This window comes from Trifolium pratense, linkage group LG7 (genome assembly GCF_020283565.1).
Source record: "Trifolium pratense cultivar HEN17-A07 linkage group LG7, ARS_RC_1.1, whole genome shotgun sequence".
Taxonomy (NCBI): Eukaryota; Viridiplantae; Streptophyta; class Magnoliopsida; order Fabales; family Fabaceae; genus Trifolium; species Trifolium pratense.
In genome coordinates this window covers 11,862,701-12,006,879 of record NC_060065.1, presented here as the reverse complement: position 1 = coordinate 12,006,879, position 144,179 = coordinate 11,862,701, and the positions used below count along the sequence as shown (strand labels likewise).

The 144,179-nt window shown below is 35.5% G+C and overlaps 10 protein-coding genes, 1 non-coding gene and 1 pseudogene across 16 annotated transcripts; 5 read left to right on the top strand and 7 right to left on the bottom strand.

The window, feature by feature from the left end:
- Nucleotides 1–10,162: 10,162 nt before the first annotated feature.
- LOC123897014 (4-coumarate--CoA ligase-like 9) lies at nt 10,163–17,627 on the bottom strand. The gene is made up of 6 exons (XM_045947495.1): nt 16,072–17,627; nt 11,745–11,934; nt 11,238–11,383; nt 11,096–11,163; nt 10,722–10,824; nt 10,163–10,494 (listed from the first exon to the last, which is right to left on the bottom strand). Exons 1-6 carry the CDS (start codon nt 17,116–17,118, stop codon nt 10,369–10,371), a joined length of 1,680 nt encoding a protein of 559 aa, XP_045803451.1. The 5' UTR covers nt 17,119–17,627; the 3' UTR covers nt 10,163–10,368.
- Nucleotides 17,628–34,511: 16,884 nt separating this feature from the next.
- On the bottom strand, nt 34,512–34,618 carry LOC123900174. The gene has a single exon (XR_006805826.1). It is a non-coding gene; the product is annotated as a small nucleolar RNA R71 (small nucleolar RNA).
- LOC123895854 lies at nt 34,512–36,644 on the top strand. The gene has a single exon (XM_045946329.1). The coding sequence runs from the start codon at nt 34,512–34,514 to the stop codon at nt 36,642–36,644; it is 2,133 nt and encodes a 710-aa protein (XP_045802285.1).
- A 20,698-nt stretch (nt 36,645–57,342) lies between these two features.
- On the bottom strand, nt 57,343–58,011 carry LOC123895852. Its single transcript, XM_045946328.1, has one exon. The coding sequence runs from the start codon at nt 58,009–58,011 to the stop codon at nt 57,343–57,345; it is 669 nt and encodes a 222-aa protein (XP_045802284.1).
- Nucleotides 58,012–58,407: 396 nt separating this feature from the next.
- Nucleotides 58,408–60,908, bottom strand: LOC123895851. The gene is made up of 4 exons (XM_045946327.1): nt 60,107–60,908; nt 59,498–59,880; nt 59,130–59,327; nt 58,408–59,040 (listed from the first exon to the last, which is right to left on the bottom strand). The coding sequence occupies exons 1-4, from the start codon at nt 60,906–60,908 to the stop codon at nt 58,408–58,410; spliced, it is 2,016 nt and encodes a 671-aa protein (XP_045802283.1).
- Nucleotides 60,909–69,667: 8,759 nt separating this feature from the next.
- On the top strand, nt 69,668–79,662 carry LOC123897012 (probable inactive leucine-rich repeat receptor-like protein kinase At3g03770). Of its 4 annotated transcripts, none has more exons than XM_045947490.1 (10): nt 69,668–70,214; nt 70,318–70,364; nt 71,087–72,483; nt 72,732–72,865; nt 73,076–73,316; nt 73,422–73,633; nt 73,865–73,890; nt 74,108–74,219; nt 74,465–74,678; nt 79,426–79,662. In XM_045947490.1, the coding sequence occupies exons 3-9, from the start codon at nt 71,148–71,150 to the stop codon at nt 74,675–74,677; spliced, it is 2,274 nt and encodes a 757-aa protein (XP_045803446.1). In that variant the 5' UTR covers nt 69,668–70,214; nt 70,318–70,364; nt 71,087–71,147; the 3' UTR covers nt 74,678; nt 79,426–79,662. The 4 variants fall into 4 exon arrangements, with proteins under 4 accessions (XP_045803446.1, XP_045803447.1, XP_045803445.1 ...); XM_045947491.1 differs by having other exon boundaries at nt 69,722–70,214; nt 71,092–72,483; XM_045947489.1 differs by having other exon boundaries at nt 69,971–70,214; nt 70,318–72,483.
- A 66-nt stretch (nt 79,663–79,728) lies between these two features.
- On the bottom strand, nt 79,729–88,483 carry LOC123897013 (argininosuccinate synthase, chloroplastic-like). The gene is made up of 11 exons (XM_045947494.1): nt 88,378–88,483; nt 88,153–88,208; nt 87,721–87,790; nt 87,183–87,318; nt 87,015–87,063; nt 86,680–86,862; nt 86,314–86,388; nt 86,028–86,213; nt 85,798–85,886; nt 85,096–85,321; nt 79,729–80,089 (listed from the first exon to the last, which is right to left on the bottom strand). The coding sequence occupies exons 1-11, from the start codon at nt 88,442–88,444 to the stop codon at nt 79,763–79,765; spliced, it is 1,464 nt and encodes a 487-aa protein (XP_045803450.1). The 5' UTR covers nt 88,445–88,483; the 3' UTR covers nt 79,729–79,762.
- Nucleotides 80,458–84,786, bottom strand: LOC123897462 (tobamovirus multiplication protein 2A-like). The gene is made up of 7 exons (XM_045948115.1): nt 84,782–84,786; nt 84,381–84,491; nt 84,032–84,131; nt 83,756–83,836; nt 83,576–83,680; nt 82,739–82,951; nt 80,458–80,759 (listed from the first exon to the last, which is right to left on the bottom strand). Exons 1-7 carry the CDS (start codon nt 84,784–84,786, stop codon nt 80,634–80,636), a joined length of 741 nt encoding a protein of 246 aa, XP_045804071.1. The 3' UTR covers nt 80,458–80,633.
- Nucleotides 88,484–90,238: 1,755 nt separating the features above from the next.
- Nucleotides 90,239–93,908, top strand: LOC123897010 (cycloeucalenol cycloisomerase). 2 transcript variants are annotated; one of them, XM_045947488.1, is made up of 8 exons: nt 90,239–90,419; nt 90,548–90,696; nt 90,787–90,870; nt 91,342–91,383; nt 92,290–92,400; nt 92,479–92,670; nt 93,163–93,260; nt 93,395–93,908. In XM_045947488.1, exons 1-8 carry the CDS (start codon nt 90,413–90,415, stop codon nt 93,585–93,587), a joined length of 876 nt encoding a protein of 291 aa, XP_045803444.1. In that variant the 5' UTR covers nt 90,239–90,412; the 3' UTR covers nt 93,588–93,908. The 2 variants fall into 2 exon arrangements, with proteins under 2 accessions (XP_045803444.1, XP_045803443.1); XM_045947487.1 differs by having other exon boundaries at nt 90,260–90,419; nt 92,290–92,670.
- Nucleotides 93,909–96,622: 2,714 nt separating this feature from the next.
- Nucleotides 96,623–115,356, top strand: LOC123897009 (ribonuclease J). The gene is made up of 17 exons (XM_045947486.1): nt 96,623–96,900; nt 97,056–97,290; nt 97,629–97,752; nt 99,250–99,306; nt 99,584–99,775; nt 99,859–99,936; nt 100,523–100,705; nt 100,810–100,890; nt 101,688–101,753; nt 101,858–101,950; nt 102,145–102,270; nt 102,730–102,843; nt 102,951–103,046; nt 103,137–103,234; nt 103,309–103,709; nt 113,633–114,093; nt 114,825–115,356. The coding sequence occupies exons 1-17, from the start codon at nt 96,798–96,800 to the stop codon at nt 114,918–114,920; spliced, it is 2,604 nt and encodes an 867-aa protein (XP_045803442.1). The 5' UTR covers nt 96,623–96,797; the 3' UTR covers nt 114,921–115,356.
- A 2,064-nt stretch (nt 115,357–117,420) lies between these two features.
- Nucleotides 117,421–125,729, top strand: LOC123897008 (proteasome subunit beta type-5-like). Of its 2 annotated transcripts, XM_045947485.1 has the most exons (7): nt 117,421–117,684; nt 117,872–118,001; nt 118,089–118,195; nt 124,396–124,530; nt 124,610–124,713; nt 124,798–124,898; nt 125,410–125,729. In XM_045947485.1, the coding sequence occupies exons 1-7, from the start codon at nt 117,571–117,573 to the stop codon at nt 125,538–125,540; spliced, it is 822 nt and encodes a 273-aa protein (XP_045803441.1). In that variant the 5' UTR covers nt 117,421–117,570; the 3' UTR covers nt 125,541–125,729. The 2 variants fall into 2 exon arrangements, with proteins under 2 accessions (XP_045803441.1, XP_045803440.1); XM_045947484.1 differs by having other exon boundaries at nt 117,480–117,684; nt 117,872–118,195.
- Nucleotides 125,730–130,902: 5,173 nt separating this feature from the next.
- On the bottom strand, nt 130,903–136,215 carry LOC123897007 (annotated as a pseudogene).
- Nucleotides 136,216–144,179: the final 7,964 nt, after the last annotated feature.

Genomic DNA, 144,179 nt, shown 5'->3' with positions numbered 1-144,179 from the left:
TAAATGTTGAATCATCATATTTTTTCATAAAAATAAGTCAATCAATGTATTTTCTTGAAAAATAGGGTAACTTTTTTTCACTATAAAAAATAATCACCCTTTTTTTGTGTAAAACTACTAATTTACGGGTTGGATAGCGTGTTATCCGAATGATGTTTTTGTTTTTTTTAATATCAAATGACTAAATCATAAATCACTATATATTTGTTTATGAAAATTATTCAATCTTTTTTATTTTCGTAAAACATAGTATAACTCATTTTCAATATAAAAATATTTAATAATCAAATGAAAAAATCTTTAGTATTTTCATAAAAAAAATTCAAGAAACATAGCACTAGTGGGTTAGTGGGTTTTTTGGGTTGGGTCCGGTTTTACCCGAAACCCGATTTTTTTAATGGGTTTTTCATTTTTGAAATCCATATCCACCCACTTACCCGACCCAACCCACTTTTTTGGGTTGGATTGGGTGGGTTTGACCGGGTCGACCGGATTTGCCCAACCCATGTACACCCCTAAGTCGTAGCACTCAAACCCATTATTTAATAAAATTTTACCATTATAAATCTTTTTCAAAATACGTAACGGAAAATCAAAGTTTGTTTATTGAATATCGGTTCGAGTATTACACTCCTCTACCAAAATAATACTAATGTAATTAATTAGTAAAAACTGTGTTTATACAAATATTTGAATCAAATATTATATCTATTGATTATACAAAACAACCTAGACAATAGACTGTATATACAATATAAAACCATTTTTCCCGTGTCACAATCAGAGCTGAGCTTCACCAACGACTCGACATCGAATACCACTAAACCTGTAAATCTGGACCTCCAACGGTCCAGCACATAACACATAAAAGAGAGTTAGACAACATACCCAAATATATAAGTGTAAGTAAACAATACTTAAAGACTACATCATATTTCATGCATATTCATAAATCATAATATACATCGTCATATCATATTATTCATAGTGCACAAGAGATTGAAATCAATTTCATTTATAATTATCATACAATCAACACATTGAGCAAGTCTAATCACAAATAGACAATTATCAACAATTCCAAACATAAGTGTCACATAACAATTATCACACTTAGCAAAATATGTGTCATATACCAATTATCACATAAATGCACACATATCCTAATGCATTCTAATGCTTCAACTTCATGCAATGTCACCCTAGACATATCTAATGCATGTGGTACCGTTTCGTCTTTATTAGAGTATCTCACCTCTATTATTCGTCTTTATCGGATAAATATAATCCGATATCCGTCTTTATTGGAATATCCAATATACAACAACAATTCATGAATGCATGTATATAATTCATGAATTCACACTCACAATTTAGCATTTTGCTCGTCATTTATTAAGTGAACATAATTCAACTTACGTCTTTATTAAGATACCTCTATCTTAATATACTTCCTTTACATCATCAAACAACATCAACAAGTCATCAACAATCATGATAAAAACATGTTAAACATGTTATGAACCTTAGAATCGGTACAATAATATATTAACAAAAAAAAAAGTATGTTGACCTTCATCTACAAAATAATATAGAATTTAATTATTTAATTTTTTTTATGATGTTATAACATGTGAGTTGGGAACGGAGAGTCGAGTATCACTATCACTCTCTATTCCGTCATTCCTCTCTTAAATATTCAAATTTTGTATCATTTATCATATTTAAATAAATTATTACATTAAATATAAAATAAATTTACAAATAATTAAAAAATAAAAAAAAAATTAAATTTTAATAATTCATATTTTTAATGCGTCAAAAAAATGATCTTATATTTTTTATTGAACATTAACTCGTGCAAATGCACAGGTAAGTTATACTAGTGCTTGATTATTTCGGGCATTTAAATTTTGTCGTATTACTAGGCTTTGTCATATACATTAGCTTGTTTTATGATATTTGTAAGTTTAAGAGTGCAACCTGCGGGGGGGGGGGGGGGGGGGGGGGGGGGGTGAATTAGGTTATGAGACTTTTTGTTTATTTTTAGAGATGTTATGAGAATTTTATTTTTCTTGAAGGTTTGTGATGAATATATGAATAAAGTGCAGAAAAATAAAAGTGCAGGGAAAAAGAAAATGGACACGTGAGATTTATAGTGGTTCCCCTAATGGTACGTCCACTCCCTTCGAATTCACACCATGTAAAGGATTTCACTATGATCTTTATAAAGTGAAGCAAGAGAACAATCATCTCTTTTTCACTCTCTTGCTTCCAACAATCCTGGACGGCAAGGTGATTCCCTACAAAGTGAAACAAGAGAACAATCCTCTTTTTTTCACTCTCTTGCTTCCAACAATCCTCGACAACAAGGTGATTCCCCTTATGATCTCTACAAAGTGAAACAAGAGAACAATTATCTCTTTTTCACTCTTTTGCTTCCAACAATCTTGGATAGCAAGGTGTTTACACTAATCTGAATTTTATACAAGAGTTTGAGTACAAGAGAATTTTGATATAACAAAATTCCAATAATTTGTTTTCACTTAATATAACAATTCAGAATGATAAACTCTAAGTGTTCAGGAAGCTTTTATCTTATATGAAATTATGTAGAAAAGTTTCAGAGAGTTTTGTGAAAATATTTGCAGAGAATTGTTATTAAAAAGTTAATAAAAGTGATTCGTTGTTTTTGAGAAAATTTTGATGTATATTTATATAGAAAATGATACCTCTTTGAAAATAAAATTGCAATGATTTGAAAGAGGTATAATAATGAAAAGGTGTGTTTACATATCAGAATTTTAAAATGGATGCAGAGGTAAATCGATTTCCATTACCAGGGAAATCGATTTTCCTTCCTTTTTAACGTTAAAAAAGTTTCAAAATTGCACAGGGTAAATCGATTTCCCTGTAAGGTAATTCTAAATTTACCTGTCAAAAAATCACCAACAGAGTATTGCTAAATCAATTTCCCTGTCAAGGTAAATCGATTTACGTGCTTGAAAAGTTGAAAAATTTCCAAGTTAAAAACCTTTTTGGATGGGAATCATGCAACATTATTATAGTAACTTTAGAAAGGTTTAGATGAAAGTTTGTGAGCACTTAAAGCTTATAACAATGAATTGCATATTGTACCTAAGATTATTCCTCATAACTTGATCAACATCTTCATTTGATAATTTGAATTTCTTCAACCTTGCGCACTTGAACATAATCAATCTTTATCTTCTTTTCACATATTTGTCTTCATCAAAATAACTTTAATCTAAAAGCTTGTCTTTTTAGGAAATATCTTCTTAGGATTATGATTAACTTTTTGTGCTTTATTCACTTTCTCTTTGGTGGATTGGTCAATTTTCTTAACAAATATTGTTTTATTTGGTTTGTCAAATTTAGAATAATCAAGTCCACTTTTATCATTAGAATGTCTTTGTTGACTAAGGATATTGTCCAATCCAACTTGTCCCTTTTCATAGCTTTCAAGAACTCTTTTCAATTGGACAATTTGGAAGGAAAGGGAATCACACTATTTGCATGTAAAATTCTGTTTTTCTTTTTCAAGAAAACTTTGTTTTTCAATTTCAAAATTCATTTCCATAGTGTCAATCTTTTCTTCAAGAGATTGAATTTTTTTTCTTTTGTGTTGACACCGTTTTGTATAGAATTTTACATTCATTGAGTAATTCATTAATAGCACCTTGAAAATCATTATCAGGAGAAGAATATTTACTACTAACCTCTTCACATTCATCATCGGATTGATGTGATGCAATTAATGCAAGTTTTGCATATTCTTCGCTCTCCGAGTCGGATGATGAACTTACTTCATTATCATCCCATGCAATATATGCTCTTTTGGGCTTTGACCCCTTTCTTCTTTTGAAACTACTTTTCTTTGCACGTTTTGGACAATCCGTCTTTATGTGTCCTTGTTTCCCACATTCATAACAAGTGATATTTTGTGTGGAAGTTGATTCGCCATTAAATTTCTTTCCTTGATCAAATTTCTTTGTTTTGTCTCTTTTCAATAATTCCTTAAGTTTCTTGACAATTACTTCTACATCATCATCTTCTCCACTTTTCGATTGAGACTCTTCATCATTACTATCATAATCCCTTGCTTTTGATTTTAAGGCGAGACTTTTGTATTTCTTCTCTTGCACTTCATGCTTTTCTAATCTTCCAAGTTCAATTTCATGTTCTTGTAGTTTTCCAAATAATGTTGCAGAAGTCATTTTGGAGAGGCTTTTCTTTTCTGATATTGCTATTACCTTTGATTGCCATTCTCTTGTCAAATGATCTAAGAACTTTGAGATTTAATTCATCATTAGAGAATGTTTTTCCAAGTGCTTTTAAATGATTTCTCAAATGCATGAATCTTTTTTGCAAGTTGAGGATTGATTCTCCGGGCTGTATTGTGAATAATTCATATTCTTGACTCAAGGTGTTCAATCTAGATCTTTTAACTTCAACGGTTCCTTCATGAGTTTCCACCAATGTATCCCATATTTCCTTTTTTGTTTCACATGTTGAAATACGGAAAAATTCATTCATGCTAAGTGCACTTTGAAGTATATTGATTGCCTTTTTGTCGTTGAGTACTTTTTTCTTATCATCCTCATCCCATGAACTTTTTGTTGTTGAATAATTTTATTTTTCTTGAAGGCTTGTGATGAATATATGAATAAAGTGTAGAAAAATAAAAGTGCAGGGAAAAAGAAAATGGACACGGGAGATTTATAGTGGTTCCCCTAATGGTACGTCCACTCCCTTCACACCATGTGAAGGATTTCACTATGATCTTTATAAAGTGAAGCAAGAGAACAATCATCTCTTTTTCACTCTCTTGCTTCCAACAATCCTGGATAGCAAGGTGATTCCCTACAAAGTGAAACAAGAGAACAATCCTCTCTTTTTCACTCTCTTGCTTCCAACAATCTTGGACAGCAAGATGTTCACACTAATCTGAATTTTATACAAGAGTTTGAGTACAAGAGAATTTTGTGTTGGAGATTTGTTGGGGAAGATACTGCAACACTTGAACAAAGAAGATGCGGATGCACGTAAAGAATCAAAGCGTGTTTTCACACTAACCTTTAGGTTCTATTCGCCCCCACCAATAATGTGTATTGGATGCAATTGGGATATACGGCGAATACCCTGCAGGATACTTTGATCACCTTGTAGTGATTTGCACTAACACAACAAGCATATCTCTGATAATAGTTTACAGAAAGATTATTCCTTCAATCCATTCATGCATTAATGAAAAGAAAGATGATTTAGAGTATTGCAAATGGGAGAGGAATTGACCAAGTTATATGTTTTACGTATCCATGTTTCTCTATTTATAGAGAAAATGACTATTACTTGAGGAAAACAAACTTCCCTTCATAACAGTTATTGATGTATTCAGTTTGAAATAAATCCATAACTGCTCTCCTAGTGTGTTGGCATGTATATCTCTTGCTGCAGTTACAGTTTTGCTAAAAATTCAAATTTTAATAATTCAAATCAATTCAACAAATAAAATGCAAAAACAGCAATATGTGGGAATCAAACCATGCACATGCAGGTCGCCCCATTCATTGCTCAACCACTAGAACACATTCAATAACACTGATATAATTTTGATTATTAATAGTTATAAACAGTATTACAACAAGTTTATATATTTTGGAAATAACTCTTACAATCCCCCACCATTTACAAAATATGACTAAATCCATATTTCTGGAAATATCATGGTTTCAGATAATGGTATCTCACGATTTGAACCATTACTTAGTAAGATAATGTGTTCCACTTATCCCGAATAGACATTGGTAGACAAGCTTTGAACCAACTATTCATTAGAACAAGTGTGCATAACTTACACATGAAATCTCGGTATTATCAAAAGAATTAATAACTTTGACACATTCAATAAGGCCTTGTGTCACATATCCTTTTCATGAGAATTTAAGAGTCAAACCCTTGAACTCTATGAAGCGGCCTCACTTCATTCTCATATAGGTAGACTATATCATAAATGCACTCATAATTATGCATTTAAGCAAATATATGCTATATGTCTATTAAGAGGAAAACCTCATCCTACCACTTTTAATCTTATGGTCCAAGTACTTTTACCCCTTGGGATGTATCTATTATCAAGTACTTCAATCACTCTAATAGTGTACTTTCACCATTGAACTCAAGACTTGATATTATTCAAGTGTGAGTTGAGTTTCCACCATTGGTGATCAATTAGATCCGGGTTTGTATCACATCCCTTATGACGTTTTCAATGATTTTAACATCATATCCGAAGACACCATAACCTTGTCAATCATTTTGTCAAATAATTGCAAGTTTTTCCACTTAAATAATTTTGAATATTCAATCATTTTCATAGCTATGCTTTTTATATATTCTTGATAGTTTAACCAACTATCACAAATCCATGACTTTGAGTCATTCAATTACTTTGTATTTTATACAAACTCATTTTAAATCATTTCACCTTTGTTATTAAACTAAACCATTTAATAACAAGCATTACGATTTAAAGTTTTCACTTTCGTTTCAACATTCACCGAATATCATTTATTCAAAATATAAAACATGTATAATAATGATCATCAATTTTCCAATGATCAACAATAATCATAATCATAAAATAACAAATTATGAGTCATATACATGGTCATCATAAACATGTAAAACACTTAGAATTAGATTTCAATTCTATAAAATAATGCATGCATGTGTTGCTTATCATACTCATATGCATAAACATGAAATTTATTATAACATTAGTCATGGTAATAACTTAATTTTCATAGTCTCAACGAAACATGTATGTTACCATGTGGATTTGTTGCTATGAAAGATCTTATAAAAATAGCAATAGAGGACATAACTCCAACAATGAAATGCATTGTATTCAAACAATCAAATTATTAACATTGTTACTAATATATACACATACCAGTATATATAACAATCCTAACATTTTAAACCAAGGTATTTAGTTAAAATTCGCCCCCACCAATAATGTGTATTGGATGCAATTGGGATATACGGCGAATACCCTGCAGGATACTTTGATCACCTTGTAGTGATTTGCACTAACACAACAAGCATATCTCTGATAATAGTTTACAGAAAGATTATTCCTTCAATCCATTCATGCATTAATGAAAAGAAAGATGATTTAGAGTATTGTAAATGGGAGAGGAATTGACCAAGTTATATGTTTTACGTATCCATGTTTCTCTATTTATAGAGAAAATGACTATTACTTGAGGAAAACAAACTTCCCTTCATAACAGTTATTGATGTATTCAGTTTGAAATAAATCCATAACTGCTCTCCTAGTGTGTTGGCATGTATATCTCTTGCTGCAGTTACAGTTTTGCTAAAAATTCGAATTTTAATAATTCAAATCAATTCAACAAATAAAATGCAAAAACAACAATATGTGGGAATCAAACCATGCACATGCAGGTCGCCCCATTCATTGCTCAACCACTAGAACACATTCAATAACACTGATATAATTTTGATTATTAATAGTTATAAATAGTATTACAACAAGTTTATATATTTTGGAAATAACTCTTACATTTTGATATAACAAAATTCCAATAATTTGTTTTGACTTAATATAACAATTCAGAACGATAAACTCTAAGTGCTCAGGAAACTTTTATCTGATATGAAATTATGTAGAAAAGTTTCAGAGAGTTTTGTGAAAATATTTGCAGAGAATTGTTATCAAAAAGTTAATGAAAGTGATTCGTTGTTTTTGAGAAAATTCTGATGTATATTTATATAGAAAATGATACCTCTTTAAAAATAAAATTGCAATGATTTGGAAGAGGTATAATAATGAAAAGGTGTGTTTACATATCAGAAATTTAAAATGGATGCAGAGGTAAATCGATTTCCATTACCAGGGAAATCGATTTCCCTTCCTTTTTAACGTTAAAAAAGTTTCAAAATTGCACAGGGTAAATCGATTTCCCTATAAGGTAATTCTAAATTTACCTGTCAAAAAATCACCAACAGAGTGTTGGTAAATCAATTTCTCTGTCAAGGTAAATCGATTTACCTGCTTGAAAACTTGAAAAATTTCCAAGTTAAAAACCTTTTTGGATGGGAATCATGCAACATTATTATAGTAACTTTAGAAAGGTTTAGATGAAATTTTGTGAGCACTTAAAACTTATAACAATGAATTGCATATTGTACCTAAGATTATTCCTCATAACTTGATCAACATCTTCATTTGATAATTTGAATTTCTTCAACCTTGTGCACTTGAACATAATCAATCTTTGTCTTCTTTTCACATATTTGTCTTCATCAAAATAACTTTAATCTAGAAGTTTGTCTTCACAATATTAACTCGGATTTGAACTTGTTCACAGATTCATCCATATTAGTTTTTGGAAAATGTTATTTAATAAGAAATTCATTTGCAAGAAAGAGAAGAATCATATATGGCAATTTTTTTATTTTTTTATTTTGTTTACAATGATATGATAATCGAACCCAAGACCTATAGCGTACTACACAAATCCCTCACCACTAGACTAAACCTAGTGGCTTATATGTGGCAATGTTTGACATTTAATAAACTATAATCATTCTCTCTTCATCTATCTAATTGGTCAAATTTTCTAAGGATTCTTCTCTTCGTTGTTTAAATTTTTCTTACTAAATAGCAATGCTTTTTTTTTAGTAAAAAAATTGAAACTTAACCAAATCAATCAGTTTAGTTAGGTTTGGTTCTGTTCGATTTCATTCGGTAGATAAGTTTTTAATGTCGTTTTTTTTTCTTCAAAAAATACATTATTTTATATAATTAATGAAGAAGTATTCTCTGCTATTATTTTTTCCTTTTATTTCTTACTACTCCCTCTATCCCTAATCTTTGATGGAAGAAGGAGGGTTGAATTGTGTTTGCTTTTTCCTAAAATTTGCGTGAAAGAATAAGTCAGACTCTGAAGCAAGAGTAGAGAGTCTGACCAAGTTTAATAATAGAATTTGCAGCGGATAAAATTAGAGTGCACAAGAGAAGAGAAAGAGAGAGAGAGAGAGAGAGAGAGAGAGAGAGAGAGAGAGAAACAAAGCAATTTTATATTGGTTTCTCTCACAAATCGAGAGTAGTCCAGTTCCTTTACACTTCCAAAAGATTTCCACTATAATCACTCAAGATTACACAATATGCTCAAGCACATAAGCAAAGAGACTTCTCAATGCTCAAGTGCAACTACAAGAGACTTATAATGCTCAAGTCCACTAACAAGAGACTTTCAAATGCTAAAGCTCACAGTAAGATACTTCTAATTGCTCAAGTCCACTAACAAGATACTTCTAACGGCTCAATCACTCAGCAAGAGTCTTCTCACAACTAACTTAATCAAGTAAAGCTAGAAGTGTTTTACACTTGATATACAATCATATCGGTATAAGTAGTACAATACTGTGAACGACTCTAAAAACTTTAGAATTTCTAAGATACAAACTTGGATAAGAAATTCTAAGTTAAATTTGTGTTTTGATTTTGACAGAGTTTCTAATCTTTCAAAATATGCATATAGTGTTAGTTGATTCACGTCTTCAACTCCTTATATAGGCAGGATGAAAAGATTCGTTGAAGAAACTCTTGCACAAATTAGAGTCATTGAGAAGGTTTGATCCAAAGACGTTGATTCATTCCTTGATTTAGATAATATTGTCGAAGGTCATTTGAAAATCTTTGCTACAAAATGAATTTACCATTTCATTTCAGTTGTCTTTGGACCTTTTGTTTGCTTATGCACGTGATCAGAAGAAAACAAACTTGACTCTGACCTTGAAAGCGACTTATTACACACTTTTGATGCTGACGTGTCCTTCAGACTCTAAGTTCTTCAGAATCTAGTCTTCTAGCTTCTGATCTTTACTCAGATTCTAATGTCGAAAGTCACAGTCTTACTTCTTGCTTCTGACTTGGTTTAGGTTCTAATACTCCAAACTAGAATCTGCCTTAATGTTTTTTATTAAAGGAGTTAGGGTTTAAACTTTGGATTCTTCCCTTCTCTCCACAAATATAGTGCGAGCCTAGCCACCGGACAACTAGAAAAGAAAAACCACGCATGGAACATGGAACGCATATAAATCATTATGAGGTTCGAATTTGATGTGTATACGTTGATTCAAAAAACTATACAGTATTTTGTCAAAAAAAAAAAAACTATACATTATATATTTATTATAAATAATAGTAATATGATATAAAGAAACAATAATAGCAATATGAAAATAATATGAAAAATTATGCAAGCGTTAAGTGCAGCTCTGAGCCTCTGACTCCATCGTTATATCAATTAATCACAATTTGGATGAACCACTAGTTAGAGCAATATCAACTAATTCTCTTCTTAAAATTTTGCCAGCTGGAGATTTAGGAATAGAGTTAACAAAAGAAACACGTCGTATCTTCTTGTATGGTGCTACCTGCAACAACGATAAGCCATAATTATAACATGACAATAGTAACACTCTAAACTGTGACAGTCTCAATTCTTTTCTTTCTTTTTTTGGTAGAAAAAGAGGGCTAACGCCCTAACAGTGTCAATTCTATTTCGTCTTAAATATAAGCAAAAATGTACATTTATTTGGTCCAATTGCTTATATTTAAGACCAGATTCAATGGACAATAATGTCTGCATTTTAGAACAAACCTGCTTTGCCACATACTCCATGACCTGAGCAGCAGTGATGTTACTTCCAGGCTTTCTTACCACAAAAGCCATGGGAATCTGCCCTGCATCTTCATCAGGATACCTGTCCCCAAAAGATTAGTAGTAGATTTGGTGAACCTTCTTATTAGACAGTCATGTAGTATGTTAAACCAAGTGAATTACATCGAAATCTTTTTCTTTTGGACCAATATACTTTAAAGAACAGTTTAACATTTAAAAAAAAAACTGATTTCTATGACTTCCACGGGAACTAGAAATTGGAAAAGCGTTGATGAAATGAACTGAAAACAACTTCTGATTTGCTTTCCAACACACAGACAAATTAAATTTTTAAAGCAGTAGTATATACATACGGAATTACTGCAGCATCAGCAATTTCAGGATTTGTATGAAGTATGTGCTCTAATTCAGCTGGGGGAACCTGTAAAATAGCAAGGAAAATGTAAAGGTAGTAAAATAGTATCCGCAAAATACGTGTTGTTGACAACACATCACCTGATAAGCTTTGTATTTGATCAATTCCTTTAGTCTATCTACAATGAATAGAAAACCATCAGAGTCAAAGTAACAAAGATCGCCAGTCTTCAGCCATCCCTCTGAATCCAATGTCTCAACAGTTGCCTTGTCATCTCCTACATAACCTGCACTGGCACCAAAAGAATAACCACAGCGATAATTAGATGTCTCTAACTATATATATGAACTGCATTTGGTAAAAAACTTCATGCATACGATTAAACAAAAAATTGATATCTCTTGACAACAATCCTATGTAAAAGATGGGCGACAAGGAGGTCAGAGGAGCAAACAGAGAAGAACTCTAATCATTAAACTAAAGTGAGAGACCGCAAAAACATGCCAACACATGTGTAGGTGTTGAATACATGGGATTTTTAATGCACATCTTCACTGCAAAAGGTTATGCAAATGCAACGGGGTCCATAAATGGAGAAGCCTTGCAATAGTGTCGTTGCTAAGTTACTACTTTTACTAATCAGTCACCTTTCATGATTGTTGGTCCTCGCAACCAAAGCTCCCCTTTCTGGCCAGGAGATAATGCCTCTCCTGTAACAGGGTCGACTATCTTGGCCTCCATATTTTCTGCTAGTCGACCCACAGAACCATAGTGCTTAGCCTCATCAAACCCTATCATTCTTGCTGCCCCTCCTCCACTTTCAGTTAAACCATAGCCCTGCCAGTAAAAACACATCAATAGAAAACAAACAAATAAAAGTACATATCTTATTCTTCCATCTTTAATTCCACACATCTTTTATTCAAACAAAGAAGCATCCCTTTTCATATCATATGTTGATATGTTCTATACATTTGAATGAAACAAACAAAAAATTCCAATGTTTCTATTGGCACAACAACTCTCGAGGTAATTGACTAATAAATAAAAAAAAAAAAGTATTAAAAAATCTCACCATTACACCACTTTGTTAAATTAGTTCATAAAATAGCTTTCCCCAAAAGTTAAAATATCTTTCGAATGAACGTGATAAGCTCCAATTAGATTGACCTGACAAACTGTATACACTAGAAATATGCATACTAGTACCAATTAAACTCAAAACATAAACTAATCATAAAAGATGTTTTATCTCCCGACCCTCCGCCTTTCTTTTCTACCCCTGAATTTTCGTTTTTGCCCTTGGGGGTACTTCAGTTTGTACGAACCGAATTTTTTTGTCATGCTCACAAATTTCAGTTAATAAAATCCGAAATTTTGTGTTCTAAATTTTGTATTTCGTCTGCGTTCCAGATTTCCTGCATAAATTCAACATCAGACCCTCAACTTCCACAATTTATTTGAAATACTAAACAATGTCCGATTAGAGTAAAAAATCACTCGTTGGAAAGCTTAGGGTGTCAAGATTACAAATATAATTTTTTTTTTTAGGGTTAACTATCCAATTGGTTCAGTTTGACCAAATAATGGGTACTGGTACAAAAACAGAGCAAAAACTTTTCTCAAACTTGTAGGTAGATTTTCTCATACTATACTTAATGAAATTTAACAATTCCGGTGTCAATCCTGTAGTAAATTTTGTCTTATTTACACTAGATTAAAAATCATTAGCATACGACTTATATTTAGAGAGCTATGCTAAATTTACCACAGGTAGCTCTACACGAATTTTCACATAAATCTTTCTTCTTTTCTTAACACTGATGATATTTCGGTTTATATAAACCGATTTTTTTTCCATGTTTAACAATTTCGGTTCGTAAAAACCGAAATTATGTTCCAATTTTTTCAAATTTTGAAAGGCAAAATGAAATTTTAGGGGTATAAAAAAAAACCTGGGGTCGGAAGAGAAATCATCATCATAAAAATTATGATGGTGGGCCCGATACCTCAGAAGAACAAAAGTTATGATGGTAGGCCCGATACCTTAGAAAGGAGGAGTATACTAGTAGTATAGTATTACTATTAAACAAAGATTAGCCGTGCTAATCACAATCGACAGAACATGACACTATGTACTTTGGTTGGATGCAAGCTAGTGGATAATAAAGTATAAAAATCAATTGTGATTGTTATTTTTTTTTCTTGGTTTCTTGTTAGTTAGAATTTTATAGCAGAGAAATTCAACTAATGACATCCTGATCACACTAACCCACAAGTCACCTAAACACTCAAATACTATATTATGAATTATTATACAAATATATTTTTGATAAAAATTAAGGTCGACTTTGACAATAATAACTCATTATTCATGTACCAGAAAAATACTCCCTTTAGTTTAATAGATAAGCAAATTTTCACTTTTTAAATTCATTTAATAATTGAATGAATTTGTCCTATGAGTTTAACTCAATTGGTAAGGATATCACATTTTATATGCAGGATTGGGTTCGAACCCCGGACATTACACTTATTCAGCTTTAAAAAAGTGGAATTCTAGCCAATAGATTACCTAACAAAAAAATTGAATGAATCTAAAAAATAAAAAAATTTGCTTCTATATGAAGCAGAGTAATTTAATAACTCATTATTATTCAAATGACGTGATGATAAAAGACTTTTGTCCTCTTCAAACGTGATCATGTTGAAAGTCAAAACGTGTGTGTGAATAGATAATAGAAGAGTACTGTCAAAAAACATAACAAAGAGGAAAAGGAAGAGGGTCTTTATCTGTGAAGCACGAATGTAAACATAGACATAAAATACAACACAAAAATAACACACACACTAACACATGGATACTTACAATAATTTGAGAAGATATAATTTAATATAATCATATGTGTTAATGTCATGTCAATCACAGACACATATGACAAAGGGAGAACAGATTCTCTCAATTTTAAAACAATAAAATATAGTTGAGAGAATAATGTGGAATTTAGACCATTTAAATTATATAAAAAAATGATTGGGAGTTGAACAAAAAAGAGAAGTTGGTTAATAATTGAGTTGTAAAAATTGAGAGTAAAAAATTGAAAGAATCCATTCTCGCAACAGACACACTTAATCCAATAAATGTTTGTGCTTCATAGGTTTGGATCACCTATACAGAAAGTTATATTAACAACAATAGAATTGAATTTATTACAGGCATCCATTTTCATTTCATAGAGGTGCACTCTGCCCCACACTTAATCCAATAACAATTCATTGTAATTTTAACAACACTAGAATTGAATTTATTAGGTGGCAAGTCATGCCACTCATGTTATGTTAAGAAATACCACGTCCGATAGTTGGATGGGACATTTGTTGTCTCCCAAAGAATGAGGGTGGTCTAGGCATTAAGAGACCTCAACATATAAATGACGCTTTTCTTATGAAAATGCTTTGGAATCTGATCAACAAATCAGATGACCTTTGGTGTAAGGTTCTTTATAGTAAGTATGGAAGAAATAAGGACTTGAGGGTAACAATAAGCTCTCAACCCTATGACTCTCCTTTGTGGAAAGCTTTGACAGGTATTTGGGAAAAATTCCAGCAGAATATTGTGTGGCAGTTGGGAGATGGAAACAATATCAACTTTTGGCTGGATAAATGGACCCCGAGTGGAACTTCTTTGCTCTCTGTTACTAATCAAATTATTATTGACACGACTCTTTCTGTGAGGGATGTGCTTACCCCCTCAGGAGAGTGGGATTTTGATTTCCTTCTAATTTACCATCTAATTTTTCTTTTCAGGTTCTTGCTATCCCAGCACCTATGGACATAGACGGGAAAGACACAATTGGTTGGGGAGGGACCAACACTAGGAATTTCACAGTTAAAAGTGCTTATGAGAATCAAAACATTAGAGCTCAACCTATTGAGGGAGATTGGAAGGCCGTGTGGAGTTGGAAAGGACCTCATAGAATTCAAACTTTTATGTGGATGGCGGCTCATGATCGGTTGCTCACTAACTTTCGTAGGAGCAAATGGGGTGTTGGAGCTTCTCCCACATGCTCTAGATGTGACAGAGTCAATGAAACACTTATTCATGTTTTGAGGGATTGCCCTGTTGCAACCCAAACCTGGATAAGGTCAGATGGCAGATGGATTAAAGGATACTCGCGCAAAATAGGAACTTGTGACGCTCTCTCCACTGAAATGTGGGGAATGTACTTGGGAATGCAACTTGGTTGGAGACAAGGTTTCTGCCATCTTCAGGTGGAAAGTGACTCAAAAAGTGTGGTTGATATGATCACGGGGAAAGTTAAATTCAATGGTAATCCACCTATCTTGGTGCGTCGTATACAAGAGCTTTTAAAGTTGGATTGGCAGGTGCAATTCAATCATACTTGGCGAGAGGGAAATAGAAGTGCTGATTGGCTGGCTAATTTCAGCTTTTCTCTGAATTCTTTTAATATTCATGTCATGGAGACTCCTCCAAATGAGGTTTCGAGTCTTCTTTTTTATGACTTTTCTGGGGCTTGCATGCCTAGAAATTTTCATGTAACTCTATAGTTCTTTTCTTTTTGGGCGTTAGCCCTCTTTTACTACCAAAAAATAAAAAAATAGAGTTAATCTTCACTTTAAAAGTCCGTTTTGCAGAGTTGAATTAAACCTACTTTTACTTTCAATTCAAAGATGATAGAAAAGTTTCTCCAAAATTTATTAGTTAACCCGTTATGAGGATTACCCTCACTAAAAACCATATTGCTAATGAAATTAGCTAGTTTTGCGGCTTTTGCCCATTCAAAAATGACAATCCATTGTAGCGTTGGGGTGGAATTTTGAACTAAATTATTTGGTTATTTACATGCAAGAGGTTAATTTCTAGTCTAATGATTACTTGACAAAAAAATATTTTATTATGTTTTTATATACCAAAAAAAAAAAATAGTTGGTGGGACAAGATAAGTTTGTAACCTGCACAATTTCCACATTGGGGAATTTGGTTTTGAAGCTCTCCGCAACTTCCTTGCCAAGTGGCGCGCCACCGGACCCCAACAACCGAATCGAACTAAGATCATATTTCTTCACCAACTCCGACTTAGCAAACGCCGTAACCAACGGCGGCGACACCGGCATATAAGTAATCCTATACTTCTGCACAGCCTTCAACATACCTTCAAAATCAAATCTCTGCATCAACACCAGTGTCTCCCCCATAGCCAAAGCCCTGACCAACATAAAAAATCCAAACACATGAAAAAGAGGAAGCGGAAACAGCGACACCGGATGCGGTTCATTTTCAACGCCGTCATCATACGCGTGCTTCAGGTAACAAAACCCTCCAATCAACGCAATAAGGTTACGATGAGTTAACAACACGCCTTTAATTTTTCCAGTTGTTCCTGAAGAGAAGAGAATCGCCGCTGTGTCTGATTGAGTCGTTTCAACTCGGCGAAGTTCCGAGTTAGAGTTAGAATCGAGTATGGAAAGAAAAGAAGGAGAGTCAATTACGATTGTGCCGAATGGGAGGTTGGGGATTTTGGAAGCGGTTGTGGAAGTAGCGAATGCGATGACAGGTTTCGTAAGTTGAATCAAGTGAGTTAACTCGGATTGGGAACTGAGTGGGTTAGCAGGTGCGACGATGACACCAAGGGAGAGGAGAGAGAAATAGAGTACGGGGACGTGTAAGGAAGAAGGGGTGAGGATTAATGCCACGTGGCCTTTGGAGAGAGAAGTGCGGGATTGTTGGAGGAAGGAAGTGAGGGATTTGATTTGACGGAGGAAAGTGGGGTAAGTGAGGTGGTGGTCGGTGGCTGAGTCTATGAGAGCAGGGATGTTGTTTGAGATGGCGGTTTCAGGGAGGAGAGAGAGTGAGTAGTCGGTGAGAGAGAGAGGTTGAGAAGGTGGAGGGAGAGGGACGATTGGACGGAGGCTGTGGAAGGTTCTAGATTGTGAACAGTAACCAGTGTTAGGGTCGATGGTATATGAGTGTGAGTGAGTATGTTTGGTGTAGTTGGCCATTATTATGTTAATGGAGTTTGTTGAAGATGGATTGTTATAACCAGACAGGTTCAGAGTTCACAGATACGTTCTTTCTCTTCTCTTCTAGACGGAACGCTTGTAGAACACACGATTTTATTGCAAATATCACGATGATGCTGACTGTAATTATCATTTTTTAATCTGTCTATAAATAGTGGTCTTGCTAATCCTGAGATGAGACACTCTACTCTAATAGGCAAATGGGATAATGCGGTTATTTATTGGTTTTACGTATGTTCTTTTAAGTAATTAATAACTAGCTGGACACTTGTGCGTTCGCGCGGGAGTCGCGGCGTTGCCGCTTCTCACTTGATAGTATGAAATAGTAATTTATTGAGGAGTAGATTAAAAGATAAAAAAATAGAAAGAATATAATATTTGGTAAAAAAAATAGAAAAAGAACAATGGTAAAACTATAACCAAAAAATGTTAGGTCTCTGTATTAATATATGAGCATAAATATAGATAATATAGAAATTATGAAGAAAAAAAAAGCTATCTTATTAATATATTAATAAAAAAGGTCTTGTAAAAAATCACCAAAAACTTAGGTCCCTGTATTAAATATATGAGTATAAATATAGTCCTTATAATTATTAAAAAATAGGCAACCTTATTAATATGATAGTGAAAATATAAGTCTCACAAAAATCATCAAATTAATCAGGTCACCATATTAAATATGAGTATAATCCGTAAAATTGTAAAAATAAAAATAGACAATAGAAAAAATAGGTTTCCATATTAATATATGAATATAAATATAGGTACCGCGGATGTTATAAAAAGCATAGGTCTCGTAAAAATCAACAAAATAATTAGGTCCCTGTATTAATATATATGATCTAGTATAACCCGTAAAATTATAAATAAAAAAAATTAACTTTATTAATATATGATTAAAAATTATGAAAGACTAGCTTGTATTAATATTATGAGTAGTCATGTAGAAATTATGAAAGAATGAGCATCCTTATTAATATATTAATAAAAAATATAGGTCTCGTAAAAATCAACAAAATAATTAGGTCTTGTATTAATATATGATCTAGTATAACCTGTAAAATTATAAAAAAATAAATAAATTATTAATATATGATTAAAAATATAAGTCTTGTATAAATCACAAAATAAAATAAAATAGGTTCTCGTATTAATATATGGATATAAATATAGGTCCTACATAAATTTTTAAAGAACAGAAAATCTTATTAATAAGAGGAAAAACATAGGTCACTCAGAATTCACACAAAAGATTATGTCCCCGTTATTAATCATATGATTCGAGAACTTTATTAATATATGAGTAAAAATATAAGACTCGTAGATATAAACAAAAAAATTCGATTCCCATAATAATATGAATATAACCCGTAAAATTATTTTAAAAAATAGGCAACATAATATATATTGGTAAAAACACAAGTTTTGTGAGAATAAATATAGATTATGCAGAATGTATTAATGATCAATCTATTCCAAAAGAATGACCAATGTATTGATGATAAGTGAATTTTTTGTTCCGGTAAAATAAAAGGGAATTGGAACCACTTGATGTCAGAACTGACCCCCAAACCTAATTAAACTGGTGGTGAAAAACCAAAAAATAAAAAATAAAAAGGAATTTATTTCTCAAAAAATTAGTCCTTATATCAACAACAAAAAATCTTCCAAAAAAAAAAACTTCTAATAAAAACTTCAAAAGTTATTATACAATATGTTTTTAGTATTTGAGTTTTTTTAGTTGGTTTAGTTCGAGTGAATTGGAGTTATTGTCAATAATTTAATGTTTTAAAATAAGGATAAAATTGGAATAAAAATGTTAAAATTTATTTCATTCCGTTTGCTTTTCCAACGATAGAGTTGTAATTTTGTTCCATTCCACCATTTAATATTCAAACAATGGAACGGAGTTTTTGTTCCATTCCGCTCCGTTCCACTCCATTCCACTCCATTCCGTTATGTACCATCAATTCAAACAGAGCCTTAACGAGTTCAGCCTTTAAAAAGAGCGTCATTACCTTTAGAAGTTCAGTGTTTGACAAGTTCTCTCTACTTGATTGATTTACCTAAACATGCAGAATTTAACTATGTGTGAAAACAAAACATGTTCTTCAAAAGGAAGAAGCTATAGAGGAGAAATTGGTGCTGCAGGGAAAAATATTTTGCTTCCTTGGTATTCAAGTCTGTCTTTTATGGCGAGTCTGTGTCTCGATTTCTTTATCAGGGGTTTTTTGTGATGAGGAAGACGAAGACGATGAAGATTTTGTACTGAAAGTATATTATTATTATTATTATTATTATTATTATTATTATTATTATTATTATTATTATTATTATTATTATTATATTGGTACAAATTATTGTATTATCTTTCTTTTACACCAAAAAAGCTCATGTGTTAGTTTGAGTAAGTTTAAATTAAAAAAATATAATTTGAAATGTATTTTACCCCAAAAAAGCTCCGTATTAATTTTAGATAAGTTTAAATAATAGATTTAATTGATATGCACTGACGGTGTAAAATAATTATCTCCATTTTTTTAGTCAAGTTTAAATAATTATTTAAACTGCATGATAATGAGATTTTTGTAGTTTATTTTTTGGTTCAGAGATTTTTAAAAATTAAATACGATTAATAGGTACATAACAATTGTTTAAAAATTTGTCAAAAAAATAATAATAATTCTTTGAAAAAAAAATAGGTATATAACAAAATACGATTAAATAATACTCTTTTTTTTTTTGAAAAATAATACTCATTTTAATCCAACAATAAAGTTATATTTTTTTTTTCACACACTTTTTTAAAACAAAAAATTATGTAAATGAATATTTTTATTTAAAAAAAAAATTAACTCAACTTACTATTAAATAAAATCAATTACGTCGAACTCAATTTGCATCACCGCTTAACCAAACACGCACACGGTTTAAAATCATCATTACACACTCAACCAATTAAAATTCATATTTTTGCCACATCATATTAATTGAATTTAAATAAAATTAAAATCATAAAGGCTTAATTAGTAAAATGGTCCCTTAAAGATATTTTTGGTTTCAGATTGGTCCCTTAAAGAAAAAAATATCTGAATAGGTCCCTTAAAGAAAAAAAGGTCTGAATAGGTCCCTTAAAGACATATTTGTTAATCAGTTTGGTCCTATTCGGATCTTTTTTTAGGGACCAAACTGATTAACGGAGATGTCTTTAAGGGACCTATTCAGACTTTTTTTTCTTTGAGTTTAGAAATTTTTGTTTGAGTTTAAAAAGAGATTGAGGAAAATTTAAAATAAAGATTTATGTTATTTCGAAGTGTATTTGGGTGAAAATTAATTTTGATTTAAAGAAAAATATGATGAGGAAGATGAAGATATGAAGGTGATATTGAATCTTCATACATTTTTCCATTTTTTTTTTAATTTCAATAAAACAATATTTTAGTAAAATATTATTTATGTGGAATGCCATCTCAACATTTTTTTAATAAAAAAAAAAGATGTATATGTGCGCTTTACAAAAGATAAAGGACCGAATTGTTACAAAATAAAAATAAAGGACTAAAGTGTTACAAATAAATAAGATAAAAGAGATCCAGTGTAAATTGACCAAAATAAAATTAAACATTTGAAAATTGATCAAAATTTCTTATAAAAATGACCAAATTTTTTTCACTTTTATTTCTTGTAAAAAAGACCGGAAAAAATACATTTTAAAAATTATTTAATTAAAGAGTTAAAGATTTCAATTACTTAATTATTCAATTTACAATATTGATATTACATATTTTTATTAAAAAATAATTAATAATACTATTTAAAGTTTTTAAATAAAAAATGGATCACGCAATTATAACACCCCATGTCAATTTATCTAGAATATCGACAACAGTGTACATAACCGAGTCGAAAAACATTAAATTTTCATTACATAAAGATCAAACACATGAATAGGATTACAAAATCCAAGAAGTGAATGCAAATTTGAGCCAACAACTAAACATAAATAATCTGAATCTTATACAAGATATAAGATAAACATAACATCGGCTCCAAATCGTACTCCACGTATCTGGGTCTTCATGCTTGCTGACCACGACATCGCGATCAACTTCTCAGTTGAACTGTTTTCCCTTCACAATCTTTACTCTCGATCATACTCCATGACTAACAATCTCAGATTCAAGTATTGAACATATGTGTAACTTACTCGTCATACATTCTTTTAATCATCTTACCGTTTTCCACATTCAATTCCTTGGAATAAACTTTCCCCTATCAAAGAGTTGTTGGCCTACAAGCCAATCTGTTGATTACATTCTTACCAAGTACTAGCTGCGCACTCTGATATCAATTACTTACTGTCATCTTTTGTTTGTGTCATACAACTTTGGTCTACCAATTCCCGGACACTATCACACATCATCTCATCTTAAGCAGCGTTTCCTCCTATTGTTATTACTACTCGTACCGTAGACATCACAAAATAATACTTGCATCACTTCGTGACGTTAGGCGCACACTTGTATACATAATACTTTTACTGCCATCTTACATGTCCGCAACACGTCCATTCTTACCACTTACAGTTATCTCATACTCAGGTCGGTATCTAGCCTGGTTGGGTACACTCTGGAACATGATACACCGACTGTTGTTACGAGGTTATCTTAATGTATAAGCTTGAATATCACTACCGACTAATAAAAAACTCCTTATCGCATAGCGCTTACAATCCTTCTGTCATATCGGTATTTGTTGGTACTACTCCTTCTGCTACTAAAAAAGCAATTATAACACCCCACATCAATTTATCTAGAATATCGATAAGAGTGTACATAACTGAATCGGGAAACATTAAATTTTCATTACATATTGTCCGAATACATAAATAGGATTACAAAATCCAAGAGATTAATACTAAATTGAGCTAACAACTGAAAACATAAAGAAATTAAATCTTATACAAATATAAGATAACATGACGTCAGCTCAACTAGCATAATCCAAGTATCTGAACTCCATGCTTGCAGACCATGATATCTTGATCAACCTGTTTATCTGAAATCAAATAAGTGGGGGATGAGACAGTCACTTCGTCTCAGTGGATTCCTACTACCCAATTACTATTGGTGTCTACACCCGGGCAACTGACGAACTAATAGTTCTCTGATCCTGATAGTCAATCTCTAAACATGATTTAGATAACATAATTTCATAACATAATACATAAAGGTGTAACACAAATTATTTATCTTGTTCGTTTTATTCATAACAAAGACACTCTGAGGTGAGCCGGTCTCAGAGGCCTGACATGTCCGTCTGCGATAATAATGTACATCGACACGGCTGAAGCTCACAATCATAACATGATTGGATTCTAACGAATCCCATAATGTGGTACATAAATAACCACCATAATTGATTGACTTTCTTAACTTGACTTAATAATTCTGATTGTTGTCCTGCCCATGAATTCCCTCCCGGGGTATTACTAACTTTGTCCTGAATTCCCGATTATCATATCTTGATGTGCAATTAACATTCTAATTACATATTATACTTGCAATATTCACAGAAAACATCTAGGAAGATTGAGAATTCAAAAAGAGTGAGATTGATCATGTTTCCAAAATTATGCAGAGTGCTGACCTGCAACTCTCGCTTAGCAAGATTATCAGACTAGTACTCTGCTTTCAAGTTTTTCATCATTTTTACAGAAAATCTCACCACAAATCCCTACTCTTACTAGCCATAAATATTGCAACATATATTATGTGATTAAAATGGAGAGAAGCCTTGGGATTAGACTCCTCTCATACACTAGTTTATCTTAACCTTATGTTATCATACAAATCATTATACGGGGAACTAACATAATATCTAATCTAGTATTATCATGCATATTTAATTGGGCAACTAATAGTGCTATCAGTGGCGTCTCCGAGTTTTAGGAGGCTCTGTGCAAAATATAAAAGTGGCCCTTTAATAAAAATATAATTTTTTTTAAAAAAAAATGTTGATTTAAATTGCATATAATATAAATAAAAAAAATCATTCTTGTAAACAAATAAATTATCAATATTAAATCAATTGCATTGAATTAAATGGAACAAGAAATACAAAATAATTATCTTTGTATATAACGTCAACAAGGAACATCCTAATTAATTTAAGATTAAATTTTATGCAAAAATTAAAATGAACTAGAACTATATTTACGAATATAGATAACTAATCTATTGATACTCATATGATATTTTATAAACATTAACAATATATAACTATTATTTTAGGACCTAAAAATTAATCTATTAATATACATCTGATATTTTATATGTATAAATAATATATAAGTAACATTATAGGAACTCAAAATTTTGAGTTGAGGCCCGATGCCGTCGCACACCCCGCACATGTGTGCGAGACGCCTCTGAGTGCTATGCTATCTAAAGGTTGAGCTTCTAAGGGAACCCAACTGAAATGGTTAATGATGAACTTAAGAATGAAGATTCCAAGCTTTAAGCTCTTTTGCATAACTTCCTCTTTGATGCTGCCATTCCAAACCAAGTGATGACAATCGTATTCTCCAAAAATCCAAGCAGTGTTTCTTTAACCTTTCAAAATTCTTATTTCTCCAACCATCAATCCTCACATGTAAGCACCATAGAGAATAAATGAATTCATAAACCTTTTTCAGGGAAATAGGAAAGTATTGATCAATGGGTAATGATTTAGGCCTGAAGTGCTTACCTTGAGTTACACGAGATGATCGCAGAGATAGATAAAATGTATACAGCAACATAATTAAATCTGCATGACCTCTGTTCTATGTTTTTGGCAACATCTCAAGTCCCCCGTGACCATTTTAGACAACATGCAGCACCAGAAAAAGAGTAGATATAAGGATTGTGAAATTCTGGTATCACTCAAGTGATGTTACCCAAGATGTCCAACAACTTCTTTACGAATAATGTTGTATCTATTGTTGGCACATCTTATATAACATATAAAATACTGACAGAAAATAAATTGCACAAGTAATTGTTAACCCAGTTCAGCCAACTGCCTACTTTGGGGGATACCAATCCAGGAAGGAAATCCACTAATAGCTCTAGTTACTAAGACCTCCAGCAAACCCTAGGATTTACGCCTTAAACTAAGACCTCCAGCAAACCCCTGGTTTACGCCTTATAACCTCGACACTACTCATGCAACTTCTGCCTAGGAACTCCTAGACATGAGATCCCATCTCACTTCCACTCACACAACACATCCGGTGTTGTTTAAATAATGTTGGGAATGATGTGGCAACAACTTACCAAGACACTACTTCACTTTTGCTTAAAAGCTTCAAGTGAATCACACACGGTAAACTCCGTACTTCAAAGCTTAGGAGTCACCTTAAAATAATAAACTTACTTCTTAACTCGTGTTATAGAATCCACAAGCAAGAATTACAATCAAACAATAAAAGACTCAACAAGACTCAATATGTGTAACTAATACTTTTTCAATAAGATGCTTAGTCTTGAGCTTAGTCTTCGTATATATAATGATTTAGCACGCTCCTCTTGCTTCACAATCAATAGGACGCTCCTTGAGAATCATAAAAGGTGATCTGATACTTTTTCAATCTTCATTAAGGATATATCAAGACTTTCCAAAAGTGTTTAAAGGACTTTAGAGGATAGGATAAGTCATCCAGCTATTCCATTAAGTTTGTCTTATCCTTAAAGCTCTTGATCAGATCAAATCTTCATTAAGCGTGCTCTTAAGTGGATTTCCATATATAGCAAATGCTCTCATTAAATGCGCGAGATTTCCTTAGCAAATATGATGTTGTAACATGTTTTCCAACATCTTGTTAGTATATTTGTTTTAGCAAAATTAAGCCAATTCAAATATCCAACAATCTCCCCCTTTGGCAATTTTTGGCTAAAACAATTTCAGACCATTTAATCACCTTTGAGAGATATAAAAAGCGCAATCCTTCAAATCACCATGATCACACAAAAGAAGGATGTTAGAGCATCTTTTAAAAAAAATTTCACATAGGTGAAAAATATATGCATCAGAGGCAGCAGCAGCGGAGTCATCATCAAATAGCCTTGAGCAAAATAGAACATGTTTATCTTAGCGTGGTATCAGAGCAAATGATTAATCATATCATATGTCATATGTCATCAAAGTTGTTGTGACATATGGGAGCACATCTTCTAGCACATGTTCGTCCAATCAGGGCAGCATCCATTCAGCAGCAAACTCACCCTGACTTCATCAGCTTGTGCATCATCTCAGGGTAAAATTTTTACTCCCCCTGAATACTTGCTTACTGCTACTTAAAAACATGTCATAACAGAAGACACAACAGCATGTAGCAGAAACAAACAAATCAAAGTACTACTCCCCCTTTTTAGCCACAAAATGTGCCAAAACAGGAAAGTAAAGTATCCAAAGTGCAGAATTAAACAAAATACAGACCATGCACTCAGAATGTGCTAAAATCCAGGGCACAAAAACCCACAAACCAAATAACAAAGTGCAGTAAAAAATAGTAAAAATATTACAAAATCATTCATCATCACTGTTATCTGAGTCTTCATCCTCATCTGTAGCAGTATCATATCCTTCATCCTCATCAGCATTGTTTTGATCACCTGTAGCAGCCACATTTGCGCTAGCTTTGACAGGTACCTCATCAGCTTTCAGTCCTTCAATCATCTTCAGAAATATTTTCTTTCTGTCCTCAAGCTCAGCCTGCTGTTTATCAATGTCCTGACATTGAATTTTTAACCCAGCAATAATCTCCTTTTTGGTCATAATACCAGCTCCAGCAGCAGATGTCCCAACATGATCAGCAACATGATGATTACCAAACAGCTTGTGGTGAAAAGTAAAACCTGATTCCCTCTTCTTAGTTGTGTCAGTCACAACCTTGATGTCTGGATATTGGGCCAAGATAATTCCACACAGCAGAGATGGAAATGCTATTGGCAACTTAACAGCAGTAGATCTGATATGCTTAATGGTTTGATCAAAGATAAAGGTGCCATAGTCATAGTCAACCTTGGTTCCTACAGCATATATAAATCTACCCAGATTGGTGGCAACATTGGTTGCATGCTTAGTTGGTACCCAATTAGTTGACCCTATCCTATTGAGGATGGCATACTTGACATTCAACTTACTAGTGGGTATCAGTTTCTTCTTGGGCCACACTCTGACCTTACCAGCAGTTATTTCAGCACTCACAACATCATTTGCAACCTCTAATTCAGCCTTAGGTTCTACAGACCTACCTAAGTAATTATTGATGACAACAGGAGAAAAATTGATACATTTACCTCTGACAAAAACTTTGTGGTAGTCCTTGCTCAGTGGATTATCACATTCTTCAGGAATATTCACCAGAAATTCTTTCACCAGCAGCTCATAGCAGGGACTGAAGTCACAGACTGTCTTCAGCAGACCAGCTTCCTTGATGTAGTCAAAGATGTCTTGACATTTTAGAGCATCTTTGGTCAACTCCCTTTCAACAGCTAGTCTCCTCTGGTAGATGTAATCCCATCTCAGTGCAAAGGCAGCACAGTGGAAAGAGATGTTGTCACAGGGGGCTTCTTCAATACCTTGAGGAGCCTTCTTTGCAGTAGCTTTTTTAGGGTTGGGAGATGAGATGTTAGCAACATCTTTAGCAGCATCATAATCTGAGTCACTGGATGACTCCTTCTTCCTCTTCAGCGTATCCTTCTTCTTGCCAGGAGGGGAGAGAACTTTACTCCAACTTTTTATAGGTCCAACACCTTTTGTTTTGATTCTTGGTGCTGGAGCTTTGCTTGCAGTAGGCACAACCTTCCCTGTGCAGCTTCTTAACCTTTTTGTTATACCACCAGTTGGTCTTTCAGCAGTCTTGGTGGTCTCATAGTCATCAACATCAACAACATCTTTTGCTTTCTCTTTCTCAGCTTCTACAGTTTTATCAGCTTCAACCTCTGGTTCTTCTGTGGGTATGGACTGGTTGCTTTCTTCAGAATGAGTGTCTTCTTCATCATCAGAAGTACCCTCTTGAGCAGTTCCAGTTTCTTCATCTGATGACTCAGATGTTGTGACAGTTGTCTCAATATCTTTTTCAGTAGCAGCTTTCTTCACAGGATCCTTGTCAACAGTTTCAACCTCCTCATGCGTATTCACAGATGTTTCAACATCTTGCATGACAACCTCTTTAGTTACAACATGAGTTGATTTTTCAGTCACCATCTCAGCAATTGTTGGTGATTTATCAGCAATGTCAGGTTCAACCTCTGTAGGGGTGTCTTCCATCTCAGTTTCAACTGGTTTAGAATTAAGATCTCTCTTTTCAGCATCAGATCCCAAATTTTATTGACTAGGGTTACCAGAAGTTGAAATAATTGTTTCAACAACTTCAGATACAGGTTTAGGGTTCTGAGGTTCTTCTTCAATGGTTTCAGATGTTTTCTCAGATGTATCGACATTGGATTGAAATACCAAATCAGACATAGAAAGAGGGATTCTAGACTTATAATCCCTTCTCTTCCTTTTAGAAGTTCCTTTCTCAGATTTATTACCAGAGGGAGAGATAGCATCACTTACTTTGATGATTTCCTTCTTTTTCTCAGCAGTTCTCTTCTTTTCCTTCTTCTCAGTAGTAGTGACAGGTTTGAGATTGCTGGGCTGTATGGTAGTAACAGGGACGGCGTCCTTGATGATCTTCGAGGATTCGATCTTCGCCTTTGATCGAGTAGAACGGCCGGACTTTGTAGTTTGTGATGATTCAGACATGTTTGGATGATGGTTTTTGAAGTTTGAGAAGTTGAATGGATGAAAGTTGTAGTGAGAAGTGGAAGAATAGGGTTCACGATCAAAAGTTAGGATTTGGGAGAAAGTGTATTGATTGCGTGTACAGACATATTTAAGGGAAGTTTGCAATAATTTCCCTAAATTAGCGTGCATTAATGGATGGAAGAGAAAACGGTTTCCTTTTGCACGCCTTAACTGCTATAACTGCTATGCTTCTTCATGCAGGCAAATTCCCAATTTGCCCCTTAAAAACTCAAACTGATTTGCGTCAAGTGCCTTTATAAAAATGTCAGCTAGTTGTTCACTTGTACCAATATGCTTAAGTTCCACGCAATTTTCTTCCACAAGGTCTCTAATGAAATGATGCCTGATGTCTATATGTTTGGTTCTTGAGTGTTGAACTGGATTCTTTGATATATTGATTGCACTCAAGTTGTCACAATATAATGTCATGACATCTTGGTCGACATTATATTCTTTCAGCATCTGTTTCATCCAAATCAGCTGGGAACAACTGCTACCTGCAGCTATGTATTCAGCCTCTGCAGTAGATAGAGACACACAGTTCTACTTCTTGCTGAACCATGAGATTAAATTATCACCCAAAAAGAAGCAACCTCCTGAGGTGCTCTTTCTATCATCAGCACTTCCAGCCCAATCTGCATCACAATACCCTACTAAGGTAGAGTTCTTTGTCTGGGAGTACAGAATCCCATAATCACTAATGCCCTTAATATACTTCAGAATTCTTTTGACTTGCACAAGATGGCTCATCTTTGGCTTGGCTTGATATCTTGCACACACACCAACAGCAAAGGTGATGTCAGGTCTACTTGCTGTAAGATACAAGAGACTGCCAATCATGCTCCTGTATAGGCTTTGATCAACATCAATGCCATTCTCATCTTTGGTTAGCTTCAGATGAGTAGCAGCTGGAGTTCTCTTGTGTGCTGCAGTGTCCATTCCAAACTTCTTGACCATATTCTTTGCATACTTGCTTTGAGAGACAAATATGGTGTCTTCCATCTGTTTGACTTGCAGACCAAGGAAGTATGTTAACTCACCTACCAAACTCATTTCAAATTCTGACTGCATTTGTTGAACAAAATGTTGCACCATCTTTTCAGACATTCCTCCAAATACTATGTCATCAACATAAATTTGGGCAATCATCAGCTTCTCTTCCTGTTCTTTGACAAACAAGGTTTTGTCATGGCCTCCTTTTCTGTATCCTTAACTAAAAAGGAAATTTGTCAGCCTCTCATACCAAGCCCTTGGAGCCTGTTTCAGTCCATAAAGAGCCTTCTTCAGCTTGTACACATGATCAGGATTAGCAGGATCTACAAAACCTTTTGGCTGCTCCACATAAACTTCTTCATGTAAGTACCCATTAAGAAAGGCACTCTTGACATCCATTTGGTACAGCTTAAATTTAAAGATGCATGCTATACCAAGAAGTAACCTAATAGATTCCAGTCTTGCTACTGGCGCAAATGTTTCATCAAAGTCAAGTCCTTCAACCTGAGTATACCCTTGAGCCACTAATCTTGCCTTGTTTCTTGTTACAACACCATTTTCATCTGATTTGTTCTTGAACACCCATTTTGTACCTATGACATTAACACCATTGGGTCTAGGAACAAGATCCCACACATCACTTCTTCTAAACTGAGTCAGTTCATCTTGCATGGCTTCTATCCAAAACTCATCAGTAAGAGCCTCTTTTACATTCTTAGGCTCAATCTTGGAAACAAAACATGAATTAGTAACCACTTCATTTGTCCTTCTTGTAGCAATTCCCTGGTTAGGATTTCCAATGATGAGATCCTTGGGATGGTTCTTTTGTATTCTTATTGAAGGGACTTTGCTAACAGGACCAGGTGTAGGAATAGTTGATTCATCATCTGAGTCTGATTCTTTCTCTGCTACAGCTTCTTCAGATGTTGGCAAAGTTGTTGCAACATCGTCTTCAGTGTCTGATGTTTTTGCAGATGTCAAGTCATCTATCACAACATTGATAGATTCTACTATTACCTTGGTTATCTGGTTGTAAACTCTATAGGCCCTGCTGTTTGTTGAATATCCAAGAAATAACCCTTCTTCACTTTTAGGATCCATTTTTCTTCTATGCTCTCTATCAGATAGAATGTAACATTTACTTCCAAACACATGAAAGTGTTTGACAGTTGGTTTTCTGCCTTTCCACAGTTCATATAGTGTAGTGGAAGTTCCAGTTCTGAGTGTGACACGATTGTGAATATAACAGGCAGTATGCATAGCCTCAGCCCAGAATTGATATGGAAGATGTTTTGCATGCAACATTACTCTGGCTGACTCTTGTATTGTCCTGTTCTTCCTTTCAACAACACCATTTTGTTGAGGTGTGATTGGAGCTGAGAATTCATGCTTGATTCCTTCAGAGGTACAGAATTCAAGGAAGCTTGCATTCTCAAACTCTTTACCATGATCACTTCGTATCCTTACAATAGCAGAGTTCTTTTCTCTTTGGAGTTGAAGGCAAAGTTGTTTGAATGCATCAAAACTTTCAGATTTGTCTTTTAGAAATTCAATCCATGTGAACCTTGAAAAGTCATCTACCATGACAAACGCGTACCTTTTTCCTCCAAGGCTCTCCACTTGCATTGGCCCCATCAGGTCTATGTGCAACAATTCTAGCACTCTTGTTGTGGTAAGATGTTGCAACTTTGGATGCGACATCTTTGTCTGCTTCCCTATTTGACACTCTCCACATATACTTCCTTCCTCTATTTTGAGCTTTGGAAGACCTCTGATTGCCTCTTTAGCTATTGCCTTTTTCATACCCTTGAGGTGCAGGTGGCCAAGTTTTTGGTGCCACAACTTAACCTCATCTTCTTTGCTAATAAAACATGTGGATAAATCCTCTTCTTTAGGGATCCAAAGATAACAGTTGTCTCTTGACCTTACTCATTTCATCAACAGCTCTCCTTGCTCATTTGTAACTAGGCATTTAGCTTTTGTGAAGTTTACTTTCATGCCTTGATCACAAAGTTGGCTTATGCTGATTAGATTTGCTTTAAGCTCTTTTACAAGCAGTACATTGTCTAGCTTTAGTAAGCCATGGTTTGCAAGTTTACCAACTCCCTTAATCTCTCCTTTGGCTCCATCTCCAAAGGTCACAAAACTGGTATCATATGACTTCAGGTCTTCAAGATAGTGTTCAACACCTGTCATATGTCTAGAACAGCCACTATCAAAGTACCAGGTTTCTCTTGAAGAAGCTCTCAAGGATGTATGAGCTATCAGACCTGTTATCTTCTTCTTTTCTCTCCATTCCTTTCTAGTTGTAACATTAGAAAAGGCAGGAGTATGTAACTCTTGTTGAACTCTCCTTGGATATCCGTGCAGCCTATAGCAGAAAGGCCTAATATGTCATTTCCTTCCACAATGATGACATGTCCAATTATAGAACATGGGCATAGGATGTTCCCTAGGTTGTTGCGACAATCCTCCTGACACAAAAATTCTGTTGATTGGAGTGTGTATGGTGGCATTGTTGAACTTCATCTACTGCTTTACTCTTTCATATTCAAAACCAATGGGCTTAGGTTTCCCATAGTTTTGTCTTTGTAACATTTCTTCAAAGGCATCAGTGCCTTTGGTCATCATTTTAGCCACCTTTGTGACATGATCCAAGTTAGCATTTAACTTGGTCATTTCTTCACTTTGTTCAGCAATCTTACTTAGGAGGTTGGATTTCTCCATTTCCAACTGATGAATTTGACTACTCTGATCTTGAACCTTAATGTTGAGATTATCAATGTTTATGAGTAAATCATTTCTTTCAGTTTGCAGTTTGCCATTGATTTTCTTTTGTTTCTCCAATGCTTTGCAAACTTCTATGCTTCTATTATGAAGATCTTTGTAGGTAGCAGCTAGTTCCTCATAAGTTACCTCCTCATCACATGATTCTGAATCAGATACACAAACTCCTGTTAAAGCATTAACAAATTTAGCTGATTCTTCCTCCTCTGAATCTGTATCAGACCATGAAACCACAAGACTTTTCTTTTGCCTTTTTAGAAAGGTTGGACATTCTGTTCTGATATGGCCAAAACCTTCACATTCATGGCACCTCACTCCTCTTTCATCTTCATTAGTCTTTTTCTGAAAGCTGGACTGTTTGTTGTTGTTGAATCGACCATTTGACTTGGGCCTTTGGTCCACTTTTATCATCAACTTGTTGAACTGTCTCCCAAGCATAGCCATAGACTCAGCTAAGCTTTCTTCACCTTCAGATTCAATTTGTAAGTCATCAGCAGCACTCTTTGAAGCAAAGGCTAGATTCTTATCTTTCTTTTCATTCTGATAACACCGAAAAATGCACTATTTATTTAATTAAATTAGCTTAGTATTTTACTATTTCTTTGCATTTTTCGTAGTACTATTACTATTATTTTTATGTATTTTAGGTACTTCCGGAAACCGTCAAATAATTTCCTAAGTTACAAAATAAATGCTAATAAAGAATTGGATCGGAGCAGGAAGTAAAAAGGGGGTGCATGCCAAGGAAAATAACTAAAGCAAAGAAAGAAAGGCCCAAGGCCCAAACACCAAACATATGGCTCACGCCACATAGAAGATGGCCCTCACCACCCAGGTTTTCTATTTAGGCATATTGAACATGTGGCTTACGTGGCTCTCGCCACTATCCCTCTTTCCATATATATCTCGCCGAATAACAAGCAACAAGCAACGGAAAATCACGCACGATTAGGAAAAAAAATCTGTTTTCTCAGCCTATAAATAGATGGCTCTAGTTAGATCTTTTTTTCACGCAAAAATTTAGAGAATTAAGAGAAAAGCAATTTACTTCTTTTGCATTCGGTTCAACTCTGTATTGCAGCAACTTGTTCCGGTTCCTGTTTCTTTTCAATTCCAGTTTGCTGTTCCTACATGTTCTCATTGTTACATGTTATTATTGGTTTGGTTAATTTCAATTCACTTTTGTTATTTATGTTGCAGTGTCACTGCTTGTTTTATTTAATTGAAATTTTGTTCTTTATTTTTTAGCTTCTGTCCGGTTACTTTAATATTGCTTTGGTTATTGAGTCTGTCTTTTTTTAATTACTTATGTTCTTCATGTTTATCACAGTTGTCAATTATTTAAATACTATGTTTTTACTTGCAACTATGTATAACTAATTTATTAAAACTGGGATGTGAACTTAAAAGCTAATTTGGATTCGGTAATTAATTTGTATACTCAATTTTTAAACTAGTTTTCTGTTCAGTTTTTAATAATTAAATTAAAGATTTTGCACGTGAAAATTAACTAAGGTATAAATTAATAGCACGACAGTGTGAGATTTGTACCGGATAGTAAAAACTGAACATTAATTTTAAACACCGCGACAGCTCTTTAAAATTAATTAAACTATATTAGTTTTCAAAAAGTATTTTATAAATAGATGTGAGAACGAGAGTGAAGCATTCATTTATATTATATAGTATCAGTTCAATAGCGCGACGGCGTGAGACTATATTTTTAATCTAATGTTGTTTTGAGAAAACTAGATCTTTTTTAATTAAATTGAATTGATTTTCAAAAAGTATTTTTATAAGTAAGTGCGAGAGCGAAAGTGAAACATTTATTTTATATCTATACGATATTACTCAATAGCGCGACAGTGTGAGACGCGTATCTTTTAATCAATTTCAGTTTATTAAAAAGTAACATTATTTCAAAACACAGTTTAATTACCGAATCCATTGAAGCAACTTAATTCACATTCCGGTTAGTTTAATAATATTTTATTTAATACAGTTTAATTAATTATCTAAAACGCCTTCTTTAATTAATATCTAGCCTTAACCTTACGATATATTAAAAACATAAGCGAAATATTACAAATAGTCCCTGTGGGATCGATAATCTTTTATAACTACACGATATACCTGTGCACTTGCAGAGTTATCGCATCAAGTTTTTGGCGCCGTTGCCGGGGACTAATTTAGTCAATTTTCGCTATTTAGTCTTTAATCTGTAACGATTAAGGCAACCCTGTTACTTAGGTTGTATGCCCAGTACTCGTACCTCCGAGGAATCATTAGAACAACCTATCCCAGAAATAGAGCGTTATATTCATTTACAACGCCGAATCCGCGAATTTCAAAAACAATTTAACCTCATACCGATGGCTCAACGCGAACGTCCTCTCAAGGACTATGTCGTTCCCTCCGAAGAGGAACCTCATTCGAGTATCGCGCCCCCTAACATCGAAGCAAGGAACTTCGAATTAAAACCCGCGCTGTTGCAAATCGTGCAACAAAACCAATTCTCTGGTTCGCCCACGGAGGATCCGAACCTCCACCTCTCGGTGTTTGTGCAGTACGCAGACACGATAAAAGCCAATGGTGTCGAACCCGAAGCAATACGACTCCGTCTTTTTCCGTTCTCTTTAAGAGACAGAGCTAGAGCTTGGCTTCAAGCTTTACCTTAGAACTCCATCACTACATGGAACGAATTGAAGAAACAATTCTTGGCCAGATATTTCCCGCCAAGTAAGACAGCTATGTTAAGAGCCCAAATCAACGGATTTAGGCAAAAAGAAGGAGAATCATTTTTCGAAGCTTGGGAAAGATACAAGGATATGATGAGACTCTGTCCACACCACGGTTTAGAACAATGGCTTATTATCCATACCTTCTACAATGGGCTTCTATATAACACTAGACTCACCATAAATGCGGCCGCCGGTGGAGCATTGATGGATAAACCTTACCAAGAAGCCACCCAGCTTATAGAAAACATGGCCCAAAACCATTATCAATGGGGAAGCGAACGCGCTGCCATAGAGAAATCCCAGACGAAAGGCGGTATGTACGAAGTAAGCGGCATAGACCATGTCAATGCCAAAATAGAAGCCCTTTCTCAAAAGATAGAGAGTTTAACTCTATCTCCCGCCGCTACCATAGCCGCAGTACAACCGAACTGCGAACTATGTGGAGTTCCTGGACACATAACCTCTGAATGTCAATTATTGGCCGGACTCGACCAAGCAAATTATGTGCAAGGAAACCCGTACCCCAACACGTACAACCCCGGGTGGAAAAATCATCCAAGCCTCTCCTATAAGAATAATAATGATTTATTTGCGCCTAACACTCCACCAGGCTTCCAAAACCAAATAGGAGCCCCTGTTGCTCCCGTTGCCCCTCAAAAGTCAAACTTTGAACTTATGATGGAGAATTTTGTCCTAGCTCAGACTCAACAAAATAAGGAATTCATGAACCAAAATATTCACACTAATGAGTTGATTAAGCAGTTAGCCAACAAAATTGATTCCATTTCCACTCATAATAAGATGCTAGAAACTCAAATTTCTCAAGTGGCTCAACAACAGGCAGCTACAGCTGCCCCAGCTGGAACATTACTCGGCCAACCGCAATCAAATCCCAAGTGCCACGTTAACGCTATAACACTGCGAAGCGGAACAGAGTTAGAAAACCCCGTTGCTAATAGAGTTAGAGCGAGAGACTTAGGAAAAAGTGTAGAGAAAGACTCGGAGAGTGTAACTGACAAGGACACTGAGAGAGAACCAATAGTAGTGGAGGATGGACAAAAATTGAAGGCTAAAGAGGTGATTGAGAATAATCAAGAAAAACCATATGTACCCCCTCCTCCTTACAAGCCTCCTATCCCATATCCTCAAAGACTTGCAAAATCTAAGAATCTGGGGCAGTTTGAGAAGTTTATCGAGATGCTCAAAAAGCTTCATATTGACATACCCTTCATTGAGGCTATAACCCAGATACCTTCCTATGCCAAATTCTTAAAAGAAATTCTTTCAAACAAGCGAAAGATGGAAGACATTGGGCAAGTGGAATGCAATGCAATTAGTGAAAACAAGCTAGCCCCAAAACTCGAGGACCCAAGAAACTTTTCTATTCCCTGCGTTGTTGGTAGATATGTCATAGATAAAGCCCTTTGTGATCTAGGAGCAAGTGTAAGTTTGATGCCTCTATCTATCTGCAAGAGGCTCAGACTTAGAGACTTAAAACCTACTAAGATGTCCTTACAGTTGGCTGACAGATCTATCAAATACCCATTAGGAATACTGGAAAATGTTCCAGTAAGGATCGGCCAACTGTTTATCCCTACTGATTTTGTGATCATGGACATCAGGGAAGACGTTGATATTCCCATTCTGTTAGGTAGACCTTTCTTAGCTACTGCAGGCGCTATAATAAATGTAAAGAAAGGGAAGCTTACCTTTGAGGTTGGGGATGAGAAAATCGAGTTCATACTATCTCAATTCATGAAAGGCCCCACCTTTAAGAATTCTTGTTGTAGACTCAACATAGTTGAAGGACATATCGATAAAAGCACCTCTGAACAAGTCCCTCCCGCCATACTAAAATCCCACCCAGTAAATGATATCTTCCAGAATACGAAACACAAAGAGGGTGAGGATTATGAGAATATGCTAGGTGGATTTCCTGATACTCATGACCATATTTTTAAAGAATGCCAAATGCTGGCACATGGGAAGATTCACACAGTGGAGAAGAAACTCCCACCTCCTCTCACCAGAAAGAAAGCAAAAGGGAAAGCACCTATTAGATGGTTGGATGTGTTCAAATGGATCTCTAAGGATGTTGAGTACAGTGTTAAGGATATCAGTCTGAAAGAGGCGCCCTCTTGATTTATGGGTCGTGCAAAGTCGAGCTAACCGACTTTAAACACAGCGCTGCGTGGGAGGCAACCCACGAGTTTTTATTTTAATGTTTTCATTTGAATTTGCAGAAAATAAAAAGATCGATCGCTTAACACCCATCAGTGCATTATAGGCGTAAATCTCCAGGTTTTGCACTCCAATTCTACTCTAGAGTTGCAACAGTGAGGACACTGTTGAATTTAAGTTTAGGGGAGCATTTCACTACTTTTATTTATTTTTCAGTCATTTCAATTTATTTCCCTTTTCGCATAATAAAAAAAAATAAAAATAAATTTATAGTGTTTTCTTTGGTTTTTCTAAATTTTTCCTTTTCTTGAGCCAATTTAAAATTTTTTCTAAAGATTTAGGACAATTATTCACTTAGAAAGTATATAGGTTAAGAAAGGACGAGAGGCTAAGTTAAGGAAATTAGGGAATTTTACAACAAAATCGGTATTTTTCCAACACCTAGAAGTCTCCCTAGTATAGATATCAATTTGAATACCCATTGTGCAAAAATCTCCTTATTTAAATTTGTGGATTCCTTTAGTAGTTTATTTATCCAGTCGGACACCATCTATAGTCACACATTAAGTAAGTTTGTCGATGAATATAAGCGAATCATCAAAGTAAATTAAAGGTCATACTGTGGTAATACGGTTAAACCTTGGAAAAAAAAATATTTGAATATTGCTTGTGAAAGTAATACGAAAATTTGCATCATCAAGATAATTTGCGAGAAAAAAAAGAGTAAAATCGCTAACCGATTTTCTTACCATGTGTGTGACATAGATAAAGGGTCTTAATGTGACTGTCTAGAATGAAAAAGGATAAAACAAAGGAGATGATCTAGATTTTAGTACAACGGCATGATCCGAATTCGGTATGTATAAGAGGGAGAACTTTGTGTGTCGTTGAAATACCCTTCTTGATTGAATAAGCACCTAATTAATTAGTCTTAGCTGATTTGAATTTCTGACCACGTATGAGTATTTGTGGTATTGTTTTTCTAAGTCTACATTTATGAATTGCTTAGTATTTTAAATATTTTCCATATGCAAGCAAAATTGCTTGAGGACAAGCAATGGTTCAAGTTTAGGGGAGTTTGATAACACCGAAAAATGCACTATTTATTTAATTAAATTAGCTTAGTATTTTACTATTTCTTTGCATTTTTCGTAGTACTATTACTATTATTTTTATGTATTTCAGGTACTTCCGGAAACCGTCAAATAATTTCCTAAGTTACAAAATAAATGCTAATAAAGAATTGGATCGGAGCAGGAAGTAAAAAGGGGGTGCATGCCAAGGAAAATAACTAAAGCAAAGAAAGAAAGGCCCAAGGCCCAAACCCCAAACATATGGCTCACGCCACATAGAAGATGGCCCTCACCACCCAGGTTTTCTATTTAGGCATATTGAACATGTGGCTTACGTGGCTCTCGCCACTATCCCTCTTTCCATATATATCTCGCCGAATAACAAGCAACAAGCAACGGAAAATCACGCACGATTAGGAAAAAAAATCTGTTTTCTCAGCCTATAAATAGATGGCTCTAGTTAGATCTTTTTTTCACGCAAAAATTTAGAGAATTAAGAGAAAAGCAATTTACTTCTTTTGCATTCGGTTCAACTCTGTATTGCAGCAACTTGTTCCGGTTCCTGTTTCTTTTCAATTCCAGTTTGCTGTTCCTACAGGTTCTCATTGTTACATGTTATTATTGGTTTGGTTAATTTCAATTCACTTTTGTTATTTATGTTGCAGTGTCACTGCTTGTTTTATTTAATTGAAATTTTGTTCTTTATTTTTTAGCTTCTGTCCGGTTACTTTAATATTGCTTTGGTTATTGAGTCTGTCTTTTTTTAATTACTTATGTTCTTCATGTTTATCACAGTTGTCAATTATTTAAATACTATGTTTTTACTTGCAACTATGTATAACTAATTTATTAAAACTGGGATGTGAACTTAAAAGCTAATTTGGATTCGGTAATTAATTTGTATACTCAATTTTTAAACTAGTTTTCTGTTCAGTTTTTAATAATTAAATTAAAGATTTTGCACGAGAGTGAAAATTAACTAAGGTATAAATTAATAGCACGACAGTGTGAGATTTGTACCGGATAGTAAAAACTGAACATTAATTTTAAACACCGCGACAGCTCTTTAAAATTAATTAAACTATATTAGTTTTCAAAAAGTATTTTATAAATAGATGTGAGAACGAGAGTGAAGCATTCATTTATATTATATAGTATCAGTTCAATAGCGCGACGGCGTGAGACTATATTTTTAATCTAATGTTGTTTTGAGAAAACTAGATCTTTTTTAATTAAATTGAATTGATTTTCAAAAAGTATTTTTATAAGTAAGTGCGAGAGCGAAAGTGAAACATTTATTTTATATCTATACGATATTACTCAATAGCGCGACAGTGTGAGACGCGTATCTTTTAATCAATTTCAGTTTATTAAAAAGTAACATTATTTCAAAACGCAGTTTAATTACCGAATCCATTGAAGCAACTTAATTCACATTCCGGTTAGTTTAATAATATTTTATTTAATACAGTTTAATTAATTATCTAAAACGCCTTCTTTAATTAATATCTAGCCTTAACCTTACGATATATTAAAAACATAAGCGAAATATTACAAATAGTCCCTGTGGGATCGATAATCTTTTATAACTACACGATATACCTGTGCACTTGCAGAGTTATCGCATCACATTCCTCCTGTTCAAGCCAATTTCATAGGTCTGAAGTGATCCTATGAGTTCATCTAGATTTAGACTTGAGAGATCATGAGCTTCCTCAATGGCTGTCACCTTCATATCAAATCTTTTAGGCAAAGATCTGAGTATTTTTCCAACTAGCTCCTCATCTGAGATAGGTTTTCCAAGTGCATCAAACGAATTTGCAAAGTCAAGCACATTCATTTGAAAGTCATGAATGCTTTCTACCTCCTTCATTCTGAGATTCTTAAAATTGGTCTTGAGCATCTGAAGCTTAGATAGCTTAACTTTTGATGTTCCTTGTAACACCCTGATCCATACTACCCTTAAAAACGTAATTTTAAAAACTTTTCAACAAGTGTAAAGGCAGAGTGCCACGCGGTAATTAAAACACAAGCATACACACAGAGCGTCATGAAATTTAACATGAAAAGCAACAGCGGATTCAATCAAACCAAGCATGCATATATATACATATATATATATACATAAGCCATATTCATTCCTAAGGATGTCACTTATACAAGAACTAGCATATCAAAAGGTAACACCGATATACGATGAAATCCAAGCGTAACCCCCGACTCGATGTTACATTACCAGAGCATTTACTATTTACAAACTCTAACCAAAAGCTAGTACTAAGAGGAGTAATCTATGCTAAGTCTCCTCACCAAAAGGTACTTCAACACCAAGCTAAAACAGCAGTCTAAACGTCGGCACAGTCCTCAGCCTGAATATCTGAACCCCCAAAGGTCCAGCAAATAACACAAAGCAGAGAGTTAGAAAACATAATCGCATAACATACGAGCATAAGAAAGGTCTTACACTTTCGAACTACATAATACATATTCTAACTCACGCACATACATCAACAAATACGACTACCAATTAATCATTCATTTTATAGTCATGACGGACTCTACACTTGTTCATTTTATAGTCATGACGGACTCTACACTTGTACCAAGACACGTTCAACAGTTAGCACAAAGCTATTATAAACATCAGACAACAACTTAGTCAATCATATGACATTTATCACTTATCAATTAATATGCACATTTACCCTAATGCATCTAATGCCAATTAGGGATTTTATCTACGGAGGCGCATCTTTGTGTTTTTGGTTGCGGGGAGGTTGAGTCGGCTCAGCACTTGTTCCTCTATTGCAGCTCTCTTGGTTCTCTTTGGTCACTGGTCAGCTCATGGATTGGTTCTTCTTCGGTGACTGCTCAGACTCTTCCAGAACACTTTGTTCAGTTTACGGATTCAGCAGGTGGTTCTAGAGATCGACGTTCTTTCATGCAGCTCGTTTGGCTTGTTTGTGTTTGGGTTGTGTGGACCGAAAGAAATCATCGATTGTTTACAGGCTCAGCAAATTCAGTGCATCATATGGTGGATAAGATCAAGACGTTCTCGTATAGGTGGTTGAAAGCGACGAGTATCACTTTAGCTTTGAACTGCCATAGTTGGTGGTCTAATCCTTTGCTTTGTTTGGGCCTTGTATAGTTTCTTTTGGTTCTTGTACTTTTGACTCTATTTGTAACCTTGTTTTAGTCTTCTTGGCACGTCTTGTGCTAAAAGACTATTATATATATATATATATCTCATTTTGGCTTGTTCAAAAAAAAAATTCACTGTCATGTCATCCCTAGACATGACTAAATGCATGTGGTACCAAGGTGTCTCACCAACGGTGGACCAAGAACAGTTTTATATCTTGCTGGATATGTCGGAACTTACCGAACCATCTTATCTCCCTTGGATAAGCCAACACAGTTTTATATCCTGTTGGATAGCAACTCCGGACTCATGGATTCATCTAATCCGATCCTCGGCTTCATTATGGACACATAATCCATTTTCGTTATTGGAACCCAAGTTTCCAATGTTCACATACAATCATGAATGCATGTATGTATACACATATCAACCATATGATATTATCTAGCTCGAAGCTACTCTTTTATGAATGCGGGAACACAATCCTAACACATTCACTTAACATTACAAATTAATGCCAAAACATCACATTGCTCATTTTAAGCTACAACTTATTGCATACACGTTTATCAATCATATAACGATTAACAATAAGCATTAACAGTATCAACATGTATCAACAAACATGTAAGGATACCCTTAAACCATGTTACAAGTGCCTAATTACACTTACAAACATCAACAAAAATTGCTGTCACAGAGGCCTTCGCTAAGCGAAGCCTCAGCAAGACATGGCGAACCTCACCAGGAAGTCACCTGCTCATGGCGAGCATTGGCGAGCTTCAGCGAACTATTCGCTGAGCGAAGGCTTAGCGAGCCTACGCGAACCTCACCAGGGGATCACCTGCTCATGGCAAGCATTGGCGAACATGTTCGCTACAGCGAACTCCTGGTCGCTTAGCGAACTACACCAGAAAGGAATATCTGTTCTTGAGTTATCTAAGGCGGTTTAACATTGAATCAACTCAAAAATTCATCCAAACATGTTATAAATTCTTATAAACGGCCATTTCAAACATATATGGTATCAAGGAACATTAATCATCCCTTCCAAACATCCAAATACCTCAAACAATCAAAATCATGCCAATTACTTGGATTTTAAGCAACTTTCATAAACTTTTCAAACATGATTCAAACACATACATATTTTTCATGAAATCAAGCTAGTGATTAACACATACAAAGTGATGATGAAGAACATCACACTCACATACAAAAGCTTAATCAAAAGTCTAAAAGAAATTGAGTGGGAGAGTTCGGGAATGGAGACATAGACAATCTCCCCTCTCCTTGCCACTCAAGAATCATGAATTCTAATCTCTTACCTTAAGCAAAGATGATGATCCAAGCCTTTCCTCTCCTCTCTTGCTCGTGATTCTCCTAGCCAAAACCCTAGCTTAGCTTTGCTCTTGCTCTTGCTCACTCAAAGCTCAAAGAAATGAATTGTGATACTATTCATGTGTTTGACTTGCTACTTATACTACTTTCCATTGTCATGAACCAAGCCCAAATGGCTTAGGCCCATTGCCTCTCACGCCCATTAAGCCCAAAACAATGGTTCTCGCGTCTAATAACTTACGCTCGGCTAAATAATTATTCGCCGCTCACTAAAATAATAAAAGCCAATTAATAAATAAAATAACATTTAATAAAATATACGAATACGAAAAATGGGTCGTTACAATCCTACCCCCCTTAAAAGAATTTCGCCCTCGAAATTACCTAGAAACAGATCGGGATAAGAATCTCTCATCTTGCTTTCCAACTCCCACGTTGCATTTTCACCAGCCGGTCCTCCCCACACGACTTTCACGGATGCAATCTCTTTGTTCCTCAACCTCTTCACTTCTCTTCCTTCGATTCTCAAAGGCACAGTCTCGACGGTCAAGTCATCCCTCACTTGAACATCGTCCGATTCAATCACGTGTGTCGGATCAGACACATACTTGCGCAACTGTGATACATGGAAAACATCGTGCAAATTCGCCAATGATGGCGGTAATGCAATCCTATACGCAACTTTCCCAACTCGCTTCAAAATCTCAAACGGTCCAATAAACCTTGATGTCAACTTCCTTGACTTCAACGCACGTCCTACTCCAGTAGTCGATGTAACTCGTAGGAATACATGATCCCCCTCTTGGAATTCAATGTCCTTCCTCCTCTTATCATGATAACTCTTCTGTCGACTCTGAGACGCTTTCATCTTCTCACGAATCATCCGAATCTTCTCCGTTGTTTCTTGTACAATCTCTGGTCCAAGAATTGCACCTTCTCCAGTTTCATACCAACACAGAGGTGTCCTACACCTTCTCCCATACAAAGCCTCAAACGGTGCCATTCCGATACTAGAATGGTAACTGTTGTTGTATGTAAACTCTACCAACGGCAAACAAGAATCCCAATTCGCGTTTTGCTCCAAAACACAAGCCCTCAACAAATCCTCTAAGGATTGTATCGTCCTCTCCGACTGACCATCTGTCTGAGGATGATAAGCTGAACTCAACCTCAACTTTGTTCCTAAAGCTTCTTGCAAGCTTTCCCAAAATCTAGAAGTAAATCTCGGATCTCTATCCGAAATAATACTTGTTGGAATACCATGTAGCTTCACAATCTGCTCCACATAAATCTCGGCCAACTTAGGCACCAAAGTACCTTTCCTGATAGCAATGAAGTGAGCACACTTCGTCAGACGATCTACCACTACCCAAATCACCTCGTTACCTTTCTTGGTCTTCGGTAAACCTCCCACAAAATCCATTGCAATGCTATCCCATTTCCATTCGGGTATAAACATTGGTTGCAACAAACCAAACGGCTTCTGATGTTCAATCTTCGATTTCTGACAAGTTAAGCATGAATAAACAAATTCAGAAATTTGCCTCTTCATTCCCGGCCACCAAAACATCTTCCTCAAATCCTGATACATCTTGGTTACTCCAGGATGAATACTCAAACCACTTCTGTGACCTTCTTCCATGATCATTCTTTTCAATTCGAGTACATCCGGTACACAAACTCTTCCGTGAAATCTCATGACTCCACTTTCGTCAATCTTGATATTGGTCTCCTTGCCTTCATTGATGAGTACCATCTTCTCCATCAATCTCTTATCCGATTTCTGACGTTCTTTAATATCCTCGAGAAAAGGATTCGTCAACTTAACATTCCAAGCTTCACACTTGAAGAAGTAACCTCACACACAAGACTCAAGTCTCGGAATTCTTCAATCAACTCTAACTCTCTCACCATCAATGATGACATATGCAAAGTTTTCCTACTTAATGCATCGGCCACCACATTGGCTTTTCCGGGGTGATAACTCAATTCAAAATCGTAGTCCTTTAAGAATTCGAGCCATCTTCGTTGCCTCATATTCAACTCCTTCTGGTCGAATAAGTATTTCAGACTCTTGTGATCACTAAACACTTCAAACCTCGATCCATACAAGTAGTGTCTCCACACTTTCAAAGTAAACACCACAGCGGCTAACTCCAAATCATGCGTTGGATAGTTCCTCTCGTGAACCTTCAGTTGCCTTGAAGCATATGCTACCACATTACCCCCTTGCATAAGCACTCCGCCAAGTCCTAACTTCGAAGCATCGCAATACACGACGAACGACTCTTTGGCATCGGGTAAAATCAACACGGGTGCAGTAGTCAATCTTCTCTTGAGCTCTTGGAAGCTCTTCTCACAATTACCATCCCAAACAAACGCTTGATCTTTCCTCGTCAACTTGGTTAACGGCAAAGCCAACTTCGAAAAACCTTCGATGAATCTTCTATAATAACCGGCTAAACCAAGGAAACTCCTAATCTCTGAAACAGATTCCGGCGTTCCCCACTGTGACACAGCGTCAACCTTCGCAGGATCTACCGCGATTCCTCCACTTGAAATTATATGCCCTAGGAAACTCACCTCTTTCATCCAAAATTCACACTTTGACAACTTGGCATACAACTTCTTCTCCTTCAAGACTTGCAAAACAATCCTCAAGTGCTCTTCGTGCTCTTCCTCGGATTTTGAGTAAATCAAAATGTCGTCGATGAACACCACCACGAATCTATCCAAAAATGAATGGAAAATTCGGTTCATATACTCCATGAAAACTCCGGGTGCATTGGTCACACCAAACGGCATAACTGAATACTCGTAGTGCCCATACCTCGTCCTGAATGCAGTCTTAGGTATGTCTTCCGTCTTCACTCTAATCTGATGGTATCCAGATCTCAAATCGATCTTACTAAACACGCAAGCTCCAACTAGTTGATCCATCAAATCACCTATCCTCGGAAGTGGATATTTATTCTTGATCGTCACTTTGTTCAACTGACGATAGTCTATACATAATCTCATGCTTCCATCCTTCTTCTTTACAAGCAAAACCGGCGCTCCCCATGGCGAAACACTTGGTCGAACAAACCTCTTCTCAAGCAGCTCTTCAAGTTGCTTCTTCAACTCATCCAACTCTGACGCTGAAATTCGATACGGCGCCATCGATATCGGACTAGTTCCAGGTACTAGGTCGATAGAAAACTCTACCTCTCGCTTTGGAGGCACGTCAGATATATCATCCGGAAACACATCTGGGAATTCACAAACGATCGGTAACTCTTCTATCTTAACTCCTCCTTCGAGTTTCAATGATGCAAACATCATGAACATCTCGGCATGTTCTTTCAACGCTTCCGATACTTCCTTTCCGCTCATCAATCGCAAGTTCTCCTCCGGCTTCGGAAAAACAACGGCCTTCTCACGACAGTTGATATGAATTCGGTTGAAGATTAACCAATTCATACCAAAAATTACATCCATACCACTAAGTGGAATACACACTAAATCCATACCAAAGTGCCTATCAAAAATGGTTACGGGGCAATTACGACATACTTGCCGGGTAATCACTGAACCATTAGCAGGAGTTTCTATTTCCATCCTACCCGTCATATCCGTTAAAGGAATACTAAGATGCTTCGCACAATCCAAAGAAATAAACGAATGCGTTGCTCCCGTATCTATAATCGCAATTAAAGGAGTGTCATAGATGAAACACGTACCTCTAATGAGATTGTCCTCTTGGCTAGCATCCTCTCCACTCAAAGCAAACACCTTGCCCATCACCTTCCTGGGCTTCTTACAAGTTGGACTCTTGTGGCCTTCTTCACCACAATTGAAACACACCACCTTTACTCTGCAAGCTTCGGTCTTGTGGCCCAGCTTTCCACAATTCTTACACCTATCTCCCTTCTTCGGGCAATCATAAGACATATGACCCCGTTCTCCACAGTTGTAACAATTCCCATTCACCGGCTTCTTACCACCACTTGTATTCCCTTTACCGCGGTTGTCATAAGGTTTTCCGCGCTCTTGTCCTTTCCCTTTTCGGTCGTTCGCAGCTTTGTAGTAGTTCACCTTTGCCCTACCATCTTCATCACAGATCCTACTCTTATTCACAAGGGTCGCAAAATCCCTTATCTGTGAAAATCCAATCATATGCTTGATGTCTGGACGTAGACCACTTTCAAACTTCACGCACTTGTCGTTCTCCGCTTCCAAAGTGTTGTAATGCGGACTAAACGCACACAAAGTCTCGAACTTGACGGCATAGTCAGCTACCGTCATATTTCCCTGTTTCAACTCCATGAATTCCACCACTTTCTTGTTCTTCACATCAACAGGAAAATACTTAACCAAAAATTCTCTTTTAAACATTGCCCATGGTATAGCCATACCACCGGGTCCTAGCCTCAACTTGGCGTTCTTCCACCACACGTTCGCTTCCTCGCGCAACACATATGTCCCAAGGGTTGTCTTCCCTTCCTCGGAACAATCCATTGCTTCAAAAATTATTTCAAGTTCCTCTAGCCACTTGTGAGCTCCATCCGGGTTGTAACCTCCGGTAAATGTTGGCGGTTTCTGCTTCATGAACCGTTCCAACCTCATCTCTACCTCTCTTCCAGGTTGATGATCTCTAACCACTATGTTGGTGAGTGCGGCCAAAGCCTCCGCGATCTGGGAATTCGTTCTCGCAGCAGCCATGATTCCTGAACGAATCACAACTAGACGTTAGAAAGTACTAACAGTGTTCCCTACACATGCTCATACGGGGAAAAGAAAAGTCCTAATTGGTTCACACGAACCGACCTGCTCTGATACCACTATTGTAACACCCTGATCCATACTACCCTTAAAAACGTAATTTTAAAAACTTTTCAACAAGTGTAAAGGCAGAGTGCCACGCGGTAATTAAAACACAAGCATACACACAGAGCGTCATGAAATTTAACATGAAAAGCAACAGCGGATTCAATCAAACCAAGCATGCATATATATACATATATATATATATATATATATACATAAGCCATATTCATCCCTAAGGATGTCACTTATACAAGAACTAGCATATCAAAAGGTAACACCGATATACGATGAAATCCAAGCGTAACCCCCGACTCGATGTTACATTACCAGAGCATTTACTATTTACAAACTCTAACCAAAAGTTAGTACTAAGAGGAGTAATCTATGCTAAGTCTCCTCACCAAAAGGTACTTCAACACCAAGCTAAAACAGCAGTCTAAACGTCGGCACAGTCCTCAGCCTGAATATCTGAACCCCCAAAGGTCCAGCAAATAACACAAAGCAGAGAGTTAGAAAACATAATCGCATAACATACGAGCATAAGAAAGGTCTTACACTTTCGAACTACATAATACATATTCTAACTCACGCACATACATCAACAAATACGACTACCAATTAATCATTCATTTTATAGTCATGACGGACTCTACACTTGTTCATTTTATAGTCATGACGGACTCTACACTTGTACCAAGACACGTTCAACAGTTAGCACAAAGCTATTATAAACATCAGACAACAACTTAGTCAATCATATGACATTTATCACTTATCAATTAATATGCACATTTACCCTAATGCATCTAATGCCAATTAATTCACTGTCATGCCATCCCTAGACATGACTAAATGCATGTGGTACCAAGGTGTCTCACCAACGGTGGACCAAGAACAGTTTTATATCTTGCTGGATATGTCGGAACTTACCGAACCATCTTATCTCCCTTGGATAAGCCAACACAGTTTTATATCCTGTTGGATAGCAACTCCGGACTCATGGATTCATCTAATCCGATCCTCGGCTTCATTATGGACACATAATCCATTTTCGTTATTGGAACCCAAGTTTCCAATGTTCACATACAATAATGAATGCATGTATGTATACACATATCAACCATATGATATTATCTAGCTCGAAGCTACTCTTTTATGAATGCGGGAACACAATCCTAACACATTCACTTAACATTACAAATTAATGCCAAAACATCACATTGCTCATTTTAAGCTACAACTTATTGCATACACGTTTATCAATCATATAACGATTAACAATAAGCATTAACAGTATCAACATGTATCAACAAACATGTAAGGATACCCTTAAACCATGTTACAAGTGCCTAATTACACTTACAAACATCAACAAAAATTGCTGTCACAGAGGCCTTCGCTAAGCGAAGCCTCAGCGAGACATGGCGAACCTCACCAGGAAGTCACCTGCTCATGGCGAGCATTGGCGAGCTTCAGCGAACTATTCGCTGAGCGAAGGCTTAGCGAGCCTACGCGAACCTCACCAGGGGATCACCTGCTCATGGCGAGCATTGGCGAACATATTCGCTACAGCGAACTCCTGGTCGCTTAGCGAACTACACCAGAAAGGAATATCTGTTCTTGAGTTATCTAAGGCGGTTTAACATTGAATCAACTCAAAAATTCATCCAAACATGTTATAAATTCTTATAAACGGCCATTTCAAACATATATGGTATCAAGGAACATTAATCATCCCTTCTAAACATCCAAATACCTCAAACAATCAAAATCATGCCAATTACTTGGATTTTAAGCAACTTTCATAAACTTTTCAAACATGATTCAAACACATACATATTTTTCATGAAATCAAGCTAGTGATTAACACATACAAAGTGATGATGAAGAACATCACACTCACATACAAAAGCTTAATCAAAAGTCTAAAAGAAATTGAGTGGGAGAGTTCGGGAATGGAGACATAGACAATCTCCCCTCTCCTTGCCACTCAAGAATCATGAATTCTAATCTCTTACCTTAAGCAAAGATGATGATCCAAGCCTTTCCTCTCCTCTCTTGCTCGTGATTCTCCTAGCCAAAACCCTAGCTTAGCTTTGCTCTTGCTCTTGCTCACTCAAAGCTCAAAGAAATGAATTGTGATACTATTCATGTGTTTGACTTGCTACTTATACTACTTTCCATTGTCATGAACCAAGCCCAAATGGCTTAGGCCCATTGCCTCTCACGCCCATTAAGCCCAAAACAATGGTTCTCGCGTCTAATAACTTACGCTCGGCTAAATAATTATTCGCCGCTCACTAAAATAATAAAAGCCAATTAATAAATAAAATAACATTTAATAAAATATACGAATACGAAAAATGGGTCGTTACATTCCTTCATGAGCTTTTCTCAGAATTTCCCAAGCATGCTTAGTAGTAATACATCTCTTGACAAGCCTGAACATGTTAGCATCCACACCATTGAAAATTGCATACAAGGCTTTGGAGTTGCCAAGTGCCAGATCATCCTCATCTTTTGTCCATTCATCATATGGCTTCTTTACATCAGTTTTATTGCCATCCTTGTCAAGAACCATTGGTGGTTCCCATCCACGTAACACAGCCTTCCATGTCCTGCTGTCAATTGATTTTATGAAAGCCTCCATACGAGATTTCCAATAATCATAGTTCTCAGGACCTGTCAGTAAAGGGGGTTTAGACACTGACCCTCCTTCTTTATCCATTGTACCAGAAAGTACTTTCCCTGGAGCTCACCCAAAATAACAGTACAGGGTGCCTGCTCTGATGCCAATTGAAATTCTGGTATCACTCAAGTGATGTTACCCAAGATGTCCCAACAACTTCTTTACGAATAATGTTGTATCTATTGTTGGCACATCTTATATAACATATAAAATACTGACAGAAAATAAATTGCACAAGTAATTGTTAACCCAGTTCAGCCAACTGCCTACTCTGGGGGATACCAATCCAGGAAGGAAATCCACTAATAGCTCTAGTTACTAAGACCTCCAGCAAACCCTAGGATTTACGCCTTAAACTAAGACCTCCAGCAAACCCCTGGTTTACGCCTTATAACCTCGACACTACTCATGCAACTTCTGCCTATGAACTCCTAGACATGAGATCTCATCTCACTTCCACTCACACAACACAACCTGTGTTGTTTAAATAATGTTGGGAATGATGTGGCAACAACTTACCAAGACACTACTTCACTTTTGCTTAAAAGCTTCAAGTGAATCACACACGGTAAACTCCGTACTTCAAAGCTTAGGAGTCACCTTAAAATAATAAACTTACTTCTTAACTCGTGTTATAGAATCCACAAGCAAGAATTACAATCAAACAATAAAAGACTCAACAAGACTCAATATGTGTAACTAATACTTTTTCAATAAGATGCTTAGTCTTGAGCTTAGTCTTCGTATATATAATGATTTAGCACGCTCCTCTTGCTTCACAATCAATAGGACGCTCCTTGAGAATCATAAAAGGTGATCTGATACTTTTTCAATCTTCATTAAGGATATATCAAGACTTTCCAAAAGTGTTTAAAGGACTTTAGAGGATAGGATAAGTCATCCAGCTATTCCATTAAGTTTGTCTTATCCTTAAAGCTCCTGATCAGATCAAATCTTCATTAAGTGTGCTCTTAAGTGGATTTCCATATATAGCAGATGCTCTCATTAAATGCGCGAGATTTCCTTAGCAAATATGATGTTGTAACATGTTTTCCAACATCTTGTTAGTATATTTGTTTTAGCAAAATTAAGCCAATTCAAATATCCAACAAATTGGATTTTTGGAATGAATCTTAGACAAAGAAGAGGAGAGTATAAACCATTAACCATACCTTAATTCCTACTCACACAAGACTTAACCCTTGATTTTTCCACATGGCTCCAATTTATCTGAATTTCGTCCAACACATCTCCAATATGAGAAGACAAGACTTTGTCATGAAAGATGCATTTTCTTATCCATGGAGGGTTACAAGGAAAAGAGAACATAAGATTGGTTTGGATTGGGTCATGATTTAGTAGAGAAAGAGAGAATCAGATACATGCAAAGCTTCAATTTATGGAAAGGAAGAATTTTTGGACATAGCCATGGTGGGAGGTTGTTCGCGTGAGAGAAGAAGAGTGTGGCTTCCTGATTTTTGGTTTCTCAGGTAGTGAAATAATGTAAAATGAATGGTTTGGTCGATGGGTCATGTGGTTTATAACCCAAGTGTGGGTCCCACTTTAGTCCTTTCTTAGCATTTGTTCAATACATGTGGACCACAAGTCATGGTGTTCTATTTGTGTGATAAGTTCTACTCACTTATTTTAAAAGCGTCTCTAATTATTATTACCACCTACCACTTTTAATAATTAAAGTGGGATGTTACAATCTATCCCCCTTAAAAGAATTTCGTCCGTGAAATTCAAGAACTTTTCATCCATCACCAAGTGCATTGTCTATAATCCCATTCAGATTCTAGACTTCATCTTTTAACCGATCATGATTCGTTGTTCAATGGGTTACTAATCATCATCTTCCACTGCGTTATCACTTGCTTATATTACTTTTGGAAATCCTACTCGTTCACTTCATGACTTGGAACTAATAATCTCAGTCTATAATACAACTTTTTGGTATATGCTTATCTTATATTAGTTCTTTCAGTTATTTTTCCTGAATTCAAACGCTCATGGCGCAACTATTATTTTTCTGCACTCTTCGAATCAACACCTGAGCATACTTGGTCTTACTAGTTCACTGCGTCAAACTCCTCAGTCGAACCGCCGACACTAGTTCCTTAAAAAGGAGAAACTACATAAGTTTTTTTAAAAAAATTAATTCTTATAAAAAAGAAAATTTAGAAAAATTGACTAATTCTTGTTGCATTTATATTTTTTTCAACGCTAATAACGTCACATAAACAACGTTCTAACTCATGCTAGTATCGACCTAACACTTGAGGATTAATGCATGATTATGCATGATATGAGATTTCTATTGGCACAAAGATACATCCGAACGACCGATGAAGAGTTTTTTGGAACTTTTTTCTATCAGAGGGTGGACCTCGAGAGAGAGAAAGACTCACGTGCCTGTTTACACTGATTTTTGGTAAACAACCGCTAGTTTAAATTAATTACTTGAGAGATCAACTAGTAAATCTCAGGACAATCGTTTGTGCGTTAGATTAAAAGAGTTTTGAATGTTCTTCATTGAATATAACATCAATTTGCAATAAAACCGTATTTAAAGCAAAAGGGTTTTAAATGCGTAACTTGTAAAGCAAAGTTTATGAAACACAAGAAAGGTGAATCACAAATCAAATAGAAAATAACAAAACAGTTCACTCGAATGAGAGAACCATGTAAATGCAAAAGATAAATGTTTCGAAAGTAAAGACTTTGAAAAGATTAAATTGCATTTGAAATGTAAAAGGTTACAAGGAAAGTAAAATGGTTCATTGATTCATACATCTTTCTCGAAGTACTCTTTTCTCACTGTAGCATGGATACTTTGAGTGTTTGAGAATTTGTGTAAGTGAATTGTGACCCTTATTTCGACTTACAAACTACTATTTATAGAGAAACTAAGTAACTGCTACTTAACGTTAAACAAATAGTCTTCTGCCACGCGTCCTTCTTCATTTGTAATGAAACAAAGCCTTGAAACACTGCAACTGTCGAAATCGAATCATATTTGAAAGATGAAAAATATTCTAAGTCCACAATCACAAGTATTTCGATTCTAAAACTGCAATCGAATCACCCTTTACTCAAAAGCATAATTTCCTCAGTACAAAGGAAGTTAACTTAGATTGGACAAAGAATCCATTCTTCTTAAGAATACTTTCCATTAGAACTCTCTTGTTCTTGAAGACATTACCCTTAACCTTCATAAATGAGATGATTAGAGATAATCTATCTTGTTCTTGAAGACATTTAAAGCCCTGAATTATGAAAATCATAATTGATATGCTTTAACAGATTTAATGTCCTTGGAACCAGAGGTAAAAGCATATTTTAGCTCGACCTAAAATATGGGATAACAAATTTCCCCCAAAAATGCCCATTTCGATTTGAATGGTTCGAATGAAATAAGAGATAGGCATTTTTAAAGCACCCTGCTTCAAATTCCATGATCTCGACTCATTTTGATGATATCATGAAATTAACTGCAACCGCTCCGTTTCCACAAACTGTCACGTTCTGCAACACTTCTCAAGTAGTGGCACACGTGTCACTTTGGGAAGTTGAATGGGAAAAGGCAAAAAGCGCCTTTTTGTTTTTTACTTAATTAAAATAATTTTAATTAAAAAGCTGCTATAAATACGAGTGAAAATATCAGTTCACACTTTTCCAACTTCTTCCACTTCCAACCACGATCTAAAAATCAACTTCTTCCCAATTCCAAACGTTCCAACTCCTTAAACTTCAACATTCCTCTTCGTTCTTGAACTTCATCTTTAGTTCAAACCCAGAACTTTCTATTTCAGATCTGAAATCTGCGTCCTTCTCATCTCTTTCTCAAGCTTTCATGGCGTCTTCGGCGAACCTTACTGAAATCCCCTTTGCTGGTAAATGGGCTGAGTTTCCGATCGCTGACGGTGGAATAAAGTACGTTCCAGAACCCAGAGACATCAAAGAACACAAACTGATTTGGCAAAGTCAGGTAATAATTCCTTTTGCTGTTCAAAAGAATGTTTATGCTTTTGGTGGTCCACTTCCTGATGATCTTTCTTTAGATAGAGAAGTAGATAAAATCTTTCCATGTTTCGAGACATGAAAACCTAGGATTTTTAATAGCAAACCTTATAGCTTCGAGTACTTTTTGAATAACTACAAACCCTTTCGATCACACCCATACTATGGAAACAACCTTTATGTTTTATGGCTTAATCGAGTGGAAAAAGCCTTTGGAGATTTCTGGAAAGACTATGGGATTTTTGATTTAATCCAATTTTCTAGGATATGACCTAAATATCAACTTGAAATGTTGATAGCTGTCATGCATTTTTATGAAAAGTCCACCAACACTTTCCACTTTAAAAGTGGCATGATGACACCCACCCTTTTTGATGTATCAGCTATCACTGGATTAAGACCTACTGGAAAAACCTATAGCCCTTCAGATTCGAGTGACAACATCACTTTGAATTATAAGGAAAACGCCTTTTCTGCCTACATCCTTAAACATTCAGGTCCTAATAATGAGGAAGTTTCTGACGAGGAACATGTGGCTTTCCTCAATCTTTGGTTATCCCACTATGTATTTTGCTCCAGATCTTTACAAATCGCTAGGAAATTTATCCCTATGGCCGTACAAATACATGAAGGACAACACTTTGGTCTAGGACGTTTATTACTAGCAACTCTGTATGAGTCAATTGGTGAAGTTTGTGATAATCTGAAAGGTCTGACCCCTGCTAAGTCAAAGTCTAAGAAGACCATGTCTGATGGAGGTTTTCAGGTCGCTGGACCCATGTGCCTATTGCAATTGTGGCTAAATTCCACTTTCGAGAAGGAACTTGGTTTGTTCGTTCCTACTGAACACCAAGAATCAATAGCCAGGAGGAATGTAGAAGGCATTCGATTAATTAGACTTCAGCCCAATCCACTCGAACAAAACTCCCAACAGCTTTTCATGAAGTACATGAAAATCTTCTTAGGCATTAACGAGTTTAAACCCAAGCACGCCCCTTTCGTGAAGAGACCCATTGGTCCTTACTGGTTTGTAGAAGAAATCCCAGTTCTAAACCCTGACCTTGAAGAAGAAGTCAATGAGGTTTGGACCGCTTACTTGGATCCCACAGTACTATCCTGTCGAATTGGAACCCTGTCATCAGAATATGGTTTGGTTGGTTATCAACCAAATCTTGTCTCGAGAAAATTTGGGCTTTCACAGCTTCGACCCAGGAGTATGTACTTGAGGAAGAAAAACATTGTCTTAGGTACTACCATCACTTCTACACTTTATGAGAAATATATGACAGTCGCGTCCAACAACGTTTATGGCTTCGAGCCATTTGATTTCAACCTCTCCTACTACTGTACTCAAGAGTTTGCCCATTGGTGGAGGCAGTACTACTACAGCAGACATTTGGGAGATCAAGTATTAATCTCCAGGCTGGAAAGTGGATTCACTCAGCCTCAAATTGATCGAATCGAACAACAAGTCCGGCCCACAGGTAACTTATTTTATCTTAAGTCAATGTTTACTTTTCCTGCTACCTGCTTCCATAATGTTCGAAACAACTTACTTGTCTTGCTTGTCTTTTGCAGTTACAAAGAAACAGTTGCAAGAGGCTTTGGAGAAGGTTGAAGAGCCTCCTAAGGTAATTTCAATCGAATTCTTCCTTTCCATTTCCTTCACAAGCTTTTTACCTTTTATTCATTCTTTCTCTTTTTAGCCTCGAAAAAGACCAACTGTAGATATTGAAACTGGCCCATCCAAGAAGTCAAAGCCTTTCGTTGTAATCGAAAGTGAAGATGAACAGGTTTCAACTTTTATTGCTATTATTGCAACTTTTAATTTCCAAATCGAAAATCATCATTTTCATATCAAAACTAATGTTTCGATTTTAACTGGTGCAGGAAGAAACAGAAACAAGCTTTCAAAGAAAGAGGAGTAAGCCTCTTATGCCTGTTGAAGCTATTGTTCAAGAGAAAACACCATCTGATGACCCTTTAGTTGAAGAGAATAGAAGAGAAGAAGGAAGCAAGAAAAGAAAGAAAAGAAGGAAAAGAAGGAAAAGAAGAAAGAAGAGAAGAAAGAAGAGAAGAAGATTTCAGAAGACAAACCCAAAGAGAAGAAGAAAAATAAGTCCAAGTCTTCGAGTGACCCTTCTGAAACTAATCCTCGGACTAAGCCATCTGCTTCGAATGACGCTGAGAAGCCTACTTCTCCAGAGAAAACTCAAGAAGACACAACCATTCCTGATGCGCCTATAGATCCACCAACAGCAATACCCCAGCAAGATATTATTCAAGAGGTATCAATCGAAACGCTTGCATTTATTTTGAATAATTCTATGTAATGACCATTTCCTCATAATTTGTTCTTTTTCCCAGGAACTTGTTTCAAACAAAGCAAGTGGCGAAACTCCTAAAGATAGCGAAGCCACCATCTCTGAGAAAATTGTGCAAGATGAAGACCAAGCCCAGCAAGGAAAGACTAACTCTGAAGAAACCCAGAAAAACCCTTCACCCTTCAAAGAATGGGTTAAATCTGCAGCAGTCGAAGTCGAAGTAGAAACTTCGCAAACTTTTTCAGAAGAAGATTTCGACTCTGAGGGTATGAAAGAGGCTGAGGCTGGAGGATCAGACTTGTTGCCTGAAACTTCTACATCAAAGTTGTCAGCCAGCATTGGGCTCCCTGAAGAAGAGTTTATTGCTCTAAAAAGGAATGACCCAGAAGCTGCTCTAAAACTTCTATTATCCAAAAAAGATGTTGATCCTCCCAACTCAAGTGGGCCTAGCAATTCAACTGCTTTAGATTCAGAGATTAATTCTTCTGTTCGACAGGACTCTCTCATATCAAAGTTGTACTCATATTTCATCAACGGGGATATTTTGGCATCTGTGGAAGAGCATCCTTCGAATGCTTTCAAGCACAAAGATTTCCTGAATAGATTGCACAATCTACATAATGATGTCGAAACCTTGGGAAAGGTCATCAAGCTCGAATCCATCTTGGATCAGTTTGCAACTACTGTACAGAATCTAAGGCGCAATTCTCATAGACTTGCTGGTCAACAAGCTGCTTATGACGCTTTGTTCGAGAAGGCTATAGCTGCTCAAATGAAGGTTGAACAAATGAAAGCCCAAACTCAGCAACCAGGCCTTGGCATCCAAGAATGCAACAATAACATTGCTAAATGGGAAGCAGAGATCCAGTCCTTTCGAGCTGAAATTGCTGATCGAGAACGAAGGATTCTGGAAGAACAAGATAAGCGCTCTAAGATCGAACAAGCTGTTGCTGCTACAACGCAAGAATCCATTCGAGATGCTGCCAAAGAGGGTATATCTCACTTCAGTGTTGCTGCTGTGATCAAAGAGGAGATCAAATCTCTCGAAGACGCTATCAAGATCCAAAGCGTGGAGGTTGGTCTCATCAAAGACCATTATGCAGACTTTAAATCTAAGTGTTCACTTTAGATTTTTTATTTAGTACTTTTATTATAATTTGAACAATTATCTAGTTTTTTTTTATTTGGTTTGTAACCTTGACAATTGCCTTTTATGGCACTTTATTTACTCATGCCATTTTATTTTTTATTTCGAATTTCATTCTGTGGTAATCTTAACTTCTAAAAGCGTTGGTTTGTATTTTTTCAAATACTTACCATTTATATTCAATGTTCGCTTTTCTGAAGTTAGTTCTTCTATCTCATAAGCACCATTCGAAAATACTTGAATTATTTTAAAAGGTCCCTCCCAATTTGGTGACCATTTGCCTAAAACTCTGTCTTTTTTGTCCATTGGCAAAATAACTTTCCATACTAAATTCCCTACATCGAAGGTTTTTGACTTAACCTTCTTATTATAGGCCTTTGCTACTCTTTCCTTTTGTCTGGTTAAAGTATCAAGTGCCCTTAATCTTTCTTCATCTAAATCAACCAATTCATCAAACATCATACTCCAATAATGGTCAGTTGGTATTTCCATTTGCCTTTGGATTCTAATAGATTGTAGATAAATTTCAACAGGCAAAACAGCATCATTACCATAAGTTAATCGAAACGGAGTAGAATTCGTTGATTCCTTAGGGGACTTTCTACATGCCCATAAGACTTGATTCAAAATCTTATTCCAATTTCTTGGCTTTTGAGCAACGTGTTTTCTAATTAATCCAATAATAACCTTATTGGCTGCTTCGACTTGACCATTTGCTTGTGCATAATAAGGTGTCGAAGTCAATAATTTAAACCCTGTTTGTTCAGCAAATTCCTGCATCTTTCGACTAGTGAACACTGAACCTTAATCAGTTGTAATAGTTTCAAGGATTCCAAATCTGTAAATGATATGGTTCTGGATGAAACTTATAACCTCTTCTTGATCAACACTAGGTATGGGTATTGCTTCGATCCATTTAGTGAAATAATCAATACCAACTATAATGTACTTTTGATTTTTTGATGATGCTGGTCTTATTTCACCAATCAGATCTAAGGCCCATCCTCTAAAGGGCCAAGGTTTTACTATTAAATGTAATTCGCTTGCAGGTACATGTTGAATTCCTGCATGTTTTTGACATTCTTGACATCCTTTAGCAAAATCTATACAATCTTTCAGCATGGATGGCCAATACATGCCTTGTCGAAATAGAAGCCATTTCATCTTATGACCTGACTAGTGAGAACCACAGGCTCCACTATGAACATCAGAGATTGCTATATAGGCTTCAGTTTCACTAAGACATTTTAGTAACATTCCCTCAAGGGTCTTTTTAAACAATTCATTTCCAATGATTACATAATTTGATGCCCTATATTTGATTTTTCGAGGCGCATTCCCTATTGGGTTTTCCAGGTATTCAACAATTGGTTTCCTCCAATCACCATTTATTAAATTGTCATTGACGAAAATTTGAAATTCATCATAAATATCATGATCCATCTTTGGGTCAAGATTATCTATGTCATTGTGTGACATATCTGCCCCCACAAGTTTTGGCATTGACAATTCCAACTGCATTAGTTCTTTAGAAATTAATTTTTCTTTAATTTCAACTAATTGTTCCAATTTTTCTTTGGACATTTTGTATCCTGAAGCAATTTGAGCTAAGTCATTTGCTTCTTGATTTTCTATTCGAGGAACATGTTCTATGTCAATCGAATCGAAACGCTTCAATAACGTATTTGCTATCACAAAGTATCTAATCAAATGTTTCAAGACCAATTCTGAATCACCTTTTATCTTAATATATTTTGCCCCCAAGCTTAATAATATTTCCAAACCTGCTATCAAGGCTTCGTATTCAGCCTCATTATTTGAACAAACACCATTAATCTTATATTTGAACTTGGTAGGAATCTTTAACGGGGAGATAATTAAAATACCAATTCTTGTACCATGTTGATGTTTAGAACCATCAAAGTATAGAATCCAAGGTTCCAAACCAACGTAGCTTTGGGGTGATTCAATTTCTGAATGGTCAACAATAAAAAGTCAGCCACTATTTGGCCTTTAATAGCCTTCAAAGGCTTGTATGAAAGTGAATATTCAGAAAGAGCCAAAGCCCATCTTCCAATTCGACTATGTAAAATTGGCTTAATAACATATGTTTAATGACATCATAATGAGAATAAACATAAACATCAATAGGCTTTATATAATGCTTCAATTTCATACATGAAAAGTATAAACAAAGACAAAGCTTTTCAATACTAGTGTATCTAGTTTCAACATCATTAAGGACTCTACTTAAATAATAAATGACCTTTTCTTCGCCATTTTCATCCTCTTGGGCTAACATACTTCCTAATGTTGTACCAGATGCTGAAATATACAACTTCATAAATTTATTTCTAATTGGAGGCATTAAAGTTGGAGGATTAGACAAGTATTTCTTGATCTCATCAAGTGCTCCTTGCTGATCCTGCCCCCAAGTAAAAATATCTTCTTTCTTGAGTCGAAGCAATGGTGAAAAAGCTTGAGCTTTACCACTTAGATTCGAAATGAATCTCCTCAGAAAGTTGATTTTTCCTAACAAAGACTGAAGCTGCTTTTTGTTCGTTGGAGGCTTGGTCTCCAAAATAGCTTTTGTCTTATTTTGGTTTATCTCAATGCCTTTTTTATGCACCACAAAACCAAGGAAGTCTCCTGCATGTACACAAAAAGCACATTTCAATGGATTCATTTTCAATCTATATTTCCTCATCCTTTCGAATGACTTTCTTAGACAAATCAAATGATCATTTTGTGATGACGACTTAACAATAATATCATCAATGTACACTTGCATAAATGTATCTATGAAATCATGGAATATCGAATTCATCGCTCTTTGGTATGTGGCTCCAGCATTTTTTAAACAAAAAGGCATTACCCCATTTATAGGTGCCTAAAGCCCTTGGGCATCGAAAAGCAGTTTTTGCCACATCCTCTTCAGCAATAAAAATTTGATTATAACCAGAATAACCATCTAACATACTAAGATATTTGAAGCCTGCTGCTGAATCTATTAGCATTTCTACTACAAGCATGGAATATTCATCTTTAGGTGTAACATTATTTAAGTCCCTAAAATCTATACATATCCTAAGAGAACCATTCTTCTTAATGACAGGAACTATATTTGCTAACCATTCGACATACCTGGCAGTCCTGATGAATTTACTTCTCAGCAGCCTCTCGATCTCTTCCTTGATCTTAGACAGGATTTCTAGTGCAAATCTTCTTGGTGATTGCTTAACTGGTTCCTTGTCTGGTCGAATTGGCAACCTGTGTTCGACCAAGTTTCTACTTAAACCTGGCATTTTGTTATAATCCCAAGCAAAGCAGTCTTTGAACTCTTTAAGGAGTTCGACCAGTTTAGCATGCAACTCCTTTGGGATATTGACACTTATGTATGTTGGCCTTTTAATTGAGCCATCTCCAATATCTATTTCTTCCAAAGGGTCTTGGGCCTGCAACTTCTGACTAGAACTTAGAGGATATTTTTCGAATCCCAAGGGTTCTTCATCATAGATGCAGTCCAGTTTTTGGATTGATGGCAAAGTTTTGCCATTTTCACAACCACTGGCTTCGACAGCCATATTTTCTTGCAACATGTTGGCCTCTAAAGCCATGTTTATTTTGTTTTCGGCCATATAAGCCGAAATCTTGGCCCACGCATTTGGCTTAGTCATCTTGGTCCTCGTAAAGGTTCCACCCAGTTGGGCGGATTTTGCCTTCATCCTCATATGTACCATCATCTATCTCCTCTCTCTCCTAAATAAACCCATGAGTTGGGTCTAACTTGACAGAATGATAGACATTATCAGCAGGGGCATATGCATATCCTTGTTTAGTGCATGGCTAAATATTCGCCAATTTTTTGTCAAATGAATGCTTAGTAATATGGTGTGTTTCAGCCCTAAAATAGCTTTGATCGACTTCGATGTTTTCCACCACACCATCTTCTCTCCAGATACTCACCCTCTGATGGAGAGTCGAAGGCAGCGCTCCTACGCCATGTATCCACTCCCTTCCTAGAAGCAGATTGTAATTGGCCTTTGATGTCACAACCAAAAACAAAGTTGGCCTAACAGTGCTGCCAACTGCTACATTGACTTGAATTGCCCCCAGTGAGAATCCAGTCTCACCTTCGTAATTCGAAAGTACAATGTTGTGGGGGTGTAAGTCAATCGAAAACTTACCAATCTTGGTTATCATGAATTCTGGCATCAGATTTACTATTGCTCCTCCATCAATCAACACTTTGTTGACCCCCACGTTGTTAACTTTAGCCTGAATAAAGAGGGGTTTTAAATGATTCTTCATTCCCTCAGTTAGCCTTTCAAAATTGGCCATTTGCTCTTCTAGGCACCCATTGTTCATCACATAATAACACATTGGCTTGTGTAAAGCCAATTCATTTTCATCGAACTCATCTTCTCCTTCAGTCACTTCTGACCATACGTCATACTCAGCAGGCAGAATGGAAACTACATTAACCAGCACATCAAACTCAGGATCTAAATCGAGGAGATCCTCATCCTCCATGTTTTCATCTTCGAGTTTATCTTCAACCTTTCGATCAGGCATAGGTTGAGACAATCTCTCTTTTACTGGCCTTTTGGTCGCTTCGACCACTTGCTTTCCTTTTTTTATCTTCAGCCTTCTGAACCCCTTGAAGTGACAATTTCTGTTGGTGCTGATGCCTGCGCCATTGTGTACGCGTCATGGGATTCTTTCCCATGTAGTTATTTCTGTAGGCATACTTTCTCGAATCGACAGATTGATTCGACTGGTTCTTGCTAGAACTCCCCTTATCAACAGAATTTCTAACAAGGTTTGATGAATGACCATGAACCCATTTGTTCATTGGTGTGTTGTTGGATGGCACAAAGGTATTTGGATTGCCTAACCTTTGGTACATTGGTTTAGCATGCGCCATGTTTTGTCTTTTCACTGGTCTTGACTTTGGCCAATTCTCTTTGTTTCTTCTAAAAGGTATGAACTTGTTTAGGCCCTCAGTAGCCTTCTTGTCAAATACTGCACTGCACCTTGGGAAAAGCATGACTTCAGATTTGTTGAGTTTACACCTTTGTAAGAAATCTATCAATTCCTCCTCAGCCCCAGGGTATACTACTTTCATCTTCTCATAATATTCGTCCTCTGGGATAGAAACCAACTGTGCGCCACCAGATAAATCCATGGCATCAACCATTAGGCATTCGATTGGCTCCACATAAGAGGCATCTGCTATCTGCAGTGGATCTTCATCAATTTTCATCTGTTGTTTGGATTTTTCTCCAAACTTCAGCCTTTCATCCTTTAAAGCTTTTTGAACGAGATCCCTGAAAAGAACACACTGTGAGGTTTTGTGACCAAGAAAATTATGAAATTTACAAAAACCTCTTTTCTTTTGTTATTCTAAAGGAGGAACTTTTAACCCCTTTGGGACAACAATTTGGCCATCAGTGACCAATAAATCGAATATTTTATCACATTTTGTTATGTCAAATGAATAAGTTTTGGCAACAAATTTATCATTTTTAGGTTCGACAGGATTTTTTCCATTTGATGGCTTTAACAATTTACAGGTATAAGGAGGGCCTGGTTTTAATTCAGCCACATTAATTTCATTATCCTCTATGTCTTCGTAATTTACAACATATTCATCTTCATCATCTATTGTTTCAACATAGGCTATTTTCTCCCTTTTGTGAAACTTAGATGATCTAGCCTTTTCACCCTTAAGGTGTTCGACCTGCCTTACTCTATCTGCTAATTGTGTCATATCTCTTAGATGTTGTGTATCTAACTTCTTTCGAATCGAATAGTCTAGGCCTCCAGCAGCCATTTCGACTAACTCATGTTCAGGCACTTGGGTAAAACATCTAGCCTTGAGTAACCTAAACCGATTCAAATAATCATCTACAGACTCTGGTGTTTTCCTCCTAACACTAGCCAATTCTTTCAAACTAATCTTAGATTGGCCCATGTAGAATTGTTCATGGAAAACCCTTTCTAACTGAGCCCAATGATGAATCGAATGTGGGGGAAGCGTTGTGAACCAAGTAAAAGCATTTTTTGTAAGGGAGTTCGGGAAATATTTCATTCTTAAATTCTCATTATCAGTCAAATTCCCTGCTTCGGTAAAAAACCTTGCAACATGCTCTACTGTTGATTCTGTCGTATCCCCAGCAAACTTTGTGAATTTGGGGATCTTCCATCCCCTTGGCAATTCAGTCTGGAGTACGTACTCAGACAAGGGTAAAACGAAGTTTGGCCTGTGCAAGCCTACATTAAACCCATTCTAGGTCAATATCGTTTCGACTAGATTTGCCAAATTATTTTGTTGTGCAAAATTGTTTCGTTGCACATCTCTAACTACTTCGTCAGCATTTTGATTTCTATTAACCAACACTATTCCTGGATCTTGAACTTGATTTACCACTTGGACTGGCGGTTCTTCTTGCGCCACTTGTGGCACTTGATTCATAGGAGCCCCGGCATTAATGGGCAAACCTTGGTTCTGAACATGCGCTTGGTTTTGAATAGGTTGAAGGTTTTGGTTAGGCATCGCAGGAGTACCAAAGAAATCTGCAATTCGCCCCATCTGATGGGCTAACAACAAATAATTTTTATTTGTATTATTGATTAAAGGATTCAGGATAGTTCATAATTGTGAAGTTAGGGTGTTAACCATTTCATGGTTACTTTCGTCCATTTGTTGTCTAAACGACATCATGGTTACATTTGTCAAATTTTGTTGGGCAATGTCTCTAGCCCTATTTCCCACAACAGAGGCTGAAGGGGGAAACATGGTAGCCCCTTCAGGATTGGAATTAGAATTATGTAAGCCTGCCATCAAAGATGCTGGCATACCCAACCTGAAGGAAAATCGTAGCAAAACAGAGATGTAAAACGCAGCGAAAATTAAAATTTTCCTTCGATGAATCCTTGCGAATGGACATGATCAGGGTTTCGGTTATTACCTTTGAAGAACAAATTCCTCGATTTTGAGTTGATCACAAGCACCGCACGATCGCAGCACCTCTAGCCGGTCCACACGAACAGTTTTCGGTCACCTCTTAGTGCTAGCTGCAAGACGACGGTAGAGGGAGATTTAGTGCGGTTAGGGTTTTAGAGAATTTTAGGGTTTCTCCAAAATTCGGATTATGTGTGTAACCTTAAGACTGAATTGCATAAGGCTCTATTTATAGAGCTTCTTATGTTGTCTTCAGGCCAAAGCGGTTATTGGACTTCGCAAGCCCAATAACCTACTATTACTAATCGCACCCCACTAATAAGTCATACTTATTTCTCCCGTCATTAACTGTCCTTATGTGTGTGACCTTGTAGGTTCCTATGACGTTGGCAATAATATTAATCTCAATATTATAAACAGTGAGCGGTATCTAGCAACACATCACTGCTAAGTTTAATCTTGTGTATAATTACCCTTTTACCCTATGTCTATATTGAACACAAGGTATAGTATGTCACCCTTGCTAAGTTTAATATTGGGCCCATAGACATATCTCCTGTTATGTAGGAGGGGCAAATTCCATCTAGGTCACTCATGTCCCTCAACATGATTCGTGGAATACCCATCAACCAACTTTATAGTCATCCTGTTACGGATAACGTTTGAATGGCAACAAGGTAATACACTCCTACATCTAGGGTACATAGTGATTTCAGGTCGAAGGGTGGAATACACCACTTATCACTATGAGAATATCTTATGACATTTCATAACACACTATGTAGTATTCTCACGGTGGGTCAATCCGATACAAATGTTACCCTTAACATTTATATCTATGTGAAGACTTGATAACTCTTTATCTATGATCCGTGAGATGTGATCATCAGTCTACCAACATAATAGCCTCTATGCTTTAATGTTATCCCATTTCACTTTAAAGCATGACTACGGATGCTTTAAGAATAGTGTTCTTATGTTTAATGGATTCTCATGATTAAGTCATACTTAACGTTCCACTTAACGAACTAACCATTCTAGGGACTTTATTATTTTAACACATAAACATAATAAAGAAGAGCCTTTATTTAATAAATGAATTATTCAATACAAGTATCATGCGATCATAAATAATTGGCCTCTAGGGCTTACACCAACACAACCCTGATTGGTTCAGCAAAAAGGATCGAATTGGACTCCTTTGTTCGTCAGGACCCAATTGACTATTTCCCACATTATGTGATACTGACGAAGTTATCGATCCAGATAGGGTCGAACTCGTCGAAGGGGCTGTTACTCCTATATTTCCAAAGCTCACTGAGGGTCCACTCGAACCAGAAGTTCCAGAACTACTGGCCATAATAGTAGCGTTATTATTAGACGCTTGTGTTGGTTGTCCCTCAGGATTTGAGACATTATTATTGTTGTTTTGATTATTATTGGGTGGTCGATCCATTTTTGATCGAGATTTAACGTTAGTTAAATTTGGTAAAGATTTACCACTCCTCAAATGCATGCAAAATCAAAACAGACAATTTCTGAATACCGATTATTTAGTATTCGACACAAAATTTTAGAAAAACGAACTTCTTTTAAAAAATAATAACTGCACAAACAACCCGTCCCATTGGGCGTGCCAATTTGTTTACACTGATTTTTGGTAAACAACCGCTAGTTTAAATTAATTACTTGAGAGATCAACTAGTAAATCTCGGGACAATCGTTTGTGCGTTAGATTAAAAGAGTTTTGAATGTTCTTCATTGAATATAACATCAATTTGCAATAAAACCGTATTTAAAGCAAAAGGGTTTTAAATGCGTAACTTGTAAAGCAAAGTTTATGAAACACAAGAAATGTGAATCACAAATCAAATAGAAAATAACAAAAGAGTTCACTCGAATGAGAGAACCATGTAAATGCAAAAGATAAATGCTTCGAAAGTAAAGACTTTGAAAAGATTAAATTGCATTTGAAATGTAAAAGGTTACAAGGAAAGTAAAATGGTTCACTGATTCATACATCTTTCTCGAAGTACTCTTTTCTCGCTGTAGCATGGATACTTTGAGTGTTTGAGAATTTGTGTAAGTGAATTGTGACCCTTATTTCGACTTACAAACTACTATTTATAGAGAAACTAAGTAACTGCTACTTAACGTTAAACAAATAGTCTTCTACCACGCGTCCTTCTTCATTTGAAATGAAACAAAGTCTTGAAACGCTGCAACTGTCGAAATCGAATCATATTTGAAAGATGAAAAATATTCTAAGTCCACAATCACAAGTATTTCGATTCTAAAACTGCAATCGAATCACCCTTTACTCGAAAAGCATAATTTCCTCAGTACAAAGGAAGTTAACTTAGATTGGAGATTCTGCCACCTCAAGATGAGAAAAAAATGTTATAGACTTTGAGACAGAGACAGATGGTACAAAAGTTGAAAATGACAGTTTTATAAAAGAAACAATGAATCTAGCACAGAATTATGGCAACCTTCGATCGATTCAACATATCATAATAATATTGAAATTTCACCCTTTTTAAGTTTGGGACTTGGGACAGAAAGATGAGTCCAAGGAATCACCAAAATAGAGTTGATTCATAAGCTTAATCATTTATCCCCAAGAAGATACATGTGGAGGCCATAAGCAAATAAGCATTTTGTGTGCTTCTGATATGCAACGACAGACTGTCATGAAATTTGGTATGATAACTGGCCAACCAATTTCCAAGGACATGTATCCTTATTGTTTGTCAATTTACCTCTCCTTACTTGGTTTGGTGTCTTGACATAGAAATCGTACTACTCGCTCTCTTCCAAAATAAATTATCTGTTTGATCATATTTACGTTTGTCAACGTACATATTTAATTATGTATTATTAAAAATTATAAATGTTATATATTTTGAAAACATTCATCGAGACAAATCAAATAACATCTCATATGTTAATATTTGCAAATATATATATATATATATATATATATAGAAACTCACTTGGGGTTAGTCTAGTGGTGTTGACTTGGGTCATTGGAGTATGCTCATCTCAAGGTCTCAGGTTCGATTCCCCCTAGTGCCAATTTCGGTGGGCTAAGTCCATACAGAGCAAAAAAATACTCTGGCTTTAAATGGGCCCCCGTAAGTGAGCGGTGGGATTGGTCCCTTTGGATTAGTCGGTCATAGGGCCGGATACCAAGTTTTTTAAAAAAATGATCAAAGGAGATCATATGAATAGTATATTAAGTCAAAATTAGGTCATTTATTTTGAGATCGATGAAGCATTTTAATGACCGTCATTGTCAGTGATTAGGATAATGACATTTTATATTTTGTACATTTTAACATACTTCCTCCCAGTGGGGTTGTCAGGAAACTTGGGTAGGGGTGCATACTATTTTACCTTAATAAATATTTTGTTTCAAATGTCTCTTATATTCGTGTTAGCATTTTTTTTTTGAATGAGCAAGTTTTCTTAAAAATCACTTACAATTAACACAATTTTAAAAAATATATTTACACAAAATACTCGTTCCTAAAAGTAAATTCATTGAGGAAAACGTTCTACCAAAATTAATGGTTGGGGTTAGTACTTTACAATAAAATATTAGTTAACTTTATAATTTTTTATAGGGTTAATCAACTTTATAGTTGCCTTGATATAATATGTCAAAATTTATGGTGCACAAATGAGATAAGTCTTCATACATATTTGTTTGATTTCATATGTTTACTTTTTTTAAAGTAGTTTAGTGACTAGAATTTCACCCTTAAAATAAATAAATAAGATGGATGAGATTCGGATCCTAATTGTTGCATATATAATACTATGCAAATTCAACTAGAATAATACTCTATAAAATGTTTCAAATAAAAAGAATAATAGTTTTTCTACCCAAAAAAAAAAAGAATAATAGTTTATAACATTAGAGACAAAAATATAAAAAACAGAGAATGATTGTAGCCGTAGAAAAAAAAGATACAATGTAACCAAAAAAACAAACAAATATAACAATTGGGCCACCTAGAAAAGAAAAAAAAACCAAAATGTGTTAGTGAAGAAAACCCTAAATACTATCGTATTATCAGATCCAGAGTTTGATTGCAGACACTACTTTTAGTTCTTTCCATTCTCCATTTCTCTATTTCCAATGAATAATTGATCCTTTTATTTGTATGTTTTGCCTGCATTTCTTATTTCCATTCCTATGTGTTCTCTTCTTCTTTTGGGTGGGTGCAAAAGTAATATTTTAGCGGGTTTAAAAAGCAAAATATACAAGAATATATGTAAATTTTTTCAAGTTCAGGAGGTTCAGTTGAACCCCCTCAGCTCTACTTGGCTCTGCCCCTGTTTTCTCCGTCCCAAAATAAAAACTTATCATAAAATATTTAACCTACTCAATTTTCAATGCAATATTTTACAACTATACCCTCTAATTCTAGCTACACCTCTTTCTTTACCACATTATATTCCTTACTTTTATCTTCACTTTTTTTTTTCATCAATTTTTTAACTTTAAAGAAGGTTTTTTCTATGGGTGAAAGACATTTACTTACAAATAAGAACCATATTTTTTTTGCACGGATAATTGTAATTTCGAAAAAAAGAAGAGAACAATTGTATTTTTTTACATAGAAATTAACTTCATTCCCATATGAAAAAAAAAAGGAAAGTGTTTGATTGAAACACGTAAGAAGAGTGTTTTGTCAGTGCTTAACACACATTCTTTTGACTCACCCCCCGTAGTTGGCCCTCTAAACACCATGTGTTAAGCATACGACGATAGAGACGAATAACTGTCTTTTGAAGAAAAAAAACTACTTTTGAACAAACTAGCGTAAAAGCTCTCCAACAAAGGAGCTATCCTTAGGAGACGGACAAAATAACAAATGTATTTGTGTATTTTTAAAATATAATATGTGATAAAAAAAAAGGATGAATGTGTACAAGTAATAGAACTTAAAATACTTTTTCATTTGAAATATTATACATTTATACATATACATTTATTATTAATCACATTTGTTTATATGATTACTATTCCTATGTAAAATAAATATTTCACTTTAAAATATCTTTCCAAATGTTCCTCATTATTTACCATGAAACTTTTTGAAATTTCCAATTAAATTTTTTGGGTTATCATCATATTGCTGCAAAGTTTTTACCGCGTTAGCGATCCGTCGGGGAACCTATGGGGCACACGAGGTGGATTCTTTACTTTCAAGCGAATTTTCTCCATACGCATCATGCATGAAGCAAGAATCCAACATCTGATCACATGCTTAAGGGAACCAAAACCCTTACCACTTGAACCAAAATTCATTGTTTCCAATTAAATTTTAAAATTTAATTTTCTTTTATATGTTTCTTATTTAATTGATATTTAAAATTGTACATATATTTAAGAACATCAATTCAATGATACTTGCAAACTACTTATTAATTTACTTACTAGTTATGGATTAAATTATGGACCAAAACGCGACTCTAGTAAACTTGTGTCCTTTTCATATAGTTAGAAACAAGAATTAAGAAAGGTAAGTGAGTGACAGAGAGAGAGAGAGAGAGAGAGGAAGAACACAACAATTATTCTGGTAGCATGAAGTTTTCATTAGCTATATTAAAACAAAGAAGTCTTAATGTAAAGTCTAAATGCTTTCATTTCTCAAGTAATGCAAAAATGAGAAAGTGAAAACTCAAGGATAGATATTGTACAACAATGATTGTGGGGTCCACCTTATGGCACCTCAAAATTTGTTAGATTCATATCAACATGGCCCATCACTCATGTTTTTTTTTACTTTGTCTTCTATGCTTCAGAATTTATATTCCATTTTTTCTTTGTTGAGAATTGTTACCAAAGAAAGCTACATTAATTTTTCATCAATATCCATTTTCTTCACTGAACCATAGAAGCATTCTTTGTAAAGATTTGCACTTGAAACCATCCCAGTTGAAAATTATCTATCTGCTATAACTTGAGCATGAGCTTCAGCTGAAATAAATAGCATCCAAAGTAAGAAAAATATTATTTCTATGCTTGGTTTAGTTTGGTTCTTTTCTTCGTATGAATCATATTCATAACTGTTCAATTCCCTAACCATTATTGCTGTTTGCAGAAGAAAGAGTACCATGGTGGAACCAGTTATTAATGCATTAACTTCAGGTATGCCCCACTTTTCATGTCTTGGATTCTGAGCAAAGGCCACACCACACTTGATCTTTCTTTTGTTTATTTTTTGTTTTTGTTTTCACAACTAGTATCCGGTCTGCTGGACCACTTAATCTGGTTCGGGGTCAGTTATGACATTAAGTAGTTCTAGCCCCCTTCCAATTGCAGTTGCGGGGAATTGAATTGTGATCCTCCTTACCAAGTCCAACGTCAATCACCACCAGACCAACTAACAATTTGAAATTTTATCTTTCTTTTGTTTATTGATATATAGTCACATATATAGTAGCATTTATTTTCCTTCATTTATCACCAACAATATTCATCTTGGTTTAGTCCTTTTATTCAACACTTAGCTGTTTTCTGAAGTCTATAAACAATCTATGCATTAAAGTTTGCACAACTACCCCTTGTGAACACTTCAAAATGAGGTAGACAATTGGATAGTAGATCAGATGAATCTAAGACCGTATATTTTGTAGTAAGGAGAGTAGATCAGATGAGATGAGGATTGAGGAGTCCAATTGGTAGGAAAACTAGTATGAATGAAATACCCTTATAATTAAGGTCAATTATTTTGCCATAGACATGATTCGTCTGATCCATGTAGCCGACCTCACATAGTAGAATAAGAACTTATTGCTATCATGGTTGTTGTTTGGTGTAAGTTTCTAGTTTTTAACTATTTTAATGGAGCCTCCTTTTCATTTATTTAGGACAGGTTTTCAACTATTTTAATTGTTCCTCTTTGAAGCATTTCCAATATAGAAGTTTTTCATGGAGTTTCATGGCTTGGTTTTGCTATTTTGTTATGCTTGGTATCTCTTTTATATGGGAATTTGCAGTGCTCAGTTACAGTCCTCTCAGACACAAGTTCTTCTCCAATTACAAAAACACTTAGAATATCCAACACAATTAGAAATATGGAAAGATCATAAATCAGAACTTTGCTTTATGTCTTCAACACAAGTCAAAATCACATGCAAAGACAATTTTGTCACAGAGCTAAGTATTGTTGGTGATAAGCCGAAAAATGGTAGAGATTTTGATGGTTTTGCTATTCCAAATCAAACACTATCACAAAGCTTCTCAATGGACTCATTTGTTGCCACTCTAGCAAGGCTAACTAGCTTGAAAGTTCTTCATCTTGTTTCTTTGGGAATTTGGGGACCATTTCCAAATACCATTCATAGACTCTTTTCACTTGAATATTTGAATTTGAATTCAAATTTTCTTTATGGATCAATCCCTCCAAAAATCTCTACTATGGTCAACCTTAAATCTCTTATGTTAGGTGATAACTTCTTCAATGGTACCATCCCAAACTTGTTCAATTCATCAAATATTCTCTCAGTTCTTAGTTTGAAAAATAATAAGTTGAAGGGTCCATTTCCATTTTCAATCCTTAGTATCACAACCTTGACTATCATTGACATGTCAAGAAATCAAATATCAGGTAATTTGCAAGATTTTACTGGTTTGAGTATCTTGGAACAACTAGATTTAAGAGAAAATGAATTAGATTCCGATTTACCTGATATGCCTAAAGAGTTGAAAATGCTTTTCCTCAATCGGAACTCCTTCTCGGGTCAAATTCCACAACACTATGGTCAACTAAATAAGCTTGAGCAGCTTGATATTTCCTTCAATGCACTCACAGGAACTACTCCTTCTCAACTGTTTTCTTTTCCTAATATCAGTTACTTGAATTTAGGATCCAACATGCTGAGTGGAACACTTCAAAATGACATAAAATGTGGCCATAATCTTCGTTTTGTTGATATATCAAACAATAGGTTTGTTGGAGACTTTCCTTCTTCTCTAATCAATGTGTCAGAAAATAGGGTTGTTAAGAGTGATGGAAACTGTTTATCTGGGAGTTTGAAGCACCAGCATGCAGTATCTTATTGCACAAAGACGAAGTCGCACCAAGTTGGTTTTTTTGTTGGCGTGATTGTTGGAATTCTTGTCATCATTGTGCTTTTGGGTTTATGCATTGTTGTTACTTGTAAAAGGTATTACTCTAAGGGGATTTCAGAACAGCACCTATTGCATAAATCAGTTCAAGATAGCTTCTCAACAGGATTCTCATCTGAGCTTATTGCAAATGCAAGTACGTTGTCTTTGTTCACGAGGAGATTAAGGATATCAGCGTAAAGTCATTTTACACTGACATCCAATCACGTGATAGTTTTTAAATAAAAGCAGTTACGTAATTTTTGTTGTCTTGGTGAATTGTGATTGGTTGTCCGTGTAAAATAATTTTGCATTGAGGGTGCATTACTAGGAATGTGTGAATGTGATCAATCGAAGGACATGAACATTGACTGAAGTTTTGTTTTCTGGTTACTAATTTTTCAGGGTATGTTTCTGAAGCTTCAAAGTTAGGCAGAGAAGATCTTCCCCCATGCCGATCATATTCATTTGAAGAGCTTAAGGAAGCAACAAATAACTTTGACAATTCTACTTTTCTTGGTGAAAATATATATGGGAAGGTAAGGTAGTATCCAAATTTATTGCATATTTTTTCTCTATAGAAAAATGAATGTGACATTTGAGTTTAATTTTTGATAAACAAACAATCTAGACTGCAGCAATAATAATTTTGATGTCTCTGACGCCAATTAAATTGAAAAACCTTAGCAAAAACACTACACTTTTTCTTATGACATGATGCTAATGAAAATTTGTCAATGGTATTGCAGCTGTATAGAGGAAAATTGGAGAGTGGGATAGCTGTTGTTATAAGGTGCATACCTTTGTCAAAAAAGTACTCAATTCGGAATTTCAAATTAAGGCTGGATTTGCTTGCGAAGCTCCGTCATGCTCATTTGGTATCCCTCTTGGGTCATTGCATTGATGGCATTTTAGGAGAGCGTATCGACTCCAAAGTATTTCTCATTTATGAATGTGTGTCAAATGGGAGTTTCCAAACTTATCTCTCAGGTAAAGAATAACGTTTCTTAAATTTCAAAGTAGTATTCTAATGTTTTTCTCAGTTAAATTTAAATTTAATTTGTATTGTGCACTAAATTTATACTGTATGTTCAGGAGATAGTTGTGGAAAGATTTTCAATTGGCCAGAAAGATTGTCAGTTTTAATCAGTGTTGCTAAGGCTGTTCATTTCCTACACACTGGAATGATACCTGGTTTCTTCAAAAATAGACTTAAGACCAACAATATTTTGCTTAATGAAAATTGGATGCCAAAGTTGAGTGACTATGGATTGTCCATTATCTCAGAAGAAACTGATGCAAGTGGGGTATGCTTTATTTTTCCCTATATTGGTGGTCTTGCATATAGCGCCAACATTTATGATTGAAATATCTTAGTGTTCGACACCGACACAATGGTTACATTCAAATATCTTACTGTCTCAAGTTATTATCAATATCGACATGATAGTGTCGTGTTTAATGTCAATGTATATGTCGATGCTTGCAGTACCTTCTAAATATTCATCAGTGTTTATAACATGTCTTTTGGTTTGTAGGTAAAAGAAGAAAGTCCTAATTCGTGGTAAGAATTTTTATATATATCATATGGCTTTGTTTCTTCTTCTTTCAATTTATTACTGATGGAATTTTTCTAGATCAAATGTTATCTATTTATCAACATTCTTGGTTTACAACAAATGTGACGGTTTTTTATACATTTAGAAATTAGCAGGATTTGATCAGTACTTGATAAGTTATTGTGAATTATTCCTTAAGATTCTCAACATGTGTGATTTCAGGCAAATGAAAAAGTTAGAGGATGATATTTATAGCTTTGGATTCATACTACTTGAGGCACTAGTTGGACCTTCAATGTCTGCTAAAAAAGAAGCAACTGTGCTAAATGCGATGGTATGCATAAAACATGTTTATAATCTTCTAATTACAGAAAAACAAGTTTGCAAGTTAGCTCAGTTATGAGTAATCAATCAACTTCATTATATAAGCACTTATGTATAAGTTAAACTGTTTTTATATAAGATACAAATTGTTTTTGTAACCTATCCTGATCAATTTATTAAAATAAACTCCCAAATATTCACAGAAGTGCTTATATATGTACTTGCTAAGTTAATTTTGCATACTCCAATTTACAGGCTTCCTTCAATAGTCAAGATGACTGGAAACAAATAGTGGAGCCAGTTGTGCAAGCTACTTGTTGCAAAGAATCTCTATCAATTGTGGTTTCTATAACTAACAAGTGCATTTCGACCGAGTCGTGGAGTCGACCATCTATCGAGGATGTCCTTTGGAACTTGCAGTATGCTTCTCAGGTCCAGAGAACAGCTGATGGGGATCACAGAATTTGATACTCCCTGATAGAAATTTAGCAAGTGTACTAAATAGTCGTCAAGTAATAAAATTTATAAAGTTCGTATCCGCAGGGATTGTTTCAATCTCAACAAAACAATTAAATTAATTTAGGATTAATAATTAAAATGCAAAGGGGGGAGTTTAACTTGGTTTGAATTTTTATCATAAACTTAAAAATAACTTGGGAATCAAATTGAATGAAAGAAAAGCGATTGATCCTTTTTGGTTCATCTAATTACTATTTCTCTTGGTAATTTCATGTATGATTACAAATTACTCAATTTAGTTTCATGATTAGATTAAATCTCAAATGATTATGCCCAATGTCTTGGTAACATAATCCTCTCCCTTGATCATCGATTCCTAATGTCTTAGGTAATCTATGATCAATTGAGGTTTACAAACTTTAATCTTTTAATCTCAATTAACAATCCGAAATGTCTTAAGTGAAAGTTAATTGATCAATCATTCCTAGATCGATCATTCATTCCTATCGTCATAGTAAAACAAATAATTGAAATCATCACACAGTTGATCAAATCATGTAAAGCATTAAGCACAAGAAATAATTGAAGAAACTAACTTCGTAATTCATTGATCATAACATATGATAATCACATAGTTCAAGAGAAATAATAATAAGAATCCCCTAAGGACCAATCATGAGAGTTTAGTTACACATAATAAAATAAAAATGAAACAATGAAGATAAAACCATAGAATAGGCGTGATGTGGGAGCTGCTTGTTTCTTTCAATCCTCCACCACTATGCTAATTCCATTCCTCTGTTCATCCCTTCCTTTCCATCTTTCGCGCAGCTTCCGTCGTGCTACAGTACCCCGCTCCACCAATTTGCAAAGAAACCTTTCCTTTCATTTCCTTGGTTCGGGTCATGACTTCAACATAAGGCCAAAGTTGTCTTCCTTTCATTGTACATAAGCCCATCATATTAAATGATATATATACTCCCTTTTAGGCCATCACCCACACTACACAATATGTTACTAACTTCACAAAATAAAAACTACACAAAATGAAATATTAATAAAGAAAAATACTTAATTGACTCAATAAACTAAAAAATGCAATTTATTTAAAATGACTTTAAATTAAACACTAAACTAATAAAATTATATTAAAAACTTAATTGAAAAGACTCCAAAAATAGAGACCGATGAGGATTCATCACAACCCCAAACTTAATCTGTTGCTTGTCCTCAAGGAACAATTGCTTTCAAAAGAGTGCAACTCAACCTCAAACACCAAACCAAACATTCATGTTAATCTATCTCCGTAATCAATAAGAACAAAACATGTCATTTTACATAAATTATCATGCTCAAGGTCACTTTCATCTACTAATAACCAATCGGAAATTCAAAACAATTCATCCAACATTCATCCATCAAGTTCAATTCTCTCTTCACACAATCTCACCAAAATTCTCTCAAGTGTTTAGGGACATACACTCAATCAACACAATCTACACCTTTCTACCATAGGCTTGCAAGGACTCTAAAAATCGATCGACGTACAATGAATATGCACCTTTCGAGGACTTTTCAGGTTATAGCGTGGCTTAGGTTTATTGAAGGGTGGATATTTTTGGGAAACTAGGTAGAAAAACTTGAAGCTTATAAGATCACCTATTTCAAACAAAATTGGACAAATCAATCGATCCCCCAAAACCATCACATTCATACTAGAGAACTTAATTATCACAATTTTTTTCCCTTATCCTCATGCAAATGAATTCACAATGTGTGAACTCATTATATGCTCACATTTTTATTTTTATTTTTTTCACAAAGAAGTCCCTCGACAAGTTATTTTTTTATTATTTTTTTTTTCAAACATGGTGTTATGCATTTTGCATTCTCTTTATTTATTTATTTTTCATTTCTTTCACCATTTCCTTTCTTTTCATGAGGGACATTCTCTTCATATTTTTTTTCACAAATTTTTTCAAAATATTTTTCTTTTAGTTCTCTAGTACCCCACCCCAAACTTAATAGGTTGCAAATCCCAAGAGCAACCTCAAACTTAATGATGAGCATTGTGCTCAAATCACAAGTTAGGTGATCAACTTCAAGAAAATCATTTTATTTTTTTTTTTTGTAAAAATTATCTGGTTTTCAAAAAGAAGTAAGATCAAAACATTTTTCTTTCAATAAGGCTCAAAAGGGGCTAGCAAGGGATTGTAATATTCAAGGGTAGGCTACAAAGGCTCAAGCTCACAAAAATGTGCCTCGGTGCATTATTCATCGCAATCAATCAATCAAGAGAATTCAAGCAAGTTCTAGAGAATAGGAGAGACGTGGAACTCACATAGTCAAGAAAGAAATTCAAGTGTTTAGGCTCAAGACCTCACAGTTAGGATAACAGAGAAGAATTAGAGCCATTAGGAATCATGCTAAACAAACAAAAATCATTTCCTCAAAAATCATCAGCAAACTAATATAACCAAAGAGCAATCAATAATGTAAGTTGACAGTTACTACTTAGATGGAGAACAAACTAACAAGCACATTCTAGTTAAATGCTCAAAATCAAGTCACACATAAAATATTAACTCAAACAGATAAGGATAGAGTAGTGACAAATTCATTCAACAGTGCTTTTTATTACTTAATAAAATGCAGAAATTAAAAGAAAATTAAAGACTGAGTTACCTATCATGGGTTGCCTCCCAAGAAGCGCTTCTTTAACGTCATTAGCTTGACACCTCAACCACTGTTAGGGTGGCCTAAATGAGAGAAAGAACACATCATCCTTCTTTTTCCGCTTATTGGTTAAGAATTCCATGAACTTAGCATAGAGAAGCAACTGTTCCCATCTTCCAACAACTAAGCTCTTGGAATTTGCACTTTCCCACCTTAGAGAAGAATGAAATTTTTTTTGCAACTGATTTCTCTCTTTAAATTCCATTGGTTGAGACTCAAATACCACGTAGAGATCAACATGATTCACTCTTCTCATGCCATTCTTCTTGTTTTTCAATTTTTCTTCTTCTCCAATAGCATGATGTTTAATCTCCATCTCAACCAACTTCTCACACTCATTTGCCTTTTCAACAAGATTACCACACTCAACTTCGAATCCATCAAATGAACCTTGATTTGACCTCAAAAATTCATCCAAAATCTTTTTGAGTTGAAAGTTGTAATCAATGTTGATCAGTTCACGCTCTTTTTCCTTCAAACAATACTCCTCACAATAGTCATTGTGAGGATTCGCTCCACAAAAATCACTTCTCGCCTTCAATCTCGAAATATGTGCATCCAATCTCTCTTGTGCATAAGATAGTAAACATAGTTGATAACAAATGATATTTATTTCTTTGCAATCAACCAATCTATTATCAATCCATTTCATTGCTACAAAACTTAGAGAAAATTTTCAGCAGCAAAGAAAACTAAAGTAGACATAAAGAGAAAATTTATATATACAAGAATAAAAAGAAAATAATAGAAAGGAAAAAAAAATTAAAAAAAATCCTAAGTAAAATAAATTGTCTTGTCAAAATCACTCAACAATCCCCGGCAACGGCGCCAAAAACTTGATAGAAATTTAGCAAGTGTACTAAATAGTCGTCAAGTAATAAAATTTATAAAGTTCGTATCCGCAGGGATTGTTTCAATCTCAACAAAACAATTAAATTAATTTAGGATTAATAATTAAAATGCAAAGGGGGGAGTTTAACTTGGTTTGAATTTTTATCATAAACTTAAAAATAACTTGGGAATCAAATTGAATGAAAGAAAAGCGATTGATCCTTTTTGGTTCATCTAATTACTATTTCTCTTGGTAATTTCATGTATGATTACAAATTACTCAATTTAGTTTCATGATTAGATTAAATCTCAAATGATTATGCCCAATGTCTTGGTAACATAATCCTCTCCCTTGATCATCGATTCCTAATGTCTTAGGTAATCTATGATCAATTGAGGTTTACAAACTTTAATCTTTTAATCTCAATTAACAATCCGAAATGTCTTAAGTGAAAGTTAATTGATCAATCATTCCTAGATCGATCATTCATTCCTATCGTCATAGTAAAACAAATAATTGAAATCATCACACAGTTGATCAAGTCATGTAAAGCATTAAGCACAAGAAATAATTGAAGAAACTAACTTCGTAATTCATTGATCATAACATATGATAATCACATAGTTCAAGAGAAATAATAATAAGAATCCCCTAAGGACCAATCATGAGAGTTTAGTTACACATAATAAAATAAAAATGAAACAATGAAGATAAAACCATAGAATAGGCGTGATGTGGGAGCTGCTTGTTTCTTTCAATCCTCCACCACTATGCTAATTCCATTCCTCTGTTCATCCCTTCCTTTCCATCTTTCGCGCAGCTTCCGTCGTGCTACAGTACCCCGCTCCACCAATTTGCAAAGAAACCTTTCCTTTCATTTCCTTGGTTCGGGTCATGACTTCAACATAAGGCCAAAGTTGTCTTCCTTTCATTGTACATAAGCCCATCATATTAAATGATATATATACTCCCTTTTAGGCCATCACCCACACTACACAATATGTTACTAACTTCACAAAATAAAAACTACACAAAATGAAATATTAATAAAGAAAAATACTTAATTGACTCAATAAACTAAAAAATGCAATTTATTTAAAATGACTTTAAATTAAACACTAAACTAATAAAATTATATTAAAAACTTAATTGAAAAGACTCCAAAAATAGAGACCGATGAGGATTCATCACTCCCACTATCAGTGAGAATCACTTCTGATTTTTTGCTTCAATATTTCATCTTTTGATGAAATACTTAAAGGGGTAGGAATGTATTGGCTGCATGCTCCAATTCAGCCAACTTTCATATATACCAAGCATTTTCATTTGTATAGTATATAGTATATATTATATTTAGATATTATCTTATGAATGGAAGATGAATTTACCTTTTTGAATGAACAAATAAAACTTGTGATAACATCGACAAGAACATTTATTTCCCACATTAGCAAAAGTTCCACAAGCATTGTCAAGAACAAGCAAGACTCACACACACACACCTAATAATCCAAACAAAGTAACATTTAAATGCCTTGTTCCATCATGGCTCTGATCTTCAATGGAAGACCATAGAGCCTTATAAACCCAACAGCATCTGCATGATTATATATCTCACCACTCTCAAATGAAGAAATATCTTCCCTATACAAACTATAAGGACTCTTCCGGCCCCTCACAGAAACACTACCTTTATACAGTTTCAAATACACTGATCCTGTTGTAGTCTTTGAGATGTTCTCCATGAATGCATCCATCGACTCACGAAGTGGATCAAACCACCTACCAGCATACACTAACTCTGCATATTTCAGTGCTAACGAGTCTTTAAGTTGAAGTGTTTCGCGATCAAGCACTAGTAGAAAAAAGCTATTTTACATCTGGCGAAAACCGCTTTTTACATCTGAACAATTTCAGATGTAGGCGCACGAGACTTAGTAAGTATACACGTTTTACATCTGGCGTAGTCAGATGTAAAAAAACACTTTTTACCTCTGACCTAGGCGAAATTCAAATATTATTTTTTTTAAATTAAATTGGACTTTTTACATCTGACCAAGTCTACCTGATGTGAAATCTTAACTTTTTTTTTTTTTTTTTGAAAAACCTGCGTTTTTTTTTATATATATTTTAAATCTTTTTTTTATTAAAAAAATCTAACCCACAATGCCAACAATATAACAACTTGCATCAAGAAGATAATACTAAAATTCAACATCCATAGCCAAATTCAAATTCAACATTCAACATATATATAGTAATAATGTCATTAAAGTACAACCACATTGTAATCCAAAATACAAAACATCATAATAATTAATACTAATCCATCCAAAATACAAATTAAAACATCATCATAACTAGTCCATTGTAACTTCACACAAACCTAGCTAGCTCCTAATCTTTCTCGTCGGCATCATCATAATCTACCTCGGGATTATATAGTTGAAGAAAACAAGTTGCCCAGCGGTCTCGCAAATCATACAACTCCTCCTCTGTTAATGCCGTGGGATCATTGAACACCTACAATATGTAAATAACATAATTCATATGTAAACTACAACATGTTAATTAATGTATGGTAAATGAATCAGCATAGCCATTTTTAGTGAACCAGCATATAGCACAAAAATTGTGAACCAGCATAGCACAAAAATTGTGAACCAGCTGCTGGAGCCAAAAAAAGGTGCCCAAATTGTGAACCAGCAAATAGCTTTTTTCTACTAGTGTGCACAACAGCAAAAAAAACAAGCACAGCAGCAAAAAAAACAAGCACATGTGCCTATATACAAATGTCTATATAATTGACATCAGGTAGACTATATATCATCATTCATTCACTACTAAGTATACAACAATATGCACGTACAGCAGCCTATATATCATCATTCATTCACTACTAAGTATACAAATGTCTTCCTATCATTCATTCACTACTAAGTATACAATTGTCATTAACTACATAGCTAAATGCACTAAACTATGAGTCTCATAGAAAAATATAAATTCATTACATAGAAAAATACAACCTTAGCAGAGACAACGTCGATAAAGAAAAATATGATACCTCCATCAACAGCAGCAAAAAAACAAGCACAACAATATGCACAGCAGCCTATATATCATCATTCATTCACTACTAAGTATACAAATGTCTTCCTATCATCATTCATTCACTACTAAGTATACAACTGTCATTAACTACTTAGCTAAATGCACTAAACTATGAGTCTCATAGAAAAATATAAATTCATTACATAGAAAAATACAACCTTAGCAGAGACAACGTCGATAAAGAAAAATACGATACCTCCATCCAATTCTTTGTAATACTAGCAGAGACAATGTCAATCATATTCTTCATTACATAATATCCACAGTCATTGTCGTTAGGCTGTACCCTTGTCTACATATAAATGACATTTAGTTAATACATGTTAATACATATATATATGCCAAAAAAAAATACGAATCAATCATCATGTGTTATTAACGTAAATAAATATTAAAATTTACGTCACACTTACTTTGGGAAAAATCCATGAAGTCTTCTTTCTATTACCAAATGTTGCTAATTGATGAACTTTAAAAGCACTACAAAAATTTAAAAATCAACAATGCTTTAATAGGCAGCAAGTGGATGAACAAAGGCAAACTAAATAACGTAATAACTTACTTTGTAAAAAGACTCTTCGCTGCTTCAGGTATCTTATGGTGTAATGAACAAAGGCAAACTATTACATTTTCCTTAGGACACATAATTATTAATTGTCACAAAAGTATTTTTCCCTAACCAGCATCAAAATGTCGTAAAAAATATCAGTCCTATTTAAAACAAGCGTTACACTTTATTCAGGTGCTTACTTCATATACCAAGAAACAACCCTGCCCATTCCAAACGTCGATCACCACCATCCTCAAATGGATCACGTACATTTCCACTAACATCTCACACTACCATGTCACTAATTTTTTATTTCTTTAGAATGAATACAGTATGTACTCCAATGCTTCTCACAACATGATGAAGAACGAGGATAATCCCCTATTTACTAAGTATGAAATTCTGTTACTAAAGACAAACGCGAGTACCTATTTCCACTTGAGCTATACTTTTTGTTAAACTACTTGAACTATACTTTTAATACCGACTAAACAAGGAAATAAACACGAGATATACCGAATCTGTAAAACTAATCCTAATAAAAGTTTCAAACTTGCAAGTTCCCAAGGGACAAAATATCACTAAATTTTAAAAGCATTCTCAAGAAGGTGAGCCAACAGCCCAACAGTTAGGAATCTTTTGCGGGAGGAAAGAAATACACATTTTACATTTGTTATGAAAAAAGAAAAGTGGATCATAAACCTCCTTGTCCCAAAAGGGTTCACCACTGTCCACTAATTATAATAGTACCGCTAAGTTAAGACTTACGACAAGCAAATTAAAAATTCCAAACACAAGAATGATAAATAAAGTGCACTACAGAGATAAAAGATTTCACCTTCTCCCTCATCCTTGTACTCCATGCATCATTTCTGCTGGAACGCGCATCAACTGTGCCAGTAGCTGGTACACCTGGTGCAGGGCCTGCTGGTCTATTATTGAGCAAAGGCTGGCGGGATTGCTGCCTTGGATTAATGAACTCTTCATCACTATCGTAATCTGCTGGCCTATTTGCAGCCCGAACAATAAGGGCTAAGATGAAAAGAAGAGCCTACAATTCCATAAGCATAACAATTGACACGTCACATTCACATAATACATGTATAAAAGTAAAACCTTTTATCATACTGTGTACCTCTCCAAAATCCTGGTGGTAGGGTACATTAAGAGGAGACTTTTTCACTATATTATAAAAAACGTTTAAAAATATCAAAGTAATACTAAATTAAATCGAAAGATATGTTAAGGGTAAGGCACTTTGTATCCAAGACATTTGAATTTCAAAGTTGAAGACAACTGAATTACTCAAATATGCCTATTTTAACCTTATCAGTACTCCCTTAACCATTTTGTCCCCCTTTCTTTCTGCTTTCTCTTAGAATTGATTAATAAATGCTCTTTCTTCAACACTTCGCTGCAATATATCCTTATAATATCACTTTTAATCAATATAATATACTATTAAAAGCATGGCCAAAAAAATCATTTACTTAAAGTTGACTCCGGTCTAATAACTAGCACCAGGATGTTGGTTACAGTCAAGCAACTCAGTTGTCTAGCAGGTGTTTCTGTCAATTAAAAAACCAGTATATTTTCCTGATTGTGAATTCAAAAATATCCAGAATAAGTTATTAGTTCTTAGCATATTTTCAATTATATAACAGTTCTTGCTTACCTCAAAGACAACAATCCCAAGAGCAACCCATTTCACAATAGTCCAGTTCTCTCTCAGAAAGCCATATAGCGTATCAAAATTTCCTGTCTTGTCGCTTGGAATTTCCTGAAAAGAAGATAATTATAAGATGATAATATAACTTCTAGTATTTCATATTATAAACTGCCAATAAAAACTTACCTCTTTCCAGTTTTTGTCAGAAAATATAAAGGCTGCACATCCAAGCTCTACTAAGATCAGCAAGACTACCAAAAATGAATACTTTGCTGGCTTAAGGAAAACTAAAATAACAATTCCAATAAGATTAATGCATGCGCACAGTTAAACACAAACGAACACATAGGGGAGGTAGAGATTAGAGAAGGCCGAAGAGATGCTTCAACTCGTGTTTTTTTTATATTAGTAGAAATATTATGAACACATGAAATATGTTAATAAGACATTCTAGAAGGATACACAGCTCAGGCAGCACCCATTCCGTGTCACCGATGCAATACAACCAAAACAAGAAATGACAAAGAGAATCGCCCCAACTCCAATGAATAAGTAAATAAACCTGACATACATGAAATACACAATCAGTGTAAGCAATCCAGAAGATAAAGTAGCATGAGACGTATATAGAAGTAACAGTTTGTACTTTTGTAGTTAATATAATCCATTAAGTTTGTTTCTTCAGCACTAACAGCAATAAGTAATGCATCAATTACACCAAATAATGAAACATGATTCCAACTATCATATAACTACGATCAATTGGCATTGGCAGATCTTCACATGGTTATTATAAAAGAAAGAAGAGTACCTGAATCGATGTGAGAGGGAAAGACAAGGTTCCGTTCGTGAGAGTAGAGGCCGGAGAAAGGAGGACAAGCTTCGATTTGGAGTTCGATTTGACGAGTGAGAGAGAGGACGACTGCGAGTGAGAGAGAGAGGACGACTGCGAGCGAGTGAGAGAGAGAGGACGACTGCGAGCGAGTGAGAGAGAGAGGACGACTGCGAGCGAGTGAGAGAGAGAAGACGAATGAGATAAGGCAGTGGTTCAATCTTGTCGCCGGTAGAGGTAGAGGTCGACGGCGCTTAGGGTTTGCATCGCGAGAGAGATGGGTTTGCGCGTTTTGGTTCTTTTGGTATTGATCTGATTGTGTTTTTTTAGTCTTAGCGTTTTTTTTTTCTTTTTTTAGTCTTGTGAGAGAGATAATTAACTCCATCAGCTGATTGGTTCCAAAAAATATTATTATTTTTTTTTTTATTCAACTTGACTTGTTACATCTGTGGCTAAATATGGTCAGATATATATATATTTTAGATAATTGTCATCATAATTACAAGATTGCCACCGCGTTTAGTTATGCTTCTGGTATATTGAAGGCAGATGTAAAAAGTCTTGTCTATATATTTTTTACATCTGTGGATATTGAGACCAGATGAAAAGACTACTCCATATAGCGTTTTACATCTGACATATGTTCGTCAGATGTAAAATGCTTAAGTAATATGTCATATTTGTACTAGTGAAGTGTTAAAGTCTCTAAGTCTCTTGCTGCAGTGAAGAGAATGGTGCCACCTGGAGTTTCATAAACTCCTCGGCTCTTCAAGCCTACAATGCGGTCTTCAACTAAGTCGACACGGCCTATTCCATGCCTTCCACCTATCTCATTCAGCTCAGCAACCAAATTTCCTGGGGAAAGTCTCTTCCCATTCACGGACACCGGAATGCCTGACTCAAACCCAACCTCCACATATCTGCAACACATTTTCCAGTTAAGTAGTAGTAAATGAGAAACAATTAAAGCTATAATTACTGTTTTAAATTGCATTAATAGTTGTGGCCAAGTAGCGGTCTTTGATATCACTAAGAATCACAGTCAAATGCAGTTGGTGCAGCCTTAATCGCAGTCCTCCTACGATTGCAGCAACATAAAAAATCATGATGTCAAAACCTAGATTGCGGACCTTTTTTAAAACCCTGGTTGCGATCCTTGATAATCACATTCAAATATGAATGATGGCAGAATTGTTTTAGCATTGTGGTCGTAATAGAGGTTAAAAAAATCTTGATGTTGTTGCTAATATTGTGGTTATGGGCCTTTTTTAAAACATGGCTGTAGTCAAAATCGTTAACAAAACAATTCTGACATGAGGGAAATGTCTATGAGCACAATCAATTTAAAGTACACGGTGACAAGTAAATGCGGATTTTTTGTTAATAACAAGCTTACTCTGGTTGATTTGGAGCATCCTCAGGGTCTGCAGTCAACATGTACATATCCTTTTTAGGTTCATTTGCTGGATCTTCCAGAACATCACCCTTCAGTGTTACAAATTGGAAATTTATAAGGAAAAATGTCTTCACTTTTGAATGTCATCTTAAATTACAAAAAAGAATGAAGTGACAACAAATCATAAAACTTAGTATGGGTTATGTGCCAAAGGTAACTTGATAACTTACCTCATGGGTTATGTGCCAAAGATTCCTGTCCCTACTATATATGGATTTTTTGGTAACAGGAACAGGTACGTTATGCTTCTTAGCATACTCAATAGCATCCTCCCTCCCCGAAATATCCCACTCCCTCCATGGAGCCACAACATTTAACTTGGGATTCAGAGCGAAAAAAGATAGCTCAAATCGAACCTGAACGTACAATTAGAAATACAACATATTAGAAGAAATTAATTGGCATGATGAGTTGATGTGATGTGAGCCTAATAATTATAATTATGATTATACATGCCTGATCATTTCCTTTCCCTGTACAACCATGGGAGACAGCGTCAGCTCCAACTTCTTTGGCGATATCCACCATAGCCTATAAAGTCAGTATGTAACAATACATGTTTAAATGTAATACTAGTAAAGATCCGGTACATGATTACACAAATTATGAGATGGAATCTCGTATGTACAATTTTTGTTAGATGTCAAAATGGGGGTTTTAGAATTTTGATTGTCTAACTCAACCCTACAAAACCAGGGTAGACTGCAATCAAGACAGACCTTCACTGGAGCGTGAAGGATAACCCTACAAAATCGAGGTATAAGATTTGAGATGTCTCCCACTACATTTTCAGACTATATCAAACTAAAATGAGAAGTATACCTTTGCAATAACAGGGCGAGCTATTGCCGTTCCAAGCAAATACTTCCTCTCATAAACTGCACCAGCACGCAGGCAAGGGAATACATAATCCCTAACAAATTCCTCCTTCAAATCCTTCACCACTAACTGAGAAGCTCCACTAGCTTTAGCCTTCTCTTCCAAACCTTCCAATTCACTTGCACCCTATGAAATTTAGCATTTGTTAACCAAACACGCAGCACACAAAAATGAAGTACGGATCAATATTTCCGTGGTCCAAATTTTACAATAACACAAATTCATTCAACAACAAAAATCTTTATTAATGAAAGTGAAATCTACAAATTATAACATACTTGTCCTAGATCAGCAGTGAAGCAAACAACATCACAGCCATAGTTCTCTCTGCAATATAAACATCAAATATTGTGAAATTAAATAGAAATTTTTTTTGGTAAATAAATTAAATAGAAATTTAATTGTGAGAATACGAAAAGGAACAAAACAACATAATATATATATACCTCAGCCAGGGGACAACAACCGATGTGTCTAAGCCGCCACTGTAAGCCAGAACAACCTTATTCAATTTACCCCTTAGTCCATCAACCTTCTTGGTCTCAGACTTTTCTACATCTTGATAAAGCACTGCATTTATAACTGCAATTCAATAGAATTATGTCACCATTATTTACAGACATTAAACTTGAAACTCAATCATCATATAGCAACGAACGAATCTCTAGTGTCTGACACTGACACGCGGGTTACAGGCTTCTATGTATCAATGTTGTGTTCAGTGTCTGTATAGATTAATACTATAAATTAACAGTGGCGGATCCACCACTCGGCCAGCCCGGGCACTTGCCCGGGCTCTGGGAAAAAATTAGTATTTTATGTGGTATTTTAGGGGTTAGTTTAGGGCAAAACTAATTTTTTTGTTTCAAAACTGACATTTTTCAGTGCAAAACTGTGATTTTGTCTTAGACTTTATAATTTTTTTGGCTACGCCACTGTGTATATATAAATGTCAATCAAGTAGTTTCAGCTAAACAATATCACCTTGATGTTTACTTGCAGCACCAAAACATGTTCTTGGTGACATCAACTTGTTCTTGTTCTTCTTGTAAAACTACAAAAATCCAAAACATGCAAAAGAAAGAACCATCAGAAAAACATCCACAAAAAACAAATGGATATATATCACAAAGAAAGAAAAAGACTAAGGGCTTGTTTGATTCCCTTCTCAAAAACAGTTTTTTAGTTTTTACAAAAAGTGTTTTCAAAAACTGTTTTCTATTTATGAGTTTTTAAAACTAAAAAAATAAAACTGGTTCAAGTTTTGGTTTTCCCTTCTTAAAAACAATTTTCTAAAACAGTTTTTAAATAAAAAACATTTTAAAAACTAAAAACCAAAATTGTTTCAACCAGTCCCTAAAATTCAAACAACGGATCTAAACCCATCCATGCATGCATGTAAATATTTAAGGACACCTCTTTAAATGATGAAGGGTTTGCCTTGCAGAACCTGTGATGCACAACCAGCTGATCTGCAAACATATAAATAATAGCAAACAAAAGTTAGGAGGGTGCAGATAGAAAATTAATAACTTCAACCTCAGTTGTCAAAATGTCAACTTTTATGTATAAGTAATCATTTTATTGTTGGTTTTTACACAAGAAAGATCATAGACGGAGGAGAAAGTGAAGTACTATTACCTCTTGCATGTGTTGAAGGAGCAGTAGATAGGAATGAGTGTGTGAGAATAGCATTCAACTGAGCCATGTTATGTTATATTTTTGCTGAATACTTCACTGATTCACACTCAAACTCACCATCACTACCTTTTTATAATGTTTGTTTGGACCCTGCTGTTGCTCTTCTATGTTTCCGTTTCTGCCACGTTGCCATTATGGAATGCAACTGGCATATTCATATTCATTTTTCTCACTTGTCATACGTACGATTACTTTTACACTCAAAGTGCAATTATTTTTACCCGACAAATTCAAAGATAAATCATTTTTATTTTTGTACAACAGATAAATCATTTTATTAGTAAGATAAGTGGCGGAACCAGAAAAAATATTGTGGGTGGGTCGAAAAATAGTCAATCTATTTTCAAATTGAATTTTTTGCTCCTCTATTTTCACATATTACAATTTTGGTGCTAACAATCTATATTTTTACTCTAAAAATTGTGATTTTTGGCTATAAAGGTGATTTACTGTCTCCAACATTGAATCTAAAGATGAAATATCAAATTTGAAACCAAAATTCAAATTTTTTTTGCATTAAAATTCGCTAATTTTACGGCAAAAAGGGAAAAAAAATTGAGATAGGACTAAAATTGCAACAAATGTGAAAATATGGGGATTTGAAAAATTTAATATTAATTAAACATATTTTTTTATGTCATTTCATATTTATATATGCTAGCTCAACCGCTAATTTTATCTATTATTATAAATTCAATTAATTATGAACTAACATTTATACTAATATTTGAACTAATATGTGTATCGAATTACTTATAATCATCAATAATATACTCTAAATTAATATTTACATTAATATTTGTACATATATATATATATATATATATATATATATATACCGGGTGACTTAAAATCATTAATAATACATTTAAATTAATACCCTACAAAAAAAAAAAAAAAAAAAATTTGAGGGTGGGGGTGGGTCGTGGCCCACTTCAGCCCACCACTAGGTCCGCTGTTGAGTAAGATATTGTTAAAGAAACAAAAAATAAAAATTTCCTCAATTAGCTCGAGTACTAATCACCGCAGCTACGCGTTGAGGATATAATTGATTTAAAAAAAAAAACTAAAAATTTCATGTGAAAAAAAAAACAACTTTTTAAATTGAAAAAAATTGAAATATTGTTTACCGTAAAAAAAAATAAAAAATGAAATATTGTTTAAGAAGAACACGTGGCGTAATCAAACAGAAAATTGATTGATTTAAAGTCAAGGGATCCGAATCCAGGGTTAGCCTTGTGATATACTCCCTCCGTCCCAAATTATAAGGGAAAATAAAAAATCACACTTATTAAGAAAAAAATAAAACATGAGAATTTCAAGTATGTTTTTGTGGTTTTTCCTAGGAATAAGTTGCATAGGAAGATGTAAAAACAATTTTTATTGGTTGTTGTTTATTGAGAAAATGAGAGAGAGAAGAAATTAAATGCAATTTGCATTTAATTTTATAAAAATAAGGAAAAAAAACATAAAAATGATTTTTTTCTCTTATAATTTGGGACAAAAAAAATAGACTTTTTTCCCTTATAATTTGGGACGGAGGGAGTATGTTGCAGTGCTGGTTAGGTACTCATGATATCTTTTAAGTATTTTTATTGGAGCAATATCCATTTGAGTATTGTTGATTTTGTAATAAGTATTAGTACCTATTTTATTTTTGTGGGTTTCATTTATAACAATTTAGTAGTGAAATGTATTATTGGTAAAATCTAATTATAACTTTTTAAAAGATGTTCTATTGAAGGGATCGAGTACTTATTAGATATTATTATAAAAAAATTATAAAGGAGTGATGGATAGTACTGAAAAATATGAATATCTTCGTATAATGCATTCGAATATGACACGTGAGAGAAATGAAAGATAGTACTGTAATAATGAAGAGTGACGGAAGAGTCAAAGGAAAGAGGTATTGATTCGATTCAATTGCATATCTCATCATCTTGCATCCGTTGAAGCAGATCCGTATTCTAGAATGGGCGGTAACTCCCAATTTCATATCTCTCAAAAATCCCCGATTCATTAATCCATAAATCATCTCTCAGTATGGTATCGATAATTCATAATCGCTTTTCTGTAATCTAAATCTCTGTTTGTTTGTGTTGAAAAGTGAAAACTGCAGGTTCAGCTTCAGCGACTCCAAGCTTATGGTTGGCTCCAAACCCCAGCAAAAGATGGGGCGAACTTTTCTTCCTTCTCTATACCCCTTTCTGGCTCTCTCTTTCTCTCGGCATTGTTGTTCCTTACAAGCTTTATGAGGTTTTTCTCTAATTACAAACTATTCATTTTCAATCATCGATTTTCTTACTTTTTAGTAAAATAACATCACTGTTCTACTTTACTCGACAGAATTTCACAGAATTGGAATATTTACTTCTTGGGTTGATCTCAGCAGTTCCTTCTTTCCTTATTCCAATGCTGCTCGTTGGTAAGGTAATTTTTTTTATTGCTTTCTAATTGGATCTGTTTGGATAAACAACTTAATTAAGTGTTTATCATAAGTGCTCGTATAGGTTATGTCTATAACAAAAGATAAACTAAAGTCAAATGGTTTTTGTAAGCTATCCTGAGAGCTTATGGAAATAAGATGAAAGTAACTCATGGACATGTTATAAATTGTTTCTATAAATTTTCTTAAGGCTCTATTTGTCAATGCCAAATTTTGGGCTTATAGCTTATAAGTTCATATGGGGAAAAAAAATCTGTTTGGTAACATTTTTGATTTTTTTTCCTCACGAGCTTATAGCTTTCATTTTTCTCTCCCAATTTTACCCCTGTCATCGTATTTTTTTATTTATCCCGAAAAATAATTTATCTTCTTTTCCTACTGTCTTTTGATATAGATATAGTCAATGTGAGCTAAGAATGGCGTTAAATTGTTTTTTGGTATATCAATTTTTGCAGGCTGATAGAGGCATCCCTTGGAAGGACCGTTATTGGGTCAAGGCAAGTGTTTTTGTGGGGTACCATTTTCCAAATTTTTACTGTTTTGTTGTATTGCATTGTAGTGTGCACCTTAATTATTATTCATTGACATTGGAGTGTTATTTCTTGTATTTGATATGTCTTTGGCTTCACTTGTTATGATTAGGTAATGGTCTATTTTTTCAGAAAATGAATTTTTCAGACATAATAGAACTAGCCTTATTGGCTTTGCCCAACTTGGTTGTTATCAAATTCTATATTTACCAGGACCAGGCATTAAAGTAATTGAAATTGTGACAAGTGGTACACTTGGAGTGCACATTTTGCATTATCTTTGTGGCCATTCATTTTGTAGTTGGTTCTTAATATCAATAAGTTAATAAAACCAGTTTCAGTCCCTAATAATAAAGTGTATGTTTCAAATCGAAACCGCCCCTTTCAATCTTGTTAATACAAGAAAAAACACAAGAAAAAACATAGGAAAAGGCTTGACCATAAGAATTGCGTGAATTTATCCATTTGTGTCATTCTTGATGGTAAACAAAATGTTTTCCTTCTAGTCACGAACCCTGTAGTACTTACCTTCTGGTACCCAACTCCTTAAGTCAAGATCCAAAACAGACTGGAAGCTCAAGCGGAGATGGCGTGGACTGTGATTAATTTAATTTTTCATGTCTTGATTGAGGGCTTTACAGTTTCCTTTCATTTACATTCAGATTTAGTTGTTCTATATCCTAAAATGGATTGTGATGCTTATGTCTGTTACTATTGTCATTTTTTATTTATTTTATATTATGATAAAGGAATGACACTTACATTACAATCCTTATTATTGATTTATTGTGCGGTCTATGTGTATATATTTATTTGTGTTAAGTCTGTCGATCTCCTCACAACCTAACATGTACGTATATATACTGCTGACAGGCCAATCTCTGGATAATAATTTTCAGTTATGTTGGAAATTATTTCTGGACTCATTACTTTTTCACTGTTCTGGGTGCATCTTACACCTTTCCATCATGGAAAATGAACAATGTAAGCCAAGGACCTATTATTTATCTGTTAGTGAGATCACATACTCTTTTATTGATTTGCTCAATTTGTTGGTGGCAGGTACCACACACAACATTCCTGCTTACTCATGTTTGTTTCCTCTTTTATCATGTTGCATCGAACATGACACTGCGTCGGTTACGACATTTTCTGGCTGATACGCCAGAAAAAATTCGGTGGGCTGCCGAAGCTGCATGGATTCTCGCTCTTGCTTATTTTATAGCATACCTGGAGACGTTGGCTATTTCCAATGTATGTTGCAACAAACCATTCTGCTGGGTTTTCTTTTATTTTTTCTGTTATTTGGCTAAACACCTGCTGTCTAAATTCTCTTGCTTCTTTTGTGTTATGGAACCTCTAATTCTTTTGACATATTTAGTTAAACCATCTTAGACATTTCTCCCTTTTTTCATTTTGATTGAACCTACCTTCAAGTGGATATTTCGTTATCAGTGTTGTTAAATAGTCCTCAAATATAATGTTATATAGCTGTTTCTTCTATTTTAGAAATTTCCTCAATCACTTTATTTGCCAACAATTTGTTGGTTTGGTAAAGCAATATACGGTGTGGACCCATAATCACTTAGTTTTTGTTTTACTGCAAGATTTAGTGGTGTTGCCCTTTCTGCAAAATATTATGCAAGATTTCGCGTTGCTAAATTTTTATTTAGCATTGCCTTGGACCTTCAATATCAAATGCTAAATTTGTAATAATGTTATTGTTATCTATTTGACTACATGCAGTTCCCTTATTATGAATTTGTGGATCGAGACTCTATGTACAAAGTTGGATCATTGTTTTATGCAATCTACTTTATCGTGAGTTTCCCCATGTTTCTAAGGTCAGTTTTTAACTAGCAGTGTTTGACTCATTCTGTATTTGGACTAGTTGCCTACCAGATCACAAGAAATGGAAATATGCCATCATTATACTAAATTACTGATCTTATTGATAATTACTCATGTGAATGTGCAGGATTGACGAAAAACCTGGCAATAAATGGGACTTGCCCAGAGTGGCTGTTGATGCTTTGGGTGCTGCTATGCTGGTCACAATAATACTTGATTTGTGGCGCATCTTTCTGGGTCCGATTGTTCCTGTCTCGGATGCAAAACAGTGTTCTCAAACAGGATTACCTTGGTTCTCAGCACACGCCAATCTTACATGAGAATTCCATGAACAGAACTAAAAAATTTGGAGCAAGTATGATTGTTATGTGGAGAATCTGCAGAAGAAACAAACTTGGTCTATCCCTGTATAAATGCTTGCGGTGCCAAATTTCTGATCAGATAAATGTTGTGTTTGTAGTGCTTTTATGCTGTGTCGGAAAGTAGCTAAGCTAACACAAACAATTGTTCAACATGTTAGATCTCTCATTTATTATCAGTAAAATAGTTTATGTACAAGATAGTTAAATTTTATTTTTTGGTTTGTTAGTTTAGTTGTTCTCATAAAAATAAGAGTTGTGACTACACAATTTTCAAGACAACTTTATTAGATTTGGATAGATTTTTTCTACGCTAGAACCTCTTGACAATTTGAGGGTATTTACCCATCAATCAATTATAACAAGTCAGATGCATGCATGTGAAGTAAAAAATGTTTAAAAGTTTGTTGTGAGTATCATATGCAAATTTATTTATGTAGTTTGTTCTTATTAATTGTTGGGTAAATATCTTCAAATTATCGATACCCAAATTCAAATTGACTAATATATCATGTTCAATCTTATGGTGTTCTCCGTTGAGTCCTTAGCAAATCCTTTTATTATCTTCATCTTGTTGCTTTGTTCTCTACAATTCTACACTTCTCTTTGAAGAAAAAAACACTTCATTTTGTGACCATCGAGTTAATTATCAAATTGAAGTGATTGATGAGGTTATCCAAATGAGAAATGGGAGCTCCTCAGAGATAATGGAAGAGAAGAAGTGGTACGTTTCACTACATTTGGATATTGAAAGAAATAGGAAATAGATAAATATAAGAGAAGAGAAATAACAAATAATAGAAAGTGTATATTGTTTAGATGAATAGAGATTGTATGCATGCAAATTGATCGGGCGATCAGGGGCGGCCTAGGCCCATGTGCGACATGGGTTGTGGCACAAGGTCTCTTAAAAATGAGGGTCACAAAAAAAAAATTATAGGGTAGTAGTATTAGTAAGTTAGGAAGTGTAAAAATTAATTATTTATGTTAGAAAATGTTGTAAGGGCAGTAAGGCACAGCCCAACCCGTTTTCCTAAGAAAAAAAAATAGCAGACAAGAGAAATATATCTTGCGTTTTGCGTTCTACGTTTTGCGTTCTACGTATTTTTTTCTCAAAAACTCCATTAAATCACCACCACCAGGCGTCGACCTGCCACCATCACCGGCGACATTAACGTTGGTTAACCTCCTTCCTTCTATTCTCAAAAACTCCATTAAAGTTGAATGAATTTGCTTCAAAAAATGCAGCAAGAATGAGTCGATTTAAGTAGCGAGAATGTTTTTTTTATAAGCAAAGTAGCTATAATGTATTTTGTTGTTATTGTTAGACTATGAATCTTTTTTATGTTAATTACAAGAATGATTATAATTTTATGTTATTTGCAATTTAAATCGATGATGATTTTTTATATAAAAAAAAATTACGTTTTTTTTTTTTTATTAAAAGCACACTTTCATATTTTGCACAAAGCCTCCAAAAACTCGGAGACACCACTGCGATCTATATAAAAAAACTTAGTCATAATTCATAAATATGTACGGTTAGCCTTCAACAAAAACCTCTTGCCTCTTCAGGAGAGAAAATTTTTGGGGGTCCTACCACACATAATTTTCCACTCTTTATTTCTATGCTTATCCAAACGGTAGAAATACTACATTTCTCTGCTTTCTCTCTCTTATTTTTTTTTTTTTTTATCTCTTTTCTAAATCTATGCAAACAAACATAATGTTAAGGAGATAGAAACAAGAGAACAAATATAGTTACCACATCATTCGTGAATGTTTCGTGATATTCATTGTCGAGATAATTAGCATTTCTCTTTATACATTACTATGTTTATTCACAAGACTCTTATTCAAAATAGGGAAACCATCATTTTGGTCCCTAAAAGTGTAATGTGCTGTCATATTGGTCCCTAATACAGACGAAAAACCCAAATAAATCTCCCATTCTTCACGCCGAGAGTCACTTTAAATTTAGTCTCTCATGTTAATAAGAACGTTAATTTGGTCGGTCAAAAACTACTGACGTGGCAACAAAAAGGTCCAAATAATATGCTTGTTGTTGTTAAGAAGTCTCACATCGGTTGCGATATGGCCTGACTAAGTGTTTATATACTAGAGGCAATCCTCACCTTACAAAGCCGGTTTCATAAGGATGAGTTAGGCCCAATACCCAATTCTAAGATGGTATCAGAGCCTATCCACGATTCGCTGGGCCACTTCGTCGGGCCGCCTGCAATCAGGTTTCTGATCGGGCCCTCCACCATTCATATCCGCGCCTTAAGCCCATAGCGCTTGGCGCGAGCGGGGGTGTTAAGAAGTCCCACATCGGTTGCGATATGGCCTGACTAAGTGTTTATATACTAGAGGCAATCCTCACCTTACAAGCCGGTTTTGTAAGGATGAGTTAGGCCCAATACCCAATTCTAAGAGTTGTGCCTATCCCTCTCAAACTAGAGCCTTGTCTGACCATCTCTATCAACTTAAAGTTTCATCGTTCAACATCTTCGCATCTACAAATTCATAAAAAACCTATAAACTCATCCCCAAATTGATCCCAAACCCAAAAGTTCATCAACAAACCTAGTGAGAGAAGCGAAAAATAATTCATATAATAATATCTTATTTTGCAACAAAAAAATAAAAATAATGTCATGCCATGTCAATGTCACATCGGCATAAGTCAGAAAATTTGTCACTTGTTAGTACCATATCCACATAATATGTGTACTAAAGAATTCACCTTATTAAATTAAATGAAGTTAATGTTAGGGATCAAAATTTGAAGATAAAATATTTTCTTTGACAGTTGAAGACGGAAAATTTTAAAAGACCATTATTTGATGAAAATTTTAAAGGACTAAAAATAAAAATAAAAATATTTAGAGGGCTAAAAATATATTTAACTTTAAATTTAATTAAATTAACATCCCACACGTGTGTGGTAGACACGTTCGAATTTGGTGTCGTAATGCGGCAGAAATTGATAAGAAAGATATTTCTGAACCTCAACAAAACCAATCCACTGAAACAATCTTCATTTCCCGCTATCAACCAGCAGTAGAAGCAACAAAACTACCTAGCTTCTCTCATCAACGAACAAACAAACACTCTTTCCATAGCATAGCATTAGAATATAGTTAGGGTTTTCGATTTTCTCACAAAAAAATGGCGGCTCTTACCTCTCTCCCTCCTTTTCCCCACACTCTCCTCTTCCTCCGCTCAAAATCAACCAGATTTTCCGTTTCAGCTTCAGCGCTCCCAGCCTCAGGTGAAAACAACAACAACAACGTTTTTTTACATTCATAGTTCATACTTTTCACTGCATTTCATGACATTACTATACTTATTACATACATACTATGTGCTAGATATTGTTATCATGTAATGTTATGTAATTGGAAATCATGTTTTGTGCATGAGTAGGAAAAGATGGATCTAATTCTAGAGTGCCTCAGACAAGAAGGAGAAAAATCGAAGGTCCACGAAAAAGTATGGAAGATTCTGTTCAACGCAAGATGGAGCAATTTTATGAAGGAAACGATGGACCGCCTTTACGTGTTCTTCCTATTGGTGGTTTAGGTGAAATTGGAATGAATTGTATGCTTGTAGGGAATCATGACCGTTATATTCTCATCGATGCTGGTATCATGTTTCCTGAGTAAGTCCTTGGTTGTCACCGCGTCATAAGTTTAAGCATAAATACTTATCAGTGCTTATGTATAAGTTATCTATATGGCAAAAGATAAAATAAAGTCGAACTGTTTTCTATAAGCTATAAGCTATCATGGAGAGCTTATGTAAATAAGCTGTAAATAAAGTTGTATGTTGTTTCTTATAAGCTCTCTCAAATAGTCCCATAAGTGCTTATGTCAGAAGATAAGCTCAAACAAGTCAATCTAAATTGGTCCATAGTCATTGTCAAATTGTTTGCTGTGTGATTTCTTTTACTTTTATTTGGTCAAGTAATTTTAGTATGTATTTGGTGTGGTTTTTCAGCTATGATGACCTTGGAGTGCAAAAGATTATACCTGATACAACATTTATAAGAAAATGGAGCCACAAAATTGAAGCGCTTGTTATAACGCATGGTCATGAAGATCATATCGGTGCCTTGCCTTGGGTAGTGATTCCTTCTCTACCAGACTTCTTGTCTGACTCTTGTTAGGGACGAAAAGAAAACTGTACCTTTTGTCAATGCTATTAACTCTCTTTGACACGAGCCATCGAATAGTTGAGAGTATTTGTGAATGGATATTTCAAATTATAATGCTCAGTGTTTGATGCATTCTATCATAATAAACAGAGACTGAATTTAAAGAAACACTCTTTAGTTTGTCAAAGGAAAGCTATCTCTGGTGCTGTTAGCTTTGATAATGAAAGTGCAATGATCTTTGAAGGAGATTTACATTTTACTGAATTGCAGCTATCAAATAACTTAATTTTACAATTAGTGGCTCAGGGGATGGAGCATGTTTTAGACATATGATTCTTTGATAGATTTTGTGGCTGCCTGTGGCACACTCCTTTACAAGCTTTAACAATTAGTTTCTTTTGCTATGTATTCATCCTTTCTTTTTCTGACTTGAAATCCAAATGTTTCAAAGTTTTGTTTTATGTGACTTTTCTGAAGGTTAAGATTCCATCTAAGTTGGAGACTTTTGTTTGAAATGTTGTTCGTAAAATAATTTATATCAATTATATATGAAAGAATTGTAGGCCTCACAAGTGACAAGGCTATTTCTGCTGAAGTTTGTGTTATTTATTTTAGGGTCAGTGATGGGAATGGGCCTGTTAGTAAGGAAGGGGACATATTGGTTAACAAAGGAAATGTTGAGCCCAAGGTGTGGCGTGTGTATGAGAGAATGATTAAGAAAGGGACCTCAGGGAATGTGTGATAGCTGAGGTGGCAATTCTGTTAGGATATTTCCAATTCCCTTAATAAGAGCATAGTGGGAATTAGTTATGAGCATAGTTGTTATTTTCCATTTCACCTTAATGGTTAGGCAGTGAGAAGCTTGTTTCTCTACTGTGGAGCTTTGCTCTGGATTTGTATCCGTTTTTCCTCTTTTCATACATCAATAAATCCTTTTCCATATATTTCTCGATCTCTGCTCTATCAGTCCACAGTCAGCCGATTTTGGCCTATTTAATTGCAATGGATTGTCTATATTCCTTGTAACATTCTCTATTTATTCAATTCCTGCTCGCATTCTGAGAGATAGTCAGAAGGGGATTACTCAGCCATCCACAGAGGAACTGGATATCTCTTCAAAGCTAACATAATTTTTAATTTGTATTTTCTTTTGTTTATTGTGTTCTCTTTACTCTTGCTGCTTGAAGTATTTCCTACCCTGGAGCCTCCTATGTCTGCCTAAATTTAAATTTCAAAGAGACTGCAGCATAATAGGCTTGCTTAAGCCCTAATGTCTCTGTGTGTATGTGTATTCACATAAAGTTTAACGAGTTATTATTCTTTTACATGAAAATATATTGATTTTACCTTCTTTCTAACAATCCATTTTTCTTCTTACATTTTTATTCTAATAGATTAATCATAACAATGCAACTTGTCCTTTATTTATGTTTGTTCTTAACATAATGTATCCTGGTTCATCAGGTCATCCCAGCATTGGATCCCAATACACCAATTTTTGCATCATCCTTTACAATGGAGGTATTCAACAAGAAAATGTATTTGTATAATTGCTAGTTTTTAATTAGTTCAATTTCTGTGTATCAGCTAAACTGTTGGCACGAAATGATAGATGTCAATATCCACATATCTTGGAGTTGAATAATCTCGAGTTCTCAAGTTTTCCTCACTGTAATAGATATCTATTACTATAACTATAAATTTGTTTGCATAACTTTGTCATCAGATATCTGTTCTTTGCTTCGTTTATTTTGTCCATTGCAGTTCAGAGAAGCTGAAACTTTCTCCTTTTTAACAGCTTATAAAAAAACGTTTGAAGGAACATGGTATTTTTCTTACATCTAGACTCAAAATATTTAGAACAAAGAACAAGTTTGTGGCTGGACCATTTGAGATAGAACCTATCAGGGTGACTCATTCTATTCCTGACTGTTGTGGATTGGTTCTTCGTTGTTCCGATGGTACCATTCTTCACACTGGGGATTGGAAGGTCAGAATTCACTTTTACTTCTCTGTGCATTATCCCTTTCATTTACCTTGAGTCTCTTGTTGCTGAAAATGTTGATTCGTTAGATTGACGAAACACCACTTGATGGGAAAGTTTTTGATCGAGAGGCTTTAGAGGAACTCTCTAAAGAAGGAGTAACATTGGTAAGTCACCTGGATCTTTGCTACTAACTACGGGCGGGTTTATATAATGTAGCTTGAGCTTATCGTTGGATTTATTGTAAAGAAAGAGATAAACTTGATGCAATTTGAAGATCATGAGGGTTTCACACGCTTTACATTATTACTAAACAACAATTTGCATGAGGTGTATATTTTCAATTGTGGTGGTGTTCTCTGAGCGGTACCCACTGCCCAAATAATTCCTGTTATGCTGAATATGTCTTTCATCATCAGTGCTGGTAGAACTGCTCAAAGAACATGTTTCCACTTTTTCAAAATTCCATTGCATTATTTTTCTCTTGCGATATATTTCAAATTTTGTAATCTCTACTTTGGTTTATGGATATTATTTTGAACGTGCTTTTCCCCTCATTGTCTTTGCGATATTGAATATTGCTATTGAGACAAAAAGTAGAGTCTAAGATACCATATGCTCACTTGTTTATAATTTAACATGATCATGCTGATTGTTTATTTTTTCTATTTTTTCAAAATTAAACATACCCTTTCTCTTGTTTATCTTAAATGTTAACAACAAACAAACATGGCTTTGGACATTGCTTTTCAGATGATGAGCGATTCAACAAATGTGCTCTCACCTGGAAGGACAACAAGTGAATCTGTTGTAGCAGATTCATTATTGAGGCATATTTCAGAATCCAAAGGAAGAGTTATTACAACCCAGTTTGCATCAAATCTACACAGGATTGGAAGTGTGAAAGCTGCTGCTGATTTAACTGGCAGAAAGTTGGTAATGTTCTCCCTAGCAACCATTCTTTAATGCAATTGATAATGATTTTCTTGTTTAGAATGACAAAATGTTAACAGACAATAACCGTATAATTATTATTTCAGGTATTTGTTGGCATGTCTTTAAGGACATACTTAGAAGCAGCTTGGAAGGATGGAAAGGCTCCATTTGATCCATCCACTCTGGTAATAAATGTTTTGAGAATTCTCTTCAGAATTCTTCCTAATTTGACGTACTTCGTTATTGGACCTAATTTTTTAATTTCTACCCCCATCCCAACACATGCACCATATAGTGATGCTGAAGTCTAATGCTGATCAGCTTTTTAATCAATTAGGTTCTTAGCAGAAATTCAGTGCATGTAGCTTCCTCCAATCACCAAGATGGTGACCCCACTTGTCTAACAGAATTCTTAGCTAGCTTATTCTCTCTTCCTCCTTTCTCTTATATAGTAACTAACCCATGCACCCCATGCATCAAGTGACCGTGTCATCATTCTTTCTTTCCTTTACCCCTCTTCCTTGAATACACTCTGCACACTTTAGGCTTGGGCCCAAAGTCAAGGCCTAGTTCATCATCCAAGTTTCTATCACTATCTGTGACTAATTGGCCTGCCTCCCTTTATTAGTTCATTCACAAATCATCTTTCAGTATAATCATCTACTTTCAAGACTAAACTTTGCGTGTTTTGCTTACAAATAGTATTATTCTCTGCACTTTATGATCAAGTGATTTCTTTTCATGTTTCAGTCAACATGTACTCCCTACTTAAACAACTTGTTAGGCAATGGCTATTTGTGTAATTTTACGTATCTGATTTGTCTTCATTCTAGTTTGGCAAAGGCAATTCATTATGTGTGCACCGTTTGTGTTTTTAAATTTATAATGGAATCTATACATCTTTATCATTATTGTATTTATAACGGTGTGTGTATGTCTTATGTCTGTTGCCCTGAATTTCATTGTCTCTATTTTTACATAGGTGAAAGCAGAGGATATTGATGCTTATGCACCTAAGGATCTGCTTATTGTAACAACAGGATCTCAAGTAAATTACTTATAATATCCTTAAAAAACTGCCAAATTTCTTGAAATGTGAACATCGGGAAAGTTTAAGGCATGTGACCAATTATGTGTGTGCTATTGTGTCAGGCAGAGCCACGTGCTGCCTTAAATCTTGCATCTTATGGAAGTAGCCATGCTTTCAAACTAACCAAGGAAGATATCGTTTTGTATTCTGCTAAGGTATGGTAAAATACTGCATTATCTATTTGGGATTAATTTTATCTTAACGCCTAATATGGGTATAATTAAAGAACCTGTTATGAAATTACGTGCTATTCTTATTTCCAGTCCTTTCTAGTGATATCTTCAAAAATTTATCCACAAACCGGTTTGTGCTGTTTGATTTGTCCTCTGATTCAAAATTAAACTGTCAGGTTATCCCCGGTAATGAGAATCGTGTGATGGAAATGATGAATCGCATATCAGAGATTGGATCAACAATAGTTATGGGGAGCAATAAATTTTTGCACACATCTGGTCATGCATATCGTGGAGAATTGGCAAGTTCTTTTGCTGCATAACATTTCTTTGTTCCTCTTTTTTATTTTATTTATCAATATTTTTTATTTGTCATCCTTGTTGATTCAAAGTTTTCAAGATATACAGCAATTACCAAATTATTATTACTAGTGTACTTACCAAGGATAGTTTAAAAACTATTTTGAAAGAAACTGGACATCGTTACATCTTAATTTTACCTTCCAAAGTATTCCATATTCTCATTAGTATTTGGATACGGAAAAATTAGGTGATTGTCCTTTTTCATTATAAAATATCCAGATGGTGAGATTTTTAGAAATCACATGCATGAATGATCAAGCCTTTCCAAACTAGTAAATTTCTTCTGATGCTTTTTCAGTTTTCTCATTCATGTGATGTGTCTCTTAATATGATTTCTATGCCATTTTTTCTGCATGACATGTTAATAAAAATTAAATAAAATATATATATTTTTGCAGGAGGAAGTGCTTAGAATAGTGAAGCCGCAACATTTTCTTCCTGTACATGGAGAATACTTGTTCCTCAAGGAGCATGAGTCACTTGGAAAATCAACCGGCATTCATCATACTGCTGTGAGTCATTTCATCCCGAACAGATCTCGTGATAGAGATGTATCGAAATATATCATGCAAGTTCTTATATAACACGTTGAAGTTGACTGATGATCTTTATGCACCAGGTTATTAAGAATGGAGAAATGCTTGGTGTTTCACATTTGAGAAACAGAAAGGTTCTTTCTAATGGTTTCATTTCCCTTGGAAAAGAGAATTTACAGGTTGGTGGCCCTGGTTATTCTCTTTGGCCTCTATTAGACATAGAAATTATCGAATAAGCTGAGTTTTTTTGGGCTTCTTTTCTCATGCAGTTGAAATATAGCGACGGCGACAAAGCATTTGGTACATCCAGTGAACTCTGCATTGATGAAAGATTGAGAATTGCGTTAGATGGCATCATTGTGATTAGGTAGGTCTTTCAGGTTTTAAAGTAAGTCAAGAAGTATAACATGTTTAATGGGTCCTAATATTTATCTTTTACAGCATGGAAATATCTCGCCCTAAAAATTTAGAAAGTTTGGCCGAAAACACCTTAAAAGGGAAGATAAGAATTACCACCAGATGCCTATGGCTCGACAAAGGGAAGCTGTTAGATGCACTACATAAAGCTGCTCATGCAGCTCTTTCTAGCTGTCCCGTTAAAAGTCCACTGGCTCACATGGAAAGAACTGTGTCTGAAGTGTTGAGGAAGATGGTGAGGAAGTACAGTGGTAAACGGCCTGAAGTAATTGCCATTGCCACAGAAAATCCCGGAGCTGTTTTTGCTGATGAGATAAACAAAAAATTGTCTGGCAAATCCCACGTTGGTCCTGGAGTACCAACATTAAGAAAAAAAGTGGATGAACATAGAAAGGAAAACCAGTCCACCAAACTGCAAACAAGAGGTAACATCATTGTGCATTTCCGGAATACGTATAGAACTGTTAACTGTTGAGATCTGGTTGGGTCACTTTTGTTCTTATATTTGCAGTTTATTAAATAGGTGATGTTACGTGTTTGTTTGATTCTTTTGAATAATTTTTTTTCTTACCTGCATTAATTGCAAAACCAATCTTGCATTCAACTGTTCTGTTTTTCGTGTAAACCAATCTAACCATGGCTTTCACCCTAGAATTTTTCCTCCCAAAACAATGCAACGTTGAGTGTCAATTCAATTCCCCAAATAAGTTTTGATTACTCTGAGAAAATAGTGACAAACGAAAATAAAAGGAAACAATATAAATAATAACAACTTGCCTATCAAATGCTAATAGCAACTTGACTGTCAAAATATAATTTCAACGGAAGCTCAATTTCCATAATTCTTTACAAATACCTGGAGCCATAGCTCTCAACTCAGCTTTTGCACTACTTACTACAACTCCTTCTGTTGGAAATTCCGCCTTCATTGCGGTCCGCCCCATCCGCCTAATTGTGGCATTTGGGTTGCCTTCATTGCAGCCTCCAACACCTTCATTGTGTTGGGTGTGAAGGGGTGGATTTAGTCCCACAATGCTTAGAGGTATGGCCTGTTTAGCGTTTATATAGCTTGGGCAACCCTCACCTTACAAGCCGGTTTTGTAAGGTTTAGTTAGACCCAATATAAAATCTAACACCTTGTTTCTTGCTTCTCCATGTCACAATATTACGCCAAACATAGTACACTATCCATAGATTGATCTTCTGTCTGTGACTGAACCTACCCAATCAGCATCGGTGAAGATAGACACATTTCTTTCAGCATTCTTCTTAAAAAATAAGCCCTTTCCGGGATTTGCCTTCAAATATCTCAGTATCCTATAGATTGCTGCAAGATGTTCCTTGAAATGAGAATGCATAAACTGACTTCCCAATCAATTTCTGGTATCATTCAGTATCAACAGAAATACTAGCTTCTCCCCAAAGTTTTGCATTAGGATCCATGAGGGTATCTGTTGATCGACATCCACTCATTCCTATTTCTTTCGATAAATCTAGAATGTATTTCTACTGCGGAACTATAATACCTTTCTTTGACCGAGCAACCACCATATCAAGAAGATATCTCATGGATCCAAGTCCTTGATTTCAAAGTCTACAACTAGTTTCTCTTTTACTGTTGCCATTTCAACTGTATCATCACCAGTAAGGAGAACTTTGTCAACAATGTGAGGTCAACTTGTCCTTGAATGTCCCCTTATTTCTTCATGAACTGAGTGAACTTTTTAAACAAAGCTCCTAGAGATTGCTTTAAGCAATTAAGAGACTTCTTCAACTTGCATATCTTTGATCCGAATTTGATCCGAATTTGTCTTCAAAGCCAAGAGGAAAAGCCATTTAGCCACATGTACTTCTTCTAGATCACCGTCGAGGAAGACATTTTTAAATCCAGCTGATGTAGAGGCCAATCTAAATTGGCAGCAAGAGATGAAAGTATTCTGACTGTGTTCAATTTTGCAACAAGAGCAAATGTATCTAAGTAGTTTATGTCATAGGTCTGAGTGAAACCCTTAGCTACCAAGCGAGCATTATAATTTTCAATTGACTCATTTGAATCGTACTTCACAGTAAACACCCGTCGCAAACCACCTCCATAAGCACTTCTGCGCGCCACTGTCTTTCCTGCAAGTGGGTCCTACACACAACTCCTAAATCTGCACATGAGCTTCTCCCAGCCACTGTTTTCAGGGGCAGCCACTGCAAGACTCCCTCTGCCACATTCAGAGGTGCTTTTCAACCTTTTGGTGATTTTCCAGCAATCTTTTCTCTTTCCCAACAGTTGTCAAGTTTCAATCTTTTTGTGAGAAAATGTTTTGATGTAACAAGCTTAAGCATAGTAAGCTTTAGCTTGAGGAAGAGTGTTAAAAGTCAGTGTGTTTTTACTATTCCTTGACTTTAACATCATCCTAGGCTATTTGTTAGTATGCCTAGTCATTAAAATTTCCTAGACATTTAATGTAATTATTGCAGCACCATTATAAATAGAAGGTGTGTGATCTTCTTTTAGACACACCGAAATTACATAATTGTAGACACATTTGTTTTCACCATATGCCTCTTGTATTCTCTTATATTTTTCCCTTTCAAAAAACTCTCAATTCTAAAATGGTATCAAAGCCTCCTCCACGATTCGTTGAGCCACCTGCTATCAGGTTTTTAATCGGGCCATCCACCATTTATATATGCGACCCAAGCCCAATAGTGTTGGGCGCGACGGGGTGTGTTAAAAAGTACCACATCGGTTGCGAGATGGTCTAAATATATGTTTATAAGTGAGGGCAATCCTCACGTTATAAGTCAGTTTTGTTGGGTTGAGTTAAGCCCAACTCTCAATTCTAAGAGATGTTTTGCAAATTCTCATGCTTCACATTTAAACAAAGACAAATTCTTATTACAAAATAACTTAAGAAAAAATTGTTTTAAATAATGAAAACTAGGATGACCTAATCGTAAATGCGATAACATAAGATCATCATTATTCATAACTAAAAAAGAATCAAAGCATGGACTTATTGGTTTGGAAGGTAGTGGTGATTCAGGTTCAATGTCGAAGTAGTAGTGTCCGCCACTCTCCTTAGTACTTCCAATCATCTTTCCTGAGTTCAAATTCTGAAAGATTTTAACCCACTTGGGTTGGTGCATTGGTATTGGCTTGGGACCTGGGAGTGTGCTCCTCTTGAGGTTTGAGGTTCGATTCTCTCTGGCGCCAATTTGAGTGGGCTAATTTAGCTTAAAAAAAAAAATTCTGAAAGATTTTTTCTAGGTTAATTTACTGACATTCATAAGACCACAAGATAGATTTGGGACACGAAGGACATTTTAAGAGTTAGACTTGGAGACAACACAATTGAACCTTGTCTTGCAATGGCTGAAAAAGATCCTTCTGCGACTTTTATTTTACGATTAACTGCACATAGACTATATGAAGAAAACATTGTAGAATCATCTGTCATGCGATCACTTGCACCTGAATCTAATATCCAAGTTTGACTGAGACTCGCACTAAGAAGGGCAAAATCACCTTTTGGGTTATAGAGCAAGAAAAGAGTGTCATATTCAAGAATTTTGTACAGTTTGTCTAGTTCTTATCATGAATGAAAGCTGAGTTGAAGAAAATTGTTGCTATTGATCAAAATTACTAGCTTGGAATGCACAACCCACCATGATCGGTGATTCCTTGTTGTGCTTCTCATCTGAACTTCGATTGGTTATTCCTCAAATCGGCGGGTTTTTTTTAAAGGTAAACAGTGGCCGCAGAATGAACAATATTCGCGGTATGAACAATACCCATGCATGATTGAACAGTTCTTGCAGTATGAATAGTACCTGTGATGAACAGTGTTTTCTAATGAACAATGTTTGTTTACTAAATCTGAAAAAAAAAAAAAAAACTGCAATGGCGGCTAGGGTTTTTGCAGAAGCAAGGCCCCAAGGTCGGGACTCTGATGCCATGTAGATTTTTTTTTGTTGACGGAGATGCCAAGTATATTTAATAAGGGTGTTGTTAACATGTGCATATAGGGCACATGTTAAGGACTATTAAATGATAATTGGTCCCACTTATTTTACTTTGAAATAAACAGCATCATAAAGTGTGTCTCATAAAAAATTTAAAGACAAAATTACCCTCACCGATATTATTTTTTTTTTTTTATTTGTTTATTTCTTTACTATGAATAAGACCTGTAACTATGAGCGTAACTATGAGTCTATGAGTAATTGAAGTATCAAGCATCTGCTATAAAAAAATTTGCAATACCACGGCCAAACAAAACCTCCAGATCCGACACAAAAAGGCACCACCACCAAGGAGTGTTGCCCTAGAAACTGAAAAAAAACACCACCCACTGACCGGCGACCACCACCACGGTCAAAACAGAACCAGTAACGGCAGCCACAAACCCCATCGATACAGAGAAGAAACAGAGCAGAGCAAAAAAAAAACGCGAATGGAAGAAGAAAGCCAGGTGGTGCGGAGTGGAGATTTCCTCGCACCACCAGTCTCAGCAGTTACATGGTACCTACCTTTAAGGATTTTGGATCTAAGGAGGAGCGGCGGCGGATCTGGGTTTAAACAAGGGTAGAGAGGAGCGACTTTTTGTTTATATATGCGATTGTTATGAGTACCCCTTGTCTCATTGGTTCTGTATTCAGTTGATGCCATATAGATTGGTGATTAAAAGGTTGTTTGCTTCTATTATGGGTTGTTGTTTCTAACTCTGAAAGGTGTATTTTGGTGTGTAAGGGTGAGGGTAATTTTGGCAAAATAAAAAAATAAAAATACACTTTTTTACATTTATTTAAATGAAGTTAATTTTTTGTCTTTCCAAAATAAAATAGATGGGACCTGCTAGTATTTATTGTTCCTTATCATGTGCCATGTATGCACAAGTTAACATTGCCCATCTAATAATAGGTGAATGTTGTTATTCTTATTCCTTGAATTAAGGAATAAGCATAATAGTATGCTTATTCCTATTTCTTCAAAAAAAGTATGCTTATTCCTAAGCCCGAGGCTGGTTTAAATAGAAATGATACAATTAATTCTCTCCTTGAATTAAGGAGAAAATAATTAGTATAAAGGAAAACAAAAGGAAACAATAGGAATATCTAACTCGCCTAGAAATAATAAAACAGGAAATTAAATATTTGTGTATTTTCTAACAATATTGTTGAAGTAGAAAATAACAGAGAACACAAGAGGCATATGGTGAAAACCGTGTGTGTTAGAGCATCACGACATTCCATTATATAATATTAAGAACATTAATTACAAAGGAATATTTACTATGGAATATGCTATGCTAAGAATACTCTAGAATATATTTACAATAATATTAGTAATATTAAATATAACACTCCCCCTCAAGCTGGAGCATATAAGTCAAATGCACCAAGCTTGCCACATATGTAGTTTATTCTAGGACCTCGCAGTGATTTTGTAAAGACATCTGCCAATTGATCATTAGAATTGACAAAGCTTGTGACAATGTCGCCTGATTCGATATTCTCTTTGACAAAATGACAGTCTATCTCGATATGTTTGGTCCTCTCATGAAAAATTGGGTTTGAGGCAATGTGCAGTGCAGCCTGATTATCACAGATAAGTGTCATTGGTCTAGAATTGTCAAATTGAAGTTCTTTGAGTAACTGCTTCAACCAAATTAGCTCACATGTTACTAGTGCCATGGCTCTATATTCTGCCTCAGCACTTGATCTTGCTACTACATTTTGTTTCTTACTCTTCCAAGATATCATGTTTCCTCCAACAAGTACACAATACCCAGAAGTTGATCGTCTATCAATGGGTGAACCTACCCAATCAGCATCAGAGTAACCAACTATCTGAGCTGAGTATGACCTTTATCTTCATAAATGAGACCTTTTCCTGGAGCACCTTTGATGTATTTCAGAATCCGGATTACAGTGTCCATGTGTTCTTGGCAAGGAGAATTTAAGAACTGACTTACAACACTGACTGCAAATGAAATGTCAGGACGAGTGACTGTGAGATAATTCAATTTTCCAACCAATCTCCTATATCTCCCTGAATCTGATAGAGGCTCCCCCTGATTAGGTAGAAGCTTGACATTTGGATCCATAGGAGTATCAACAGGCTTTGCATTCAATAAACCTGTTTCTTCAAGGATATCCATAGCATATTTTCGCTGTGAGAGCACAATGCCATCCTTAGATTGAGCTACCTCAATGCCCAAAAAATACCGGAGTTTACCAAGGTCTTTAGTCTAAAACTGATTCAAGAGATATTGTTTTAACTGAAATATTCCCTGCTGATCACTACTAGTTATGACAATATCGTCTACATAAACAATCAGATAAATGCATCCTTCAACATAGCGACGATAAAAAACAGAGTGGTCAGCTTCACTACGAATCATGCCAAATTGTTGGACTACAGTACTGAATCTGCCAAACCAAGCTCGAGGAGATTGTTTAAGACCATAGAGAGACCTGTGTAACCTACAAACCATATTAGATGACTCCCCCTGAACAACAAACCCAGGTGGTTGCTCCGTATACACTTCCTCTTCAAGATCGCCAAGTAAAAATGCATTTTTAATGTCAAGCTGATGGAGGGGCCAATGCTGAATGGCTGCAATGGAGAGAAAAAAGTCTAACTGATGCCATTTTGGCTACAGGCGAAAAAGTATCGCTATAATCCAGCCCAAAAATCTGAGTATAGCCTTTGGCCACCAAGCGAGCCTTAAATCGATCAATCTTACCATCCGGGCCAACCTTCACCGTATATACCCAACGACAACCTACCAAAGACTTTCCAGGGGGTAGAGGAACCAATTCCCAAGTACCACTGCTTTGGAGAGCACACATCTCGTCAATCATTGCTTGCTTCCACTCAGGGTGGGATAATGCTTCACCTGGAGATTTAGGAATAGAAACAGATGACAAAGATGACAAGCAAGTGTAATGTAAAGGGGAAACACGACTGTAACACAAATCTATATAGTGTGGAGACGGGTTACGTGTTGAACGATTACCTTTACAGATTACAGGGGGCAGATTAGGCTCAGGTTGCGGGACCGGATCCGGTGACGGTGATGGCGTTGAGTCTTCAACAGCCTCTAGAACAGGTACAACAGAGGGTTGTGGACGACGCTGACATGTTTGTAGTGGTTTCGAAGCTGGAGGATCATCCAGAGGTGTATCTGGTAGGACAGATGGACAAGGCTCAAGAGGAACAATGGGAACTTCCTGAATGGGTTCAAGATTAATATCTTGAAGAGGTTCACGAGTCATTTTATTTGTCTCAAAATATGGGACAGATTCAAAGAAGGTAACATCAGCCGATACGAGGTATCGTTGTAATGTAGGAGAATAACGATAACCTTTTTGTGACCAATGATAACCAAGAAAGACGTTCTTTAGTGATCGGGCTGACAGTTTGTCGAGACTAGGGGAGAGATTGTGAACAAAACATGTGGACCCGAAAACACGAGGAGGCAGCGGGTGAAGATGAGAATTGGGAAAAAGAACAGAATGAGGGATATTGCCATCAAGGACAGAAGATGGCATGTGATTTATAAGGTAACATGCTGTTAAGATAGCATCCCCAAAAACGAAATGGAACATTACCATGGAGATGCAAGGTCCGTGTGGTTTCAATGAGATGCCGATTTTTGCGTTCGGCTACCCCATTTTGTTGAGGTGTGTGAGGACATGATGTTTGGTGGAGAATACCATTCGAAGCCATAAAATTTTGAAATTGATGTGACAAATATTCACGTGCGTTATCACTTCTTAAAGTACGAATAGACACACCAAATTGAGTTTTGATTTCTTGATAAAATTGCTCAAAGATAGAATATAACTTAGATCTATTTTTCATTAAAAATATCCACGTACAACGAGAAAAATCATCAATAAAAGTAACAAAATATTTTGACTATAAAAGTTGACGTAGTACGAGATGGACCCCAAACATCGGAGTGAACTAAAGTAAAAGGGGACGAAGCCCGTTTATTGACTCTATCGGGAAAGTTACTACGAGTGTGTTTCCTACACGACTCACAATGTAGACTAGACAACTTAGATAAACTTGGCACCAACTTCTGAAGTTTGGGAAGACTTGGATGACCTAACTGAGCATGGATTGTAAGTGAGGAATCTGTGGCGGAGCATGTTTTGGATGACAAAGATAGGTAGTAAAGGCATTGAGACTCACATCTGACGCCAATCGTTCATCCCGAACTCCGATCCTGCAAGGTAACATTACTATTAGTGAAAGTAACAATACAATCAAGAGAACGAGTTAGACGATTGACTGAAAGCCGATTAAATGGACAACCAGGTACATAGAGAACATAGTCAACTGAAATTGAAGGTAGAATTTGGACAGTACCAATCCCTTGGGATTGAGTTTGAGAACCATTTGCAGAAGTTATACTGGGTAAGAAACCAGATGTAGAGAGAGAAGAGAAAAGACCTTTATTACCGGTAACATGATCAGAAGCACCAGAATCAAGAAACCAAGGACCGAGAGATGATTGAGAGAGGCAAACAAATGAGTTACCAGTGTGTGCAACCGAAGCAGTAGAACCGGAGCCCTGATTACACTGACACCACCTGAGGAAATCTTCATAGCTTGCCGGAGAGCCTTGGGGAGAAGGCTTGGTCTGAATGATGCGAGACTGATTAGTCTGAGTAGCATTAACCCGACATCGATGAGGTTTGCCATGCAACACCCAACAATTATCAATATCATGGTTAGATTGGTTACAGTGCGCACACTTGGAATTGGAACGAGGTTTAGAGTTGGATGGCCTTCCTTGGTATCGATTCTTGTTATTTCCAAATGACGCAAGGGCAGCGGTGTCACCTGGTGTAGGGGTAATAGCAGGCTCAAGTGAATGCTTTGCAGGTACTCGAAGAAGGATAGCAGATGCCGTAGCATATCCGGAATAGTTACAGAACCCAAAATCTGGTCACGACTCGCAGAATACTCTTCTGGTAAGCCATAAAGAGCAAGGAGCATGAAGAAGGTGCTACGTTGTTCACGTTCCTTCTCCTGTTCAGCTGTGGCGCTTGCGGCAGGAGGGAGAAGCTCATTAAAATCATGAAGTGCAGAATGAACTTTACCGAGATATGTTGAAATAGAACCTTCTATCTTTTTCGGTGTAATGATATTCATCAATTTGTGACAAACTCCATAAAGACGTTGAGTGTCATTAGTGTAGAGTTTCTTAGCCTGACTCCAAACTGACTCACACGTGACATGCGAACGGAAGATCGGTTTGATATCAGGGTGAAGTGTCGATTTGATAACACTACACAATTGAGCATCGATCTGTTCCCATTTTGGTTTCTCACCTTTATCCACCGTATTAGACTTCTTAGTGAGATGGTCCTTGTAACCTTGACCAGTAACCCATAATTTGATATCGGCGGCCCAACTTTCGTAATTGGATCCATCCAATTTCTTTGTAGAGAGGGGAGAGGTGACATAGTTGGTAAAAATAAGAAGCAGCCATGTGTAACACAGTAGTGAAAGAGGGCTGTTTGAACAAGAACACTTATTTTGGTCGATCGAAACTGAAAACTAAGAGCGGATATGGAACCAACACAGAGAGGTGAGTCAGGCGCTGAAAACGGGAACCTGAACGGCGGCCGGACGCGCTGTCACGCGCGGTTTGGACGGAGGCGCGTGGAGGAGATCGCCGGAGAAGAAAGCGGCGCGTGAGAGCGCATGGGCGATCGTTTTCGGATGCGGTTTTGGGGATAGGCCGGATCGGAGGTTGCGATTCAGATGGTGGGGTTGGTTGCCGGAAAATTTGCCGGAATAGGCGGCGGCGGTGGTGGCAGAGGCAAAAGGTGGTGAATAAGTCACAGCAGCTGGAAACAGACAAACTGGCGGTAACACACAGTTTGTCGAAAAAAAAAATATATCACCGGAGGACAGTGGGTCCACCGGGTAAGCACGGTGTAGGGCCTCTTAATAAGCTCTAGATACCATGTTGAAGTAGAAAATAACAGAGAACACAAGAGGCATATTGTGAAAACCGTGTGTGTTAGAGCATCACGGACATTCCATTATATAATATTAAGAGCATTAATTACAAAGGAATATTTACTATGGAATATGCTATGCTAAGAATACTCTAGAATATATTTACAATAATATTAATAATATTAAATATAACAAATATGTTTTCAAAATTATTTACTAGTAAAAGTTGCTTGACTATAGTGTATTTAGTAGTTGAAAATATGAATGTTGGTCCTTCAAAACCATATTTACAGCAATTTCTTTTGATGTAATTTATTTTTACTAACTTTTATGTTTATATTCTCACCCATGCTCTTAATTATGCAGATGATGACATTGATATTGAAGGACTATTACCCGAGAAAGACACCACTACAAGTCGAGCTGAGGGCGATTTACCTGACTCGGAGGATTCGGTTGAATTTTGGAAACAATTCATTGCATCATCGGTTGAGAAGTCAAACAAAGCTAACAATGGTTATGTTTCACGAAAAAAGTATAAGTCCAATGTGAAGAAAGATGATTCTGAAGCCATCGATGAAGCCAAGTCTGAAGAAATGTCTAATGCTGAGCCAGAGTCTTCGAAATCAGTAAAGAAAAATAAATGGAAAGCTGAGGAAGTTAAGAAGCTGATTGATTTACGGAGTGACCTCCGCGACAGATTTAAAGTTGTGAAGGGACGGATGGCTCTCTGGGAAGAAATATCTCAGAGCTTGTTGGCTGATGGGATCAGCAGAAGTCCTGCACAATGCAAATCTCTATGGACATCCTTGGTACTGAAATATGAGGTTTGTTTCTTATATCAAACATGCTGGTAATATTATAAGGAACACCGTGCAATCACTTAAATAATAGCCCTTGATTCTAAGCCTACTGGTTTTTATGTTTAATGATCAGTTTGGTACACGGAATTCATGGATGAGTTCTGTTTATACAATTGTATTGAAAACCAATCCATGAAATATTCTCCCACGTACCAACTGACCTCAAGGAAACCTTTATATCAGTCCATGTCAGAATGGAAATTAAGAGGTTTTCTTGTCTAAGATATGAAAAAGGTTTTTTCTTTTCTTGACCGTCAAAGATTTTCTTGCATCTTTTTCGGTGTGAAACTACTTCTTACTTGGTGCAGTGACGCTGTTCATTTATATATTCGTTTCTATTGTGATAGGAAATATCAATTGCATACCCTTTTAACATTGCTTGGGAATGTTTACCCCACTTTGTTTCAAATTGAACAATCTCATACCATCTCAAAGAAAAAGTTACAACAAAGAAGAAACGGGACTCTTTCTTTCACCTCTGCTTCTCTCGATGTTAACCACATATTTTATTATAGAGAAAGTAAAGATAAACTCATAAGGTGAATGAAAGAATTTTAGACCATGTATATCTTGGTGCTGTCTATATAACAGAATGGATTATATTCAGTTTTAGTACAAGAGTATGAAATGATAATAAATACAATTATCTGACATAGCTACTATTTCAACAGTTACTTATTTTATATTCTATGCAGGACATCAAGAATGGGAAGGATACCAGAAAAAATTGGCAATATCTTGAGGACATGGAAAAGATATTGTCTAGTGACGAAGAACCCGCAACAAATTGATTGGAAATGTGGTGAGTAGGATAAGAAATATTTTGCTGAGCTTTCTGCATTTAGAATGATCACATGTCTGAGCTTGGTGACCAAGAAGATAACCCATCAATTGCATGGTTCTTGTAACATGGACCATTGGCAATGGCATTGAATATCCATAATTTTTTGAGGGCTAAGGGAATAGGCAACATAAAAGGAATAGACTTTGATTCTAGCACAAGCTAAGGAAAAAGTATATGGGTTTAAAGGGGACAATTTATTCCCCACTTCCATTATTGGCCCCCCTTTTTTGGTCTAATATATGTATGTCATGCTCGTAATCAAGTTTATTTTACTGTTGTTGGTGGCACGTTTTGGGCGCCATAAGCAACTGTGTAAATGTTTTCAGCGTTCTGGCCACGAACAACATTTGGCAGTGAAAAGAAAATCTTATTGTTACTTGCCAGTGATGATAGCTTGATTTGCTTATTCATGTGTAGTCATATATATATATATATATATATATATATATATATATATATATATATATATATATATATATATATATATATATATAAGATAATTACACATGAACAAAAGGTAGACGGGCTGCGCCGCTAAATCTTTATTAGTTGGATTTACTAAAAATATATATAAATAGAATAGGGATAAATTTGGAGTATTTGCTTCCTTTCCTTTTATTTTTTGAATTCTTAACAAGTGTTGTAAGAGCACTTGTTAGCATTTATCCTTGGGCAAATGCTTTATCTATAAGCATAAGCTTCAACGGTTCAACCATCCATCCACCATGATCTAGCTGTGTTGATTTAAAAAACTATGGCGGTAACTTTCTACACTAGGCTTTGTAGTATTGTATTTCCGTTGAATATTATTTTAACGATTTTTTTTTTCATATGTAAGAGTCAAATATTGAATCTCTTATCATTTTTTAAGTGACGTAAGATCCTTACTAAATTTTTTTTCTTTCACCATCAGTATTCGGCCTACTAGACCGTCTAATCTAGTTTGGGGGATCAGTTATAGCATCAAGTAGTTTCAGTCCTCTCGATCGCAGTTGCGAGGAATCGAACCGTGGTCTTCCTTACAAAGTTCAACGTCAATGACTATTGGACCAATTAACAATTAGATAAGATCCTTACTACTTAAACCAATTTATTATTCACACAATTAATCTAACATATTTTAAAATCAAGAGGTATTTGTACTAACATTAACTTGAGAATATTGGGATGAATTTTATGGATTGTTTCGGATATTATGAAAGACTAGGTTAATTTGGATATTTTGGGGTATAGTTGATTGGTATTAAAATTATTTTTTGGTTATATCTAAATTCTTAAAATCTTTTGTTGAGTCATTCGAAATTCTTAAAGAATATAAATAATAATTCTTGTGTTATTCAATTATGATTTACAAGATTTTCAAAGAATGCACAAAAATTGGTGATATTCAATTGAAAATTTTCACAATTTAAAATTTGTCTCTTGATATTAAAAATATATATAATTTTTTTATGAAATATTTTGTGAAATAGATTTTATGAATTTTTTATAGTTGAAAATATAAATATTAACAATCTTACATAAACTCTTGAGACGTCTTCAACTCGGTATGCCACACTCATTTGCATTTGTCAGGTATCATTAAAAAATCTTTCCTTGTTATTTTTAGTGATTGCTCAGAGTTTATATACTAACCATAGATCTTTAGGGCCCGTTTGAGTTAACTTATTTTTGAACTTATACAAAACAGCTTATGCAAATAAATAAGATTTTACGTAAATTTATAAGTTTCTACTAACGAAAATTGTATTTTTTATAAGCTATTTTTTCATAAACTACCTTGACAAACTTATAATAATACATAAAAAAAATTATTTATTTGCATATATTATTTTATATAAGCTCAAAAATAAGGTAATCCAAACATATCCTTATTGAATCTCGTTATTAACTTGATTCTAAACACATGATTAGTGATTAATTTTTTTTTATCAAAATAGATTTTAAAAAAAAATTGTAACAAAAAAAAAATAAAAAAAAAGATTTATTTTGTGGAAGAGATTAAAACATTGTCATTACCAGACAAATTCTTTAGGAAAAAAAAAAAAACGATCCGGGGCCAAGACAGAGAAGGAATCAAGGCGTCCCTCTCTTGAAGCATTCTATTGTTGCTGGAAGAGCTTGAAACGACAAAGCAGGCTACAAAGAAAAAATTAAGTATCGGAACAAAACCAACCCTCCAAAGAAAAAAAAAATAGTATCGGAATGCTTTTTGGGAGAGCTTGAAAAATTTAAGTATTGGCTGAGATTCAACAAAACCAACCCTCCAAAGAAAAAAAATTAGTACCGGAACACATTGGTGGAGTGGAGGGGGTGAAAAAAAATTAAATAAAGGGTAAAATTGGAATAACAGATTATTTGTAGGGGTGGAGTGATAAATGTATGGGTAGAGAAAAAAAAATTCTTGTTTTTAAAAGAAAATAAATGGGCCTATTCCAATCCGGCCCAAAATAAGTCCTTCCTTTTTCCCCAAGCCAACAAAACACTGTTGTTTTAATTCCTTAATAATTTTTTTTCTTCTCGTTGCTTCAAAATCAACAGATCTCACACTGCAACTCTTTCTTCTTCGCCAATCGGTTAGGTCATATTCTGCAACCATGAAGCTTGATACAAGTGGTCTTGAATCGTTCCCTTCACTGATTTTACATGGAAACGATGTCGCCGGAGAAATCTCCGCACCTCCATCATTCGACCTTCCCAATTCCAACGATGTGAGTATTTGATTAACCCTACAAGTTTTGAATTTTTCGAAAAATCTGAAGGAAAATAAAATTAGGGTTTAAGTTTGTTTGTGAAATATTGGGGGTATGAAATCAAAGACTAGGTTGTAGAGAAAAAGGTTGAAACTTGAAGGTTTTACTTTTATCTGAATATTTTGTTTTTTTGGTGTTTTGCTAGTTCGATGGGTTCCTTAAAGAAGCTATTCAGATGGTGAAACCCGCTAAGGGTACTACGACTCTTGCTTTTATATTTAAGGAGGGTGTTATGGTAGCTGCAGATTCTCGTGCTAGCATGGGAGGATATATATGTGAGTGTTTATCAACTCTTTTGTTTGGTACTGGTAGGGTTTTATGTTACTTGCTTCTTATTAAACAGTTTTTTTTTTTTTTTATAGCATCACAGTCTGTGAAGAAAATTATTGAAATCAATCCTTACATGCTTGGGACAATGGCTGGAGGTGCTGCTGATTGCCAGTTTTGGCATAGGAATCTCGGCATCAAGGTAGACTAGGCTATCCTTCTATCTTGGATGATTACTTTTTTTTTTTTTTTTTGTCGGATAGCCTAGTAGCTAGAAATAAGTTGGGGTGTCCCTGCATATAAAATGTGATGTCCCTTGCCAACTGAGCTAAGCTCATGGGACATCTTGGGTGATTACTTTTGTTAGGCCTGTTGGGACTGTATCTTAGTTAAGTGCCTTGTTGCTAGTAGAAAAAATGTGGGGTCCATTTTGAACCATGTTTATACTCGTTAAATGAAAATTATGTGTCCCTAGACTGTAGCTTAGGAAGTAATCAAGGAGTGAAAAAGAAAGTGAATGGGGTTGGGACAATGGGAGGGCAAAACTAAATATCTGCCTGTGCTAGAAAGCCTTTGGAAGCATTGATAGGAAGAAAGTTATAATGCTTTAAGACAAATTATTTTTGAAGGATAGTTATGTAATTTAGAGATTACTAAAACTCATTGTCTAACTTCCTCAGATGAAAACATATTTTGGTTTTGATTCCTTTTATATTTTTTGTAGTTGCCTGATAGGATTCAATAGATCTAGAAAGAAAATCACCACACAGAATTCAAAGAAACAGAGAAAATTATATTGTATTATTGATTTGAAATTGGGTTAGAGATCAAACGGGATCTAACCATGTATACAATATAAAGTGAAGAAGGAAAGAAATAAAAAATGCAGGAATTTAAGATAGAATAAGCAATTCGAGCTGCTTAACACTCCTCTGCAATGACTGCAATTGAATCAATCCGTAACCAACTCTCCATGATGGGTTCCGTATAAAAAGGATCTAGAGCCCTTCTCTCTCTGCCACGTATTTAGTCACATCTGATGCATTTAATTGATTTGCATCATCCTGAGCACGTGCTTCTTTTCCTTTATTTCTATTATTCCTTGTATAAACTATACGATATCTATCAATACCCCCTCCTTCAAGACTCTCTTTGACCTCAAAGAGGAATTCAGGAAATTCTTGTCTCATCTTGTGCACCAATTCCCATGAGTTTTCAAATTCTGGTAATCCTTCCCACTTCACTAAAACTTCTAACTCTCCTTTGTCATTAACTCTAGAGTCCCTTGCTTCTTCAGGGCCTGGTTCCAATTGCCAATTCTCATTCATGCAAGTAGGTAAGGGTTGAGTTTCTACATTTGCTGAGACTGCCTTCTTTAACAATGAAGCATGGAAAACTGGATGCACTCTACTATCTGCTGGTAGTTTGAGTTTGTAGGCCACAGCTCCTACTCTCTCTAATATCTCATAAGGTCCATAGTATCTAGGACTCAGCTTTTGATTAAACCTCTTTGCCAACTTTTGCAACTTGTAAGGTTGAATTTTTAAGTAGACCATATCTCCTACTTGATAATTCACCTCTCTTCTATGCTTATTGGCCTGTTCCCTCATTTGATCTTGGGCTTTCAGAAGTTGATCTTTCATTTCCCTAATCATTTCGTTTCTTTCAGCAGTCAATTTATTGACTTCTTCTACTGCAGACAGATGCACATCTCCTCTAACTAAGATGGGTGGGTGTCTCCCATACAAGGCTTCAAAAGGAGTGGACTTAATAGAGGCATGGTAATTGGTGTTGTACCAGTATTCTGCCCATGCTAACCACTTAGGCCACATCTTAGGCTGTCTCCCTGTCAAGCATCTTAAGTACGTTTCCAAACATCTATTCACCACCTCAGTCTGTCCATCAGATTGGGGATGATATGCACTACTGTACTTCAGCTTTGTACCAGCCTGCTTGAATAATTCTGTCCAAAAAGAACTCAGAAAAACTCTGTCCCTGTCTGAAACTATTGAGCTAGGAAAACCGTGTAATCTTACTATTTCTTTGATAAACAGTTCTGCTATATCTTTGGCTGTGTAGGGATGCTTTACTGGCAAGAAATGAGCATATTTTGTCAATCTATCAACTACTACCATAATAGTATCAACTCCTTGAACTTTAGGCAATCCACCTATAAAGTCCATAGAGATATCACTCCATAATTGAGTGGGAATGGGTAATGGTTGTAAAAGACCTCCAGGACTCAGAGTTTGGTATTTGTTCCTTTGACAAACTTCACAAGAATCAACATAGGCTTTGATGTTTTTTCTCATTCCCTCCCAAAACACCAAACCTGCAATCTTCTTGTAAGTTCGTAAATAACCAGAATGTCCTCCAGTGGCTGTGTCATGAAACTCATGTAGGATCCAAGCAATCCTGGGTGATTGTTTTGGAATCACTATCCTTCCTTCATGAAACAGTTTTCCTCCTTTTAATTGATAACCAGGGTGACTCAAAGAATTACTCATTAAATCTTGGATAATATTTTTCAACTTTTCATCGCTTTGTATCTCTTCTTCTAACCCTTCCCAGGCTTCACATTGTACCATAGCAATAGTGGCATATTGCATCTGTCTGGAAAGGGCATCAGCAGCACTATTTTCTTTCCCTGGTTTGTACTTCACCTCAAAATCAAAACCAATCAGTTTTGCAATCCATTTTTGTTGCTCTTCGCCCATCAATTTCTGTTCAGTAATGTGTTTCAAACTTCTTTGATCAGTGTGAACTATAAATTTTTTTCCTAGCAGATATGGTCTCCATTTTTGTACAGCTATTACTATAGCCATAAGTTCCCTCTCATACACAGATTTACCTTGAGCTCTAGCAGATAAAGTTTGGCTCATGTATGCTATGGGCTTGCCTTCTTGCATTAACACTGCACCTATACCATGGCCAGAAGCATCAGTTTCTAACACGAAATCTTTCTTAAAATCTGGCATGGCTAGGACTGGTATAGTGGTCATAGCTTTCTTTAGGACTTCAAAAGCATGTTGTGGTTCTTCTCCCCATTTAAAATTATCTTTCTTCAATAATTGTGTTAAAGGCCAGGCTATTTTGCTATAGTTTTTAACAAATTTTCTATAATAACCTGTCAAGCCCAGAAATCCCCTAAGCCCTTTTAAATCCTTTGGAATAGGCCACTTCATCATATCTTCTATCTTTTTAGGGTCAGCTGATACTCCCCCACCAGAAATAATATGGCCCAAGTATTCAATTTCTGCTTGGCCAAATGAACATTTTTTTTTATTTGCAAACAGTTTGTGATTTTGCAAAGTTTGCAAAATTTCTGTCAAGTGCAGCATATGTTCATCTTTGTTTGTACTATAAATGAGAATATCGTCAAAAAAAACTAATACAAACTTTCTCAAGTAAGGTCTTAAAACCTCATTCATCAATGCTTGAAATGTAGATGGAGCATTGGTCAAACCAAACGGCATGACTAAGTATTCATAGTGACCCTCATGGGTCCTAAATGCAGTCTTTGCTATATCTGATTCTTTCATTCTAATCTGGTGGTAACCAGATTTTAAATCCAACTTAGAAAATATGATAGCTCCTCCTAATTCATCTAATAACTCTTCAATGATAGGAATAGGAAATTTATTAGCCACTGTTACCTTATTAAGAGCCCTGTAGTCAGTACAAAACCTCCACCCCCCATCTTTCTTTTTTACTAACAAGATAGGACTTGAAAAAGGACTTGTACTATGTCGGATGATTCCTGCCTTTAACATTTCTTTTACCATCTTCTCAATTTCATTCTTCTGGTAAAAAGGATACCTGTAAGGTCTCAAGTTAGGGATGACTGCATCTGGTTGTAACACTATGGCATGATCATGTTCTCTAGGTGGTGGCAACCCAATAGGCATATTGAACACTTCTTCAAATCTAGCAATTACTTCTTCCCAGTCAGAAGTAATTCCTTGATTGCTCTGGTTCTTTAATTCTGTCTGTACTCCATGCACATAGAATCCTACCCCTTCATTAGAGATAGCTTTCAGCATTGTTCTCCAATTAACTTGGCTATTACACATGGCTGGATCTCCTTGAATACTGTATTTTTTGCCCTGCACTTCCCATTTCAGATACAAATTGCCAAAATTTGCTTCTATGTTGCCTAAGCTTGCCAACCAATCCATTCCCAAAACAATTTCTGAACCACTGAGTTCCATAATAAAAAAATGTTGTTGGAATTTAACATCTTGAATGTTAAATCCCAACTCTTCACATACCCCACTATTCTTCACTTTCTCTCCATTCCCCACTTCAATGACATAAGTAGGTGTCTCAGTTATTGCTAAATTAAGCTCAGTCACCAACTTAGAAGATATGAAATTGCTGGTAGCTCCTGAGTCTATTAATGTCAATACTCTCCTACCTCCTATGTTAGCCCACACCTTAAAAGACTTGTTGGAAGTGAATCCTTCTCTACTCTGCAAAGAAAGTTGTAATGTCTTCAATTCCTCCACTAATTCAACCTCCTCCTTTTGTTCTGCCTCCCAGTTCTCTTCTCCCTCATCTTCACTGCTTGCTTCACATAATTTCAAGTGCATATGCTTGAATTTGCACACATGATCCCTATTCCACTTATCCCCACATTTGAAACATAGTCCTTTCTTACTTCTTTCATCCAATTCTGCAGGGTTAAGAAATCTTCCCTTAGGCCTATTAGTAGTCACTGAGCCAACCTTCTCATTCTCCTTCTTAATCCCACTGTACTCACCAGCAGGGTCCTTGAACCTTGTGGTTACGGATTGATTCAATTGCAGTCATTGCAGAGGAGTGTTAAGCAGCTCGAATTGCTTATTCTATCTTAAATTCCTGCATACGTATTTCATTGATTCTAAAATAACGTTCCACTCTTACTAACCACCCATACGCATCTTCTCCTTTGAAGATTGGAATATCCAATCTCCTCCTACTTCCTCCCAGATTCAAACGGTGACCACCATGGTTACGTGTTGTTCGCCGTCGTGATCCTGATGAAATCGCGCTCTGATCGCTCCAATCCTCTTCCTCAACGTTACGATTATGTGCTCGACGACGGTGAGGATGTGTTTCAGTGATCAGCTGACGAACCTGATCCAACGAGATCTGAGGTCGTGAGTGTATATCTACCACCATCTTACGCATCAGCTCCAAAGTTGTTTCCATAGTGTTAGTTCTCTGTTCTACGAGATCAATTCTATTTTCCATGATGTTTCTTGTTGTTGTTGCTACCATACAAGGGTTAAGATCTAACCAAGGCTCTAGATACCAATTGATAGGATTCAATAGATCTAGAAAGAAAATCACCACACAGAATTCAAAGAAACAGAGAAAATTATATTGTATTATTGATTTGAAATTGGGTTAGAGATCAAACGGGATCTAACCATGTATACAATATAAAGTGAAGAAGGAAAGAAATAAAAAATGCAGGAATTTAAGATAGAATAAGCAATTCGAGCTGCTTAACACTCCTCTGCAATGACTGCAATTGAATCAATCCGTAACCAACTCTCCATGATGGGTTCCGTATAAAAAGGATCTAGAGCCCTTCTCTCTCTGCCACGTATTTAGTCACATCTGATGCATTTAATTGATTTGCATCATCCTGAGCACGTGCTTCTTTTCCTTTATTTCTATTATTCCTTGTATAAACTATACGATATCTATCATTGCCCAATCTCAATAATTTGTATATGTTGGTGGCTGTCCTATATGAATTCATATTCTATTCTAATTTATAAAGTATGCATATGGCAGCATGTTTAAATATTTGAAGGTTAACTCTTAACTTATAATGAATTCAATCAATGTGGATGTTTTTGTATATTTGGCAAACCCCAAGTGAGGCCACAGCATAATCCACACTTATGCACACATTGTTGTGGATGCTTTCATTACTTTTCCGTGAATTACCTTTAGGCTTGTTACACTAAGACTTGGATGTTATTTAATTGGCATTGGTTTGGGATGAGTATATTTTGAATATATTAGGCCTCAGATTGACATCCACTAATTCATGGTTGAACTGATAATTTGTTCAGATTGATCCATGTTTATATGATATATGATATATTGTTTGCTATTTGTGTTGGTGGGTCTGTTTATGACAAACTGTTCCTTAATTGTTACAAAAACTATTGCAGAGTAGTTTTATTGTGGTCAACATCAAAATGTCAAGTTTTCATTTGTTAATTTATGTTTATATTATTGTTTTTATGGGTTGCTTGTATTTTTTATCCCCCTCATATAATCTTTCCATTGTGCTTCATACCTCCTTTTTGATCAATTAGGTGACTTACTTACTTGCATATAACTTCTATCATTGACTTTGGTTACAAATAGATTTTTTGATGTGGTTCATATTATCTGCAGTGTCGCTTGCATGAGTTGGCAAATAAAAGAAGAATTTCAGTAACAGGAGCCTCCAAGTTACTTGCAAATATTTTATACTCTTACCGTGGAATGGGGTTATCTGTTGGTACCATGATTGCTGGATGGGATGAGACGGTAATTCACAGGTCAAATAAATAAATGACTTTTGATTAAATAGTCCTATTTTGACTTACAATGATTGATCTCTATTTAGGGTCCTGGTCTATATTATGTTGATAGTGAAGGAGGAAGACTTAAAGGCACCAGATTCTCTGTAGGATCTGGTTCACCATATGCTTATGGTGTATTGGACAGCGGGTTAGCTAAACTTCCTATTTAATTATCGTTTATAATTCTTGTGCCGAATCTTGTCAACAAATAACATGTTCTTTGTCATACTAGGTACAAATATGACATGTCAATTGAGGAAGCTTCTGAATTGGCTCGACGAGCAATTTATCATGCCACATTTCGTGATGGTGCTAGTGGTGGAGTTGCTAGCGGTACCTTTTCTCCCCTATTGACCAGCTATATCTATAAGTTTATGACATTTTGCTGCCAATTCACAGACATAGATAAATAATTGCCAACATACACTCACATGTTTTTTTAGCAAAAGAACATTAACAAAGATATCTTTAAATTTGTTAATGTACTCCCTTACCTACATGTTACTTACTAGCATACTTCTAAGAATTTAAGTGAGTATTTTAGCCGCTTGACTGCTACCTGATGCCCACTTTTATTAAGTGGTACTGTAGCAAGTTTCAACTCTCATGCCATCCCAAAACATGATATCTATATTTCTATATGTCCACTTACTTGAAAATAGTCCATGGTTTCTAAACTAGCTTATTAATATGAAATACTATAGCAGAAAAATGTTATTATTGTAGTTACCCCTAACTAGGTCAACCTTTTTGCAGCAGCTATGTGTGCGTATTTTATTATAAATTTGTAAGGCATGAAATTAATTAATGTCACTAACTTGGATATTCATTTATATGATTTCAGTTTACTACGTGGGACCAACTGGATGGAAGAAATTGTCCGGTGATGATGTTGGTGAACTTCACTACCATTACAATCCAGTTACCCCAAGCACCACCGTGGAGCAAGAAATGGTTGACGCTGCTGCAGCTTGATTCAATAACTCATAGATATCGTTGACTTTTCTGTACTTCTCTGCTTATTTTGAATCAATTGCATGGACCTGATTTATATTCCAAACTGTCATCAGTTTTATGTATACAAAAGTGCTGATCTATGCTCTGATGTTGTGTAACGTGGAATAGTTTAAATGGGAAAAGCACGTCAAACGGATATTGCATGCATGTTTGATGTAGAATTATTTGTCCAAATTTAGGTTTTAGTAGAATTAATGAAAATAAATTTTTATGTTAGCTTAAATAATTTAATCTAATTTTCAGATCAAACTTTTTTGAACACAAATGACTGAACATAGCTGTTTGTTTTAGATTTTTTAGGGTCCGAAAAAGGTGTTTTTTTTTTTTAAACTAAGGAATTATTATTTTTTTTTTGAAACAAGGAATTTTTTGTTTTGCTTCTGCACAATTATGTTAGTGTTTAGTGCTATTGCTATATAGACAACATCAGATTTGAATAAATCATTTATTCAAAATTACAGACAAATATGTACAATAGAAACCTGAGAAACAAATACTTTACACCGAATACCATGATAACACCAGATGAAAGGGTCAGAATCAAAGGTAGGCTTTGTCTAATGTGAAAGAGCATGATAAGTCTTGTAGGCTTTGTCTAATGTGAAATAGCAAGGAATGTCTTGCATGGTGCACAACTTTTTTTTAACAGTTGGATTGATAGACACACCAAATCTTATGGTAGGTCAGTAACACTTGATTATTTTTCTTTCTTTCTTCATTGTCTCAACTTTCAACTCAGGAGCAGTCTCCCTCCTCCATAACCATTATGTGATGCTTCACCAAAATCTCAATACTTCTAATCTCATTTCTCAAAATCTCAATAATTCTAACTTCATTTCTCAAAATCTGAGTACTTTTAATTTATATATTTGACAATATTTTTGTTTCTTCATTTTCTGTTTTTGGCCATAATTGTTGAGACTTAAATGATGGTGGTCATAGACAGAGGGAGAGAATAGTGGTATCAAATACCGGCGCGGAGGAGACGATTTTTAACATGGTGGTCGTCGATAAAAGTTCTCCAATCATAAAATAAATTTAGGGGATTTGTTACAGATGTCAAGGGGAATGAAAATGGGTAGTCCAGTTTCTCCATATGTGGCCAAAGGTGGCCGGAAAATAAAAGACAATGGCAGTTGGGATTTTTAAAATCTATGGATCTGAATTTTTTTTAGGGGTTTTGTAGAGGAGGAAGAGAGAAATTAAGTATCGGTGATTTCATGGCTAAACACGGCTGACCAAACGACGTCGGTGAGAAGCCTAAAAGCGAGTGTCGACGTCGGCGGTCATGGTGAAAAGAGAGGAAGAAGAAACGAAATCTGTAACAGAGGAGAGAGAATTTATTTATTTATTTTTAAATGTGAAAATAAAATTAATTAATATATTAAATATAGGCAACACATGATAATAATTTGCGAAGCATCCTGATCCAACGGAGGAAATTAGTCTTGCACGGTGCAAGACTTAAGCTACTTGTTCACAGTAGACTCCGCCAGTCTTGTACCGTGCAACACTACTATTTACCATTGAGTTAAGTTGTTGTACTAGATCTCTAGGTGGGCCTTCCACATATGATCGCCACCCTCTATTTACGCGTTTCCACCCCCTTCCTTTCCGTAACTCTTCTCTTTCGGACTCAACCCTTTCTTCTTCATCTCTTGGATAACAATATTTGAAAAGACCAAATAAATCATCAAAGGTAAGATTGCATAATAGAAACCATATCACAAACCTTTTTTGTTGGGGTTGTGAGATAGAGAGTGAATTAGAAAGGATTGGTGTCTGAGATTGAGAATGGCCGAATGAGTGTGTGAGATGTAGGGTTGGGAACATGCCAGGTCTTGATAGGCCATGCCTTGATAGGCCTGAGCCTGGCCTATGATTTTTCTTCAGGCCTAAGCCTGACCTACGACCTATCAAATGTTATTTATTTTGGCTTGGCCTGAGCCTTTTTAAAGTCTGGTCTGGCCTTGTAGTCTATTTAAAAGTCTGTGTTACATAAAGGTGCTAAACAGACCTTCACATTTAAATTTTTAAAATTTCTTTAACATTAAGAAAAAACTAATAAAATGATTAGCACAATAATTAAAAGTTAATAAAATAACAAATATGATTAAATAATAATATATTTTTTCTTTGGCAAAAATAAAATAAAATAATATTATATAAATAATAATAATTAAATATAAACAGGCGGTCTATCAGACTTTGTAAGCTTTTTTAGAAGCATGAGTCTGACTATTTATGTAAATAGACTTTTTTCAAAACCTAAGCCTGACATTTTTAATAAACAGGGCAGGCCAGGCCAGACTTACACAGGCCAGACCGAAGACGTCTGTAGGCCGCCTGACCTATTCCCAACCCTAGTGAGATGGGTCTAATAATAATAATAATAATAATAATAATAATAATAATAATAATAATAATAATAATAATAATAATAATAATAAAGACTTAATTTGTCTCTTCTTTTTTTTTTTTTTACTGTAATTTGCCTCTTCTACTCGTTGCTCTTATGTTCCGATTTTTTTAAGATTCGCTTTGTTCCATTATTCTAATTTTCTCTGTTTTGGGCTGATGTTGTTCGTCGAAGAATAGTGACCTCCGTCAGATAACCATTTACCAGCAAGGAGAGAGAGAAATAAGATGCAGTGGAAAATTTAGTTTGTTGAAGGAGTGATAAAGTGCCAGAGTGTATCATATTTTCTTGAGTAAGTATATAATCTCTAATTAGGGATGGCAACGGGCGCTCATGGGTGCGGGTTTGACACTTACCAAACCCACACCCAAAATCATCACCCAAACCCAAAGGTTGTTCGGGTGGCAAAACAACACCCACGCCCACACCCATTGGGTTCGGGTTTTTTCCACCCAAACCCAAACCCACATCACATTTGAAAATAATTTGCAAATTTAAGAAATTATATTCCAACATAGACTTTGAATTAAATTACAACTAAAATTAAGGTCTTCCAAGAAAATTCAAACATAGACTTTCAATAAATTACAACATAGATTTTCAAGAAATTAAATTACAACTAAAATTAAGGTCTTCCAAGAAAATTGAGGGAGACTATGGGGGTAATTAGATAATTATAAAATATTTCGGGTGGGTGTATGGGTTTCGGGTGTGGGTTTGACTGATACCAAACCCACACCCATATTATCGGGTGTCACCCAAACCCAAACCCAGTCAAATCGGATTTCGCCCGTTGACTTGGGTTTGAGTTCGGGTGGGTCTCTCGGGTTTGGGTTTTTTTGCCATCCCTATCTCTAATGAGTAAAAATACTCGTGCACCGTGAAAAATATGAGTCACTCTTTCACTGTAGCACTCGCCTCAATGGTAGTAAATAAGTAGTCTTAAGCTTACTTTAAAATAATTGATATTGATATTTTACCGTTATTTACTTTTTTATACTCAATTTCAAGCACATCATCAAGATTCAAGAGTGCAGTTTTGCTCCATTTTCAAAGGCTCTTTTTATTCCTGTTCATTGCATAGATGGATGACACGTGGAAAAAAAATAACTCGATTGAGATTAGAATGTTAGAATTAATTATTGATTATTTGTTTATACTGGAAAAAAAAAGTAACATTAACATGCACGAGTGAACTTCATTTTGTTTCTCTTTGATCAGAATCCCTTTCATCATCGCCTCTCCTCCCTCTTCCCTTTGCCTCCACCTCATTTCGTCACGGAGGCGTTCTTTCTCCCTTCTTCTGATCTTCTCAACACACCACCTCGTTGTCTCACCTTCCTTTCATCATTACGCGTTGTGTTTATTACTAAAATTTATTTGATGAATAGATGCTGACTGAGAGTGATAAGATGAGGATGATGAAACTGGAGGAGCATGCTTATTACTAGTCTGGTTTATTCAATTTGCAATAGCTTGTATTTAAATGTTATGTTATTCAGATTGTTTTGTTTGTGGAAACGGCGGCGGCGAGACAGTGAGGTTCGGCGAGATGGCAAGATGACGAGCTGATATGTGGCTGTGTGTGGAGAAGAATGGAGGAAGGACGCCGTTGTGACGGGCGGAGATGAGCGGCGGCGATAGTTGGTGAGGTGTAGATGGAACAAATGTTGTATTAGTGAAACATGAGGAAGAAGAAGACATACAACCTAGGAAGCACCGACACTCCTCAGATTAGGCGTGTCTGTGTCGGACACGTGTCGGTGTTCGTGTCCGACACCGACACCGATACTTATGATTTATCAGTGTCGACGTGTCAGTGTCCGTGCTTCATTGCATACAACATGTTTCTTTCTCTTCTTACTATCTCTTTTTTGTTTTTTTATTAAAACAAATACTTCTTAGTTTTAATCTCAGCCATCTAATTTATATTTTTCCCACGTGTCATCCATCTAAGCATTGAACAGGAACAAAAGGAGATTTCTCATGAACAAAACTGCTCTAATTTAGTCGTGTAATCATTTCGGTTCTCGTCTCATTATTATCAAGTTAATTTGTCTGAATCAAACATCCCACGTTACTAGAAGTGTCGCTTGAAAAGTAGGGGACACGTGGTGATTGAATCTACTATACTGAGCACGTACTCACAAGGTTCTATCAACTAGGGCTGTGCAAAAATGTTTCGTCCCACCGAAACCCGAAAAACCCACAAAAAAACTGAAGTAAATGGGCGGATTTATTCGGTTTAACGAGTTTTGATTTTCAGTTTCATACGAGTTCCACTGAGCAGGTGTGGTTTTGATTGATTTGATCTCTCTTAACCGGACCCGACCGAAATAGTAGTATATAATATGCCTACTAGTTTAAATATATTACTGCAACACTGCAACTGTCTTATTGCATTGCCTTATCACATCACACTTTTAGACTATCAACAATGGTTTAAGGTTTAAACCCCACCTTTTTCACTTCCCAATATTCCACATCATTTTCTCTCTCTTCCACATAACAATTAAACTATTATTCAACTTTTACTCCTACAATGGTTTAGTTTAAACCAAATATTCTCTCTTCCAACTCACTTTCATACACCCCACATTCTTTATTCTTCATTTATATTATTTAATTTTGTATAATAATTATTATTATTTATATTTTTTTAAATAATGAATATTTTAATTTTTATATATTTAATATTTAAAATTATTATTCTTCCTTAATTTATCAACTAAAAATGACAAAAAAAAATTTATTATTAACTCAATTAAGATACGCAAAAACAACTCGATTATAGTAAAAATTGTTACACACGAAATAGAATTAGTAAAGCACACAATACAAATCACTCGACATATGAAATAACCAAACTCATAAATCACACTTTAAAATACATAACCAATGCTAGTCACGAAACATTCCAAATGTTTTCCAGATATGCTCGACAAGATCAGCCTTCAACTGATGATGTGCACTTGGATCGCGTAACTCAGATCTTGAACGAACATGATTATGAAACGAGGGTAGTACCTCAGTTGAGAATTGTTGCGTTGTGTTGGAACCACTTGTATTTCCCTGATCAAAGTCGTTCCAATTTTGTGCATATGTATCACGTTCATCCTCGACAATCATATTATGTAATATGATACAAGTTCTGATGATGATAGCCAAGTCACCTATATCCCACATTCGGGCTGGTTCACGAATGATTTGAAAACAAGCTTGTAGCACTCCAAATACATGCTCCACATCCTTTCGACAAGCCTCTTGATATTTCGCAAATAACTTATCTTGTTCAGTAATTGGAAGTCTAATCGATTTGACAAATGTTGGGTATGAAGGGTAAATACCATCGGCGAGATAGTATGTCATATTGTATGGGCGTCCATTTACAAAGAACTTAACTTTGGGAGCATTCCCTTTTTCAACATCATCAAAAACTGGAGAGCGATCAAGTACGTTAATATCATTCAATGTACCTGGACATCCAAAAAATGCATGCCAAATCCATAAATCATGAGACGCAACAGCTTCAAGAATAACTGTTGTGGTTCCTTTATCTCCTCTAGTAAATTGTCCTTCCCAAGCTGTAGGACAATTTTTCCATTTCCAGTGCATGCAATCAATACTCCCGATCATTCCAGGGAAGCCACGCATCTCACTAACTTGGAGTATCCTTTGTAGGTCATCAGTGTTTGGTGCTCTCAAATAAATTGGCTCATACAATTGTATGATCCCTTTACAGAATTTACGTAAACATTCAAGTGCAGTTGTACCTCCTATTTTGATATATTCATCAACCGCATCAGCTGATAAACCATACGCTAACATACGCATGGCTGTGGTACATTTTGCTAATGGAGATACACCTTCTTTTTTTGCAGCATCAAATCTTTGTTTGAAATAGACATCGTTGTTTGAAAGGTCCCCAACAATGCGTAAAAAAAGGTGCTTCTGCATTCGAAATCTACGTCGAAACATTGCCTCATCGTACGTAGGTTGATTTGAGAAATAGTCGTCTATTAACCTTTGGTTTGCTGCTGCATGATCTCTATGAATATATCTTCTCTTGGTACGCTCACCGTTAGAATCTTGCATTTCCTCTAATATTTTCTTGCGACGTTCCCTGAGAGGGTTAACAATTAACTCCTCCTCCATACGAGACTGTCTTTTGTAGGATTCTATATCAAAAACAAATTGAGATTGATCCATTGAGAGTTTTAGAGAAATTGCTAAATGTTAAATTGGTAGGAATAATCAGAGAGATGCTTTGCTATCATACAAGTTGGCTTTAGTTTCAATGATAATATATTTATACTAGAGTGAGCATTGAATGTCATGCATTATTTTTCATAATAATGAGTTAGCTTTCACTATTTTGAGTTATTTTTCAGCATCGGATGCCATTCACACTGCCCAACATATTTTGCCTAATAATGTGAGTTGTCTATCACTATTTTGAGTTGTTTTTCAGCATTGGATGCCATTCATGTAACACCCGAACCCATTATTTTAATGTAATTCTACCTTTATTAAATCTTTTACAAAATACGCAACGGAAAATTGCAATTTAAGTTATAGAATATTAGTTCTAGGTATTACACTCCTCTTTACAAAATAATACTAACATGATTATTTAATAAAAACTCGTTTTATACAATATAAATTTCCTTATAAAAGATACATTTTTCCAATCTAGATACATGAGTCATGAATGACTCTATATACTATATACAACCCCTTTTCCCGTGTCACAATCAGAGCGGAGCGTCACCAAAGACTCGAACAACGAAACACACATAACCTGTAAAATCTGGACCCCCAACGGTCCAGCACATAACACATAAAAGAGAGTTAGATAACATACTCAAAAATATACAAGTGTAAGTAAATGATACTTAAACACTTCATCACAAATCATACATAGTCTAACTCATGCATATACTTCATTAATCACATCAAATTAGGAGTTATAACCTAATTGTACTCATACTTCATTTAATTATAAGTTACACAAGTTATAATCAAATATCAATCATAATTCACAAGATATTGGAGCCAATTACATTTAAAATCATCGGACAATCAACACATACAACAAGTCTAACACACATAGACAATTATCACAAATTCCAAACATATGTGTCACATATCAAATATCAAATAATGTACACATATCCTAATGCAATCTAATGCCACAATCTTCATGCTATGCCCCCTAGACATATCTAATGCATGTGGTACCATCTTCTTTATTAGAGTATCTCACCTCTAATATCCTTCTTTATCGGATAAATATAATCCGATATCCTTCTTTATTGGAATATCCAATATCACATATATTCATGAATGCATGTATGTATTTCATGAATTCACTCACAATCAATAGCATTAAGCTCTTCATTTACTAATGTGGAACATTATCCAACATTACTTCTTTATTAAGATAACACTATACCTTAATATCCTTCTTTATCGAATAACATAATTCGATATACTTCTTTATTAAGTTAATTAACACCTTAATATACTTCTTTGACATTTTAACAAACATCATCAACACAATCAACAACAATTATATTCCACACATATAATCAACAATTCATCAACATTCATGCATATTCATATATCATGCATTTACTCACATTTTTAACACAATACTAATAATATAAGTAAAGTGTATTAAGCATACATTTTATCATAAAACAAACTCCGGAATCGGAATCTACTCGAAAAACTGGGTAAAATACATAATATAACATGTTAGAACCCTCAAAGTCATTCAAATTCCAAAACAGCAAAGTGCTGTGCTGACACGGTGGCTAAGCGAGCCTTAGCGAGCTGTAGCGAGCTGTTCGCTAAGCGAAGGTCAGCGAGCTTCAGCGAACCACACCAGTGACTCACCTGCTCGTAGCGAGCTGCAGCGAGCTGTAGCGAACAGCTCCTGCCAGAACTGCTCAAAACATGCGATTTCCACCCAAATTCACCCAAAAATCCCATTTTTCATGTTATAAACCCCAAATGAGTTTGTATTCAAGTGCAACAAACATATCTAAACACAAAAGGACGGTTCATTTCACCGATCTACCATTTTTACTACGAAAAAGTAGAGATTTAACACTTTTACTCAAAACTCTCAAGAACACAAAGTTCTTGAGTTTAATCCTTTATAAATCTCGTTTTTAACCATTAGATTCGTTCATACATCATGATAAGAGCATGTTAAACATGTTATGAACCTTAGAATCGATTTCCATTAAGAAAATCCATCCAAACTAAAACGAAAATGGGGTGGAGGAAGTTCGGGTGAGGAGAAATCGACATTCTCCCCTTCCTCGAGTCACCCACGAATATGAAATCTACTCTCTTACCTGGATTCGAAGAAAACTCGGAGATTTGCTCTTGATCCCTCTAGCTCAAGCTTGCCTTAGCTCTCCTCTTGCTCTCCCTTCTCTCTTCCTCTCACAAGAACATGAGAAAATGAATTCTCTCTTCCCTCACTATGCCCATATGGGCGCTCCACACCCACACAAGGCCCATTGGGCCTCAAGCCCAATTGGCTTGGCCCAATTACACGTTAACTCACTCTACTCGCTTAATAACTAAAGTACTCGATAAATAACCCTAGTTATTAACTTAATTAAAATGCCACGTTAAATAAAATATTTTAACACATAAAAATAATAATACGAAAATTGGGTCGTTACAATTCACACTGCCCAACATATTTTGCCGAATAATGTGAGTTGTCTTTCACTATTTTGAGTTGTCTTTCAGCATTGGATGCCATTCACACTGCCCAACATATTTTGCATAATAATGTGAGTTGTCTTTCACTATTTTGAGTTGTCTTTCAACATTGGATTGGATGCCATTCACACTGCCCAACAAGTTTTTTGTCTTGTAGAACTATTCATATGGTTTGCAGACATCACATCTAGATAAATAATAGAGATACGAAACATAACAAAAGCATTGATTAATAGATAAAACATAACAAATACATTGATTATAGATATAACATAACAAATACATTGGTTTAGAGGTTTCCAAATAATTCTACTTTCAACATTTCTAGCAGTTGTTTGTTATATTCATCCAAATGTTCCTTAGCACTTAACTTCGCAAATAACTTCATCTTTTTTGTACGCACTGCTTCCAACTTAATTCTTGATGCCTCCTCTTGGGCTCTGGTTGCCTCATTGTGTGCTTTCGCTGCCTCTTGTTGTGCCAAAGCAATTTTGTCTAATCTTTCAAATTCTTGCTCCTTGAAATGAATATACTCATCACACCCTTCTTCAACCATAGTTAACTCTTCCGCTTTCCCCCTTCTTGAACCTTTCCCTTTTCCTTTTTTTTAGCTGCATCCCTTCCCATTGGACGAGCAATGGAACCAACAGAACTTGAATCAACAACATCACCTTCACGAGCCCTCTTAGATCCATTATTTCCACCAACTTGAGACATATATCTTGGTTGATCACGAACCTTGAGTCATTTTTGCATTAAATTGAAGCTACCATTTCCATTATCTCCATATACCTGGTGAGCTTTTTCCAAAACATCATTCTCCGACCACCCACTTTGTTGCATACGCTTAGCAACATCATATGCTCCTCTCCATCTACCCAGTTTGGTGTTTATATAGTTATAATGATTTTTACACACAACGTGATCACGTGGAGAATCAAATGAGCAATGTGTGTTGCAATATTCTGCAATTTTCCCCCAAAATGTATCTCCTTTTTTATTCCTTCCAATTACACTATCCGTTCCATATTTAATCCATCCACTAAGAAGCACTAAGTTTTGCTCAGTGGTCCATTTGACATTTTTCTTCCTACTTGGACGAATTTCCTCAACATTTTCTTCAGTATCAACATTAGCACCACTCGCATTTCCGAGCGTCATTTGAGTTGAAAATTCAGGAATTTCAGTGATTTCAACATTTGGATATTGGTTTGAGAAGCGAGGATTAGCATAATGGGTTGTTTTGGAAGAATGATGTCCATAATGCATCATAGATCTGTATTGTGGTGGATAATTTGGCACAGTTGAAGGCATGCCAAACATAGGTGCAAAACCATAATTTGATGGATTCTGAGGTTGTGGTTGGTTGGGGTTTTGGTTGTTCACCGGAAAATTGCTTGAATTTTGGCTATGAAATGGATAATTATTCGTGTTTTGGTTGTTAAACGAGTAATTATTTTGATCCATTGCACAAGGAAAAACTAGAGAAAGAAGTGTAAAAATGAGTTTTTTTTTTTTATGTTGAAAGTATAGCAAACCATAACTCTATTTATAGAGTTTTTAAAATTATGAATTTTGGTATTAAAAAAAAATTTGAAAAAAAATACGCTATGCAATAATTGCCATGAAAGTATTAGAATAAATAAAAATATAAACAACCAATCAAAATATTACACATATATATACATTTTAAAAAATAAAATGAAAAAACAAGAACCACCTCCCTCTTGAGCAAGTGAACCACACTTGCTGGAGGCGGCCTCTCAGCTTACGCCACGTGTCCATTCCACTCCCCTACCTTTCCACTTTCCCACTCTCCCACTTTCCCTCTTTTTCACTTTCTCACCTTTTCTCCCAATTCAACTTAGATGAATTTTTTCATCCTCTCTCACCTCCAACTCATTCTGAAGGTGTGAAAACACAAGAAGGGGGGGTTGAATTGTGTTTTAGTCAAGTTTAAAACTTTTTCAAGTTCTTAACTTAACTACAACAGCAGCGGATAAATAACACAATAAAACAAGTTAAGAGAGAGAGAGAGATCACACAAGCAATTTATACTGGTTCCTCTCACAAAACGAGAGTAGTCCAGTCCCCTTGCACTTCCAAGGGATTTCACTATAATCACACAAGATTACACCTGCTCAAGCACACAAGCAAGAGACTTCTCAATAACGCTCAAGCACACAAGCTTAAGACTCCACACTTAAGCACACAAGCTTAAGTTTCCTCAAGTAATAGTAAAGTATATGAAAATATACAAATGCTCTTAGATAAACCTAAAGAGAGCAAATACAAGGAGTACAAAGTATTTGACTAAAGTGCAAAAACACTTGATAAGAGGTTCAGAGCTTGTATACACAGAATTCAGAGTTTGTTCACCGCACGTTCAATCCTTAATAAAATGTTATATCAATGCAGCTGATCCTTCTAGTATATATATCACCAGAAAAGAGTCGTTGCAAAAAGAACCGTTGGAGTTGATAATCTTTTGTCTTCAAGCAGTCTGTCTTGATGCAGTTTGTTTGTATCTAAACTGAGTAAGAGTTTCAGATACTTTGACTACTGCAGAGTGGAATTTCCTTATTCAGCTAACAAGTCTGAAGACCCACGTTCTCAAATGAGGACAGACAAAAACGAGAGTAGCTGAACTGATCAGGCTTGAAAGGTCCTTTTCTTCATTGGTAGAAGAGTTGACTTGCAAAGGGAATCTTTACAGCTTTCAAAAAGGTCTCCAGAGGTTGATGAAGCTTTAGTCACTCAAGAAGTTCTGAAGACTTCATCATCTGAAGGTTGTAACTTCTGAAGTCCAACATCTTCTGAGTGCTTGTGAACTTCTGAATTCACATCCTCTGAGCTTCACTCAGAGCTTATCTGATACTTATATCTGCACACTTAAAATAAATTTTTAGTCCTTCCAATTGTTTATTAATACTTTGTTATCATCAAAACCTTTATAGATTTAGGGGCTAACATTTTTAAATCGATTTTGTTCCAACAATCTCCCCCTTTTTGATGATGACAAACATAAGTATTAATTGACAATTGTTGTTAAATTAATTTATCATGTTTCTCTTAGGTTTATGAGGTTTGCAAGCTCCCCCTAAGATTGATACTCCTTAACGCCAAAGCTTTAAGTTTTATCCATGATCTTTTAATTTAGTATAAGATTAAGATAATTTGAAATAAAACAAATTTCATATCTTTCTTCAGAGTGAGAGGTTTGCAAGCTCTCCCCCTAAGTCTCATAAGGCTAAGTTAAAATTGCACTCTTAACTTATCCTTACTTATGAAATTTATTTCAGTTTCAACTAACTTAGTCTCCGCATTGAGATACGTAAAACAACTTAAAAGTAACAACTTTTAACTTAACAGATAAAAGCGAGATAAAAGCGTGGTTTCAGTTTTGAAACTTATCACTTATCAATTAATGCGTAACTACTCCCCCTTTTGTCATTATCAAAAAGTAAAAAAAAATTTATATAACCAAGACAGTCAAAGAAGAAGAGTGGTTGTTACAAAGGTGAATTAATTTCAAAAAAAAAAAAAAAAAAACAACGCGCACAAAGGTTTATAAAAGGTGAACGAGTTAACATGCCTTCTTCACGTAAAAACAAGAATAAACGAGTAAATCAAGAGAGATTAGGAAGAATGAGAAGGTTTAGTTCACGCATTGCAGAGTTTCGTAGAAAGAAAGAAGACGAACAACGCGAAAAAGATGAGAAAGATAAAGAAGACAACAAGAAACCACAAGAAGCTGAGATTATAATCATCTCATCAGATTCTGAAGCTGAAGAGAATGAAGATGATGCTGACTATGTTGAGTTCTTGGCTAGCTATGTTCCAGAAGAAGAACAAGAAGAAGAAGAAGAAGAGCAAAACCCAGATCCCATAGAAATTTCATCAGAGGATGCTGAGGAGAAATCTGAGATTTCTTCTGAGTATTATCCATCTGATTAGGATTAGGTTGTCTTTTTCTTTTTCTTTTGACCAATGTACTCAACATGGTTAGATCATTAATAAAAAATTTAGTTTAAAAACATCTTGTGTTCTTATGTTCTTATTTATCAAAGAAAATCAGCACAAACAAAAAATATAACAAACCACATAACTAAGTGAAAAACCAAAATAAGAAATTGTTCAGAAGATGACAAGAAAACAAAAACAGCTTAAAACAGGTGCATAGAATCCTAGGGTTTCTTAAGGAAAGCTAAGAGTTGGTCAAATTTGTCATTCAGCGATCCCACATTGGAAACTAGACCATCCACTTTGGATTCCAGGTTGAGGTGAGCTGTCCTTTGCCTTTCCAACCCTTCTTGTTGCTCCCTCAGAGCTTCTTGAAAGATCTGCAACTGATCAACAACAACAGGAGCTTGATCTTGAACCAAAGGTGCTTGTTCTTCAACCAAAGGTGCCTTGCCTTTATCAGAGGGTTCACCTTCCTCTGGATAATCGATCATCAGAATATCAGTATCAGGAGCATCCTCTTGGTTCATCTCAGGGATTTCTTCAACAAGTCTTGCAGCAGCTTCAGCTAGACGTTCATTCTCAATCCGTTGATCCTCAAGACTCTTGAACAACTTAGAATCCACCCAGCATTCCTTAAACACAGACATATGCCTTGCAGTAGCAGCAATAGCAGCAAGCTTAGCACGCTCATGCTCTTCATGATTAAATCCAGTCAGTCGTTTCAAATTAGCTCTTGCTAAGCTGTCCTTCAGAAGATACACCAAATCCAAGTCCCGTTGACCAATCACAGTCTTGATCTCATCACCCATTGCATCCAGAGCTTTGCAGATTCTAGCCTTGATTAGTGACACCTCCATATCCACATCAGAGGGACACGCCAAAAACTTGTCCTGAATATGGGATAACCTAAGTAAATCATCATAAAGCTGATTGGAGAGGTTACCAAAAGGGTCAGAGGATGAGAGTGAGATAGTGGGAATGGTAGAGATTTTTGTTGGATCATTAGCAGGGTTGTCAATGATAACGACTTCTGCTGCTGAAGGGTTAGGGGCACAAGTATGAAGACTTGGTTTAGGAGTGGGTATAGGAGTGGGTTCAGGAGTTGATTCAGATGATGAGATGTCAGAGGTTGATTCAGGAGAAATGTGTTCAGGTGATTTGTGTTCAGGGGTTGGTTCAGGAGATTTATGTGGAGAGGGTTGTTTGATGGGAGAGGTTTGTTCAGCAGTTGGAATATCTGGTTGAGGTTCAGAAGATGGAATGTCAGGTGATAGTTGTTGTGGTTGAGGTTGAGGTAGAGGTGATTTTGGTTTAGGAGGTGAGGTAGATTTGTGGGTTTCATGAGTAAGAGGTTGATTATTGAGGGGGTCAGGGCTCAGATGTTTTTCTAATTCAGAAAGAGGGTTATCAGAGGTTGGAATAATTGTGGGTTCAGGAAGTATAGTCCTAAGTGGTTTTGTATAACCTATTCCAATTTCAGCTTCATTAAAGACGTGCTTAGGAGTCTTACCTTTAGGATCAGGAACATGTTTCTGACGCAGCCTAGTACTCAGAGTTTCTTCATCAGACTCAGTTTCTGATTCAGAGGAGTCACTTTCTTCACTTTCTTCTTCATCATCAACAATAATGGGCTCCTTTGATGATGTTTCAGCACCTTTTCCAGTCAAAGCTTCATGTTTCCTCTTTGTTCTTTGCTCAGCAGCAGCTTCTTCTACCTTAACCTTCTTCTGAGCTAGAAGATCTGGTTTATCTTGTTCAGCTTTCCTCTTTGGTTTCCTCTTAGGATTATACATGTTTACAGGAGCTGGAGGGACCATACTCCTATCAACAGTATAACCTTCTTTTCTCAGAACTTCCAGATAGTCTTGGATGATGTGCTCAGCATCCATTTCAGAGATTACTGGATATCCATCCACATACAGACGATCTTCAAGGCTGGCTGTAAACTCTTGTGGAGGTGGAACCACTTTTGATGAGATGAGACGCATCTTGGTGAGAAAGCTAGCATTCAAAATCTCAGGAGTGAATTTCTTTTCAACAAGTTCTGGATGGAACTTCTTCAGATTCTCAACAACATGACCTTGATATAGAAGTTCTGAGAGTAATCTTGGATAGGCTATAGCTGTCTTCCTCTGAGATTTGCTTAAGAAGATTGCCTCACAGATCCTCTCAAAGAAGTATTCTCCCAGATTCACTTTCATTTCTTTCAGAAGAAAGTAGATCAGATGACGATGAGTCCAGGAAATTGTATCAGTACCACCAACTCTTGGACTGATAGCAGCTAGTATGATCTTGAATAGCACTCTGCAGACGTCAGTCAAACCCTTGACTTTACCCTTCAGTTTCAAATCTGTACACATCAGAGCCAGAAGATCATCTCTGTACCTTGTGTCCTTCTCAAAATCATCCAACTCTATCCCAGAGTTATCTAATCCAAGCAACGCATTGAAATGAATACGTGAGAAAGCTAGGTTCATACCACAGATGTTTGACCTAATCTGTTTTCCGGTGAATTCCAATAAACCCATTTCTTTCCTAGATTTACCTTTTAAACTAGGATTCCTCTCAATAGCCGCACGTTCTTCCTGTTTAGCTTCAGCCTTATCAAAAACCTTAGCTTTCATCCAGAATTTCTTCAAGAGATCTGGGTAAATAGGACCATTTAGCATGCTGAAGTACTTATCCCATCCTTGAGCGGAGAAATAATGTTTCACATCGAACCCATTTGCCTTCAAACTGTCAAAGTCGATCATCTTTTCAGAAAGAAAGATGAGCTCAGATTCTGGAAACTCCATTTCGTTCCCAACGATTTGAAGATTTCTAAACATGAACGGTGGAATCTTTGTTGTAGATGATGAAGAACCGGCCATTGTTGGAGATTAAGGTAGGGTTTGGAACTAATGAGGGAGAAAGAAAGTTTGTTGAAGGTTTAGAGAGAAAGTGAAAGTGTAGGTTGTGAGAGTGAGAAGTGTGCAAGTGTATTGTGTAAGTTTTATTTAAATGCACACAGTTAACACGAAAATAGCAAATTTGGGAAGTTACGCTAATTGACAGAAAGTTGAATACCAAAAGTCATCATTAACCACCCACTATCTGACACACGTAGACCACGTGCAGAAATTTACTCGGTAACTGCTATTTTAATGGACAACTGTTCAGCAGTGAATACTAAACGTTTCCCACTTAAATAGTTCAGAGCCTCTGAGTTATTTAAAATTCTCTATCAGAGTTAAGTACTTCAGAGCTTGTGTTTCAGATGTTCTGAATCATAAGATCTGATATACATAACCTCTTACACTTTAAAAGCCAAAAAAAAATTTCATTCAGAGATTGAAAACATGTTCAGATGTTTCTTTATAAAATCAAATCTTTCAACAGGTAAGGCTTTAGTAAATATGTCAGCCCATTGATTTTCAGTATCAACAAACTTAATATCTATAATGCCTCTCTGAACATAATCTCTGATAAAATGGTGTTTGATTTCAATATGTTTGGCTCTAGAGTGTAGGATAGGATTTTTAGATAAATGAATGGCTGCAGTATTATCACAATATAAAGGAATATTGTTACTGCTTACCTGATAATCTTCTAACTGATATTTTAACCAGAGTAATTGTGTACAACACTTAGCTGCTGAAATGTATTCTGCTTCTGCTGTAGACAAAGCTATAGTAGTTTGTCTCTTACTAGCCCAGGAGATAAGGTTTTCACCAACAAATTGACAATGCCACTTGTGGATTTTCTTTCAATTTTATCTCCAGCATAGTCAGCATCACAGAATCCATTTAGCACATAATCATTGGATTTCTTATAGAGAAGTCCAAGATTAGTTGTTCCTTTCAGATACCTAAAGATTCTCTTTACAGCAGTAAGATGAGATTCTCTAGGATCTGACTGGAATCTTGCACATAAGCATACACTGAATAAAATATCTGGTCTAGAGGCTGTCAGATAGAGTAAGGAACCAATCATACCTCTGTAGCTCTTTTGATCTACTTTTCCTTCATCATCTGATTTGCTCATGTTGGTAGTTGAATGCATAGGAGTGTTCATTATTTTGCAGTCATCTAGGTTGAATTTCTTCAGAAGTTCCTTGGAATATTTTGATTGATGAACATAAGTTCCTTCCTTCTTCTGATTGATTTGAATTCCAAGAAAGAATTTCAATTCTCCCATCATGCTCATTTCAAATTCATCCTGCATTATCTTAGAAAAATTCTTGCACAAAGAAGCATTAGTTGAACCAAAGATAATATCATCAACATAAATTTGAATGATTAAAATGTCTTCTTTGGTTGTTTTTCTAAAGAGTGTGCAGTCAACCTTCCCTTTCTCAAAACCCTTTTCAAGAAGGAAATTACTGAGTCTATCATACCAAGCTCTTGGAGCTTGTTTCAGACCATACAGTGATTTCTTCAATTTAAAAACATGTTCTGGATTTGAGACATCTTCAAAACCAGGAGGTTGCTTAACATACACTTCTTCAGAAATAAAACCATTTAAGAAGGCACTTTTAACATCCATCTGATACAAGGTTATCCCATGATTAACAGCATAGGATAGAAGTAACCTGATTGCTTCAAGTCTAGCAACTGGTGCAAAGGTTTCAGTATAGTCAATCCCCTCTTGTTGACTATAACCTTGTGCAACCAATCTAGCCTTGTTTCTTACCACTTCACCTTGTTCATTCAGCTTGTTTCTGAATACCCATTTTGTTCCAATAATGTTTTTGTGTGAAGGTTTGGGCACTAGAGTCCATACATCATTCCTTTGAAATTGATTCAGCTCTTCTTGCATTGCTACAATCCAAGCATCATCTTTCAGAGCTTCATCAATCTTTGAAGGTTCCATCATTGAGATAAGACCAACTAAAGATTCCTCAGTTCTCAGTTGAGATCTTGTCTTCCTTGGACTATCCTTGTTGCCTAAGATCAGTTCCTCTGGATGTGATGATTTGTATTTGAAGGTATTTCTTGGGGGCTCATCATCTTCAGACTCATCAACATCAGGTTCAGCAGTTGCTTCAGTTCTTTGTTGTTCAGAGTCTGTAGGAACTGTTATGTTCAGAGGTTCTTCAGAGAATGAATGTTCTGAGTAGTTTGGAATATCTGAATATTGATCCTCTGATACCTGAAATCTAGACAAACCTTCCACAAGCTCTGACACTTGGTCAGGCTCTTTGTCATCAAATTTGACATGCATAGTTTCTTCCACAGTATGTGTTTCAGAAATATACATTCTGTATGCTTTTGAGCGTTCAGAGTATCCTATAAAGATACCCTTATAACCTCTAGCATCAAATTTCTTTAGATGGACTTTTGTTGTTTAAGATATAACATGTACATCCAAACTGATGAAAATAAGAAATGTCAGGCTTTCTTCCTTTGAACAATTCATAAGCCGTTTTGTTCAATTTAGATCTGATATAGATTCTATTTTGAACATAACATGCTGTGTTTACAGCT

What these genes read in the sequence shown, in the direction of transcription:
- LOC123897010 (XM_045947487.1), top strand. An exon ending in TTCCTTACAAGCTTTATGAG is followed by an intron (nt 90,697 to 90,786) that starts GTTTTTCTCTAA and finishes TTTACTCGACAG; the next exon opens with AATTTCACAGAATTGGAATA. An exon ending in CAATGCTGCTCGTTGGTAAG is followed by an intron (nt 90,871 to 91,341) that starts GTAATTTTTTTT and finishes CAATTTTTGCAG; the next exon opens with GCTGATAGAGGCATCCCTTG.
- LOC123897014 (XM_045947495.1), bottom strand. Translation starts at nt 17,118, where the DNA reads ATGGCCAACTACACCAAACATACTCACTCACACTCATATACCATCGAC. An exon ending in CCAATGTGGAAATTGTGCAG is followed by an intron (nt 11,935 to 16,071) that starts GTTACAAACTTA and finishes TTTTACTGGCAG; the next exon opens with GGCTATGGTTTAACTGAAAG. An exon ending in GCTGATGCTGCAGTAATTCC is followed by an intron (nt 10,825 to 11,095) that starts GTATGTATATAC and finishes TTTTGGGGACAG; the next exon opens with GTATCCTGATGAAGATGCAG.
- LOC123897013 (XM_045947494.1), bottom strand. Translation starts at nt 88,444, where the DNA reads ATGGCTCAGTTGAATGCTATTCTCACACACTCATTCCTATCTACTGCT. An exon ending in CTCGCCCTGTTATTGCAAAG is followed by an intron (nt 86,389 to 86,679) that starts GTATACTTCTCA and finishes CTGACTTTATAG; the next exon opens with GCTATGGTGGATATCGCCAA. An exon ending in GATGCTCCAAATCAACCAGA is followed by an intron (nt 85,322 to 85,797) that starts GTAAGCTTGTTA and finishes AATGTGTTGCAG; the next exon opens with ATATGTGGAGGTTGGGTTTG.
- LOC123895852 (XM_045946328.1), bottom strand. Translation starts at nt 58,011, where the DNA reads ATGCAGGAATTTGCTGAACAAACAGGGTTTAAATTATTGACTTCGACA.
- LOC123897009 (XM_045947486.1), top strand. Translation starts at nt 96,798, where the DNA reads ATGGCGGCTCTTACCTCTCTCCCTCCTTTTCCCCACACTCTCCTCTTC. An exon ending in TCGTTTTGTATTCTGCTAAG is followed by an intron (nt 101,951 to 102,144) that starts GTATGGTAAAAT and finishes TTAAACTGTCAG; the next exon opens with GTTATCCCCGGTAATGAGAA. An exon ending in GATGGCATCATTGTGATTAG is followed by an intron (nt 103,235 to 103,308) that starts GTAGGTCTTTCA and finishes TATCTTTTACAG; the next exon opens with CATGGAAATATCTCGCCCTA.
- LOC123895851 (XM_045946327.1), bottom strand. Translation starts at nt 60,908, where the DNA reads ATGACTAAGCCAAATGCGTGGGCCAAGATTTCGGCTTATATGGCCGAA. An exon ending in TTTAGGCACCTATAAATGGG is followed by an intron (nt 59,881 to 60,106) that starts GTAATGCCTTTT and finishes GTGTACATGCAG; the next exon opens with GAGACTTCCTTGGTTTTGTG. An exon ending in ATGAAAATGGCGAAGAAAAG is followed by an intron (nt 59,328 to 59,497) that starts GTCATTTATTAT and finishes TATGTTATTAAG; the next exon opens with CCAATTTTACATAGTCGAAT.
- LOC123897008 (XM_045947484.1), top strand. Translation starts at nt 117,571, where the DNA reads ATGAAGCTTGATACAAGTGGTCTTGAATCGTTCCCTTCACTGATTTTA. An exon ending in ACCTTCCCAATTCCAACGAT is followed by an intron (nt 117,685 to 117,871) that starts GTGAGTATTTGA and finishes GTGTTTTGCTAG; the next exon opens with TTCGATGGGTTCCTTAAAGA. An exon ending in TTGCTGGATGGGATGAGACG is followed by an intron (nt 124,531 to 124,609) that starts GTAATTCACAGG and finishes ATCTCTATTTAG; the next exon opens with GGTCCTGGTCTATATTATGT.
- LOC123897462 (XM_045948115.1), bottom strand. An exon ending in ATGGGTGCTGCCTGAGCTGT is followed by an intron (nt 83,837 to 84,031) that starts GTATCCTTCTAG and finishes AAGCCAGCAAAG; the next exon opens with TATTCATTTTTGGTAGTCTT. An exon ending in GTACAAGGATGAGGGAGAAG is followed by an intron (nt 80,760 to 82,738) that starts GTGAAATCTTTT and finishes TACATATTGTAG; the next exon opens with GTGTTCAATGATCCCACGGC.
- LOC123897012 (XM_045947490.1), top strand. Translation starts at nt 71,148, where the DNA reads ATGGAGTTTCATGGCTTGGTTTTGCTATTTTGTTATGCTTGGTATCTC. An exon ending in TGAGCTTATTGCAAATGCAA is followed by an intron (nt 72,484 to 72,731) that starts GTACGTTGTCTT and finishes CTAATTTTTCAG; the next exon opens with GGTATGTTTCTGAAGCTTCA. An exon ending in GAAGAAAGTCCTAATTCGTG is followed by an intron (nt 73,891 to 74,107) that starts GTAAGAATTTTT and finishes GTGTGATTTCAG; the next exon opens with GCAAATGAAAAAGTTAGAGG.
- LOC123895854 (XM_045946329.1), top strand. Translation starts at nt 34,512, where the DNA reads ATGTTAAGAGCCCAAATCAACGGATTTAGGCAAAAAGAAGGAGAATCA.